General features: G+C 37.5%; 1 protein-coding gene across 1 annotated transcript; it reads left to right on the top strand.

The window, feature by feature from the left end:
- Positions 1-52,019: 52,019 nt before the first annotated feature.
- On the top strand, positions 52,020-129,048 carry dync2h1 (dynein cytoplasmic 2 heavy chain 1). The gene is made up of 96 exons (XM_087796453.1): positions 52,020-52,099; positions 52,441-52,630; positions 52,745-52,918; positions 53,038-53,176; positions 53,322-53,440; positions 53,572-53,716; positions 53,857-54,002; positions 54,073-54,159; positions 54,398-54,532; positions 54,602-54,715; positions 54,777-54,888; positions 56,066-56,190; positions 56,274-56,449; positions 56,529-56,724; positions 56,800-56,895; positions 56,980-57,141; positions 57,790-57,888; positions 58,795-58,934; positions 59,038-59,266; positions 59,397-59,524; positions 60,353-60,468; positions 60,564-60,691; positions 60,807-60,956; positions 61,066-61,271; positions 61,347-61,502; positions 61,574-61,688; positions 62,784-62,954; positions 63,155-63,313; positions 63,834-63,902; positions 64,027-64,181; positions 64,253-64,385; positions 64,448-64,565; positions 64,647-64,759; positions 64,861-64,974; positions 65,065-65,212; positions 66,534-66,739; positions 66,847-67,029; positions 67,151-67,333; positions 67,638-67,865; positions 68,017-68,122; positions 69,263-69,465; positions 69,522-69,653; positions 70,643-70,775; positions 70,855-71,062; positions 71,128-71,257; positions 72,285-72,440; positions 72,533-72,792; positions 73,656-73,902; positions 75,012-75,163; positions 75,244-75,388; positions 75,546-75,648; positions 76,214-76,378; positions 76,488-76,612; positions 77,585-77,833; positions 77,965-78,073; positions 78,176-78,289; positions 79,190-79,332; positions 79,411-79,486; positions 80,171-80,331; positions 80,400-80,537; positions 80,763-80,876; positions 81,918-82,078; positions 82,160-82,283; positions 82,352-82,473; positions 83,168-83,254; positions 83,361-83,487; positions 84,909-85,050; positions 85,133-85,242; positions 86,162-86,260; positions 86,339-86,462; positions 86,897-87,060; positions 87,676-87,795; positions 88,263-88,397; positions 88,902-89,045; positions 91,555-91,644; positions 92,496-92,561; positions 92,623-92,673; positions 92,745-92,798; positions 93,132-93,263; positions 93,784-93,856; positions 100,184-100,344; positions 101,612-101,737; positions 104,945-105,055; positions 108,257-108,326; positions 108,417-108,502; positions 111,980-112,055; positions 112,219-112,442; positions 112,847-112,951; positions 115,508-115,624; positions 116,285-116,392; positions 116,657-116,758; positions 119,943-120,032; positions 123,284-123,393; positions 123,456-123,537; positions 126,451-126,567; positions 128,734-129,048. Exons 2-96 carry the CDS (start codon positions 52,448-52,450, stop codon positions 128,893-128,895), a joined length of 12,897 nt encoding a protein of 4,298 aa, XP_087652579.1. The 5' UTR covers positions 52,020-52,099; positions 52,441-52,447; the 3' UTR covers positions 128,896-129,048.
- The last annotated feature ends 15,131 nt before the right edge of the window (positions 129,049-144,179 follow it).

Below are 144,179 nucleotides of genomic sequence, written 5' to 3'. Positions count from 1 at the left end.
GGCACATAAAGGGCCTCCCACAGATTTATGTTTCTAGAATTCTTCACACTGATAAACTATATTTGCATTGATTCACATTCTTATTATAATTTTGGTTTGTGTCGTCATTCGTCTTATCTGGTCTTTCTGGGGTCGCTTTTTGAAGAGTCCATCAGTGACGTCACGTTTCTGTAACCCAGTCAATCATAGATGCCGCAAAAAGTAACAGAGAAGCGATGTCTGATTTTGGGGCGCTGGAAAATGTGACCCTTATAGTCCCAATACATAAGGTTGAACGTTGATACTGTGTTGTTAGAGAGTCTACCAATGGTATTGGCAGGAAAATGTAATGGAAATGAGCCCCACCTAGAATATTTTCTGCAACTGGTCTTAACCACTCTGCAACCAGTGACGGTACGACAACATTCTCTGAAAGTCTTTCAGTTTTTTTCAAATCTCTTAAAACAATGTTGAGTTAACAAAGAAAAAACACTTTCTCTCACATATTATTTTCAGGGACTAATTGTTTGTCATGTTTAATTAAGTTTTGTTTTTTGAAGTTTTTCTTTAAGCCTGAGGATCAAAACTTTTAAAACAAGATAAGAAGAATAATTGTATTAAAGTTAAACCATATTAACTAATTTGCAAATTCTCAATACATTTAACATTTTCAGTTTTGAAAATTACAAAAGCAAACTAACAAACGTGAACGTAAACAATGACCGTCCTATAGTCAGATTAAGTCAAGTTTATTGAGCATTACATATACATTTAACCTTTGTCATTAGCTTGTTAATGCTTTATGCTGGTCATGCATAAATCTTCATGAGTAGTAAATTTGATTTGCCAACTTTGATAAGAAGTATGATTTTGTTTATATTAACAAAGCTGGTACATTAGCACAATTGCTATATTAGCATGATCCACATTCAACTAGCTTTTCTACTTGTTATCTTTACAATTCCTTTGTAATTCCATTTAATAGATGTTGTCAAAATATAAAGGACGAAGTTTTGTTTAATGTATTTGTATAGATAGCATTGTAATATTACTAGCCAGAACAGCATTTCACCTTTATAACTCTCCGTTATGATATGTGTCTGTACGGTTTAAGAATAAAAGCCGTTTTTCTTGTGTTCTGAGGTCCAGTGTGTAGTACACGAGCACCTTTTATAGATCTTGAAAGTAGCAACAGAGACGGATCATGCTAAAATTAGCCTTCGATAATAACCCCCCCATGATATACACTCTCATTATTTGTATTAAGTTTATTTCAGGACCGTTAGTAGGATATCCAGATACTTGTGGTTTTTAAATGCTTTCCAACATTTTTTTTTTTTTTTTTTTAAAGCAGAGGCGCTGTCGACAGCCTCTCCTCGGTTTGTTATTCACGGAGCTCAGTGCTGACTTCCTTGGCACCTGTCTGCTCCACGTCTTGTTGCTCCACTCCCTGAAATAGACCTGGTGTCTCCAGAGGAGGGGAGTAAACACTGGTCTGCTGTGGGAACGCACACGCAAAACACAAAAAAGCATATAGATAAAAAAACAATTGGTCATATTAATACAAAACTTCATTAGCGACAGAAGCCAGTCACGACGGTGAGGTTTAGTTAACAAGCTTAAAACATCATGGAAAATAAAATAATTGCTTTGATGTTTAAACACAATTAGCGGTGGTTCAATTTTAAATACACAACAAGTTCTTAAAAATAAAATAACTGATTTCATGATTTTCTTACCAAATTATTATTTATATTATTAAGTTATTTGTCTAATAAATGGCCTTGAGAGGTTTTCCCCCTGGTTTTGCATTTTCTAAATCTATTATTTACTTGATTTAATTCCAAAATTGTAGCGTGAAATCAACTATGTTTTAAGTTTGGCCATTTTTTTTTCTGTTTAATGCTTTTTGGATTCTTCGTTTAAGAAAATGTCCACTCATCATTCAGAAATCACATTTGGAGTAACCCATTTTTAATAATTATATTTCCCAATTCAGGGCATATATTTTACTATACTGCTATAAAAATACTATAGTTTTTGTCATGCTGTCATCCTGCATCCTATAAATGAATGTTGCTAGCACTGTAATTGCAAAGATAGCAATTATACCATTTATTGTTATACGTATTTTACTTGACAGTTGAAGTTTATTGTAATAGTCCCTAGATCTCGGGGGTCTCAATCTCAAGTGGTGGGTGGTGGGGCAGTCAGAGGTCAATTCTGGGGAGACACGTGCTACAGGCTGGGGGGTCTTTAAGCCTTTTTTTTAAAGTGTTTTTGACATGTTTCATTTACCGCATTTTTCGCGGCACCGGATTATAAGGCGCACCTTCAAAGAATGGCCTATTTTAGAACTGTTTTTATAAATAGGGCGCACCGGATTATAAGGCGCATAGAATAAAAGATACAGTCAAACGTTTGACTGCGGTTGCGTTATGCATTCAGTAGATAAAGCTGTGCTAAAGGGAATGTCAACAAAATAGGTCAGAAAAAGTCAAACTTTACTAAGCGTTCTGACACCTCTGTTCACTCCCATTGTAACAATGTTCAAAAGATGTTTAAAAGGCTTCAAGCAGCAGCGCGTGAGACTGGTGTGTGAGCAGACAAATGTTGAGTGTGCAGCAGTGAAGTTGAAGTTTTGATAGCTAGAGCGCACGTGTATGACATGTTGAACGCACGTTTATGACTGATTGAGCATGCAGCAGAGTGATTTTGTGCAAAAAACTATTTTTTGAGTGTACAACAACAGAGACACACTCGCTCAAAATGGTGGCAGTAATCTTACTCCATAGCTTTCTGCCATGATCCCACCCCGTGATGACGGAATGACGTAATTCTGCGTGTAGGCTCAGGCGTCAACAAGTCACAAGTCACCCACCAGGTAATATTCATATATAAGGTGCTCCGGATTATGAGGAGCACTGTCGTTTTTTGATAAACTTAAAGGCTTTTAAGTGCGTCTTATACTGTAGTGCGGAAAATACGGTACAAGGAATCCCTTGCTCCCTTAAACTTGGAGTTTAAATGGATGGCCGCAGAATATAATTTCCCGGCTCGCAAATTAACAGCAGGCTGAAGGTTTCAGGTTAGTTAACCGATAAGCAAATAAATCAAATCAAATAATGTGGGAAGGCTTGAGACCTTGGCTCCTGTTAAGATTCTCTGCCTCTGAGGCCAGTTATAAAAAAACAGTTTCTTTGTAAAAGCTAAAGTACAAAAGCAAAGAAAATCTACATCTACGTCAAAAGATGATTTAAGTAAATTAAAAATAATTTAATCAACAGTTGTCAATGATTTTGACATACTTTTAGGACTCATAACACAGACTAGACCAACTTTTAACATAGTCCAAGATGGCGTGTATTTCAACTATACTCTTGAGAAGACAGATGCAGTGAAGCAGAGGTCAGTGGTGCATGACAACCCACTGTTTATATACCTGTCTGACTGTTTGTGTACAGCAGGAGCCCTGTGGGTGTTTCATTTTGATAGTGGCCATGTGGGATCGTAGCCGTACGTCATCTAGCATGTGACGTGTTGGTGTGTGAGAAAACGTTTGGTACAAATGCTGCATTGATGTTTGTTGTTGTGGGCGTCGAGAGTGTAGCATTCTCACCATACCAGGTCCGTTGATGCAGTTGTGGTCGGCCTCGCGTGTGTGCCCGTCCAGAAGTGCTACCGCAAACAAGCAGAAAACAGTCGTTTACAGACACACACACACATCTGCGTATACACAGAGGAAGACAAATGGATCCTGATGACACACTAAGACAGGCTGCTTTCTCATTTCCAATGCGTTGCCAAAACCACAAGCCACAATTACACTTGTCCCTGTCTGTCGACTGCGTCGGAGCGCACTGTGTTTTTCACTGTGGAGCACAGCGATGAGGTGAGAGCGACGGGAAGTGACGCGGCAGTCACGCATCTTTAGAACTCAATATAGTAGTTGAGAATCATAAAGCAAGTCAAAGTGGATTGTAACTTTGATTAACTTAAATTTTAAATAATTTATAATTATTTGGACCTTATGGTTTCATCATGTGAAACTTATAATCTTATAAAATGTACTTATAAAATAAAGGAGACAAAATTATTGGTTTACAAATACTATATACAGAGAACTTCATTTTTGTCATGACCTGACTTTACTCGCCTTGCACTGATTCAATTATTTGAATCATTTGGGTCCAGCACTGTAGCAACATTTAGTTGAATCCAGTTATCTGTTTTAATTGACAGCTGCTTGATCCAACCAAATATTGTGGTCTAACTCAGTGGGTTTTAAGATGCCATGTAGTGTCAATTAAGTTGTAAATGTAGTTATATTAACATTGAACTGATAACATGTGAGTCCCAACACTGTCTGGACAAAAAAAACAACATATTTTGTTGTCAGTCCAAGTATTTCTGGACTTTTTGAAGAATTTTGATTGGCTGTCATATACTGTATGTATGTATATCAAGTGACGGTATGGATGATAGGCTGACATCTATTTTATAACGTCATGTGATCTACCTACATTACCTTGGATCAGGCACATCTGCAGCCCGTGTGAGGTCAAAATACTTCTGTCAAACTGACCTATCTAAAAAGTTTCAATTGTATTACTAGTACAGCTCTACATGTAACTTGTTAAAGATCTTAGTGATTCTTATTTCTTTTGATCTTGTGTCTCTCGGTTCTTTTTATTGTTAATATTTTTAATTTTCAGAAAATAATGATCTTTTCTATAACATTTTAAAGGGAATTTATATTACATGAAATATGAAGAACTTATTTTATTGCATACTGGTTTGATATACTTTATTTAAATACAATCCTTGAATAAAATGCATATAAAGATTGAATAATATAAAATCAGATTAACACTAAAGCTTATTTGAGAATATTCTTTTATTTATTCTTATTTTTAATTGATATTTGTTTGTTCTTTCTTTTTGCTTGACCTCTTATAACAGTCACTGTATATAATTAGAAAATGTTTTTGCCGACCCCTGCCTAAGATCCTTTACACTAGAATTCTCTTTTTAACGAGAAGATTTTGTTTAAAGCCAGTAAAAACAAAAAGCACAACAATCCAAAAAAGCATCACCTCTCAGATCTGCTTCTGGAAACGGAGCGATGTAGCCATGAGACTTGGCAACCCTCCCCCACAGGTCCTGCCTGGGCTAATACGGGATGTAGAAGTGGGGTTTGACAGTGATGGTATGGTGCTTAAAAATGCATCAAGTCACGAATGACCTCAGAAACATAGAATTACTTCTGCTCGTGAATGTGCGGAGCACCGCGGGGACTTTGCGCCACAGATGTTAAAGCCATTTCTGCCCTCACTCCTCCGACTGCTCATTACACTCCTCCGTTGGTTTCTTTCACTCTCACTTCTTTACGCTCCCCATCATCTCGCACCCTACCTTTGTTTATCTTTCCTATCATTCATCTTCACATTTCTCTGGTCGTTTTTCTTCCTATACAACACCCCCCCCCACACACCTCCGTCTTCAAGCTCTGCTCTCCGAAGTATGTTCCTGGCAGGGTGTTTTATTATGCTGTCGGGGGGATGAGGTGGAATAATTTCAACCGTAAAAGCAATTGGGAAGAAGAAAAAAGGAGCGGCAGAAGGGGGTTTGGGGAAATTTATTAGAATAGTTTGTTTTTTTAAAACTGTGAACAGCCATTATTTTCCCTCTCCTGTTACTCCCAACTTTCCATGCTGGCAGCAAAGGGAAGTTATTACCCTGGTGGCAACTCTTACTTTTTCTTTTGTAAATAATAGGTTAAAGACATTGCATTGATGTTGATGTTAGAGGGGATGCATGTCTTGTACTGACGCTGCCTTGATGACATACAGCTTCTTTGTTTCTCTCTGCTAACAAACTCAAATTCAAACAATTGAAACTGCTTCCATCTGTGTCGAGGTTACATCTTTTATTGCACGCCTAGATAAGCATGTAAAACTCCAGGGGGTTTTGGGGATATTATTCAACATCAGGAGCTTGGAATTGTGGGACAATTTATTTTCAAGACAAGGTGAATTTTAAGTTGTTCCGCATTTGAACATTGGTTTAAACACAGTTGAACAAAAAAGCAGAATTGCAGAAAAACCTGTTGCCGTTTAATTTATATTTGAGAAGTCAATGATTCAATTGCAGTTATATTACGTAGAATATTACAGGATTAGAAAAAAACTTAAACCAAAATGACACACCACAAGTTAACAGAAGACCCAGGAAAAAGTCTTTAATTAAAATCTAATAAATAATTTCAAAACGTATCCCGTCCATAAATCCAAAACATACAAACAAAATAAAACCGTAAAATGGAAAACATGACAAAAATGTGTTGCATTTGTATCATTCTGAGGTCAAATCTGAGGACACACCAAGATTTTGATGGTCTTTAAACAGCCTATAAAATAACCAATGAACACTGATCCTATAAGAAACCTCTGCCCCATACACTGTGGTTTAGTTGAGTAAATTAAGTGCTGGTTAAAACAAAAACAAAAAAATTAATTGAGATTATTTACATCTTTATCTAGGACTTATTGACTCAATTAATGTGGCGAAGAACCTTTAAAAAAATCATAGTAGTACAAAAAGGAGGCGGTATCTGTAAGCTTAGCATCATTATATTGCTAATAATTGTTTTTTTACATATCTTATTTTATCCTCTAACAAACAGATACTGAGCGACAGCATAATGAAGATTACTATTCAATGCTAAAGCAAATTGATGAAGATATGATTTCCTTTTACATGTTGGAAGGCAAGACGACCACAATGGTATCAGTTTTTTCGTTGGTTCTATTCTATATTGGAGTTATTATTATTATTATCATCATCACTGCATTTTATATACCTTTCAGCGCCTACTAATGTTTTTTATTTAAGTTAATTTGTTTCCATAGGAATGTATAGTATAGTATGTTTCCTGATAATCCACAACCTGAAATTAAGTGAATCTAACTGATTGGGTAAAACCACTTGTTTCACTCAGGTTTACTAGTATTTAATGGCCAAAATTAAATTTCTTACTTTTTAGTTAAGCATAAGGCTAACTTTTAATATTGAAACTATTATTATTTTAAGTTTTTTAGTGTCTTGATTGTCTTTATCTTGTTTGTAATGTCTTAATCCTGTTTAAAAACCGTAGCAGTTGAAGATGACCAAATCTAAAGTGTAATCAAAATAAAATCTATTATTAGAGATTCAAGTAGCTGGTTCATCACAAGTTCTCCAGTTGAATACTTTGAGTTCAACAAATATTAACAATCTTTTTTTTTGCATTGCATTGCAGGTCGTTTTTATTATCCCTGACCATAAAAGCAACTCAAGTCTGCTGGCTCTGCAAAGCCACCCAGGAGCCGGAGCTGTGAGTGTTCCCGTTTGTTTAGATGAGCAAGGTTAGTTTAAAAAAAAGAGCATTCTTTCCTGACACATAAACACAACAGCGTAATTCAGTTTTACAGCCCATCTTATCCGCAACCTAATAGCGACTTGTTGTGATTAGCATGTTCTTGCTTCTGTGATTACCTCCTACACCGACTTTTTCTTTTGATGCTGACTTGGAAGGTCTTTCCAGCCGTAATCATGGTCATGTTTCGATGGACCAGGGTGTACTCAATTTTCATAACCTCCGGTTGAGTCACACATTTGAATTTTTACTTTTCCCTCGCGTACGTCATCTGTGTGTGTGTTCCGATGAGGTATTAGTAGCAATTAGTGATGCTGGTTCGAGTCCGGATGATGGATTGGAAACATCCATGTGGCAAACACTTTCTCAGAGCTTTAATGGCCTAAAGTTGGGACTAAATCTGTATTTTACATAAAAAATAAGTTTGCTTTAAGGTCTTTTCTTTGAGTTTTCTGTGTCTGTCTACATGCATGTGTGTGTGCGTGCAAGTGTGTGTACTTCTTGTAAGTGGATTTGATTTCAAAGGTATGTCTCGGGTCCATTTGAATCATTAAGTGTGATTAGTGTCGTCGATAGCGGGGCCTCCTACCCTGTCCTCACATTCACTGTACTTCCCGACGGAGAAAAGCCTCTTTCTGTTCTTTCACTTGGTTTCTTGTTTCTTAACCCGCTTTTCTCTCACTCTTTTAACCCCAGCATGCATGAACTACTTCCACGGGTACATCTGAAGTTTGCTTACAACTCTGTTTTCAATATGGAGCATTATGCAGTAACTGTTTTTTTTTATTAAATTATTTATATAGAAATGTCTAATAATTCAACACTCTGTAATCTATAATTTTCTTTCCTTCAATATATTTAAAATGACGTTACACCAGTAAATTTGTTTAAATCATAGTTTTTTAGTCTATAAGCTGATTGTGGCATTCACTGTGTTTACAACCATCTTTTTCGCTCCCCATATAATCTTATTTAATGAATTTATGTTGATGGCTAATAGAAATCCGTTAATGTTGATTTTTGTTCAACATTGTAAATGATGGAGTGTTGACTGAGGTGCCAGCAGATATTAACCTACAAAGATTCAAACCAAGACTGAAAACAAACTTCGGAACTAACTGTTTGAGAACACATTTTTTGTATTTCTTGAATTAAAAAAGATGTCTCAACATAACTAGTTGTGTCACTATTTTCCTGAGCAAGACAAAACTCATCTTTGAACATTTTTTGTCCCTTTTTTTTTTGCAGAATACAGATTCTCGATGTATTTCCAATTTGCTATACAAGTATATCTGAAAATTAAACCTTTAATTAATATTTACATTTTATTTTAAATCGATTTTTTAATGTTCTTTTTTTAAGCCTCAAGTTATTTATTTGAATTATTGATTTCTATTTGTTATATTTAAAGGTTGAAATTGAAAAATTACATTTAAATCTATTTAAATTTGTATATGGATTGTTGATGTGGATTAGATACATTTTCTAAATATAAAATTTTCTTCATTTGGAGACTTTTAAATAAAAAATTAAAATGGTTTATAGACTGTTAAAAAATACAGAATTTAATACATTTTTTTATTGGAATTTAAATATCAAACTTTATGTATAAAACATTTTGATTGATTTTGAAAAAATGTCATCTCTTTCATTCAATTATATACATAAAAATAAAACTTTAAGATATATATTTCTTTGAATTAAATGATTAAAAAAAAAAAAAAAAATTATCAAACAGCAACATTTTAACATAAAACATAAAACAAGCATTTTAACATAAAAACCTCAAAGTTTCAACATTTTAAATGTTAAATCAACCATTAAATATACTGCTGACATTGATATACCACCTTAGTTTGCATTTGAATCCACGAATGTCCAAAAGTAAACATTATATCTTGTAAATAAAGACGAAACCACATCTCAGTTTTATTGATTAAGAGTTTACTGATCATAGTCTGCTCTGTATCTAAAGGAAAAGGAACTTCAACAGACTTCTGTACATGCTTTGGCAACATGGAAGTCCAACATGCTGTTTGTGTGGTCTCTGGTGCATGCTTTTTGGCCAAACTCAAAAGGATGTTACATTTCACAAACCTTCCTTTGGAAGTCTGATGGTTTTGCTTGACAATGTTCCCTTCTTAAACCTCCACCCACGACTCTTAGGGAGTTCTTTAACAATGCAGCGCTGTGTGCTGTGACCATGCAGGGTTGAGACCTCAGAGAGACTTTTCCCATCTCACCTCGGGTCGTTGATGTACACCTACATGTTGGGATCAGGTCCAATCGGGGCTTCTTCTCAAGAAACGTTTGTTCATGCTGTCGCCGTTTATCAGCCATCTTTGTTCATGGTCGTGATCATGCAGAAGTAACAGAAGTATGTGACCCCTGAAATGCACCGAACAAGCGGAGTTTGACCTCAGCACCACTTTATTTAACATTCACGTAAACATGGCCGTCACAACACACCGTTTGTTTACATCATCGTATGTGTGTTTCCCCTTAGAAATACATGGTATATTCAAGTGTACTATGAGTCTACTTGCTTTATACTAAAATGTAAATTTACTTTTGACATACTTTACTTAAAAATAGTATTCTGATGTGTACTTATACTGAAATATACTTTATGAAATGTACTTCAAGAAGAGTACAAAACCTTTTTTCAAAACCTTTATGGGAGTAGTTGACGGGTGGTTGAAAACAGACATTTGGTGTTATTGTTAGATACCCATAATTGCTTTGAGGTATTACCACCATTATAAATTTACATGTGTATGATCACGTAAATAATGTTAATAATTATGTTAATAATTAACATGATCTCTCTCTCCCGTCAGATCGGTGTTTTTATGTTTTTGTTCACCATTTTGCATATTTTCCAATTTGACAATAAAAGAACTTGACTTGACTTGATGTAAGCTGGAGTTTAGGTTTTGAGCTCATAATATGTGTGCTTACCTGTATCTTCCTTAAAAAGATACACACCAAAAAGAGAAACATTCAAGTCCCAGTCCCTTTCATAAGGACTTGGAAACATGACCTTGCCCTTGTTTGTCTAGCATTTGGTTTTTGATGCATCTCTTGTGACAAAAATATGTTATATATGTCCAACTGCTCGAATCCACTGGTAACATACTGTGGCATAGTGATCAGAGCATATACCTGGAAACTTAAGGTTGCTAGTGTGCATTTATAGTGTATATAGTGCATTTTACGAAAACACATTCTAGAAGTATCTACCTAGTACATTGGAATTATAAAAAGTGAGTATACTTTGTGCCTTGTGCCACCTGGTGTGTTGCCTCTGGGCCACTGCATATGTATTATTGGAAGCCAGGAAGGTCGTTCACCTTGACCCAGAGACAACACAAGGGATACCTCAAACACATTTGTTCAGGGGCCACCTTGACTCTGAGATAACACAAGAGTATTAAGTATACTTATGTGAACTAAACTGTAGACTGAGTGTGTAACTAGTACGCTGGTAGTATAGAGTATACTTCAAAGTATGCTTTTTAAAACTTTAGCATGAAGAAGTATATTATTAGTATACTTTTAGTACACTACAAGTACATATACATTTGTATACTGACTATTCTTAACCCTTGTGTTATCTCAGGGTCAAGGTAACCCAGAAGCCCGAAAAAAAAAAAAACTTTTATCCCCTTTATCCATTCCTTACGTTTGTTTTTTGGGGTCTTCGGGTCACCTTGACCCTGAGATAACTCAAGGGTTATTATATTTGATAAACAGGGTATTAAACTTCGAGCATACTACTCTATGCTAAGGGTCTTGTACTAACCTACAAACAAACATAACATTTACCTAGAGTTTTCTGCATGTGTGTGTGCTCCCCCTGCTATGGTCACGTTTGCTAGCATGTCTTGTTTAGCTGTGCTTTAGTCCACTTAAACACACATGGCTACACTTAAGCGCTGCGTTGACCTCATACAGGTGTTTGTTTTTGCCATAACTCTACAGCACCACATGGCTCAGACAAGTAATAGAGGTTTGAAGATGTAATCTAACTACACTCAGGTGTGTGTTTGGGAGCGTTGGTGTGCGTGTGTGTGATTACATTGTCGTGTTTATGTATCAACAGCTCCGCTGTTATAGCCTTAAATTAGCAAGTGGCTTACGCGAGCTGTGGAAAATATGTGTGTGTGTGTGTTTTGAGAGTGTGAGAACCGTTTTCTAGTTAACTTGATCCCGAGCTTATGATGTAAACCCATGAATGCCTTGAGAAATCAGACAAGTGAGGTCATATTGTGCCCTGGGCCAAATTTGGCTAACAATAATACTCACAAACACACTCATGGAAAAACACACAGCTACACATGCAGACACACAAGACGACCTTCTGTTGCTGCTTCATGCTCCATTCATGATGTTGAAGGACAAGTGCTGGCACTCGTGGGGAAGATCAACCGTTCTTCTAAAGCCTTGAAATGCGTTAGATTGTAATGTGTTTTGGCTAAAGGCTTATTTAGCTAATAATAATCACAAAAAGTGTACTGTCTGAGGTTCAAAATGTACACAAATGTGTACTTTAAAGCATGTTTATTTTCAACTCACCACAAAAGCATCCATCACTTTTTATCAGAATGTCTTACTTCTATCCTGATGAATTAATAATGGCATTAGAACTAACAAAGTTTTCTAGAATATAGCCTATGGAACTGTGAAGGATCACAGGTCATGAAATCCAAATGAACTGTGAGTGAACTTGTGTTTGGTAAAAAAAAAGAATAAACTGGTATTCAAAAAAAAAGCTCTCAGGCCACATACAATGACTTGGCGGGCCTCAAGTGCCCCCGGGCCTTACTTTAATACTTGTGATTTACGACAGTGCAAACAATTCCTTTTTGTTGACACAGACGCACAGTGAGCATAATATCCACGCACGTTGCTCAACGGCCTCACAAGACCTGACGACCATTTAAAGATTACTATTGAGTTGAAATTACATACAAACAATTAAAACTGAAAATTAAAACAACATGGATTTGACATATTGACTAGAATCACCACCACAACTAAATCACTACTTTAAATTTAAATTTAAAGTTTAAATTTAAATTAAATCACTACTAAACTGACCTTACACAGTGTTAGCATTTATTAAACACATGAAATTTATTAGAGACTTTGGAAGTGAGATTAAAAGTTTCCTGTTTCATCTGGATTAGGACGTTTTTTAAGGTTCCGTAATTCACTTCTATGTCAATTGCACTTATTGCTGCGGCTGGAAAAAAAAAAAAACTAAAGAAAACTGAAGATTTAATTTTTTTAAGAACACATGATACAATTGAATGACTGAATATGATTTTATATTGACTTTGAGTTTTCGATTACTGTTACAGCTTTGAAAAGGAAATGCTACTGATTCTAGTGATAAGTTAATGCAAGTGCTGCAAGTATGAATCCCAGCATAGGAATCTTGAATTATGAAATTGTTTTATCGATTCAATAGTAATCCACATTCTTATTAGATCATGCAGAATAAGCTCCTTGGCAGAGGTATGTGCCGTCTCAGCGCTTGTATTGTTGTGCATAAAGCAGTAAACTCAGGTGCAATGGGATGTACAAGATTTAAATTTTAGTCGTCAAAAAAGTCCAAGAAAGAATAGGATCACACCAGGCTGTAATATATTTAATGTTTCTTTACAGCCTTGTAAGAAAGACGCATGTAGTTGCACTTGTGTGCACAAGAAAGCAGGGGATCACATAAAATACAACAAAATAGAAGCTGCGGTTGCGAGTGTAACCCGAGTGCCGACACGAGCTTATGAACTGTTTGTCTGCGTGTTCCAGTAGTATCTCACAGATGCTTCATCTGGTCTTCATTTTAGCATTAAATGTTTGGCGGCTACTGGTGCCGACTGACAGTGCGCGCTGGTGTTTGACAGCCAGACGGCGAACGTGATATTGCAAACTTGGATGTTTCAATAGTGGGATTTGAACGTCAGTGTTTAGTTTGGAACGTTTTTTAGGCTTTAATGCTTCTGATTATTGAAGTTCTGTGGTTGAAACTTTTGTGTTTTATCATCTCGATGCATGTTGGAATGATCCATGTTGTTTTTTTGGAAATCTCTTTGAGATTTTAGTCAAAATATGCTGCTTCTCTTTTTTCTTCTACTGCATGGAAAGAACTTGATGTTCAAGCCATGGTATGTAAACAAATGTGACCTTTGTTGGAGCTGAACTAATATAACCCCAACATACTTCAACTTTTGGATAATATAACTGGCAGCATCACATCTGCCACAGGAGACGATTAGAAGCTCAACACAATCATCGTCATTTCACCTACTTTCCAATGAGTCTAGACTTCTGACTTGATCAGTTAAACCTTCAAAAACATAGTTTTCTGTGACTTTGTCATTTAAATGAAGTCTTAAATCTACTTATATTAAAAGAATAAGTCAAAGGCGAACTGACAAAAATGTTATATTTGCCAAGAATAAAGTGAACTGATGCAGTCTCATCACTGTCTTGGTGTGAGTCTGTGTTAGAGCAAGATGTCAATCAGCTGTCTACTGATGTGTATTTTTTTTTTATGTCATGTTATCTACCCGCACTCCCTAAGATGGACAGAGAGCTCTCCTTTACAAAAAAACATAAAAAAGAAGAAACTCAAACAGTTAATATATTTCAGCGATAACTTAAAAAGCGATTCAAAAAAAGGTCTGAAACTGTCATTCCCCACGTTGATTGAATGTAGTTGATTTATTAAAACAACCCTGAACTAACAGTGGCTTGAATCAAAAAGGATATATATTTTAAGTCTTTGGAGTTTTCTTTACGACTCTCCAGAGGCAGAAAATCACAGGGCGTGTTCAAAAACAACGAGACCGATGTTTCGAGTGATAAAAACGTTAAGATGTGTTAGTCGCTGTGAAGCTCATTCACACACTTTTTTTTATTGAAGATCCTTTTGGTAGAAAACACTCCGTCTTCCCTATACTCACAAGAAAAAGACATTCATCACTCGACATATTGAACTTTTTGAGGTGGAATTCTAATGTAATTGTATTGTTTTAATATATCGCCAGACTTTGTGACCCACAACTGTGTATTTTTATAAGGTTGGTGTGTAAAACGACGTGACCATCAGGGCACAGAATCTGCTACTTCTGGTATTTCTTTAAAAAAACAAACAAACATATATTTAGTGACATTGTCAGCAGTTCTCTGGGCTATCAGAACATCTCTCCTAGACAAAAATATGTTTCTCGTCTCACCTCTCAGCGTGCCAGATTAAAAGAAATGGTCAAGGTTTTTAAAAGTGCTTTATATTGAACACAAAGTCAATGTGCTGAATGTGCCACACAAAGGCAGGTCACTGGTTTTGTTCACAGGCTCTTGAGTAATTTAGGGTCATAGTTTGGGGCCCCCGTCAATCAGCAGGTCATTAGAGCTTTTTAATGACCAGCCTCCCCTCCCTCCTTCTCTTCTGATATCTTGCTTCTGTCCCTCCACCGCTCCTCCTCTCTGCACTCTCCTGCCTCTCATTTCATCAATCTCTCACCCCACTCTCATTGTTGACCCGACTTTTCTTCTCCCGCATTAGACTCGGCTCCTCGATTCTCGCGCCGGCGTCCATATCTGGTCCAGGGGAAGTGAAGCGGCTTGTGGTTGAGGGCTGCACTTTTTCAAGTCCCGGGGTTCAAGTCTCTGCTTTCCCTCAGATAACACAACAATCTGTCTTGCTTTTTCTCCCCCCGTTTTTCTTTCTGTCTCAAAATGTTTGCTTTTTTTTTCACTTGGCGTTATATTGAGTGATATCTCCCACATACCTCCAAATATTCAATCGATCACTCTTCAGTCGAGTCGGAGTTCAGCTTCAGGCGAAGGACCAAAATGTTAACAGTGGCTTCTTTTAGAAATCAGTTTGATGTTCTGTGTGACCTATTTGTCCCACCAACCGAGCCAAGATTTTTTAAACTAGACACAACTTAGGATCCTTAAGAAACGACATTGGCGGTTACAGGGAGGATGATTTGATTAGAGTCATGGTACGAACTCATTATAAGACCAAAAAACGGAAGCAGTTACACAGTGTTTAGTTCAAACGATTCAGTCTTTAAATTTGCGACAAATAAATATCCCCAGAGTTTCAAATGTTTAAGTCTTCCTCTCCAAGATGCAGTAAGTCCCTCATCATAACCATGTTTTGAACTTATTACTCTATAAACTCCTCACCCATCTGAAATCATGGCGAACGAGAGGTTACGAGAGCGGAGTCCATTTTAATAGAAAAATGGGCGAAGACCGCCCTGCTTCTTTCTTTGTACATATCCCTTGCAGGTGGAGACTTCCAGGATTGATGACGCGTAGTGACAAATCCAGATCCTTGACCAATCACATAAACAATGTACGTGGTTATGGTAAACAAAAAAACTGAGTTTACAGTGGCCGGGCTTAAACACATTTTCTAATGTAAATATTTAAATGAAAGGTTTTTTTTTTACAAACATATTGATGAGTACAATAGAGTTCCAAGATCTATTTAAGACACACTTAAGTCAACACATTAGTTGCCCTTATATAAAACAATATTGTTAAAAGGTCAAAACCTCGACGTAATCCACAAAAACAAAATGAACTTAATCTTAACAGAAATCTGGACACGGGACTCACAACCAACTAGAAAAAAAAAGATAGAAACTTGCGTGAGGAAGGAAAAGCTCTGAGAACTTACAGTTCAAATACAGTACATTATCAACAATAGCAAGAGCATAATCCTCATCAGACTTTGGCCAGTACCTTAGGATCCCTGCTTCTCTGCTGGATTGTTCTACGCTGAGTTTCTTTAAGGGTAACAAGAGTTTCAGGGAAGAAGCTGTTCCTGAACCTGATGGTTCTTGGCTGGAGACTCCTGTAGTGCCTCTCAGAGGGCAGGAGGGTCAACGGATTATGCTCTGGATGGTAGGAGTCCTTTTAATTGTTAGTCCCTCTCCTGAGTAGGAGTCTTTATTCCTGTATATATAAGTATTCTGTTCTTTAGTAATGGTTCAGGTTCTTAAAAAGTGCAATAAACAATAAATAAAGAATGAAAAACAGCCAATTTTTTCAAAACATTTTACATGTTTTGCACTTTTTCTTCACTAAGATAATCATTTCAGCCTCTATTATGAAGAGAGTCACTGCTTTTAAATATAAAGATCACTGTGTAAGACCATATTTGTTGCATGCCTGGATTTGATGAACTCATTCAATAGCATGCAAGTAGCAACATTAAGGTACTTGCACAATATGACCTTCTAATACTTGGTTGCTGAATCTGCATCTTTTTTGGTGAAGTGCAGCCAGGCCTTTGATCATTTCACATTTGACAATTGGATAGCAATGCTATTGCTAATGTTAATAAAGTCCATGCAGCTTAGCGACTAACGTCACGTCGCAGTGACTGAAAACAAGGCTCCGTGCAAACAAGGCTCCGTGAAAAAAAGGCGTTGTGCATAAATATTTATACTAACATGACTCAGTTTGTATATAAATACTAAATACATGTGGTGTCGTAATGTTTAACGATCATAGTCATGCAGTGGAATTTTATTGGGCACTGAAATCGACGTGGAGCTCACGAGAAGATCAGGTTCCTGATCTGCTTAAGTTGAGTCCTCTTAGATCTGAAGGTTCTGAAGTAGAAGAAATGGAAAATATCTCCATGATATTCTGAACAGGTTCTGTGGTAATAGGATTCTGTCATCTATTGATCTGATTTCAATCAATCATCTTGCTGCGTTTTGGAAAAAGTGGGGAGACTTGAGGTAGGTTGAGAACTTTAATCTTTAATTATCTGTCGTTTCAGTGCATGTATGAACGGACTAGAGACATGTTCAGGGTGTCCCCCGCCTCTCACCCGAAGTAGCTGGGATAGACTTCAGCCTCTCGACCCTGATAAGGAAATTTTGGCGGGGGTCAATGATTAATAAAAAAATCAAATCCTATATCTTGTATTTGCTTCTAAATATATCTAACAATTTAAAAGAGAAATATTGGATTTTCCTCATTTATCTCATTTTTCAACAAACAGACTCATTTTCAGTTGATGCTTTGATCTGCAGTGCGTACCACGTTAGCTATTATTGACATGTATGTGAGTATTGAACCGTATGAGCAAATTAAAAAGTGAAACAACCTTAAATGACAATGGAAAATGTAGAATCATTCAGACGCTAAAAACTGGTGTGTTGTCAACTTCCTGATTCCATAATTACGCCTCACGTCAGTAACAGGCCTGTAGAAAGAAGGCGGTTGTCGGATTTTCTCGTCTGAGTTTTGTCAGCATCATTGCGAGTCCATGTTTTTGACAGGTACATTTGAGGTTGGCTTCAGCCAGGTTTCCACCAATTTGAATTTGCGGGATATTTCTATAGTTAAATAAGACGGCAAAAGAAAAAAAAAATGTCTGGAAATTTTAGTGTGCTAACATTACACATATAATTGAATCAAGGAAAGAGCCATACGTCCACGGCCTCCGCCAAGTTCTTGTGGGACATTTGACAAGATTTCTTTTATAAGTAATCGAGAAAGACAACAAGAGTGTTTTATTTCAGGCTCATTTCCAAACCTCGGGACATTCTAATATTTTGATGACTGAGGTATGAACGTTAATAACGCCTTCGTGTCGTGTAGATTACCGTCAACCTTTCTTGCTTCCAGGAACACATTCAGCTTCTACACCAATTTTCAAGATCGCGTCCAATGAAAGAAGGTGGAGGAGCACTTGGATTGAGTGCTGAATTAGCAAGGCTTGCCCCCCCAACCTCCTCCTCCTATCCCGGCTGCATGTGGAAGTAATATCATCTGCAATGTGTTCCTCATTACAGAAGCGGCAGCAGCACGTATGAACATGCTCAGGATACACGGACAAATTAGTCCATTTCCCCACACAGACACACACATGCACGTTGACACACACACATGAACATCATGGTTGTACACTCTGCTAGCTTTACACAAAATACATCAGTTTTATCACTCTTTTTTTCCAAGTACTTTTTAACCAGCGGTTAGATTATCTTTCCCACACTGGGGATCTGTCGTTAATGTCCAATTATTTTTGTCCATAAAGTTTTCCTTTTGCTTTCCAAAGCATCATCGTTTGTCGTTTAATTTAAAAATAGGTAAGCAGACAGCATTGTTGTTGCAGTGTGCTGGTGAATTTCCTGGAAAGCTACACAAGCCTGAGTGTGTATTTGTGTGTCTGCGTTTAGGCGGAAGGGATTGGTTTCCTGCATCCTGATTGGACAAAGTCTCCAGAAACCCCCCCCTCGCAGACGTCTCTCCTCTAACTTTCTCACCCTTTTTTCAGATCAGCCAATAAACATCACATGATTGAAACTAGCCTGAACATACAGTGTGATTGTGTGTGTCTTCTCCATCCAAGGATGGTGTCGTCGCTGTCAAGATGAAGGACTGTTACAGCTTGTTCATAAAGAATGAAAGCCGGGCCGACACTTTTGGGAGATTGTAATGTTTTTACAGTTTTTCACATAAAGTTAAGCTTTTCAGGCAGATTTGTTGAGCTTTCCATGAACGGAGCAGGCATGTTCTAGCACACCATTAATCCTGGCACCGCCTCAAACACACACACTCATGCACACACACACATTTTTATTGCTCCTGTCAGATTCTGTGTTGATCTAAGTTCTGATCTGTTCAGGATGAGGTACGGCTGTGCAGCTGAATAATGGCGATAAAATACAAGATTTGTGTGTGTGTGTGTGTGTGTGTGTGTGTGTGTGTGTGTGTGTGTGTGTGTAAGTCTGTGTTTTCATAAGTGTGTGAGATGTAATCTCGAGGTTAATGTCCATTTAAGGTTCGGTGTACGTGTTTGGAAAAGGCTTCCAGAATGAAAATAAGAAGTAAGTGTCAAAGCTAACTTGATAAAAATGTTTTATGTGGTGGGTCAATAGAGGGCGCTGCCTTGACGGATGCCGTCGAAGAGTGAGTCAGCCTAATCCCAACAGCTCAACTGTGTGTATCGTCACCATTACTGAATAAAGGGTGGATTTGAGAAAGAGTGTTTTTATGTTTTACTAATTTAAAAGTAGTATAAGGATTAATATTAGTATCGCTTTTGACCAAGAAAGACAGTCAAATAAGGTGCAACTTTTCTGGAGCCCACAAACTAAATACCCTCGCTGGCAACATAATACAATTGGTCATTTTAGCATAATATTTGTTAAAGAACAACAAATGTGTTGATTCAAGTGTCTCTTAAATTGATCTTGGACCTCTATTGTATCATCAGTATGTGTCTGTTTGTACAAAACTCTCTTTTCATTGAAATATTTACATAAGAAAATGTGTTTAAGCTCCTCCTACTGGAAACACATTCTGGAGAGGAAATCTTGTTTACCATAACCACACCCACTCTGCTGTGATTTATCAACCAACAAGGTTTGTCACCGCGTGTCATAAGGGATTTGAAACATGTAAGTGATTTAGGAGAGTTGGGTTTTCACATAAGTTGCCTTTTAAGTGATTATACAACAGTGTAAAACCATTTCCCCCCAACTTTAAATGATTTAATGAATCATCAAGAACACAGAGTGAATATTTTTCCATCCACTTATAGTAATATGGTTCAGTGGCAACATGTCCTTGTGGTCAACTGTGGTACAAGCCCAACTATTGTCATTAAAAAACAAAACAAATTTTCAGTCAGTATCTCAGGTCTTATTCACGAGTGAAGATTGGGGCTACCTGGTTTTTGGTTGTAAAAGAGAGTTTAACCAAAATACAAATCTACTAGAAGTAAGCACACTTTTTTTTGATGAGCTACAGATTGGTAATGCTGGCAAAACCCAAGAGTGAGGCCACAGACAAGGTGGGAAAGTGGTAGTTGGATTGCTTGAGTTAGAAAACGGAATGATCTGTTTTTTTGGTCATTTCATACATAGAGTCATCACTGTTCAAGCTTAAAGAGCAACTATCACAAGACACAAGCTCATTAAAGAACATCAGACGTGTTTTTTCATCTGTTGTTTATAAGATACCTTCTTGATAGTGCATACTTTGTTTGCACATTTAATTCTGATCTTTCCCACACTTGTGTTCTGGAAAAATAACTGAAGCCAGTTCAGCACCCCCTCGGAGGAGATGGATTCTTTTTTCAGGCCGGGATAAATTTCGTGTGCGCACTTAATGCTATGTAATGGAGGATAATTACATGTTGGCATCAACCCACAGCTTTCTTTGCAAAGCCCGCTTGCGAATAGAAGTCGGTGCCAAACATTATGCTGATGAGCGCACACCCACTGACCTTTAGTTTCCTCGCGTTTGTCTATTGTTCATGCATCATGAATCTAATTGTGTCACTTATAATTTATACAATTGAAAAGTTTTCAGTGGAAAAACATTGTTAAAGTAACTTTAATGATTCCGTGACACTACTCCATTTGTCTTTTCTCTTCGCTGTAGCTCCTTTTGCTTTGCTTTATTGCAAACTTCTCAGTAATTAACGCAAATCCAACTCGTGTAATTTCTCTGGAACACTTCAACTATTTAAATTACACCAATAAAATGCTCTTTTTCATTGTTGTGGAAAGACTGCTTCTCATTTTCAAAACTGTCAGCCACGCAGACCCTCAGCACGTTGAAAGAAAAAAGTGTTTCTGGACTTGACTATTGACCCAAGATAGATTTAAAGAATAAAAAAGTGTTCATCAGTGGGACATCAATTAAAGACCATCGAATTTAAAAAGTAAAATTTCAGTTAAGAAAAGAATGTTTACATAAAAAAAATAGGAAATTAAAGCGACCAATTATAAGAGACACAGAAACACTATTTCAGTCACACACAGCACTGTCAACTTTTCAACTTTAGTTGCTTTAAATAACGACTGTCTTTCAAGAGACCTTGTTGTCGTCTAGATTTATAGCTACCTCTTTCCCTCCCAACTTCCAAAATTTGTCAAGTTGTCAAAACACCTTTTTTTCTGACTAAAAGGGAGTTTCTGTTCATGATCACATAAATTCTGGAGACAAGAGACCGAAGGAATCTACTTCAGCGCAGCCAAGAATGTATTTCATTTGCACTGAAGATTGACTTTTCACAAGATGCCGTCCAGAGGTAGCAGCACCGTCTCCTGAAGTGTTATTCTTCACCTTCTTATGCTTATCCAGTCTGGATGTTTCAGGGAGAACTCGGTCCGGAACCAGCATACCAAGAACCTTTTGGCTTAAAGAGTTAGTTCATTCAAAATTCAAACATAGCTCTAAGGGTTGAGATTATTTTCAGTGTAATCTGTTCCTTTTTAGAGTTGAATAAATAAATGTATGTTCATTTTAATGTAGCGACTGGAGCTCGGTTGTGTTTGTCTTCATCTTCATCCAAAAAGACACTTAAAAACATCTGTTTAACTCAGTGGTGCTCATCTGTAACATCCATCTTGTATTGAAGCCTTGACATGAGGAATTGTTCTGAAAAAAAACAAACAAATGTATATTTCAAACTTGTTTTTTGCAGACGCTGCTAGGCCAACAGTGTAAATCTTCCGCACTGACGCAAAGTGTTTCAATTAAGGAACACTTGAAGCAGAAGCTGATCAATTCTGCTACAAACAAACTTAAAATATAGAAAATGTTGTTTTTTTTAATTTCAAGGGTTCATTAAAAGAGGGACATTTAACATCAGAGGTATTTTGTTGTTTTTAAGTATCTTTTTGAAGAAAGATGAAGATGACGACAACTGAGCTCCAGCTGCTACATTAGAATGAACATACATTTTTGTCTATTACTCTAAAAACGAACAGATTACACTGAAAAAAACCCAACTCTTAGTCAACATGAGGGTTGGTAGAAAATAAGGGTGAACTATCACTTTATGTCTATTATGCCACCAGAGAGCCACCATCTGCATACCTGCTGACACCCCCCCCCCAAAAGTATTCAACTACAATTACACAATCATTAACAGGTATTGAACTATTTCAGGATGTTCTAAATATAAATGCAGAGACAGTCATTGTTTTCGTTGCTTATATAGACGTTGAGAAAAAAAAAGCCAGACGGCGAGATGACACGCAGCTCTATAACTGTGAATGAGTAAGCCGGTTGAAAAGGAGGAGTGACAGATTTTACGAGCAAATCTGCTTCACTGAGTTAATGTTCAAACAGATGCTGCAAGTGTTCTTGAGCCTCCCCGCGTCTGCGACTCAATCTAATGAGACAGAAGCACTCAGCCCAGACTAATGCCGCCTTTCTCCCTCCTCCTTTGTGTTCCCTGCCTCCTTTTATGAGCCAGTTAGCTGTTTAATTAGTGCTGGAGAAAGAGTTCAAATAAGGGATGACAAGAGTGATAGAAAGAGAGATTTCTGCTACAGACGGATTAAACCTCAAGGTCAACAACAAACCTCCGTGTGCAGGTTGAGCTTGAATATTAACTAAACTCCAAATACTCAAATACCTGCCCAGTTAAAGATTATCTTTGAAAGGAGGGAGTATAAAGTGATACAGTATGTGCGCACAAAGTATAAATCTTTTTTTATTATGACCAGGTCAAATGTAATAGAGAAAATTTATCCTTTAATACTAGATGCTCTAAATTCTAAACACACTTTAAACATGCAATGTTTTCCTGTCATAAACATGTCCTCGGTGTGTTTTAAATGTATGATAGGTGTGTTATTTAATTAGAGATCAAAACTTAGATGCTCATGTTATACACCCACTCTAAATGTTACCTTGTCAGAACGTCTGCAGACCCATTTAACAACTTAATGGAGACAATAAATCATAATAAATTGTTTGGAAACCTTCCTGCCTGCTTGAGTCCCACAACAAAGATACTAATGTTCTCTGCTGTCTGTGATGTAACTTATGAGTGTCTTTGTTTTAAATATGTTATTGCAGGTTTGAGTCAAGTTCAGACAGGCAACCATCAAATTACTATGTCTGAGATGCATTTAATAACCGTATAATGAAACGTATAGAACACTGCAACATGATTATGACCTCATGGATCCAGAGTAAATAAAAGTAAATTACAATAAGAGTAATTAGTAATAGTCCAACAGCAACGTAATGAACTAAATAAATGAAGTTTAAATTATGACCAGCCAATTGATGAGCTGACAGAGAGGCCTATAGGATTATTAGGACTTTATTTTGATGCACGACAATTTTGACTCCTAAATCAACCTCTGTAGTTTTTCGGACTGTGGGAGCAAACCAGAGTGCCTGAACTCAACCCAGGCAAGAGAACATAAACTCCACACGGATATCTTTAGGTTGCCTCATCTGAACCATCCTACTGCGAGGCGGCTCTACAGCCACTGACTTTGAGTGGCGTCACAGAGCTTCGGTTCTAAATCGAGCACCGGTTCCATTTCTGTACATTTGCAGGCTCACCACGGTGGCCGTGCTGGTCCGCTGTGTGTCATTTGTGGTCATCCGGCTCATCAGATGACATCATTCATGGCGTCCACTTCAGTTCCTGAGGAAACACTCAATTATGAGGGATCAGATGAAATATGCAAACCGAAAACACAGCAGCTAGAATCGGTTTTAATTGTTCAAATCTTGCTCCACAGTTAGTGCTAGTCTCACTTGCAACCTTCTGAGGTTCTTATCAAACACCATTGACACGTGACTTTGTGTATCATAACACAGTTAATATACGTTGTGAATGGAAGTATATCAGTGTCATCAGAGTATTGAATAGTTGAATTTAACAATTTAACAAAAAATATAATTCAATAATTGGCATGTTAAAAGTTTTGTTTATAATTGAACCTAACCATTTAAAACATTTCGAAATGAATATATTTTTTTTACACATAGGGTTTTATATAATCATTCCAATCAATTAAAATAAAATATTTAACTCACTATTTTTTAAGTAACAATTTTCAAATAATAATAAAACATTAAAAATGACCATTAAATGCTTGGAAAACAGCAATTCAATAAAATTCCAGACAAATAAAATAATGAAAAGTTTCACAATTTTGTTAAGTTTAAACGTTCAATATTCTCGTGGCACTGATATCTCCAGCTTTCCATCCTCCCTCACTTTGTTTCAAAACCTCTCCAAACAAAATAATCTTGTTCTTCCAGGTCACTCCCAATAAATACTTCAGTATCTTTCATTTTAAATCTTCCAACTCTGCCTTTTCAATCGTAAAAGCCAGGGTGGAAAAATGTAAATTAACGTTTGGTTTCATCAGGTCATGACCTTCAGTGTGAAGCAGTATAGGTGAAACTAGGCACCTTCAAATCTGAGTTCATGGTTCTCAGCCTGAACAAGGGGGACTCCCCTCTCTGGGTTCAGGACCAGGTCCAGAATCCAGGATATACTGAACCTTGCGTGTGCTCATTTAAAACATTTTTTTCTCCTCACAACTTTTCCGCACGGCAGGATCCCAATCGGTCGGACCACCTGTTGCTGTTGGCGACAGCGGCCTGACAGGAGAATGTGATTGGACGGCGGGGTCGTTAACCTCTGCATTCAGTATCTAGCGAAGCCTGGCGAGGGGGCATGGGGGGGAGGGGGGGCAACAGATACACACCACCTTAACGAACACACACACACACAAAGAGACATGCGCCCCACTAACACTTACAAATCCCCCCGCAAGCGAAAATTATACAAACCCCACGGACACACACATTCGATCACGACCCCCCAACCCCTCTCTCTCTCTCCTCCCCCCCTCCTCTCGGCCATCGTTTAGCAAAACAGAAAGCGGCTCTATTGAAGACTCGTCTCTTTTCTCCTCCTTTGCTTTGTTCACAAATGATTAGCAATTTGTCTGGAGATGAATTAGTGAGCTGGTTTCACAGGAAGAAAGAGCAGAAAGAATGAGAGAGCTAGTTAAGAGAAAAGGAGGAGAAAGCGAGAGGCCTCCATGGATGTGGACAGAGTTGATTGAAATTAAACCTTTGAAAGGTTCAATCCATATGAGAAGAGTTTTCGATTTCAAGTTAATCAAGATCTTCCACTGGTCTTAACATTATATAAGTGATAGTTTTGAAAGTAAATGAAGTGTCAAACGTGTACTTGACTTTAAAAACTCAACATTTTCTCTCGAAAAACACACATTTTCTAGTTTTTATTGTCTTCTTGGTGAACTTATCTTCCCCAAAAGTTTGTTAGATTATGTAATGTTATTTCTTTCTCCAGCCGTCGTCCTATAAACACAAACAGATAGACTTCCGCTGGGATGTCCCCCATTTGTCATCCAGCTAAAGTTGACAATAAAACACCTTCCTGACAGACAATGGCTCTTCCTGAACTCGATATCCTCTGTCTCGATTTCACCTGCATCGCCGTTTTCCACTGAGAAATTCTCGAACATCGTGTTCAAAACGAAGACCTGAGGTTTTATCCTTCCATATATACTAGTCAAGTTAAGATAAGATAAGTGAAAGTTGATCAACTGAGGGGGAAAATATGTTTCTTAGGTAGTCTACATCAACTGATTATTACAGAGACTGTTGACATGACCCTGAGAAACTTAAAATATGTTTTTTAAAGGATTCAGGGTATTTCTTTTTATTGTCATATAATTCAATGTCAACGAGTGAAATGAGTTTGTGAGGTTCGGGAATGACAGCAATACAACATCTCATCAAAGACAACAAAACATGAGCAACATCATGGAGCAAGTTAAAACTGGATAAAACTGGTCTGCAAGCCGCAGTAAATGAATTGATAAAAAATCATAAATGTCCTTCAATATTAAATAAGGGATTTGTTGGAATAGCAGTGATTTAAATACTTATTTATCAAATGTAATAAATCAAGTTGAAGTCAATTGTTTATTAAACTTTGAACCTTATTTATTACCTATTGTTCTTGTCAAGATCTACAGTTTATATTTTAAATTGTATTACACGGTCAAGGTTACCTGTCCATTATGGCAGTATATCAGTGAGATCAGAATATTGAGTGGTTGAATTAAACATTTCAAATGTTGAAACTTTTTGAAATGGAAATGTTTTTAGTTTTCACATAGTTTTATGAAAATATTTTTTTTGAACATTTCAATGGAATCATTTGTATATCAAACTTTGAATTCGAGAAGAACAAATAATTCAAAAATATATTTAGAAAATTTTAAATTTCGAGTCTTTTAAATTCAGTATTTTCTCGTGGTAATATTGTATCAAACATTTTTTATTGAATTTAAATGGCTGTGAATAAAATAAACTTTAGATTTCTTTGTATTATTATTATTGGAATTACACTATCTACACTATACACTAACACTAAAATATATTTATGTATAAAAATCATGATATATATATTCAACTTTTCAATTTGGAAATTATTAAATTAATTTATTCAAAAAAGAATAAGGAAACTCTTGCAATATGAAAATGTAAACATTTTCATAGTTTAAATATCCTGATGGCACTGATTTATTTCCACAGTCTAGTCCAGACACCGGATGATTTCCAACTAATTCCTCTTCTTGACACTTTTATCAACACACACAGCCACACAGACGCACACGCAGACGCACACCACGCCGTCTGAGCCTTGTCTGTCGGTGGGAACCCAAAGTGTTGGGTGTTGAAACCCTAAACACAAGTTTCCTCTCCATGTCTCCATGCTAATCACTGCGCAGCTACATTTTTTCGACGTCTGACGGCAGACGGCCTCATTGCGGCTGTCAGCACCCAAAACTCAAGAAGACAACGGATCTCCTCGAGGAGGGCGATGCGAGCCGGTGAATCACAAACAATGGAAGTGAAAGAAGGAAAGACAGGTGGGGAGGAGAGATGGAGCGAGCGATAGCATGAAAGAAAAAAACAGAGGGAGGTGGAAGAGACGGCGAGCGGGAGGATGGTTTAATAGAGAAGCACTTCTGTCATCGAGGCTCAAGTCCAACAAATATCGTACACATCTCTCATTATAGGTGGATTAGGACCAGACAGACACACAAGCTTGGCCCACACAGATGTAACCACACCAGTCCGCTTAGCAACACAAACACACCGCAGACATGCAACATTTCTCAAGGTTGAGATTACCATGTTATGCAATGATTTCAGACAAACTATGGCCCTAGAAGCATGTTTCTCGAAACAGATAAACACAAAAACATTTGTCCATCATTAAAAAAACAAGCAATGGATCTTCATTATCATCTCAACTTATTTGGAAAATTGAATTTGTTCAAATAGTTGAGCAAATCTAAGGATATTGGGTATATCAATGACATAGAAAATTGACATAGTAAGTAAGTAAGTATGTCATTTGTATAGCGCTTTTCTAGACCAGGGTCACAAAGTGCTTAAACAATTAAAACAATATTCAATAAAGTATATACTTTAAAGGTCAAGATAAAACTGATAACACAACAGGAGTTCCAGAAAATCAAGGAAAAGCCTGCACAAATACTCATCAGCCAATCAGCCTTCCCGTTGATTGACATTCAGAGCAGCCATTCAGATGACCTTTTCTGACTCTGTTGTCATTGCAAATGAATGAAATAATTCATTCAGTAAAACTAAAGTGAGGTCAAGACAAAATTGTAGTTACTTGTGTTGGCCAATATTGGCGTATTGGGTTAACCCCTGCGTTATCTCAGGGTCAAAGTGACCCTTGACCCAGAGACAACACAAGGGATACTTGAAATAAATTTGTTTTCCGACCTTCGGGTCACCTTGACCCTGAGATAACACAAGGATTAAGAAAGGGTCATCCACATACATTGGATATACAATTCTAAATATATTGATATGTGTAGTGGTTTTAGATTTTGTTTGTAGCTTGATCGTTTTAAGTTAATTTGAAATTCCTCAATTGAAAAGGTCAACCCTGGTCTAGACTATTGTGTGTGATTGCGTCTGTTTTCTGTATCCGCAGAACACGGGTCAGGTTATCTTGTTTTCGTTTCTGAACCATTGTCGCCTCCTCACATCGTCCTACCCTCATCTCTCCGATGCTTTTCACACCATCGTCTCATACACGACGTCCGTCTTTGTCTCTCGTCTCACGTCGGAGCTTCCTCTCGACATACAAACTTGTTTTTCCCCGTGTTGCTCCCTGCAGGAAACAATGCACAGGAATGGGTGTGAGGGGTGTGGAGGAGGTAACTCTGCTATTCAGACTTGTCGGGAACATCCTGTTACACGCACACACACATATATACAAAAGAGGATGTTGGCTGGACAATGGATTGGTCTCCAGAGTGTAGTGTGGAAAGGGGCCCTTCCATACCTTTGCTTCCTCTTCCTACACAACACTACGTCTGTAATAGTCGCATCCACACGTTTAATAACACATTCATCTGTTCCATTCTTGTTTGGAGTGGAGCTCTTGGTGTGGCTGACCCAGAACGAGCGTCTTCAGATTCATGTAGGATCCGAGGCGGTTGAGTCCGTGAAAGAGTCTTTGTCCGATGCAGCGTGGGCAAGCAGAGACGGGAGGTGAAGAGTTCAAATGGAAAACATGAACAATGTTGTTGAGGTGCAGAAATAAAATGAGAAAAGATGTGTCTCAGGTGGACATTGAACCATGTTTCATTTTTTTCTTTCGTCTGACCAACTGTTGTGGTTGACAATTGATTTCGAGGAAATGTGGAAAAAGAACAGATGATAACAGTTTGGTGTTTTTGTGGAATACTATCAGATTCCACAAACCTTTTGAAGGATTCATTGCTTTCTGGGTAGAACCCTACTATGAGTGTTGTATTTTGTGTGTCGTGCGAGTGAATTGCCTGCTGTAAATTCAATGTTGTTTTATGTTTTAAACTATTCAGGTTTCAAATGATATAGGTAAATATTTATGTAGTTCCATAATCTTGGATAAAGATAATAATAATAAAAAAAGATTATTTAGGAGCAGCTTGGCATCACCTTAAATGACTTATAGACTCTTGCCACGGTTGTTATAAAAAAGCAATTCCATTTAGATTTTATATATTTATAATGATGATAAATTTTTCATCCTTTTTTTAATTAATTGACATATTATTAATCATCCAAAGTTAACCTGGAGCTGTTCCTTGTGAGAGGATAATACTCAATGTCTTCTTAAAATACCAGAAGATATGTTTTTATTTTACTAAACAAAAATGACAGGCAATATACAGTATATATATAACAGTGATATGTAATGATTAAGTGACGACTTTTTCAATCTTGATTTGATTTGATTTACATTTTAAACAAATGATGAAGAAAGTGCTGTAAAGAGCGTTTTTGGGTTGTAATTTGATGTTTTTTTGTTGTTTTTTTATCGTTTTAGAAACAACAAAGTTGTGAAACAATGTTAGAAAAATTGATATTATCGAGATGATACAAAACTCTCCACATGAACAAAATTATTAAAGAATTATCACATATTTTGGCAAAGCTCTTTCCGATTGTAAACATGAAACAAAACATTATGAGGGTAAAATAATATTAATAAAACATTTTGGGAAAATTTACAAAAAAAAACAATATCAATATTTGAAACGATAATTATATTTGATATGATTAAAAGAAGCAAAATCTGAAATATATTTATGATTTTCTTTTCTTATGTATTGCTCATTATATTTCTTACCAGTGTCTTTAAAATGCTGCCCTAATAGAGAGTAGGAAAAAAACGTCTGGCATCAGCGCAGATTCAAGCTGTAATTTGATTGTTTACAAGGCTAATGATGAATAATAATGGACCACCTTCATGTCTGGCTGCTACAGGGCGAATATTACTACAGTGTAAGTGTGTAGAAGCTTTCTCTTCCAAACATATGGCTTTAGTTCAAATTGTTTCCTCTTTGTAAATACTTACAGAGCAGAACAACATATTTTGTCTGTTCAGCCCTGAGGAGATGATTGAGGATGGTTTCCCAAACAAGTCTTGATGCTGGTGAAATTATGAATTTATGTAAAGCTGGTAAAAATAATCATGTTTATATCATTACGAATACAATTTAACTATTAGAATTGTTTTGCATGATGTGCATTGTGTAGTACTAGAACTATAGATATTGGATACACATCACAAAACAGGGGAAACAATCCAATATATTGTGATACTGAAGGTTTAGATACTGTAGTATTGTCCTTTACTGTGGAGTTACAGAAATTACAGACCACATGACTCTTGACGAGGTCGTAGCTGCTTTCATTTGTTTTGAAACTAAAAATGTCCAAACATCAGCTTTAAAAGCTGCTGGAGTCGACTGTATCCTCTTGTCCTCAGTCATTACTTGGATTTAACTGCAGAGGTTGTAATGGCTGCTGCCGTTTAAAGGACGGAGGTTAAATCTCAACACAAAAATGAACAAACACGCAAATATTTGCATATTAATTGTAAATAAAATTTCAAATTATTTGATTTTGGAAACACATTGTTACAATATTAACCCCTAAAAGAACCATGCAAAAAATAAAAGACAAAAAACTTTTTTTTATTTGGGTGCAAAAAAAAAGAGTTCTGTTCAGTATATATGTTACTGATATTTACAGTATCATGAAAAAAAAAAAAGTCTCACACCCCTTTCATACATGTTGATACTGTGGGCTCGAGGTAACAATGACATCAGATAACATTAAAAAGGCATTCGAGGGTAGTTAACAAAATGTAAATTGTAATGTCATCCGAGTTGTCTCGAGCCTATCCAGGGAGGGTTTGCGGGAGAAGCAGCTTGAGCAGGGAAGTTCAGTTATTCCTCTCACCAGCAACATCCTCTATTTCACCCTGAAGTGATCCCTGACCAGCTGTTGCTGGGTCTCCCCTGTGGTGATCAGATGTCCAAAACCACCTCAACATCTCTTCTAGATGTGGAGGAGAAGCTGCTCTACTCTGAGCCTCTAAATGATATGGAAATTATGATGTTCTAGATAAAAATAATCTTATTTATTTTCCTGTTAGGAATGAAGCTGCTGGTGTATAAAAACTTCCAAACACATGAACATGAGGTTTTGTCTGCTTTTTTTGAAAAAAGAAATGGTGCGTAAAAATGGTGACATGGAGATGAATGGAGACGCAGATCTGAGGACGTGGAGAATGAAGGGAAAGAGGAGGAGCGATGGAGAGAGAAGGAGTAATGCTCGCTGCTATTGTCCCGTCTGTCAGTAGCTGGAGAGGAACAACAAAGAAAACTGGTGGCCTGTAGCGTATCGCATGTCCGTCTGACTCTCGGCTCGGTTATTCACTCGCACACTCGCTCTGGGAGATGTATGACTCTTTTGCATTTGTGCTGTCCCTCAAGCCCCTCACCCTCCTTTATCCCCAACCCCCCCAGTCAACCCCTCCACCTCTCTTGTTTGTGCTCCTCGTAACCAATCCCTCACAAAGGCAGGTGGAAGGTAACTCTTTCAAACCTCCTGCTCAGGTAAGAGGGTCGCAGCTCGGCCACTGTCTCGGCACACCTGTCCGGGCGCCATGGTGTGAGCGCTGAGAAATGGGGGGTAATGACACACCTGCCTTTTAGGGACCTCACTGAAGCGCAAGCTAAGAAGACAAAAAAGAAAAATGGTGGAAAAACAAACTTGTCCCCTGACCTCCATGACATCTGATGGAGACAAATAGCTGGAGAGAAAACAAGAACTTTAAAGTAGAAATAACATAATCTATCTTTATTCTCTCCTTCTCTGGCAAGAATACCGTTTAGTACAGACATGAGCAAAGACTATATGTGGTCCTAATGGAGTGTAGAAGACTTTCTCAAGTTCTTTGCTTAAGAACTGTTAAGCTTTTTTGTACTTTGATTCCTTTTAGATAAGATTAATTGCCTCCCAAAACATACAAAACAGTTTTGAGATAATTTTATTTCCGTATTTTTCCATTTTAGTAATGTTTTTTTTCTTTAGATTTTTTTTTACTTGTGTTTCTTTTTAAATGATTTTCAATTATTTTTGCTCCTTTTGGCTTGACGGCCACTCAAAAGTCCCAGTATATAATGTGAAGCCAAAAGAAATGTATTTGCCCACCTATCAGAGGACTATTTTCGTTACAGCCAAGGATTGAATTGTAGCTTCTCGGTATCAAAGGTTTGCCTGGTGGGTCAAGAAGATCCAGAGGATTAAAGCGTGGACTAAACCAAATCCTGCCAGAAGGTGTATTGAGAGGAGAAGGCAGGTGAGCACCTTGACATAGTGGAGTCTGATTTCAGGATTTACTCTTGGTGATCTGGACCAGGGTTCCACAACCTTTTTTGTGCCGCGGATCGGTTAACTGTCAGGATTATATTCAAGAACTGATATTCAGATAGAAAAAATAAAAATTAAATAGCATGATCTTCAAAAAAACTACAATTAAGTGCATTAAAAACATATTAACACTGAATCAGCAAGAGCTCTGGACCGGTTACAACCAGTTGTTTGTGTATTTTCATCTATATATATTTGATTATATGCCGACGATGATGTTCTCTATGTGTGTGTCTCCTAGCTTTTAGAGGCTTTGTGACAATTTGTGAGTTTGTGTTCTTACATTATTTATACGGAAAGTGGACTCTGAAACAGAAGTTTTGTTTCTAGAGTTTGTGTTTTACTCATTTTTACTAGTGATGAGCTGATGAAGCTTCATGAAACAATGGCATGTTGTTTAAAGGTCAGTAGGTGGCGCCATTAGTTTAATAATAGTGTGATGTTTCATTAGAACAGTTGTTCAAAACAAAGGAAAATAGTGCAGAGACCGCCATCTAGTGGACTCTGACAATAATGACACTGCTTCATGAAGCTTCATCAGACCATCACTTATTTTTACTAGTCAAGAGTCACACACTAATGTTATTTTAGATAAAAATCAGTTTTCTTTTTCTAAAGGAAATACCCAGTAATAATAAATAGAACATTTTCTTTCTTTTCATTTTGTGCGGGTCGCAAACCGCGAACGGGTACCAGTACCTGGACCGGGGGGTTGGGGACCACTGTTATAGACTAAAATCATGAAACAGACTAAAGTGACTTAATTTAGTTTCCAACTAAATAACTCATGAAGCTGATATTTTCAATGCGTAAATGTATTCAACGTTGTTGGAGGGGTTTTTTTTGTTTTAAACTTGACAGTTTTCTCTGATAATCCGGGTGGTTGCCGAGCTAAATGTTTAATCTCTGTTGATGTGGTGTGCTTGGAAATTACCCCTTTCTCCAAAGATCAGAAGAAGTTTTGTCATGCAAATCCGGGGATTCCTGGCACTCCATCAAGCAGATACCAAACACACAAGGATACCTACATCTGAGTTGATTAGTTTGGGCTTTTGTTCAACCGGCATTACGCTTGTTCCACGTAAAAAAACATCTTGTTGTTACTAAACCCAGACCGACATCATAAGATGTTTTCTGAGTGATGAGACCGCACACACATCATTTTCATTCTATCAGCATCGTTACCGTTATCTGACACAGATAAATAGAAACCAATGTTAGTCATGCGTCTGGAAAACGGCGCCCCCACTTTTAATGCAAGTCCTCTGATGGATTTGTTCTATTTTCCATTGTGGTGTGATAAAACTTCACAGATTGATATTGTTGAAAATACTTAAAAAAATGTCTGGACAGGATCTTTGTCCTTTAAAGGAGTTTTTTTTACAATAACTTTTAATTAATATTTTTTAATATAGTTTTTCAACATTCTTTAAAACATGTTAAACTTTTATCTGAAAAGACTTCATTCAGAGACTTTAAAAAAAGTTTATTTTCCAGAATGTGCTGACAAACTACAGCCTGAAGCTCAAAAACCCAAACAAAAACAACTAGAGATCAGAGACTCTGTGATGAACAGATAACATGACTCCCTCTCTGCTGACAGGATACAGTCTAGCCTTAACCTTTGACCCCAGCCAACGGCCATTTATAACCTCTGACCTCTACTCTGTTTTCTCCCCTTTTTTTCGGCTGTCCTTTTGTTTTTGGCATGAAATTGAGATTTCCCAGATGTTGTCAGGAGAAAGTATGTGTTGTGCTTCAGCAAACCTACAGGTTTTACACTAGTGGAAGTTTAAAGACTGTTGTTAATGGTAGGAAATAAACCCGACTAAGCATCAGAGGTTCGTGTCCGCTCTCGCACACATGTAGAGAGCATTATTGGTTTTGCGATTATTTCTGCTGGGAGTGATTAGGCTCCCAGTGAGACTACAGGAATCCTGGGTTCACAGGTCACGCTCCTTCACTTACTCCCCTACTCCCCGTGGTAACACACACACACACACGCTTACGCAAACATTCCTTTAGCCAATCACTCAGCTTTCCATCCCAAACAAGTCAGAGATCCACTGCTACTCTTCAGATGTTAGAAAAACAAAAGGGAAAGCAAGAGTGGCTACGGTTACCACGGCGATTAATCCTCCGTCGGCGCTATGACAACGTGAAGTGGGGTGATGGTCAGCGGAGGGGTCAGCGCAGGTCAGCAGGTCCCGTTGGAGGTGATTGTGGGAAGGGTGTATGGTTGCGGAAGGGGAATAAATACACAAGAAAAAGAAGAGAAGGAATTCTAAGAGAGGAGTGAAAGGACGCTTCTGTGACTGTACCACCTGTAGAGACTTACAAGATACTTAGTGGAGGATGAGATGGAGTGAAAGAGAGGATGAGGGAGGGAGGCGACACAAAGACACACAGAAGGGAACACAAGGATGATGTGGATCGGACATGGATGAGTAAAAGTGAGGATAAAAGAGACACAGAAGACAATGTGGGAACTGGTGCGTCTCCATTGTCTTGTTTTGTTGAAGAGTCTAAACTCTGGGATTACGATTTAAACGAGGCTCCGGCTTACTCTCCACTTCTGACACCAGCGCCGTGTCTTCATACTTCATCTGCATGTCTTGACTGAAACTAGAATGAGTAAATATCGAGTTCATCAGAAGAAAATAATGATCATCAATAATATGGCAATATTTTAAGATTAAGTCATTAATGAATAAACAATCCATTTTTCAGTAGGATAGATCAATGGAAAATCTGCACAAAAGGCAAACCCTGGTTTATAACGCAGATCACTTCCTGTGGATTTACCAGAACACTTTCTCTCCTTGTGTCCACTTTCAGGATGTAACTATAGAGATCAGCTTTTTCTGATGCAACTGTTAAAACCTTATGAAAAGTTACTCTGATTGCACCAAAGGGTAAAACCGCGATTAAAAAAAGGTTCATTCATTCACTAATTTTCTACCGCTTTATCCCGGGGTCGCAGGGAGACCAGAGCCTATCCCAGTATCATAGGGCGAGAGGCGAGGGACACCCTTGACAGGACGCCAGTCTGTCGCAGGGCACACACAAAGACAGACAACCATTCACACACACTCTCATACCTATGGACAATTTCCAAAAGTTATCAATTAACCTCTTTATATTTTTGGACTGTGGGAGGAAACCGGAATTAATATTATAATTTCAGAACCACAGCAATCACAAATTAGTTAACCTAAAAAAAAAGTCTGTTTAATGTGACACTATACAGCAAAAACACAGCAAAAACATTGAAATGATAAATGATGATTATAATATTTTTTATTTTCTATCATTGCTTAATTATTTTTTAATATTAATTTGTGCATTTGCTAAATTAATAATAAAAGTTCAAAACAAACGTATTTCGGTTCCCTTATGATCGGTTTTCAGTTTCGGCCAAGGTATTTTATGGTGTTCATCCCTAATTAAGACAATTTCAATTTGATCTATTTGATCTATAGGAAAAAATCTTAGGTGAGTGACTTTCTAAATATAACATTTATTTAATGTTCATATTCAACCTTAATGGGCAACTAATTAAAACCCAACTTTCCTGACTCACTCACATGTTTCAAATGTTAAAGTCTTCCTCTCCAAGATGCAGTAAGTCTCTTACCATGACCATGTTTTGAACTTATTACTTTATAAAGTTCTTCTGCGTCTGTAATCTCAGCGAACAAGAGGTTACAAGAGCAGAGTCCATTATGATGTAATATTGGCTTAACTCCTCCTCCAGCCAGCTGTAATCATGCCCGCTTTGTTTATACAATAAATCCCTTGGAGGTGGAGACTTCCGGGATCAATGACGCACTGTGACAAACCTCAATGTTTGACCAATCAGAGTTCACATTTTCTAATGTAAATATTCAAATGAAAAGAGATTTTTTTACAGACACATAATGATGAGTACAATAGACGTCCAAGATCTATTTAAGACACACTTAAATCAACGCATTAGTTGCTCTTTAATATCCCAAACCTTTCATTTTATTTTTTATGTTGTTTCTCCTTCATGTCTCTTTTTACATCTCAAGTGATCATAAATTACTCACTTATTTGCCAATATTACATAATCCATATTTCACTCCAAAAAATTCTACAATATATATATATTTTTTTACGGACACAAGTCCATGTTAAATTGTTAAATGTCGGCTTATAGATGATCTGATTGTTAGCTCAAGAACTGCCGATACATTCTCTAGAATCCTAGCATTATATGTTGGTTTGGAGAATTGTGCCTTTTTTTCATTTTTAATTTAATAAGTCATTGATATATACAGTATATACATGTATATTTAATAAAATGGTTCTGTTGTACTCTGTCTTCGTACATGTCCCTGTATATTGTTGATGATCCAGCAGACATGTCACTCAACACACGTCTCACTTTATTTATTACATCATGTGTTTGCAGCCCTCCAACAGACATTAAACACAGTGATAAATGAAGAACACTATCTTCCTCTCAACCGCCCAGACCCAGGCCATCCGTCGTCTCCGGTGTTGTGCCTGTGGGAGAAGTTGTCATTCTGCCTGTCACTTTGGAAAGGAAGACAATGGGTTGAGTCATATGGTCTGTGACAGTTTGTACAGGTTCAGGACAGAAGACCGATGGCTGCTAGAAAACATTTTTTTACTTGATTTAAAGGAGCATTTTTTTCAGTACAAGTTGTCGTTCAACCCTCCATCCCTCATTTCTCCAACTGAAAACTCTTGCTCCTGCTAGAAAATGACGTAATAGATGTAATGATGAATCTACGGGGCACATAAGTAGAGATGAATAGAGTTTGGGAAAGTTGAGCGTGGCCAGGAGTCAACGATAGTTCCCATGGAAGAGAGAATGAGCTGCCTGTGCTCACATGGTTCAGTGTGTGTCTTCCTGTGCATGTGTGTCACTAGAGTCCCCCAGAGCGCTCAGACCAAAGGGGTCTCACCGTGACACCTATTATCCCCTCGAAACATGACACACCACTGGGGAGAAGGACAGGGATAGAGAGAGGGGGGGTTATTGGAGGGGAGTCCAGGGGGGGGTTTAGGCACATGTGGTTAGCGCTAACCCAATGCTGTGTGTCTTCATTGATGTGTGCAAACAACTTTCTGTTTGCTTATTACTTTAAGGGGAAATGTGGTGTGTAAGGTGTTTGACTTGGCTTCACTTCTAACCCGAAGGACACCAAAAGCGGTCGCTGGACTTCTTTCGACCGGGAAAATAGAACTAATACAAATCCAACACAGGACTCGCATTCAAGGCAGGGGCACCGTATTCTGCAACTAGCCGTGGCGCTGATTTTAACAAGGTTGGGCAGGATATGAGCGATAAAAGTAAAGTGCACCCAGTGAATTTTCAAAATAAAACAACATTTGCAGATGTTTAATCAATTTTAATTCAACACTGGTGCACCAACATATCCCTCTGTGATAACGGTCTCGCTTTACTTCTTAAATACATTAAAAAGAGGGAAGGACATGAGAAAAGAAGAAAGGAAAAAAAGGACAGGATTAAGGGTAGGAGGAAGGGAAAGCAGAAATAAAAGGAAAGAATAAGGAAAGAGGTAAGAGAAGGGCGGAAGGACAGCATTGAGGAAGAAGATGCAGAAAGAAAAAAGGAATGAAAAGAAGGATGCAAGGATAGGGTCTAGGAAGAAAGAGCAGAAATAAAAAATAAAGGGAATGAGGAAAGAAGGTAGGAAAAAAAGGATGGGATGTAGGGAAGATTTGAGGATGGAAAAGCCGAATAGAGGAAGTTAAGGCAGAAGTGAAAAAGTAAGAAATAATTAAATAAGTAAAATACTGATTGGAAGAAGGGAGGGTGGAAGGAAGGAAAGGCAAAGAAAGAAAAAAGGAAGTAGATGAGGAAAGAAGTAAAAGAATGATGGAAGGATGGGATGTAGGAAAGATAGGAGGAAGAAAAAGGGGAAAGAAGGAAGGAAAGATGGATGCAATGAAGCCGAAGTCGTGACGAAGAATCATCAGTTAAAAAATCAATATTTCCCTTTTTTGTCTGAGCTAAGGCACCTGGGGGGCTGGTTTGATCATCTGGTCCTTTCCAAACATTGTTTTCTGTGACCGTGTAGTTTCAATAAAGTTGTAAATGAACTTTACGTTAAAGGTCAACAGACAAACATGTTCAATTTAAATGGAAAAACGTGAGTAAGTGAGCTAGAAAAATTTGATGTGGTGGAGAGTCAACTGGCGGGCAAACCTAAAGACTTTGGGATTAGGGGTGATGCCATATGCTTCTTAACACAAATCAAAAATGTTCTCAGGAGTGTTACAGGGCGAGTTGGCCTGGGGTGTGTGAGCGTTGGTTGGTAGAAGGGGGCGTTGACAGACATTTCAAACCTTGGTCCACTTCTTTCTATAGGCCTGCTCAGGTTTCTAAAATGCTGCCAGCCACGAAGCTACTCCGAGCCAAAAAGAGATGAGGGCACATGTAAGAGGGTGGGGGCTCGCCCTGTGGTTGACGGGGAAACAGCCAAGGGGTTTTCCTATAGAGAGAAAAGAGCGGGTTTTAAAGTTAAGATCAAGGCGGGACAGGAGAGAGCCGGGAATATAAGTAAGCAAGGAAAACTTGGAGAGGTGGGAAAACAAAGTGGAGGTGCAGGTGGAGAATGGGTGAATAGAAGAACTTGGGGGCGAGGGAGATTAAAAAAAAAAGGGGCCCAGTCTAAAAGTCAAAGTAGCCCCCGTCTTTCTGTGTCTTTCATTCTTTCTTTCTCTGGGAGCCGTCAAAATAATTGATTGTCACGCTAAAAGGCCGGATACAAGAGGGCAAAAGGGTTCCCTGGGCTGGGGTGCCTGCGAGGAAGGGGTAATTGTCGGGGGGCAGAAGGAGGAGGGCAGTTTCGATAGACAGGAGGGCGGACAGACTGAAAAGTGGGTACGCTTCCAAGTCAATTTATTCTCTATTAAAGACGCTCGACTAAAAACAACTTAGAGGGTCTATTATCATAAGTATGTAGATACTATGGACTCACTTCATCTGGAATTCTTTCTGGAATAACACCTAGAATGGAGTCATTTGTCCTTATTTTTTACTTATCTCATTAACTGGATAATATGTTTAAATCCATAAGTTACATGAGTTATACGGAAGCTTAGAAACAGCCAGTTTGTTGGAGCGTTTAGACATTGAAATACCAACAATGTGGAATGGTGAAAAAGATGGGGTTATACCGCCAAAGTAATACAAAGCAGCTGCTTCTTGTCGATAAAATGGCCTCAAGAGTAATGTATAATGTAGAGCTCAAAGCACACGCAAATGAACTGTGAACAAACAATAATAGAGGCAAGGCTCATAATGTACAGAAACAGAAATAGACTTTTATCTGAACATCTTTAAATGGTGTTTAAACTTACACCTAAAGAAGAGCCTAACAGACCAGGAGGACATTTCAATGGACTATTAAGGAGGTAAAAGAAGTAAAAATGAAAAAAGTGAATTGAAAACAACTACCAAATGTGAAGGTCTTCAAAGACAAAAGACTAAAACGTTGGAGTCACTTTATTTCCAGCCTTGTAAAAATGGGATTTTTCTTTGTGTTGCCATTACAGAATACAACAATTAAATTTCATGAAATGAAAATAGATAAATAAAATACAATTTATTTAAATAAATTCAAATTAAAGTTTTAAAAGTTACAAAGTTAAAACAAAAGTTATTTAAAAAGAACAGCATTTGGAAATATACTGCTCACCTGTCACCCATAAATGATTGCATGACACCCATGAATGATCGCATGACACCCAAATATTATCGCATGTCACCCATAAATGATCACATGACATACATAAATGATCGCATGATACAAATAAATGATCACATGATACCAATAGATGATCACATGACACCAAAATGATGAGTATGTCATCCATACATGATCGCATGACACCCATAAATGATCACATGACACCCATAATGATCACATGACACCCATACATGATCACATGACACAAATACATGATCACATGACACCCATAATGATCGCATGACACCCATAATGATCGCATGACACCCAAAATGTTTGCATGACACCCATAAATGATCACATGAGACCCATAAATGATCACATGACACCTATAAATGATCACATGAGACACATAATATGGATGTTAAACTAGAATGAACACATGACATTAATATAATGAACAGAAAAAAATCAAGACACAATCAGAATCAGAATACCTTTTATTGTAGCTCATTTGTGCATCACTGTTACAACATAATGTAACAATAATAGATAAATAGAAGAACAGTTATTCAAGTATATAGTTAATATGTAACTCAGTCAAGTAGAAAGTATGAGAAAGAGGCATGAAAAACAAGAAGTGATCTTCTGACTGCTTATTTTCATCTGAAAACTGTTTTATCACAGTTGAAAATAGTTTGACTGCAGTTGAAAATTCTCTGATTTTACAGAAATTATGTAAAATCAGATGACTTGACAAACTCACACTGAAACTGATGTGATGGAGGAAACAAACAAACAATAACTAGATAATAAAGAGGGCAATCCTGGGTAAGTTGGTTCGCCACAGAAAACACTTAAAGATATAAAAGTTGATTCAGTTTTCTTCCACAGTCGACATCTTTAGAAGGTTGACTTTGATTTATGGATATTCTTCATGGTTATTGAAACACGAACGTGATTAAAAGTGGTCTATATTGAGCTTTTTGTTTTCTTGGAGTGTTCTTTGGCGGCGCTGGAGTATTTTTAACAAACGTCAAAATATGTTTTGGCTGCATGACTGGACTGAGCACATTTTTCCTGGCCCGGTGGTGGCTCGGTCGTTTTGTGGCTCAATAAATCTTAAGTCATTGAGAATTGTTTTCATTGTAACAATTATCACAGAAACGGTGTTTTACAAAGCCAGAAACATGTTGTCACAAACTCTTGGTTCACCTAAAGTGGCCAGATGTCCGAGCCGTGCACTGGTTTTAATGAAGTGTGTGTTGATCTGCCGGTCACATCACATGCTGGCTCCAGAGTCGCCGCTGTGCGCCAAACGGAGCTCCCTTGACCACGGGAAGCACATCCAGATACTGAATATGTGGTTTAAAGGTCCAACTCCCTCACATTGTTCAACAACAAAAGTGCAGCAACAACCTTTGAATACAAAATCCCCTCTTTATGTGCCTTAAATATGCAAGTATGACTGCAGGTTATCGTGTAAAATTCAATATATGTCAGACAGAAGAAGTTACGCTGGAGGCTAAATGTGCTTTTAAAGGTGGTTCATTCTTCCTGCGCAGAGTCTCTTGGCAACCCTTAAATCAATATCATGCTTTGATGTATATTTCATGTTTCTCAACAGGCATAGTCAAGTTATGTCTGGAAGTAATTCCTCTGACAACCACGATCGATAAGTGTGTTTGAGTGCAAGAAACAAAGAATCTTCAGAGACATTTCTAACACTCAATCTGAGTTTTTATCTGCAAGAAAAGGAGGCTTTTTTTGGACAGTCGCCTTCAACGTCGGCCAGTCGATACACTTGCCTCATAATCACTCAACGCTCGTTTTGATGGAAAGGTATGCAGTTGAAGTTGTTTTTTAAAGACAAAGGAATGATATAAGAACGAAAGACAAGGAAATACTTGAGAGAGAAGAATCTGGACCTTGACTAGCAGCACATACTTAAATATGACAGTTATGAATATTGATTGTTTTATTTCACTGCTGTTTTTGGCCTGAATCATGTGACCGAAGCTTGACGCGCCTGAGGGCCAAGACAACTTTTGTGGCCCTCCCACTACGCATGAAAGTTCAGTCCACGCTTTATTAGATAGACTTTCTTCAGTCGCACCATTGTTTCAGTCCTGGCCCTTGGGCAGGACATGTTGTATTTCTGCCGATAGGAACCTTTGACCAGATTTGGATGGACGGAATAGTCGGTCTGAGCTAAGTTTAGCCCCAAAGCCAGATTGTTGTTTTTATTCGAGTGAAAATGAGTGGTGGAGTGAATCGAATTATTGTGGAATGCCGCTGTGTCCTCAGATACAAAATGTCGTAGAAGTAGCAAGTGCCTGCTAACCAGGGACGTGCCGTCAGGGGAGGCAATGTACAATCCATCACAAACTTGCCTTGATTTCCCACAGTCTGGCTGATGTCTTTAACCATTTTAGTTTAATGTTTGTTAGGGTCTTATTTAGTTTCGCTGATCGGAAACACAACTTGCATTAAATAAAAGATTCTTTGTTTTCCCTACGCTTATATTTACGCATTTAATACTCAATATTTATCTATTCATGATGTTTCTCAGAATGCTTTAAAATTTAAATCTGGAGAGTTCCCCCTAAACTATATGGTAAATTCCCCACATCACGGCGAAGTAAATGTTCAGCCTTTAAATTAAGAGCATTTAATTAGCTGCGTCTTCCTTGTAATCCTTTATTATCACGGCCATACTCAATCTATGTTTGCTAATCTTACTTGTAAAGCTGCTGTTGATGGTATCATTGCCAAACAGTCGATGGTATCATTTCCATTTCCATATTCAAGGGATATTCCTATATTCAGTTCAAGTCCGGAAGATTCCTCATTGCTTTTGTTGTTTTGGATAAAATATATTAAGGGAAGAAGTCACTATTTTTTTTTCGGTATGTTATTCCCCTTTCAATTCTATATCAAGTCTGAATGTAAAACATCCACCATGGAGTCCATGTTTTTAAAATAGCAATCATTTTGGTCTTTTAAAAAAAAATAAAAAATAATAAACAGACAAAATAAGTATGTGAAGTGTAAAGTTTATCATTTGTAAATGCAAATAAAGGTGTAAAGTGTCTTAAAGAGTTAGAAACTGCTATACTGAAATCAAAGCTTTGAGTCTAAGAAACAAAAATATATATAATGTATACTTTTAAGAATGTACATGTTTTTGAAAAATGCATTTCTGAACCATGACAAGGACAACATTCCATGTGACAGGGAAGTTTGATAATGATTGTAAACAGTAGCTCTTCACGCAAAATGTTCACTTAAAGCCGTAAAAAAAATTACATTAAAAATTAATTAACATGAGTTTAGTTTGTTGCTGTTTAAAAGTGGATGTGTTGTGATCACATGATAGTTTCAAAGATAGTGTGAACGTGGTCTCTTGGCTTGTGAGTGACACTTTCATGGAGGTAAAGTTAAACTCTTTCTGTTGTTTATTAAAATAACAATAACATTATTCCATGTCATTCTTGACTTTAGAGTTCATAACTCTTCCCAGATGCAACTCATTTGCCCAGACATTAGCTCAAATATGTTCTTAGTTGTGTGAGAACAGTGTCTGTAGTTGTGTTGTTCAGAACACAAATACATGTTTGCAAAGTATTTAATCCAAATTGATAGATAATGTTAAAATATTAAATTAAATTCTAGTGAAAACAATAAACCTCTTTATCGATCGCACTGTCAGACTCTACTCCAGGGCTTGTTTACATGTAGCACGACTGTGTTTCACTCCCAGTCCCCTGTGTGTGTGTGTTTTGTGTGAGTGTATTATTTTTTTTTCCCTCAATAATATCTAGTTCTGAAAGATTAGGGTGAGCCTGACCACAAGTCATCGTGATGTGATTTAACAATGTCTACTTTGTTTCCAGCGGATTGTCTCATTGGAACTTGAGGAAAAAAAAACCTCAGCCGAGCTCATGTTCTCCTTGTATGTGTTCAACTCTGACAGAGATCAGATGCTGCAAGACCTCAATAATGAATCGATGGTGTCACTGAGACTTTATCACATTTAATATTCTGCCAAACCTGGTCCTTGCAAGAGCAGGGAACAAAGACACTGTTTCTTTTAACTAATAGAGACCGTGTATTCTTGTTTTTGTCCTGATCAGCAAAATCTATTCCAAGAAAGAAAAGAAAGGACATCTTACAAAAAAGTTTAAATTAAAAATGATTTTATTAGTATTTTTGTCACAACGCCGTGTGTTTTAATTATTTTAATGTCCTGACTTTTTTGCTTTGACTTGTGATGTTTTTTTCTGTATAAAAACAGTTGAAAATGGATTAATTTCAAGTTAAAAATAGTTGAAAACGTTTTAATTTGTTTGATTTCCGCTGAAATTTGTTTGTGTCAAACCGGTCCAGTAAAGGGCCAGGGTGGTGTAGGTTTTTGTTCCAACTAGTCAAGCACACATGAGTTAACCAATCAGGTGTCGGTGGATTAAAGTATGAAATTGTTTGATTTCATTTGATTGAAGTTGGAAATTGTTTGATTTTAGTTTTAAAATTGTTTGATTATACATAAAAAATTGTTTGATTTAAGTAGAAAATTGTTTGAATACAGTTAAAAATTGTTTAATTAAAGTTGAAAATTGTATGATTACAGTTGAAAATTGTTTAATTAAAGTTGAAAATTGTTTGATTGCAGTTGAAGATTGTTCGTTTACAAATGAAAATAGTTTGCTTCCCTAATACCAGGTTTATGGTTTCTCTGCAGTTAAAAAAAAGTTTGATTTTATTAGAAAATAGTTTGATTTCAGTTAAAAAATGTTTGATTACAGTTGAAAATTGTTTAATAACGGTTCAATATGGTTTGATTAAGCCTGAAATTGGTGATTAAAGTTGAAGATTGTTTGATTACAAATGAAAATAATTTGCTTCATGATACCATGTTTATGGTTTCTTTGCCTTTGGAATGTGGCCTCCCTGTGACCTGGGAGACACTCACCGGAAGACCTGGACTGGTTCTTGGCCGTGCTGCTCCCCTGCTCCTGGGGTAGGAGGAGACTGCCTGCCGTGAGCCTGGTCCTTTCAAGGTTTCTGCCTCCTAGAGGCGGTTTTTCCTTGCCACAGTGATGTTATCATGAGCTCTTGGCAGGGAACTAGAGCTGCACTGGTAGTATAGAGCATGTTTAAACTAACAATGTAAATATAAACCATGAATCCACAGATTCAATCTTTGTAAATAATACAAAGATGACTCACTTATACACATGTAAATGTAGGCTGTGCAGCTCTGGTCCTATCATTTATTATTTATTCATTGATTTGTCAGGGCTGATGCAGTCAACATAGTTACAATACAAGTTTGCAGTTGATGCGATGCATAAAGAATTTATAGCTTGTGCTAATTTCAACTCCTGTCCCTGGTTGGGCCTTTTTACAATATTTACAAATACACAATCAGGTCCAATATTTAATGAAACACAACAACAACTTAGCTTAAATTTGCTATCTCTGAAAAACTGTGATACCTCACCACAGGATGAACACAATACTATTATACCCTGTGATTGTTATTATTATTATTTATTTTTTAACCAGTGAAGGTATGCAATAAAGAAAATTGTTAGTTAAAAGTTGTTTTGTTTTTAATCAAAGTTAAAAATTGTTCGGTTGCTGCTGAAAATTAGATGATGACATGTGTCAAATAAATATAAAAAAGATTTGTATTTGATTCAATTATTACATTTGACAGTTCAAGTCTGGTCATCACAAGAATGACACACACACACACACACACACACACACACACACACACACACACACACACACACACACACACACACACACACACACACACACACACACACACACACACACACACACACACACACACACACCACATTGAAGAGTCGCACCAAAGCAGGGGCTCAAATGCGTTAGTGTAGTCATGCACACAGACTGGCGCACTACAAACAGGCGTAGATCTCCTGTCAGTGTTAAGCTAACACTCACTCTCTCCTCCTGACACACACACACACCGAGGCACTCGTGTCTATTTCTGAGGCGACGAGAAAATGATCAAGGCTATGTGACCAGTCTGCAGGAATGACCTTCCAACTGTCTCAGGTGTCTCTGAAGACACACAAGAAAAAAAAATTAAAAGCCATCTTCACACGTCCTGCTTAGAGAAATTATTTTCGTTGACGCAAGTGACCACATGCTATTTTCCCTTTTCCATGCACACACACACACACACACACACACGCTTGTGTACAGTCTGTCACTTCTCACATCTCTCAGCACTTCTGAGGTAGAGAGATAAAATTAAGTGGAGGAACCCAGTGGTGTCACATAGCTTGCACTGCATGTACCTTCTTTTATTTTCCACACACACGTCTTCAGTTACATATACATTTAACAATATTTATATTTACTTTTACCCCCCAAGAATTTCATAAATAATAACAATATGAATGTGTTGTATCAACCTGTTACCAGGGGAACGAGTCATTCATTACGTGTCCATGAATATGATGAAATAGTGTCCAGAGCAACAGATGAAACATTGCGTGTGGATCAAATATCATTATCTATTATGAGGTCACAGAGTCTTCAACAACACAGATTACAAACTGCTCTTTGATGTTCAGCCTTCGCAGAAACACGATGCTGCCAGCAGTCGCCAGCCAACCTGGCATCTCCCCGGCCGAGCGTCTGGGTTGGTTATCTCCCGCGGGCTTTCCTCTCCCATTCTCCCAGTTGGAGACGTGACATCTGAAAAATCACCTGTCAGAGTTTTTACCTGCTGTGATAGCCGCTCGCTGTCGATCGGATGTTTGGGTCAGAGGTGTAACGTGTTTGCGTGCGAGTAAAGGTCGCGTCTTAAGCACTTCTATAAATATTCAAAGGAGATGTGACTCTCGACAGTGTGCGCTCAGATTTCTCTGGACTAGACAAACAAAGATAGATGATGGGGAACTTCATCAACCAAACGCTGCTATTTCCACAGGTTGGTGTAGATGAGTCAAACAATACATTTAAATAATGTCAAATCTGTCAAGATTAAGCTCTTAAAATATATAGAGTGCTAAAGACAGTTTATCTGTTGCAGTGCATCACGGGACTTAAAGTGGCTTTTTTTTTTTACCAACAGGACATTTTTCTAAAGATATTATAACAACATATATACAACGTACCACAAACATCTACTAATCAACCCATAGTCTAGTTTAGTTCGCAAAATTTCAATGACACTTTCAGCATTGATGTATTGTCAGAAGTTATTAAAGAGGGAGACCCAAGAGCTGAAGACAACTGTTTCCTTCAACTGAGAAAAATCTCTAAACTTAGGAAAATGTTGTCACAACATGATGCAGAGCTCGTCATCCATTTGTTTGTGTCTCCTGTCTGGACTATTGCAACAGTTTATTTTCATGTCTAAACAAGAAGGAGCTGTCTCGCCTGCAGTTGATACAGAACTCTGCAGCGAGAATTCTGACCCATGCAAGTAGAAGAACTCACATTTCTCCGATCCTTAAAACTCTTCACTGGCTGCCAGTTTTTTTCAGGATCAATTTTAAAATTCTGTTTTTTTTCAGATCTATTCATGGTCAGACTCCTCCTTTCTTCAGTGATATGATCCAGCTTTACACCCCAGCTCGGGCTCTGAGGTATGCAGTGCGGAGAAATGTACAAAAGTGACAATTTTAATAAAAACAAACGGCAAAACATCTACAACAAGGTGGCAAGTCCAAAGATTCCGATCTGGACAATATGAATCAAACACAGTCTCGTTCTAAGTCGAACAAACGCAAAGAGGTGATTTCGGAAGGGGCGCCCAGACGTACGTTCCACCAAATGAAAATCACAAAGGAGAACAAAGAAAGTAAACAACTTGCTTAAGGAAAATAGTTATTAAACCACTTTAGGTTAAAGAGTCTAGGTACAAATGGTTGAACGAACTAAAGGCATAAGGAAGTGTCAGCTATTACCAGGTGGAAATGACCGACAAGCTGATGCTGGTCTTCAGAAAATCCAGCATATGAATGGGGATGTGGAGATTGCCAAATTACTGACAGGATAGGAAGTAACAAAGCAAAAAAAAATAAATAGGAGATCGAGACTTTAAGTTCAGGGTCTTTGGAAGACACATAGTGAATGGACCACTAGAAGTGCGTTAGTCGTCTTGTTGTTTTAGAAGGTCTACTGCTAGGGATCAAACTAAACCATGCAAAGGGCCAAAATATTTGAACAGTTTAAGTTGTGGGCAGAACATTTTGTAAGTTTACCAAAGTGACTGTGACAGGAAGTGAGAGCCTGATTTCAATATTATCAACCATGTAGGCTAAATCGTAATGATCTGTAACATTACTTTACTATTTTTGGAATTCTCTGTATAGATGTTGACATCAATAATCTCTGTTCCTTATCTCATCTTTAGCACTGACATTTTCATAGTTCACTGTCTCAACATGAACATAAATCTACTTTGTTTGGAATGAACTATGTTAAAAGGACTTGGGCTTTAACTTTGCTCTATTGAAACAACTCTATTGAATGCTAAATACATTTTTCAGTCTCAAAACAGCATTTCAGCACAACGTTTCTTTTCAGGCAATTTTTGGCCCTGGGGCCGTGAGTTTGAACCTCCTGGGTCACTGGTTTCAAAGATGTGATAAATGCTTCCAGGTCAGCTCCCCCGTCTCTCTGGGTCGTGGAGGTTTTCTGCAGTGACAGCAGCAACACGATCAGTCAGTGGAAGCACCAGTGCGGGACCATTTGACCCGTCCCCCCTCTTCGGGTCCATCAGCTTCAGTCCCGTATCTTACTCCCACATTAATGAGCTGAGAGATCAACATCTGTGTAAACAAATGTGTTTCCAGGATGTCATAGGATTTGAGATTTGAGGCTTCAACAACTCAATGATAGCAACATAGCTGAGTTTAATGAGACTTCAAGGAAGTTAATAAGAGATTATCCGGCTGAAAGCCATCAGGAACTCCTTGTATCAGGTGACCGAAGTGCAAACCCAATGTTTACAAATTCTCTCAAGAATGTCGGTTGAATGATTTATGACAGGACACAACCCTCATGAATACAGAGAGCGACAGTGAACAAATTTGACTTTCCTCTCAATCATCTCACTATAACATTTTCTTGCAGAAGGACTTTTGACAAGGACCAATATGTTATACTGTGACTGTGTGTAGAGGGGCCGTGAAGCGCAAAGAGGAGTCAAGAACCAAAATAGGACGAAAAAAACAATACAAAAAGAGTAGAAGAAAAAAGGTCAACATGAAATAAACCTAAATATGCCAATAAAATGTTTACAAAGCGAAAAAAAAAAAAATTCTAAATGTGATCTCAATATTCACTCATATATTTACGGGATATATATTCAGAAAATGGAAGAAATTCATCAACAAATAACTTGTAAAAAGTTATATTAAGAGTTAATCCACGATAAATAAGAAATATCATTGTTAGCTGTCAGCAACTATTTTACATGTTCTACTCTGACATCCAGAGGGCCGCTCTTTGCCCATATTTGACCCTGTGTTATCTCAGGGTCAAGGTGACCCGGAGGCTTGAAAACAAAAGTACATTTTTTATCCCTTGTGTTGCTTTTGAAACAAGGAGAATAACCCCAATCACTGTATATGTATTTCTGCAAGCCAGGGAGGTAAGTTACCTTGATGCAAAAGCAACATAAGGAATAAAATAATTTGTTTTCGGACCATCGGGTCACCTTGACCCTTAGATAACACAAGGACTATCGTAGATCACTGCAAAAGCATAGAGTTAGCTTGTAGCATGAAAGCCATACTGTCGCCTCTGGACTACCTTGGGTCATAATGTCCACCACATTTTCGTGCTACCCTATTCATTGCCTTACACTTAGAGCTTCACTCAGCTAACAACTCACTCCATATCGCTGGCTATGAAAGAAAACGTTTTCTTCGTCTTTTTACCCCTTGTTACCGACATGAAACCCGCCTGGGGTGGCGCCGCAGTTCTGCTTCGTGTTGTTTTGAAACGGCGAACAACACAATCTTCCTCACGCTGATTACATCCTCTCTCCTGCAGTGAATCAATGCCTTGTGCTCCAGCTCACAACACTAAAACTAATCTAGTTGACTTTCATAACTAGTGTAATCTGATTATAAATCCGCCGGTATGGACGCCACAAGGAACAGTGTGGCAGAGGTCACGCCCGCTCTATGAGAGAGGTCCCAGCAGGAGGCTATGAATGCTGTGCAACATTTAATTAGGAAATATTTAGAGATTAATGTTGGTTTAGCAAAAGTATTTTTGCAGATATAACTCTTCACCAGCAATGTAACATGATGAGGGAAAACAGAAGTCATGTGTGCTTCTATAAAGATGAAACTTTTATCGTCAAACAAATATAAAAGAGAGATATTGAATAACACATCTTAGAGCTACTAGATTGTTTTTTGTTTTTTTTTAAAAATAAAAATAAATCGGATTCAAAAATTGATTCAAACTTATGGTCAACGCTTTAAAAAATTCAAGTCATGATACAAATAACATTTCTCAGAATCTGATTTCCTGTTTTCGGGGAAGTTGTAAAGTTTGATTTATTTAAACTTTATTATATTTAATATCCTTTTTATCTAAATTTTAATTTAATCATAAAAACAGTCGAGACTATGTTGGTGCTCTAATATTTTATTTTGTGGAAGTTTCATCTTCACAACATTAAAAGAACTTATCGTATTCAATTAATAGTATTTTTTCTAAAAATGTATATATATATAGTATATAGTAAATAGTAGTTGTATTATTTGATGCAAAGACTTAAGTTCAACCATTAATGCTTCTTATCTCATTTAAATTACTGTAGAGAATGTTTAGTTTGGACCGGACCTGACAAGTGTTTTGGAAAAGGAAATACTGCTGGTTTGTTTAGGTTACTGAACAGAAGATTGAAGGCAGACACGAGGGGGATGCTGACAGGGGAAATGGGATGTATGTGGATTGTGAATTTAAAATGGAAGAGAAAATACAGCCCAAGAATATTACGTGTTTGAGTATGGATGGTAAAATAGAGTAGCAGTGTAGAGAACAGTAGATTCTACAATGTGATGCAGCCGATGATGACACAACAAAATTAAGTAAATCATCGATCAGAAATAAAGGATAAAAAAAAAAAATGAAGATACATAAAAATCTAGGGACCTCCTGGTTTACATTCCTGAAGCTTAACCTGCCCAGTGTAGCTCAGCGGCCCAACATAAACAGTTGAGAGGTGGTCTGACAGTCTGACACATTGACATGAAAAACGTGACCCTTGAGAGAGATAAACAAGTTTAGAGAAAGACAGGTTAACAGTTGAAAAATGGATGACAGCAAATAAAAACAAACATGGTGAACTGAGAACATTGCTTATCTTGGAAGTTAATACTGCACTTTTTGGAACCATACATCCTTTTAATTTCTATTGCGCTGGTTTTTAAAATGTGATATGATTTTTTTCATCGTTACTCACACACGCATTATTTATTTAATATTCAAGCGCCAAATACATCATTCCTCCAGCAATACTCTACCTACATCTAGTGGCCAATAAAGATAGTACAATTTACAATGTTATACACTTTTAAGAAAACAGCATTCAACCATTATTCTTATTTGTATTATTTATTGTTTTCTAAAATAAAAATCGATATATTTATTATCTTATATCTGATGTTCTTTTTATTCTCTACTGTGAAGGATATGTTGCGTATCTATTTACGCAAGACTCCACTTCCGCATGGAAGTACGTAGTTGTTGCTTAGTAACCACGCAAGCATAATCTCGACAGACGGGGAACAGATGCTATGCTAACGCGTGACGTGGATTAAGGCTCCAAAAGAGGAAAAAAGTGGACATTACGGTAAGAAAAATTATTTAAGCACACATATACTTGTGCAATGTTTTCATTAAGACCTTTATTTAGGCCATTGAGCTGAAAATATAACGGATAGTCACTGAATTAGCCTGCTAACGCTAGCATCCCAGCATCGCTAAAAAGAAACTTTGCAGCATCTTTACTAGTATTATATGCAACAACTGTGGTTTATGCGTCCACTAGACAAGCACATGTAATGCACAATGTAATAAAAATAATAATAAAAACAACGCTATTATGATCGTGTTAAGCAGATATACTTGCAATAAGTAGTATTGCTCTATAATTGCAAGTTTTGTCCAAAAATAGTTGTTTTTTTCTTGTAGACAAATAATGCCTCGTGGATCGGATGATGCTCGCAAGAAGTTCGTGTTGACGACGACTGGAAATTTCTATGGAAAAGAACCTTCATCTTCACTTTATGACAGCTCTGAGCTCAACAACTTCTTGGATGATGGAAATGAATTTGTTTTATCCGCCTGCAGTCGTGAAAATGTCCTGCAACTGTCAAATAAGGTAAAATAATGTAATATCAAGTTATTTCAATAAGAATAAAGTGATGGTAGTAGCAGTAAAGTCATAGTAAAGCATGTTGTATTTTGATTATTTTTGTGTTCCCTTGTTCATCAGATTGAAGCGGTGGCAGACAGGAATGAGAAGGTTCTGGTGTTCTTCAAATTGTGTCCCACAGTGATCACAGAAGAGAACTTGCATCAGAGCCTGCTTGTGTCTTCAATGCTACAGTCTCCTATCAACACGCTCTACCAGGCTGTCAGACAAGTCTTTGCACCTGTGCTGCTAAAGGTAATGCATCTCAGGTTTAATGATATTTTCAAATGTCAAAGGTTTGCTGTTACATGGTTTTTCCTTCAAACATTCAAATGAATCCAATTAATATTCTGAATATATTTTTTTATATCAAGGATGAACACTGGCGTTCAGCATTTGATCCCAAGTTAGCAGGTCTTCTAACTGAATTGGAGGTGGGCCTGGGCTCTGTCGTGCGACAGAGTGGGACGCAAGCTGTCACTAAAAAGGGCCAATCGGAAGGAGACGTCCTGGGTACGATTGTCTGTTTTATTTTTGACAAGTACATTGACTCGACATTTGACATTGTTCATATGAAAGTCCTGATGACTTCTTTTTATTGCCGTGTTATATTGGTTAAATCATTTCTAATCATTATTTACTTTTTCAATGACTGCAGGAATTCTGGTGCCTGGTGATGAGTTTCAGTACTGGGTAGAAATAGCTGAGTCAGCAACGAAATCTACTTTCCGTGACAGGGCTATGCATTTTGTTGAACTATTTAAACCAATCAAAAAGGTATTTATACATGTTTAATTTGTGAAGTTGATTTTAATTAAATAATTGTTTTTTTATTCTATATTTTCACACGATCAGTAGTTATAGTTAAACTATTACATTTATAGAAAGTAATTTCTGGGTCCTTGTAGGAATATTGTGGACTGGATGGATTGTCGATGTCGGATGTCGTAGATCTAGTAGAGCAGAGCAGAGATGTGCTGGATGATGTTTGGCGCCAAACTGACTACGAGTCATACCTAGAAGTACGAATGGTCAGACTCATGGATGTTATTGGTGAGTGATCTCCACATTAAAAAAAAAACAGATCTCTAGAAACTCATCGTGTGCACAATGAAACCAAAAAGTGCTGCTGATTGAAATATTTATTTTTAATTGAAACAAATATGAGCTTTTGTCTTATTTCCTCTGCTCAGGTGGTTCTCTAGGACGATATGTGCAAAAGAAACTGAGTGATCAGAAAGTTTTCGAGGGGCCGTACATGTCTGTGAGGGAGAGTTTGAAAAGAGGAATTGCAATCTGTGAGCAGTGGGTTGTAAATTGTGAACATCTAACTGGACAGGTTTGTCAAGATTGAATGCGATTTGACGCCATTAGAGCTTCAAGCTAACCAACCACTGTTTTGATAAAAGGTATGGAAGAGGTATGCCCCCCATCCTTGGGAGGGGAGTAAGTACTGCCCTCCAACCCTGCAGTGCCTGACGAAAAGATTGGAAGAGGTGAGCTGACAAAGTATCTTCTTTTATCTTACCTCTCAGTGTGAAGATGTATATATTATTAATATTTGTAATTCAATATTAATTTAATTGAAATTTACCTTTGTTTCTTAACTACTCTATTGAGTGGCTTCAGTTTCTCATATGAGTGAGCTTTACCTCGTGGTCATAATCATGGAACATTGTTCAGACCTTCTTTTGTTTTTGTGTTGACGAGAAGCTCCCTGCTATTGTCTTCTAGGTGATGACCTTGCGGATGCTCCATGAGAAACTGTTGTGTATGTTACCTGGAGGAAGACAACAAGCTCTGTCTCCTGAGCGTGTCTTTGAGCCTTTTACTGGTCTAAACCCTCTGCATTATAACCCTTACACTGAGGTGAGTGATGACATCATCGTGTGCATCAGCATCACCTCAGGATGGAATCGATTCTCTTCTATTTTGTAGCCTCTTTGGAGATCTGCTGTGGCTCAGTTCGAGAGAATTATGGCTCCATCAGAGCAGGAGGTTGCTGGCAGGCTGAAGAGCTACATTGCTGATGTGCAAGACAACCCTCAGCAGGTAAGGACATAAAACACCCCTGGGGGGGGTTGCTTGATAATATAATTTCTTTTTTCTCCAGCTGTTGCAGGTTTTCCAAAAACATAAAGAGCTGATCAGGCGACCAATTATCAGTAAAGAACTCCAGTCAGAGAGAGAGATACTTCTTGCTAGACTGTTGGACTACAATAAGGGTAACATGCTTTTTTTGTTGTTTCAATTACTTCTTGTTCTTTACTTTATAACTCAGTATATTTGTAGATCTCTTATTTTTTTATTCTTTAAAACAATTATATACTTTGAATCAACCACATTTTTTTAAACATCTATCTCACACATTTAATTATTTAATCAAACAATTTTAAACTTTAATCGAACAATTTTAAACTTTAATCAAACATTTTTTAATAAACAATTTCAAATGTAATCAAACATTTTTTTTTCAACTTTAATTGAACATTTTTAAACTATAATCAAACAATTTATTAATTTAATTTAACTATAATTTTTTTTTTTACTGTAATCAAACAATTTCCAACTGTAATTAAACAATTATTAACTATAATTGAACAATTTTTTTTAAACTATAATCGAAAGATTCTTCACCATAATCAAACAATTTTCGACTTTAAACAAACATTTTCAACTGTAATCAAACTATTATTTACTATAATCAAACAATTTCCAACTTTTGAGGAGAGAAATCTTTTCAGGCTGTTGCTCCTAAGCTTTGGAACGATCTTCCTCTCCCTCTGTGCTTGATGGATCTACTGACTCCTTTAAGAAACATCTTAAGACGTTTCTATTTTTTCAGGCTTTTCCTTGATTTTCAGGAACTCCTGTTGTGTAATCAGTTTTATCTTGATCTTTAAAGTATATACTTTATTGAATATTGTTTTGATTGTTTAAGCGCTTTGTGACCCTGGTCTAGAAAAGCGCTATACAAATAAGAATTACTTACTTACTTACTTACTTACTTACTTTAATCAAACTATTTTCTTTAACTATATTCCAACAATTCTGAACCATAATCAATTTTTTTTAAACTGTAATCAAATCATTTTCAACTATAAACAAACAATTATTAAATGTAATCAAATAATTTTGTAATGTAATCAACAGTTTGTAAATATAATCAAACAATTAACATCTGTCACCAATCTATTTTTAACTGTAAACAAACAAATTTCAACTGTTATCAATCCTTTTTCATTTTACACTCGTTTTTCATAATTCTCTATGTAAATTTATGTTGTTTTGCATAGAATCTTCCACATTTTCACTCCTGTTGACTTTACTAAATTTAGATTAAAATTGAATTCAAAATAAACAACCAATTCTAACCAATCAATATATTTAATTTCTTCATAGAATTGAAAACTGACTTTGAGAGTCGATGTCATGGAACACCCGGTGAAAAGTTGGGACCCCTCATTGGCAGAAACCTCACTGAGGTCATCAATAAAATAATCTGGGTCCGACAACTCATACACAAGGTTAATCATTTAATCTTTCTCTTCAAGACCCTTTCGTACTTGACTCCAAGTTAACAACTTCTATTCTTCTTTTTCTCAATCAGGTCGAGGACTGTGTCCGCATCGCGGAAGCTTTACTTTCAGACTTGTCTGGGTTTAAAGGATTCCTGCGCTTCTGTGACGAGCTGTTGGAAGTTCTGCGAGCGTACGAGCAAGAACAGTTTGAGGACTGGTCCAGAGATGTGCTTTCCAGTCTTGCAAATCCAAAGTCTGGAATTAGGTAAATTCCGATCCACATTTTTGTCGTTATTAGTGATGCAAGGAAATAATCATGTCTTTTATTTTATTATTTGATTTAGCCTCAACGCCAGTAACCGTGTCATGGAACTTGATCATGTGGATGGCACACTGAGGATCCAGTACTCGGACCGACTGGTGAGTCTTCTCAGGGAGGTCCGGCAGCTTTCCGCTCTGGGTTTTGTCATTCCTGCCAAAGTTCAACAAGCTGCAAATACAGCGGACAAGTTCTACAGACAGGCCATTGTGCTTAAACAGGTACAGAAGAAAAATTAAAACTATCTGGTTATTGTTTCTTTTGTCTTCTAAGTCGTTTGTATTTGTGTGTAATAGGTGGCCCATTTTTACAACACAATTGATCAGCAGATGATTCCGTCTCAGAGGCCGATGATGCTTGGCCTCGCGCTGGCGTTTGAGCAGGTCATCAAGGTTAGTCCTCACCTGCATCTGGCATGTGTTAAGCTCTTTGCAAATCCTTTTTTTCTCTGAATATTCTTTTGATACGTGTGTCAGAATCCTCGCTCGCAATCCAAGGAATCTGGTGGTAAACTGCAGATAACCTGGGACAACCCCAAAGAGCTGGAGTCGTACATCACCAAACTACATTCTGCGGCTGAAAAACTTTCCACTGAGAACCGAAAACTGCGGAAATGGCATACTGACTTCACTGACAAGGTTGTAGTTTTCTCCTTAACAATCCTACTACAAACATGAAAAACATGTCTATTTAGAAATATATTGAGAATTATTATTATTATTTTATTTATGTTGATGTACTTTTCTTGACCATGTTAGCTAATATTGCACAACACTGCACAATTAACTACATTCATTGTAAGTAAGTAAGTAATTTTTATTTGTATGGCGCTTGACTTTACTCTGATGGCTGAATTCATTATTTGTCTCGTCTTGTGTTGATGCAACATTTCATTAGTTTAAACCAGTATCTTCCAAGCACAAAATCAGTTGTTTCAATTGACAGATGACTGATCTAATATTTGATTGCTTCAACTCATGGGGCAGAACTTATCAAATAAAAAGCAGCTCATTGGTCCTTTTTTTTTTTACAATTTTTTCTCTGACCGTGTACTGTCAATACATTTGTAAATGTACTTATATTAATGAATAGAGAATAATGAAGTTATATGGCAACAGATATAAAATGTAATAATTGACAACATTAAGTCCGAGGGTAGAGTCAGATGTCATCAGACTGGCGGCCCTAAATGTCAATCAAGTGATGGGATGCATGATATGTTGATGTCTCTTTTTTTTTTTTAAATATCCTGTGTTTCAGTAATAATACTTATTTTCTTTTTCCAGGTGATCACGTTGATGAACGTGAATTTGTTGAGACATCAGCAGCGATGGAAAGATGGCCTTCAAGATCTTCGTACTGGCATCGCCACTCTTGAGGCTCAGGTATTACTTGGAGTGCTGTTATTGCAGCACATTATCACAAGTTTCTGGAAGCAAAAGGCTGCCTTGATGCCAGCTACTGCTCAGTGTGTCTGTAAATACATTTCTTACAGACTTCTTCGGGGTTTAATAAAGGAATCTGTTTCCCTATTGGCTATTGATGACTTACTACACAACAGCCAGTGAGCTCAAAGCTTTTCTTGTCAGTTTGAATGAGCACAAACTCTACATTAAATAATCTCCTAGGGCGAAAATTGAAAATATCATTTATCAAAAGCCCAGTCTGTTGAATTTGGGATTTTTTATTCTGTCATTAAGTTGCAAACATGACAAATTGTCCATGGCTAAAATTGAATTCAGGAAATAACAAGTTGAAGTTGAAAAATAACTGGTGTTTGAAAGAACTCAATATAACAAAACAAGTTGCTTAAACTTTTACTGGGATCAAACTTCATCAGAAAACATTTAAACCAGCACTGTGACGGCACATACCTCAGTCAAGGAGCGAATTCTGCACGACTTTATAAAATGACAGCACACAATAAATTAAATAAAACCCTTTCCATGGTTCAAGAATTGTGTAGGCTTAAGGTTTTTGGATTGTTCCTGGACTGAAAATCTAAATGTTATGTCACATAAATAATAAGCCGTGTTTATAAAATCAAGGATTCTAATCTTTGCTAGTTTTGAACAGTGCAGCAGTTAGATGCCATACAAGAAAAATGTCATAATCCAAATGTTACCCTTGTGTTAGCTCAGGTATCATATATGTCATTAACATTTATTTAAAAAAAGAATTTCAAGGTGCAGAAGTTGTTTTTCTGTCAGACAGGGGGAAACATTTCAAACCGTTTTTCAATACATGCACGAAGTAAATTAGTATCATTAATATAATATGAATGTTCACAGGGTTTCAGGCCCGATGACATGCGAGCCTGGCGTCAACATTGGAACCATCAGTTATACAAAGCTCTTGAGCACCAGTACCAGATTGGTCTGGAAGCTTTGAATAAAAACCTGCCTGAAATACACATTGATCTGACTTTTAAGTGAGTAAATATTTCAATTATTTAAGATCATAATGTGCCTCACTTTGATCGTCTTCTGCAGTTCAAAGGGCATCGACTCATCTCATTCTTCTTCTCTGATCAGGCAAGGCAGGTTGCAGTTCCGACCTCCGTTTGAGGAGGTGCGTGCTCGCTATTACAGGGAGATGAAGAGGTTTATTGCAATACCCAACCAGTTTAAAGGTGTGAGTGCCCAGGGGGAGGAGCTTATCTTCAGCACCATGATAGACAGGAATGCCTCTGGATTTCTTACTATCTTCACCAAAGCAGAAGACCTCTTTACACGCCTGCAGGCCATACAAGACAAGTTCAAGGTAGGTTATCAAAATGTTCTGCCCTCATCATTTATAAAGTGTGTTATCATATTGTAACTTAATATGCCATTTCATTTTAGTTCCCCTTTGTGGTATCCTCTTCTGACTACTTGTTTTTTATTTACTGTAGGAATGGGTGGTGCTGGGCCAGGTGGATTTGGACTCGTTGGTGGAGAAACATCTCAACTCAATGCAGGACTGGGAGAGAAACTTTAAAGCATTGAAAGCCAGAGGAAAGGAATCAGAGCGTTTACCCAGGTACTATGTCTGTTAGCAAAATAACTTAAAGGGGATATGGATGGATTTGAGTTAAACCTTTAAAACTTCATCGACTCTGATAACAGAACAAGGAGCTGGTTTGGCTCCTGATTTCCAACTCCTGCCTGACTGACTATTAGTTATCACTAGTGATGGTCTGATACAAGTTCATAAAGCAGTCCGGGAAGATTCTCATTAATCCAGGTCATGGTTATCCAATTGGGTCAGCTGTACTGTGTAGAGTTTAGGAAGATGTTTCACCACTTAGCCAAGAAGTTTCTTCAGTTAAGTTAAGTTGAGAGGTAAGACTTGTTCCTACAACTCTACACAATCCAATTGACTCTGATGAAGCTTCATTAAGCAGTCTCATTATTTTCAGAGCCCACTAGATGGCGGTCTCTGCACTATTTTACTTCATTTTAAACAACTGTTCTAATGAAACATCAGATTTTTAAACTAATGGCGCCACCTACTGACCTCTAAAAAACATGACACTGCTTCATGAAGCTTCATCAGACCATCACTAGTTTCTAATGGGTTGTGCCAGCGTTTAACAATACTGTACTGCTCAGCTAATTTTTCCATGAATGCTGATGTTTTATATAATGAAAAAATTATTTATTTATAAAGATGAAATGAATAAGAGGAACAAAAAGAGCTGTTTGACAGAGCTGTAAGTGCCAATCTTTTTGGACCAAAATGACCATCCTGAAACCATGCATTATTAAGTACCTACAATATTCAGCATCAAATATTGAAGTGGATGTTGATGATTAAACCCTTTATTAATCCAAAACTGACTTTCAAATATTTCTCTTCTTTTGTTAGTGAAGAAAAAGTGGACTGTATCACAGTGAACTGTGAACCTGTAAAAACCGCCATCGATGACCTCATCCAGAAGCTGTTTGACATGCTGCTATCATCCCTCAGGAAGTCAATTCAAGGTACAAAATGTTTTATTTCCATGACATACTGTAGCTGTTTAAACCTTTTATTCATAATTGTATATTTATAGAAAAAACATATTTCTTCTTTCCAGGCCACACACAGTCAATACAAGGTTTTGTATCTGAGTCAATGGAAGCCTTGTCAGTGAGGCCAGAGAGCATGGATGAGATTAGTGCAGCAGGAGGGAAATACAAACAGATTTTAAGCCACAAACCTGAGGTAAAACACAAGAATGATTTCAGGATTGGTCTTGACACTGTGTTTATACGCTTTTCCAAATCATTCAGTCGAAGAAATATTCAATGAGATGGTTTTCTTTTTCTTGTGTGCAAAGATTCTGTCACAGTTCCAGTGTGCAGAGGAAAAGAACCGCTTGTTGCGAGCAGTGTCTGGGGCCGGTGTGGAGTCTTTTTCGTCTCTAAGGGCCAAATGGGACAAACTTGAGCTTGTGATGGAGAGTCACCAGCTAATGATTAAAGACCAGGTGACAAATTAAGAATAATTGATGGATTATAATCAACCATTCCTGTTAAAATCCCATTTTGTTTCTATTATTTCTTTTCAAAAGTGATCTTCCATCTCTTCTCCCACAGATGGAGGTGATGCGTGGTAACACTGCAGGCCGCATTGATGCTTACAGATCCGATTTAGAGCGGTTTAAAGCCAGATGGGACCAGTTAAAGCCCAAAGATGACACACTTGAGAATGGCGATCATACCTCTCTGCTTGCCTGCCTTCAGACCATCAGAGACAAGCAGCAAGAATTTCAGGAGCTTGAGATAGTTCGCAATAAATTGCTGTGGGTTTTCTTTAATTATTTACACGTTTCAAAAAAATAAAAACCTCCATGACAGGTTTAATCTTCTCTCTTCAGCGAGGATTGTGCTTATTTCGACCTGGAGGTCCCAGAATTCCCTTCAGCACAAGAGGTTGAAACAGATATGGAGGAATGCAGTGGGATGTGGGGTCTATATGAGGAGTGGCATCTTGGCTTTACAGAGAAGGCTCAGGAGGACTGGATCACGTTCAGGTGTTTGTTTAAGTCTTCCATTATGCTCTTCGTTACATATTTCCATCAACCTGTCTTTGTCTCTTTTGTAGGAGCAAAACGTATGTGTTTGAGGAATTCTTGTTCACATGGCAGGAGAGACTGAGGAAGGTGGAAAAACCAACTGTGATGTCAGTTAAACTTCAAGGGGAAGTTGATAAATACAAGGTAATCATTTATATCCTCGACCTGCTTAAGGTTTCCGTCAAAATGAAGCGATTAAGAATTGAGTATATTTATAATTAAAAAATATATATATTTGGTTGATGTTAGAAAATGTTTCTGATTGAATGTATTAATAAAACAACACATTTATTGCCAGTAACGTAAAATCTATCTAAATAAGTACAGAATGTTTTTTCTTTTGGTTTTGTGGAAATATAATATAAAATGAAATAAATTGTGAATTGTAGGTGAAAGTTCTCATGTGACAATATTTAAAATTAAACACTAAATAATGTTAAGAGCATTAGTTTGGTATTCATTAACTTATAGTGGGTCTGTATTATTACGGGGCGTTCATGATCCGGATAGCAGAAGGGAGGAACCAACCAGGGACGTAAGGCGGCAGTTGAGCGCCTTCTCAGCAGATAAGATATTCTGCTGCAGTATGTTCTGGTTCATAGTAAAGGTCTGATGAGGCTTCATGAAGCAGTGTCTTTATTTTCAGAGTCCACTAGATGTCAGTCTCTGCACTATTTTTCTTTGTTTTGAACAACTGTTCTATCGAAACATCACATCATTTTAAAACTGATGGCGCCACCTATTGACGTCTAAACAACATGACACTGCTTCATCAGTCCATCACTGCTGGTCCATAACTGTTGAGGGAGGAGGTGATGATGAACTACAGCATCAACCCTTCAAGGGGACATTTCCTCAGCTGACTCAGGAAGTATATCCGCTTCTCGGCTTTCTTCACAATGAGTCTGACGTTCATCTCCCACTTCATGTCTTGAGCGAAGACGGTACCCAGCTGATGGATACACTCCACAATGTCAACTGTGCGGCCACTGAGGTTGACACATTGTATGTAGTCCCTGTCTTACTCCTCTTCTTATTCCTTGAAGTGGATTCCCTGCCAGCTATAACAGTTTTCCTTCTAGCTTGTAATGTTATTCATGATTTTTAAAATCCCAGAGAGGCAGCCTCTCGTTGGTTCCAGCGCCTTGTCTGACAAATACGGCTGCTTGTTGAAGCACAGCTTAGTGTAACTTATCAGATAAAATAAATATATATCATCGTGCCTTTGTATATTTTCAGAATATGATCCCGGTGCTGAAGTATGTTCGTGGTGAACACCTGTCCCAGGACCATTGGCTGGACATGTTCCGACTGCTGGGTCTTCCAAGAGGGACAACCTTGGAAAAACTCACCTTTAATGACATTCTTGGTGTGGCAAATACTGTCGTTGAGAAGGCTTTGGAGCTCAAGGTGTGCATATTTGTTTAAAATATTTTTCCAAGTTTATTAATGTTACTTTTGTATATTGCACTGACTGTTCCAGAACACTAGATGGCAGAACAAACACAGATATTGCTGTGAAACAGCAACATTGTGTTTCTGTTTTCTGCTATTTTTTACATTTATTCCGTGATGAAAACATTAAAAAAAACGTGTGATTATACCTGCAGGACCTGAATAGCCGTGCACAAGCAGAGGTGACAATCAGGGAGTCACTGAGAGAGTTGGATTTATGGGGTGCTGCAGCTACGTTCAACCTTACAGAGTACACTGATAACAGCAGCAGAACAATCCTTCTCATCAAGGACTGGAAAGACATAGTCAACCAGGTAACGCTCATTGTTTTAATGTTTAACAAACTGTTATCATGCATATGACAATAAACACTTGTACACTAAACATGTACTTTTATTCCGAACATAAGCTGACATCATATATATAGATTAGCTCAATTTACTGTTTTACTAATCCATAATTAGAAGATGAGACCAATTTTATGTCCATCTTGAAAATAAAAGAAAACGTACACAAAAATGAAGTACATTATATTAGTATTTATATTACATGTATAGTTAAGTAATAACCTTAACAAAGCAGTCACCTGCAAATCGAAATGAAGCTTCATGTTACAAGAAATGATGCGAAAAACGTACCCCTGCAGCGTTTCCATTATTCTCGAATGATAATTTGAGGCAGACGTTTTAAAATAATTGGGTTCCTGTGAATGCCTCGATGGTAGACCCAGATAATAAAAGGACTCTCAAAAAGAAAATGGCATGTCTTCTAGCGCCGTTAAATCTCCAGGATTAGCAAATATTGCAAGTTGGCTTCATTACTCTCTTCATCCAGGTGGGAGATAACCGGTGTCTGCTGCAGTCTTTGAAAGACTCTCCCTACTTCCAAAACTTCCAGGACAAGGTGAGGTCACTGAAGATGTTTTTTTATATCATATTTAGATAGGAATTATTTTCTATAGACATTGAGGTAAACGTGTTAATATAATATTTCTTTGTCAAGATTTTCCACTATTTGTTTTCTTCAGGTTAGCCTATGGGAAGTCCGACTGTCGGATCTTGATGAATACCTGCAGAGTCTGAATGCTATCCAGAGGAGATGGGTGTATTTAGAGCCTATTTTCGGACGTGGGGCTTTACCTCGGGAAGAAGCACGATTCAAACGTGTGGATGAAGACTTTAGGTGGCGTTTTTTTTTTCGTTTTCAAAGAATAGTGGCTCCATGTAACTCAACATTGTTTATGTGTTCATCAGGTCGATCATGTCAGATATTCAAAGGGACAACAGAGTCATTTCTTTGACGTCTCGATCTGGAATCAGAAACTCTCTTGTCACCATACTGGATCAGCTACAACGCTGTCAGAAGTCACTCAATGAGTTCTTAGAGGTGTGCTCACGTGCTAAACACTCGAACAGGCTCGAAATGACATTTTATGCATTTATTTCCAGGAAAAACGTTCAGCTTTTCCAAGGTTTTATTTTATCGGAGACGATGATCTGTTGGAGATTTTGGGACAGGCCACTAACCCCACGGTCATACAGTCCCATCTGAAAAAGCTTTTTGCAGGTGAGTCATATTTTATTTTTATTTGTATGTTGGTGAAATGATTCAAATCAAAGCAAAAGTGTTTTTTTGGCATGTTCACAGGAATCCACAGTGTTGTGTTTGACGAACAGTGCCAGCGTATTGTTGCCATGCAGTCTTTAGAGGGGGAAGTGGTTCCTCTCCAGAATTTGGTTCGCATTTCCACCAACGTAGAGGTACAGCCTGACTAGCCATTTAAAAAAATGTTGCTTCACCTTTAATTGAACTTTTATTTCTTACAACTTTTGCTAAAATAATGTTTGTTTGGATTGTTAAGGGCTGGTTAAGTGAGCTTTCCTCGGAGATGAAAGCAACACTAAAACAGCTGCTTTATGAATGTGTCATTGCCGGGAAAAAGGGTGGAGTGGATCCTTCATCTTATCCCTCGCAGGTACGCATATCCACTTTTATTTAGGTTCGTTTTCTTTGTTTAATGTCATTTTAATGTGTTAACATGGTCAAAATGTGCTACTATGTGTAGATTTTGTGTCTTGCTGAGCAAATCCAGTTCACTGAGGATGTGGAAAAAGCTTTAAAGCAGCAGAATCTGCAGCAGCTGGAATTGGAGCTAAAGGCCAAACTGGAACATTACACAACAGTCGACACCAGCTCTGATGAGCAAATGAAAGGTATCATTGTGGGATTATCTTGAATTGTTTTATTCTGAATTATAGTTCATTTTATATAAAAGCTAAAAAATGCTGTGAAGCTGAAGGTGAATGTGAACATTCTTGTTGCCAGACAACATTTGTCCTCATATCTAAATGAAATATGTGAGCAGTCAACTGTATTTTATCCTAGATTCTTATTACATTTACAAGATTTGACATTTATGCTTTGTCACATCCTTTCTTGCGTTTTGAATTATTGACCTTTAATAGAATTAAGCGTCCTTCAGGCGAAGTTCATATGAGAAACCCTTGGATCTTCAGGGGATTGTAACCCAATAAAAATTGTACAATGAAAGAAAATCTTCCCTCTAATGTCCTCCCTGGTAGCATTTAATATTCTGCCTTCACACTCTGCCAGACTGACAGTTATAGCCGCCCTGATGCTTTATCTGTTTAAGTTACCTTGTGAACTTGACAACAACCACAGCTTTAAAAGCAGCAACAACAGCTAAAACAATTTAAACAGGGATAATAACAACAATAAAACATAATAAGAAATAATAATAATAATAAAAAACAACAGTGAGGAAGACAGCGGCAGCAAAGAAAACAACTACAAAGATGATAACAACAGCAACAATAACAGTAATAACAACAAAAACAACATCAACTATAAAACAACAAAAGCAATAAATACAACAACAATCAAAACGACAACAATAAAAATGACAGCAGCAACAATAAGAACAACAGTGATAAAAACAACTAAGACAAATTAAAACAACAACGATTAACACAACAACTATAAAAGTGACAACAACAGCAGCAATAATAACAACAATACTAACAAAAATAACTAGAACAATTAAAACAATAATAATGACAACAACAAGCAGCAATAATAACAACAATACTAACAAAAATAACTAGAACAATTAAAACAATAATAATGACAACAACAACAGCAGCAATAATAAGAACAACAGTAACAAAAACAATAACAACCAGCTATAATAATTATAAAATAAAGGGTAATAACAGTGATAATAACAATGAAGTTTTTGTGTGTTATCATATTTCATTCTTTTATTTTGTTCAGATACGACCCAAAAAAAAATCCCATGTTGTGTTTACAACACTGGCAATAAAAGATTCTGATTCTGAAAATGGCACTGATAACAGCATCAACAACAACAATGATAATAATAGCAATAATAATAAAAAGATAATTATGACAATGTGAGTGTAATTACACCACATACTTTAGTAATCACACTATATTTAATTTTTGATCAAACAATCTTCTCAGACAATTTTTATTTTTTCTCTTCTCGTCCAGAATCCGGAATCCTCCAGCTGAAGCTGAAAGCCTTGATCCTGGATATCATCCACAATATCAGCGTGGTGAAGCAGTTGATCCAGGTCGGAGCTGCCAGCTCTGATGCCTGGTTCTGGAAGAAGCAGCTTCGCTTTTACATGGCAGACGACAAAGGCTGCTTCATCCACATGGTCGATGCCCACTTTAACTACACATATGAATACCAGGTTTATACTTTTCATTTTTGACCACATTATGAAATTACGACAAAAAAAGAATTGCCAATTTTGAATAGTAATCTATGACTCATCATAATCAAAAAAATACTTTACAGGGAAACGCAGCTAAGCTTGTGCACACCCCATTAACTGATAAATGCTACCTCACTCTGACCCAAGCCATGAAGATGGGCCTTGGGGGGAACCCCTACGGACCGGCTGGTACAGGCAAGACTGAGTCAGTCAAAGCCTTGGGGGTTCTTTTCGGTCGGCAGGTGCTGGTGTTCAACTGTGATGAGGTAAACAGGAGAGATTTCTAATCTGTTAATGAAAACATGAATTCTGATGGTTGTTCAATTGCGCCATAAATATTGATCTCGAAATGAAAAGCTTTCGTTTTACATCCGTCTTATCTTCCAGGGTATTGATGTGAAATCGATGGGGCGGATCTTTGTGGGATTGGTGAAGTGTGGCGCTTGGGGATGTTTCGACGAGTTCAACCGCCTGGAGGAGGCCGTTCTGTCCGCGGTATCCATGCAGATTCAGGCAATTCAAGACTCTCTGAAGCATCAGAAGAATTATTGTGAGCTGCTCGGGAAGCAGGTGAGCATAGAAACGAATGACAAATGTTCCTATTAAAAAGTATCTTTTTAAATGATGATCATTTATGTTAAAGTATCTTCTGTTCTTCTATTAAGCTTGATTTCTCTGCCAGATGTCGAACACTTTTGTAAAAAATATAAATATCTGTATCACAGTGTGGTAGGCGCAATATTTTTTAACTGACTTTATATTGAATATTTTTTAGACTTTTGTAAAAAAAAGGAATCCATCAATATACAAGTGTTCTATTTTCCATCTGATAAACATTCCCTCCTCAAATGCTTGTCTTTGCTTCTCTCTCCAGGTGGATCTGGACCCAAACTCCGGTGTCTTCATCACCATGAATCCTGCGGGAAAAGGCTACGGGGGCAGACAAAAGCTTCCGGACAACTTGAAGCAACTGTTCAGGCCTGTGGCCATGACTCGGCCGGACAACGAGCTTATCGCCGAAGTCATCCTTTACTCCGAGGGCTTTCAGAACGGAGAAGTGCTGGGACGGAAACTGGTCGCAGTCTTCAACTTAGCGAGGCAAGTTTCTCTTTAGAGGTGAAACTGTGATCAAACGTATTTTCCAGTTTGTTTCAGAATGCTTGGATGCACATGTGAGGCTCCCGCAGCCACGTGTCCTGTGCCAGTCTTATCCGTCTGTTTGAAACCTTTCTCTACCTTCTCTGCACAGAGAGCTTCTGACGCCTCAACAGCATTATGACTGGGGTCTGCGGGCTTTGAAGACTGTGCTCAAGGCTTGTGGCAGTCTCTTGCAGCAGCAGAGGAAAACCAGAGACAAATGTAGGACCCTCGGGCGGTTTTTCTATTTTAGACGTTATACAGATTTATTTGTATTTATTTAATTTGCCACATTTCCAACAAAATATGAAGACAACATAAATGACAGCAAATTTTGAACAGAAATGTATTATTAATGTCTCTTTTTTCCACTTAAAATAATGATAAATCATTATGAATTTAATGCTTATGTCGCATATGATTCTGACTGAAAGTACACATTGTCAAATTAAATGAACATTTTCTCATTTTACAAATGGTTGCATGTTTAATTGTTTTTTATACATGTGTATACATGTATTTTTATAGTAACATAACCGCAAAAAATCTTTAAATGGAAAAGAAAAATGCGATGTAATTAAGTCGAAATATTTGATTGTCACTTTTAACATGCTTGCGTTGACTTAACAGTAGACTATTGAAATCTTTCGGCCAATTGTGACAGATTCTCAAAAAATTACACAAAAGCTGCAAACGGCTAAAAGAAGGCCAAAAACGTTGGAGGAGCTGCAGTGGTGAAAAATATTCTAGGTGGGGCTCTTTGAGCCAGTACATTTATCTTCCTATACCAATAAAGAAAATAGTGGTCTTAGAAAATAAATACTAATTTTATATAGAATTAAACGGCTACCAAGAGAGCTAACCAAACTTACAATTTTGCGCCTTTGCAACTTGAAACTTTCAGTGGGGCTATTTCCAGAGCCCGGAAATCCCAATCAGAGGACGACACCGATTGGTGCGAATATTGCACAATTGATGAATTAAAGTTATTATTAATCGTCATTAGCTGCCAATGTGTTGATTTCTACATAAAAAACAACAATATTGTCTAGCTCTAGAATATTTCGACTGATTTGTCATTGGTTTAGGCAGGAAAATGTACTGGAAATGAGCCCCATCAATGATATTTTTCAGCAGCCACCACTGCTACAGAGCTCTACTTTAGTTTGAAAGCTTTAGCATGTATTAAGCGAACAACCGTGTTCAGCCTTTTCGGCCTTTGCAGAGAAACAAGGTCCAGACACGACACATAGCGGTCATTTTGATCCCAAGAAGACTAACCGAGCTGACTCAAGTGCACTTTATAGATATAGATAAATTTATATGAAGTCTTGAAAGAAAGTCTGTGTTTTTCATATGCAGCAGTCCACGAGAGCAGTCTGGTGGTTCAGGCTCTGCGTCTCAACACAATGTCCAAGCTGACGTTTGCCGATAACTCACGGTTTGACGCCCTGCTCAAAGACGTCTTCTCCGGAGTGAACTTCAGTGACGTGGAGGATGGCGCTCTCACACACGCACTGGAACAAGTCTACAAGGAAGCGCAACTGGAGCTCATCCCCACACAGGCATGTGAATGTGCATCTTGGAACTGAACACATGAACAATGAGTTTATTTCTGCAGCTGAAAAAGGCTCTGGAGCTGAATGAGCAGCTGAGACAGCGCATGGGTGTGGTGGTCGTTGGGCCGAGTGGATCTGGGAAGTCGACACTCTGGAGGATGCTGAGGGCTGCTCTGAACAAGACGGGGAAGACGGTGAGTGATGCGAGAAGTCATTTTTTTGGATCGCTCACAAAAATAAACTCGGCTTCAGGGTGAGTTTTTTTTAATGACATTGTTGTTTTTCCTCAAAGCTCCGGCCATAAATCATGATGATGACTTATTTATATTGATTTAATGTAAGATCAAACCTGCCTGCAAATGCCCCACTAGCCTAAACACCAAATATAACTTGGTTAGAAGTTTAGACATCAGTTTATATAATTTATTTCTTTAAATCAATTAGATTTATTTTACAAATTCAACAACCAACATTGTTTGCTCTTTGAAAGAAGAAAAGAAGAAAAACAAAAGCTTCATGTATTAAAATATTAGTTTGAGTAGTTTTTGTAAACAGAATTTAAGTAAAGTGTAATATTATGCACCTGTGTCGTATTTCATTTCATTTGCAAGAACAGATGGAAGACAAACATTTTTATATTCTTGATTGAGACTTTCGTGTTTGTGTACTTGTTTCTATTATATTGTGATACATTTATTACTGTGTGACGTCATCCTTTTTTATTCTTGTGTGGAGTTCAAGTGGAACACTCTTATGTCATCGTTGCATCGAATCCTGGGCATGTGGCTTGGGGGCCACATGTGGACCATTGACTGTTATTATGATGACACTGTAAGGGCAACTGTAAAATATTGATTTTTTTATTTTGTAAACATTTCTTAAGTTATTATGTTAGTTCTAAACATAATAGTACTTGTTATAATGAAAAAAAACCTAACAAATCCAAAACAGCTTTCATACTGTGTTTTTAATAAAATAAAAGATTGATCCTTAAATAAAAAAATATCTCATTAAGCTTTGTTTAATGACCTCCACCAATGCATATATATTTCTGGAAACCAGGGAGGATGTTCATCATTTGTTTTCGGGAGGTTTCCTTCCTACGATAATGATGTTCTTCATAAGTGCATTTTGACATTCCCAATTCCCAATCCAACATTAATTTTAACAACTTGTATGTCAGGTGAAGCAATACACAATGAATCCCAAAGCGATGCCCAGACAACAGCTGCTGGGACACATCGACATGGACACACGAGAATGGGCGGACGGTGTTTTGACACACAGTGCAAGAAGTGTTGTCAGAGAACCTCAGGGTAAAGACTGGATATGAGTTCATTGTCTCGGTTAGATTTTTTACACTTCTTTGTTGTTTTTTTAATGATGTCTCTGCAGAGGTGAGCTCCTGGATCGTGTGTGATGGTGACATTGATCCCGAGTGGATCGAAAGTCTGAACTCTGTACTTGATGATAATCGGCTGCTAACGATGCCCAGTGGAGAGAGAATCCAGTTTGGACCCAACGTCAACTTCCTGTTTGAAACCCACGACCTCAGCTGTGCCTCACCAGCCACCATATCACGCATGGGCATGATCTTCCTTAGGTGAGTTAGCTTTTTTTTTTCCTTCCCCGTTCATAAGAATTATATTCATTTCACACTATTTCTAGTGATGAGGACATCGACGTGGGTGCGTTGGTGAAGTCATGGCTGTCAAACCAGCCCGATGAGTGTCGGAGTAATTTGGAAAACTGGTTGGGAGATTACTTCAAGAGATCGCTGGATTGGGTTTTTAAGCAGGTGAGCACTTTTGCTTAGTCACTCATTAAATCAAATCCATTCTTAACCGAATCGTTGACTCACAGATTTTGATGAAAATGGACAAAATACTTTGACTGTAATTTCTATGTTGTCAAGGCTTAACAATAACAAAAAACATGGCTGTTCCCCCAGATTGTTGGTTCAAAACAATGTCGATTAATGTTCACGTTGATATTGTGACCTTTTAAGAGTTTAAGGTAAAGAATAAAGATTCTGAATTTAAACAATTATACAGGGACTTGAAGTCTTGAAAGATTAAACTGATGTTGAAGGAAAGGGAATTTGATGGGATTTGATTGTTTGATGAAGATAAAAAAGCAAATTTATAATTGATAGATTGAGCCTCCAAGAATTATGCTACTTAGACATATAAAGGAGGGGTCTTAAACCCAAAGCCCGTTAGCCATTCGCACCCCGTTACAATATTCTATAGCCCTCCATTTCTTATTAATGATTTATTAAGTGCCAGCTGAACAAGGGACTTCATCAACCTTTGTCAGAGGGTTAAGAAATAAAGGTAATTTATACTTATATCTTTGATACACATATTTAAAAAAACATATTTAAAGTAAAATCACACGAAAATCCACAACAATATAAAGAAAAAATGTCAATAAAATTTGGATTAAAAACATGAAGAAAAAGACCCCCTAGTCTGAGGCCAAGTCTTGACAACAATCGACCTCTGGTTGCCCCCCTGACTAGTTGAGTTTGAGATTTTGAACACAAGTTTGACTCTCCTAATCTTAAGTATATAAATAAATGTAAGTGCAGGAATAATGAACACAGAGTCCACATAGTAACAGAATAAACTGTGAAAACAGTAGGTTAAATATATATATATATATATATATATATATATATATATATATATATATATATATTGTTATTGTTATTGTTATTGTTATTGTACTGAAAAAATGGTCTTGAGTATGAGTATGTAATATTTTATTATTTTGGTTTAGTATCTGTTCTCTGAGTTTTTACTTCACCTTCGTTTCTCCAGAATGATTTTGTAGTGGAGACCAGTCTTGTTGGTGCTGTGTTCAACGGCCTGTCGCATCTCAGTCGTGTCAACGAGAGAGGTCAGTTCATCATCGGGCTGCTCCGAGGGTTAGGAGGAAATTTAAGCCTGAAAACACGACAGGAGTTTGCAAAGGAGGTGAGGGCGTAGGGTTTTCACCTTTTCTTTTACTTTCTGAAGATCTCTGAGCTCCACAGAATGTCTCAAACGTGTGTGTGTGTCGGTTACAGTTGCTGAGCTGGGCCAGAGAAAGTCCACCGAACAGCAGAAAGCCATTAGACACGTACTACGATCAGGACAGCGGCTCCCTGGCAGCTTATGTCTTCCAGCGTCCAGAGGGTCTCACGCTGGAGCAGCTTTCTGATTCACAGTCCTTGCCTGTGATCGAGACTCCAGACATGCAGAGGGGTCTGCACTGCTTCTCCTCTTGGCTGACCCCGCAGCACAGGCAGCCCTTTATGGTGGTTGGCCCAGAAGGATGTGGAAAGGGGTAATTACCGGAGTGTGGTCCCACTTAAATACCATTATAATTTCTACCAATTATCAAGTTTTACAGCTAATAAATGTAACTTATTTAATGATAGAAATCATTTTTTGAGAAACTTGCAGTATTTTTCAGACCATAATGCATATAAAAAATGATTTAATTTAAAAAATGAATCTCATTTGACTGTGAACCTCATTATCCGGTGCTCCTTTTTTAGTCCAAAAAATACAGTAATGGACCAATTTCCAAATGTTCTGTGATTATTGCTGAATTGTACTTCTCTAAATCCAATACTTTTAATTTTAGTGTTGAATCCTTTATGAGCTTCTGCTGATTCGGCAATATATCAATAATAATATAAATAGAATAATTATGTTAATACTATAGAACTATTCTATAGTTCAATTACATAATGACAAAAAACAATTACATAATGATTAAAAACAAGAAAATTCAAAACCAGCACAGAAGAATAAAATATAAAGAAAACAGTTGAAACACGGTAGTTAAATAGAGTCAGTCTGTACAAGTGTGTTTTTAAAAAATATATTTAAAAGAAGTCACAGACTGTCTCGGCTGTTCTAAAGTCAAGGTGCCCTGATGGAAGGTCCTCTTTTAATTTTAGCTTTGACTGAACAGCTTCCACAAGGCCAGATTTAAAATTAAAAAGTTAAATTAATCCTCAGATGAGTTTTGGACCAGTTGGAGGTGAGAGAGAGAGATTTGTGAGATGCCAGGCAGGGATTACAGTAGTCCAGGTGTGAGAAGATAAGGGTTTGGGTGAGTTTTTCCGGTTAGTTTATGGAGAACAGGTTTATTTTTTTAATTTTCAAGTTTATTGTTTTAACTGTAGTTATCATTAACAGCATGCTGCTGCGCTACGCCTTCGCTCGGCTGCGCTCCACCCAGGTGGCCGTGGTCCACTGCAGTGCCCAGACCTCATCTCGCCACGTTCTTCAGAAGCTCCAACAGACCTGCATGTTGCTCACTTCAAACACCGGCAGAGTCTTCAGACCCAGAGACTGTGAGAACCTGGTGCTCTACCTGAAGGACATCAACCTGCCCAAGCCAGATAAGTGGGGGACCAGCAACCTCACAGCTTTCCTGCAACAGGTACAGAAAATCGACTGGAAGGGTCACCCTAACTGTAAATGAAATACTTTATGACTCATTTACTATTCACACGCATCCAAGAGCTTAACACTTTCAAACCCCACCTATTGAAATGTGATTTTAATTATTAATTTTAAATTGTTTTTATTCCCGCTTTCATCCCGTGTAAAGCATCTTTGAGTGTCTTGAAAAGAGCCAAATGAATAAATCTGTACTTTAAAATAGAAATAATCTCCTAAAGGGTACCTCTTTTTTTTACAGGTTCAAAAGTGCAATATCTCAAATTATGAAAAATAAAAGCATCCCAGTAATCATCACATTTATGAGTTATATCTGGCAAGTACACAAAACACTAGATTTGAATTGGAGTCAATGGTCAAAGCCTATGGAAATACAGTATATACATGCCATCAGAATATTAAATTTAAGATCTAAATTGTTGAAATTTTTACTTTGGTTTCATTGAAATTGTGTTGTTCTTTAAGCATTGAAGTTATAAAATCCAAAGTGAATTCATTTGTTTTATACACGTATAGCTTGATATTATAATCCTTATAATTCAAAAACCTTTTTTCTGATTCACTTTTTCAATTAAAACTAATTGTGTTTGTGGTATCCCTCCGCCACTGCTCATATGACCCAGAGACAACACAAGGGACAACACAAAATAAATTATTTTTCAGGCCTTCGGGTCACCTTGACCCAGAGACAACTCAATTGTACACTGCAAATAAATAATTCTAAGCAAGTGTGTCATTTTTGTTTTAAGTAAAATCTCATTAGATTTCATTAGTCGCATTAACATCACAAGTCTAGTCTAGAAAATGTCAACACAACTAAAAAAACCCAACAACATTTATATTAAGAAATTTAAATGTCAACATTTTATACATTTAATTCAACCATTAAATATTCTGATGGCACTGATACAGTATATTTCCATAAAACCCTTCAAATAGAGTATTATGACATTTTTAACCGTTAAATAATAATGCAATCCAAATAAATACAATTAAAATGAATGAAGTAAAAAAGGACACTCAAACACAGTAGCAATTAAGTGTACTCTCAATATCCTTGTCAACTATAAACCTTTGTTGTTGTCACAGGTATTAACTTATAAAGGCTTCTACGACGAGAACCTGGAGTGGGTGAGTCTGGAGAACATCCAGGTGGTGGCCTCCATGTCGACCGGTGGAAGAGTTGGGAGTCATGCTCTCACCTCTCGCTTCACATCTATCGTCCGCATCTGCACCATCGAGTGAGTACTTCGGTACCATAAATAGCTGCTTGTGTTTTACGCACGTCTTTGGCGTCCTCACATTTTTGTTTGTCCTTTAGCTACCCTGACAGAGAACAGCTGCAGACGATCTACTCTGCATACTTACAGCCAGTTCTTCAACATAGCCTTGGTAACCAGGCATCGTGGGCCAGCACCGGGAAGACACACCAGCTGGCCGGATCTCTGGTGCAGCTCTATGAACAGGTATTGACACTTTGCAGAAAGAACAGAATCAAGAAAAACAGATGGGACACCATGTTATATTTTGTTGTTACTCTTGCTTGAGGTTACTCTATCTTTAAAAACTGAACGACAGTTTCATGAATATAGCTGTGACTGTCACCTCTTCATGTCCTTTCAGGTGAAAGCCAAGTTCACAGTGGACGACCACAGCCACTATCTCTTCACTCCATGCATCCTCACAGAGTGGGTTGTCAGCCTGCTGCGATATGACCTCACTGCAGGTACTTCAATGATGTTACAAACATCTTTTCTTTTTTTTATGTAAACTGCATTTTTAAGAGTTCCTTATATAACTTCCTTTGTCTCTAACATTAACTTTTTTATATCATGATCCTTTGACATTGTGTCAGTTCTGAAATACTGTAAGAAAAATAAACTATATTATCATGATTTCTTGTACCATAACCTGACAAAGTCGACAGTATAATATGGCAATGATAATTATAAATACCAGACCATCACCGTTATTGTTATTATGTGTGCAGGATTTTACATGTTACATTTTATCAATGTTACCTTTTCTTCACTAATTTCTTTATTCCTCTTTTTTGCTGCTTCCTTATTTTCTGGTATGTATCTTCTCTTGTCCAATGCATTCTAATGGTTTGAGTCGCAATCGTCAGCAAAAACAACCGTAAAAATACCTCACCTTCACTCCTTTAGTGAAAATATATTGACATCACGTTCATTCATTTTACACCCCATTAGCTCAGAAAGAAATTAGATTCATGTATTTATTCATTTTTGTCCTTTATTCTGGTTTCAATTGTTCTTTTCTCCCTATAGCTCAATCCAACGTGACAGACAGTGTGTTGGAGGTGGTCGCATATGAAGCAAGGAGGCTCTTTAGAGACAGACTAGTTTCAACCAAAGATCTTCACACGTTCGACAACATTCTATCGTCCATCATTCGAGGGGACTGGGCCTCTGATGTTCTAGACAACATGACTGGTATAAAATATCTACTCCCTTTACAACTTTAAAAATACCAAACGCAGATATATTTTCTTGTATAATTCCTTCATGTTTTCAATTATAAACATCATTTCACTGTTTGCAGATGGTTTCTACGTGACATGGGGATCCTCTGATTCCAAAGTCATGGCTCCAGGCCAATCCTTGCCGCCACATGGCAAACAACTCGGGCGCTTGTCCTCCACTGACCTCAAACAAGTCATTGAGAAGGTACAAACTAATCCCTTTACAACTCCTGTACAGGTTGTCTGGGTTTGTGTTAATCATATCATTGTTAGAATACATATAAAAATAGCTGTATAGCGTTTGGAGAAAATGTTCTTATCCAAGAACATAAAATATGTATGAATACCTATATTTATATATATTTATCTTTTTAATCGATTTTCCAAAAATTAAAAGTAAAGTGAAATACAAAGATACATTTTAGATGTTATTGAGGCCTTATTAACCCATAACTACCCTTAAAAAGTACTTTTTACTTAGTAAGTACACACAGATCTTAAACATTCCTTGAATAAATGAGAAATACACTGTTGTTCTGTGTAAAAATTGTATCATGGCTTTATATCTGTTTAGCACAATCTTTTTGGAGTAGCCTTGCTGAGTAGCCATCATTGTTTTTTTCTTTGTTTTTATCTTTGGTTTATTGCAATTTAACCCAAGATTTAGTAAGTCCCTCATCATGAAAATGTATATGTATATATAAGTTATTACATTTAAAGTTACTCCTAATCTCAAATCTTGAGACTTCAAGTATTAATGACGCCCGATGACAAACCTTGATGCTTGACCAATTACAGCTGAGTGGGTGTGGTTATGGTAAACAAGATTTAATCTTGAGGAAAACCACAATTTTGAATGTAATTATTTCAATGAAAAGAGAGTTTTGTACAAACAGACACATACTGAGGGTCAAGATCTATTTAAGAGACACTTAAATCAACACATTAGGTAAACTTTAATCAATATACATTCATTAAATAAATGAATCTGAGACCATAAAGTGACAAATCAGTGGAATCTACTAAATAAAATCATGTGACCTGCCTATCACAAATAAAAGTGGAGATTTGCTCGAGCAATTTTGACCCTGGCTAGCTGGGTCAAGCAGCAGACAATGAGCGAATGATTGCATCCCTGCCCTGGAGTGTGTATTTATTGTGTCTCTCGTGCCCCCAGGGTGTCGTGCTGTACGGCCGTGATAACAGGGAGCTGGATCTCCTCCTCTTCTGGGAAGTGTATGACTTTGTGACCAGGGTGGACCGTGTCCTGAGCCGACCTGGCGGCTCTCTGCTCCTGGCAGGACGCAGCGGCGTCGGGCGCCACACGGCCACGTGTCTCGTGTCTCATATGCATGGCTACTCGCTCTTCACTCCCAAAGTCTCCCGTGGTTATTCTCTCAAGCATTTTAGCAACGACCTGAAGGCAGTAAGTGCATCAACGTCTCCTCACAGAGCCAATTCATCAAATTGCACTGCAATTCAGAGCAATTTTATCTACCAGCACACGCTATTTTTCTTGGATTGAGTTCTTCAGCGAAGTCTGTTTTGTCTTCGTAGGTGATGCAAATGGCAGGGATTGAAGGCCAACAGGTCGTTTTGTTACTGGAGGACTATCAGTTCAATCATGATGCTTTCTTGGAGATGGTGAACAGTCTGCTGTCGTCTGGTGTGTTCTGAAAAAATACTTAAAGCAGCTTTAATGTGGTTATTCCACTGCTCTGATTTCTTACATCTGCCTTTCATTATCGTCGTCCTTGTTTTGTCACAGGTGAGGTTCCTGGTCTGTACACGCCAGAGGAGCTGGACCCGCTCCTGTCTCCGCTCAAAGATGCTGCTTCTCAGGACGGCTTCACTGGACCGCTTTACAACTACTTCTCCCACAGTCAGTACATTTGCTTCTGTTTAACTCAGCGTTCCATTTTAATACACTTCAACCAAATGATGTTGTCTTCTGATGTCTTGGTTGCCAACAGTATGGAAGTTAATTGTTGTCATCATAATATTAAATATTTAAATTTAACATCTCAAATGTTGAAACTTAATTCTGTTTTTACTTTCTATATTATATATAAATAATTGACATTATTTACACATATAGTTTGATATTCAGTATTTTCTGGCACTATTATACCAAAGATCTATATTGAAAATAATAAGCCATGAATTAAAACACAAAAATATATTTGATTTATTGGAATTAGAATGTCAAACTCTGTGAAAAAAAAAAAAAATAATAATTTTAATAACTCGGGGTCAAGTTGACCCGAAAACAAATGTTTTTGTGGTATTCCTTGTGTCTCTGGGTCAAGGTGAATGACTTCCACCACTGTAAATGAATTTATGGAAGCCGGGGAGGTTGTTCACCTTGACCCAGAAGCAAGACGAGGGATACAACAAACACATTTTGGGGTATCTGGGTAACCTTGACCCTGAGACAACTCAAAAGTTTACCCAGTTATTTGAACAAAACAAACTGAACCTTTAATACACAAATTATTGAATTCAATAATAAACCTAATTAAATTAACCTAATTAAATAAACCTTTATTACTCCAATGACAATTACCAAAAGAACAAAAATGTAAACTTGAATCATGTTTTAATGCCACAGCTTTTGCGATGACCACCAAAGCATGACATTAAAATGTACATGTCGAGAGAAAATGAACTACACCTCTACAAACTTTTGTTTTTTGTCTTCCAAAAAAAATAACTCTTCACTAATTCCCCTTGTTTTTACTCCTCAACAAAATAATGTGTGTGTATTTCAAAAACCAATTAGGAATACAACAAAACCTCCACATCGTCCTGATCATGGACTGCTCCAACTCCAACTTCACGATAAACTGTGAGAGCAACCCGGCGTTTTACCGCAAGTGTTCTGTCCAGTGGATGGAGGGATGGTCTGACAGCAGCATGAAGAAGGTAACCAAACTAGTTTTGTAATTTGCTTCATATCACCAGATGTCTTTTTAAAAATGTGATGAAAATATGTTTTAATAGATTCCTGAAATATTGCTGGCGAAGATGGAAGATGGACCAGAGAATCTTGAACAGGCGCAGAAAAGGAAAAGTTCAGGTGATGGCAAACTAACTAGATGGATCGTTTTGTCCATTAAAATGAAAGCTGGAGAGACTATCAGAGACCCTATCAGCTCAGGGGTTACATCAGTGATCTGATCCAGCCTTACACCCCAGCTCGGGCTCTGATGTCTGTGGATCAAAATCTCCTGACGGTTCAGCGCACACACTACCGGACCAGAGGAGAGAAATCCTTACAGGCTATTGCTCCTAAGCTTTGAAATGATCTTCATCTCCCCCTGTTGGATGGATCTACTGACTCCTTCAAGAAACATCTTAAGACATTCCTATTTGTGCAGGCTTTTCCCTGATTTTCTGGAACTCCTATATCCTCTGCTTATGTGTCCTGGCCTTTTAAAGTATATATTTTGTATTTTGTATATATACTGTGCATTGTTTTTGATTGTTCAAGAGCTTTGTTACCCTGGTCTAGAAAGGCACTTTACAAATCACCATTACTTACTTACTTACTTACTTACTTACTTACTTACTTACTTACTTACTTACTTACTTATTTATGTATTTATTTGATTGCTTTACATGTATTTATGGATGTTTGTATGGATGGATGTGTTATTGCTGCTGGACAACAAAATATCTCCTTCAGGGATCAATAAAGTATCTATCTATGAATCATCTTCATGTTTTGACTGACAATCTCATCCCAATCTCATCTCAACAGGTTCTGGAAATGGAGATATTTGCCAGTTGTTCCTGAAGGTTCATGACTCTTGCAGGGATCAGGGTGCAACACCGAGTCAATACATGGCCTTCCTGAAGGTTTACATCGCCATCTATAGCCGGAAACAGCACCAGCTCACGACAGGACTCCAGCATCTTCAGGTGGAACCAGTGAAGAGCCAATCACTTTCACGTTTCACTACGTTCCTGACATGTTACCTGGTCCACAGGCAGGCGTCTCTAAACTGAATGAAGCCAAAGCTTTAGTTGATGAGCTGCAGCAACGCGCTGCAGAGCAGAGAGCACTTCTGAAGACGAAACAACAGGAGGCAGATTCTGCCCTGCAAGAAATCACCACCTCGATGCAGGTTTGTTTAACATATACGTCCTGAGAAGTCTCCCATTTTTAACTGTAACTTTCTCTTTAAATATTTGTGTCTATTTGGCTGGTACATGAGCTTGTAGTACAATTCCATGTCTCACTAAAAAACTTCAGATTAATAGGTTTTTATATTGTTGATATTATAATAAAGCAACTCCTTTGTAGATGTTTTTGTCCAAATAGGTATTACTGCTTTTTCTGAATTTTCCAGAACACTAGTGATCAGAAGACAGAGATGGAAAAGATCAAAGAAAAGATGGCTGTAGAAGTTTCCAAGATTGGAGAAAGAAAAGCTAAAATTGAAGACGAACTCAGAGAAGTGCAGGTATTTGTATGTTTATTTGTTTCAATGTCATCTTGTGCTTCACGTCAGGTTCAAAACATTTTCAAGTTTATAAACAGTCGTGCACACTTTTGTTTTGTTGGTCTAGGTTTTCTTCTTCTGTGTGCCCTTGTTCCAATGTTTATTGTTGTTGATATATTAATTATTATTTTATTTATTATTGTGTTATTTTTGTTCTTATTTATTGTTATTGTATTGTTATTATTATTATGTAGTATTATGTTTGTTATTATTTTAAATATGTGTATTTATGTTTCATTTTTTTTTTTAATGAACTGCTGTCAAGACTTAAATTCCCCTAATGTGGGAAGAAAAAGTTTTTTCTTATCTTATCTTAAATGCACAATTGTACAATTAAAAATGTTCTGCTCTAGTCAACCAATTTTTTTACTTTAATCAAAGAAATTTCAGTTGATCAAACAAGATATATAAATGAAAAGAGGCAGAAATAAGAACAGTTATTATTATTTCTGCTGCTTATTCATACTTTTCTTTTTCACTGAACAGAACATGTATTATTTTAATAATAATATTTAATTTAATTTTGTTTGACATAATGATTTTTCTATTTATGTATGATCATTTGTGTGTCATGTCTTAATCATTCATACTTGATTTCACTTTTCCCAAATTTTACCCCTATTTAGACATGCTCATCATAGTAGTTTAACCCTTGTGTTATCTCTGGGTCAAGGTGACCAAAAGACCAGAAAACGAATGTGTTTCAGGTATCCCTTGTGTTGTCTCTGGGTCAAGGTGAACGACCTCCACCACTGGATATGTATATTTATGTGAGCCGTCACCTTGACACTGAGATGACACAAGGGTTAAACATGTAGTCGAAGGAAATTCCTTCCGTTGGTGATGCCTCAGATGGGATTTCAAAGTTTTTACATATACGATTATTTCATTTGACATGTAATGAAAAGTATTTATCGATCAAATCACTTGTATTTAACTTACAAGTTTAATATCTTCTTTCCCGTCTTTTCTTACCTGCTTCTCGCCTCTTTTTCCTGTCAGCCGTTGGTTGATGAAGCGAAGAGCGCAGTGGGGAACATCAAGCCTGAAGCCCTGTCTGAAATCCGCTCCCTCCGCATGCCTCCCGATGTCATCAGAGATATTCTGGAGGGCGTGATAAGACTGATGGGAATCTTTGACACATCCTGGGTCAGCATGAAGAGGTGTGAAGATGATGGAAAATCACCAGGCAGACACCTATAGCACGAGTAGTAAACTTATTTGGTTCATCTCTCCCTTGTAAGCTTCCTGGCGAAACGTGGTGTCAGGGAAGACATAGCAACTTTTGAGGCTAGAAACATCACGCCTGAGATCCGCCAGAGTGTGGAAGAGCTTCTCAACAAGAACAAGGCATCTTTTGACGCCAAGGTACAATCAATAGGATTTTCAGTGTCAAACAATCAGAGTAATATTCACTGCTTACTTTTTGTTGTCAGAATGCAAAACGTGCGAGTGCAGCAGCTGCTCCTCTCGCCGTGTGGGTCAAAGCCAATGTCCAGTATTCCCATGTGTTGGAGCGGATTGAACCTCTGGAAAAAGAGCAGGCGGGACTTATGGAGTAAGATTTCTTTCTAAATTACAAAAGTATGATTAACCACTGTTTTATGAAAAGTTAAAAGCCATACCTATTTAAATTTTTGATTTAGTAACTGATTTTTGTAATGTAAATTAATTTTGTATCATAGCAAAAAGAAGAATTAATACAATTAAAAAGATTTAGATTTAAAAAAAAAGGAAAGAAATTAGGTGTGAAAGATGAGCCCCAATTGTAGTTTTTGTTTGACCTAAAATAAATAGGATAAGTTAAAGGAAAATTTATAAAAGCTTAAATGAATTTGACATAAACAAAATAAATATATAAAAAATAAATCATAATAATAATTTAATTCACAAGAGCTTCACAACAAGAAGGTTTCAGCTTAACGCAAATTACAACCTTTCACTGGAGTTCATATGTTCTTCATCGGTTTACTCTGAGCACTCCAGTTTCCTCCCACAGTCCAAAAACATTCAGAAGTTCCTTGTCTGTATGTGAGAGTGTGTGTTAATGGTTGTGTGTATCTGCTGTGTGTTCTGCGTCAGACTGACGGCCTTTTGAGGGTCCCCCCGCCTCTCGCCCAAACTAGCTGGGACAGTTTTCACCCCCTCGCAAAAATAATGAAAAGAACAGTTTTATTTTTGGCAAAAGAAGAAAATCGAATTACAATAAACTTAACAACTTCTTTGACGTTGATGTATTCATGTGTTCACAGGAATCTCCGGAAAACCGAAAACCGGAAGAATAAACTTGAGGACCAACTCAACTCCGTCGGAGCAAAAGTAAACGAGTTAAAAGAGAAGTATGCATCCCTTCACATATTTTTTTAATGCATTTAAATGTGCTTTAAGAGTTTCTGAACATTAGTTTGGAACGCTTCTGGTGCTAATCTTACAGTCTGACTTCAGGTTTCAGTGTCACACTGCCGAGGCGGCGAAGTTGGAGGCTGAAGTTAACAAGGCTCAGGAAACGATCACGGCAGCCCAGCAGCTTCTGTCCCAGCTCGACGGGGAACACACACGCTGGAACTCTCAGGTACAGATGATGAGTTAAAAGCTCAACACGTTTACTTAAATCAAGGTTACGCCACACCGTGCGGTTGTGTATCTGCAACCGTGGGACGAGGAGATAAATCATAGAGTCTCGGGGCCCCTCTGGCTGTTTTTACTCTTTCTCTCTAGCATCTGTCTCTATCTTAATTAAAACACTCAATCTTCCTCCGACACCCTCGCACCCTCGGCCTCCCTCAAGACCCAAAGCAAAGAAGTAGTCACTGTCTACTCATGCATTTTCATACAGTCTGACACAGGCACACATACTCTTCAACTCTCTGCAGCATTTAAATGAATTCATTTACCTGGAAAAGCTGTTCATAAAAAATACACTCATTTTTTGTTTGTCCTTATTTATTATTTTTGCTGTACTTGATTCCCCTGGGTAAAATCCTTCAGAGATTTCCTGATGTTTCTTACAACATTTTTGCTGATGACATCCAGCTCTACTGCTCTTTTGAGCCAAGTGAGCCCCAGAGGCTGAACATCTTAGACAATTATTTTGCTATAAAACAAACAATGGCTGATTGAAAACACTTTGCAGCTAAATGTGTACAAAACTGAAACTCTGGTTATTGCTCCTGATGATAAGGTTCCAAGGTTGAGTCAGTACTCTAGTTCAACACTGCAGAAAACTGACCAGAAACTGTTTCCTTCAGCTGAGAAAAAACTCTAAACTTAGGAAAATGTTGTCACAACATGATCTGGCGCTTATAATCCATGCGTTTGTGTCTTCTCGTTTAGACTATTGTAACAGTTTATTTTCGTGTCTAAACAAGAAGGATCTGTCTCGCCTGCAGTTAATACAAAACTCTGCAGCGAGAATTCTAAGTCGCTCTAGTAGAAGAACTCACATTTCCCAGATCCTTAAAACTCTTCACTGGCTGCCAGTTTCTTTCAAGATCAATTTAAAAATTCTGGTTCTTACTTTCAGAGCTATTCATGGTCAGGCTCCTCCTTACATCAGTGATCTGATCCAGCCTTACACCCCAGCTCGGGCTCTTAGATCTGTGGATCAGAATCTACTGATGGTTCCTGAACACGATTCTGGACCAATGGAGAGGAATCCTTCCAGGCTGTTGCTCCTAAGCTTTTGAACGATCTTCCTCTCCCTCTATGTTAGATGGATCTACTGACTCCTTCAAGAAACATCTTAAGACATTTTTATTTGTACACATTTACATTTATTTATTTCAGGCTTTTCCCTGACTTTCTGGGACTCCTGTGTTTATCTTATGTTGTCTTGTATATATTTTATCTGTGTACTGTTTTTGATTGTTAAAGCGCTTTACAAATAATAATTACTTACTTACTTACTGGATATTCATTTACATGAAGAATATACTGGAGTGCACATGTATTGACTTTCTTCTCTTTCTATCTCTCTTTCTCCTTTTTTTTTAGATGTCTGAGATCAAGAATGAATTGGATACGTTGCCTCTGAGAGCGATGTTGTCAGCAGCCTTCATTACGTACCTGTCATCTGCTCCAGAAGATCGGAGGAAGCAATGTCTGGAGACGTGGATGGCTCAGTCCGGCTTGCAAAGTAAAGTCACTCCTCAGTGGTCTTCGCATTTCTCTGCCTTTTCTCATCGCTGAATTTCAAATAATCAACTTTTGTGTCACAGAATTTGACTTGAGGTCCTTCTTGAGTTCGGAGAGTGAGCAGCTGATCTGGAAGAGTCAGGGTCTGCCCTCCGATGAGCTGTCGATGGAGAACGCTCTGGTTATACTTCAAGTATGAAACAATGATTTTTCATTGTATATACAAATATTTGTTAAGTCACACATTTATTGTCCCTTTATATCCTCATTTCTGTTTGTGGTGTGTGTGTTTTATTTTAAAAATCTATTCAAGTACATTAATGCCATCAAATGGTTGAATTTATAATTTCAGATGTTCAAACTCTGATTTTCTTTTATTGAAACTTTGTGTTTTTTTAAACATTGAGTGACATTTTTAAATAATTTAAAGCAATTCTTTTTATATTTAAAGGTTTGTTTTATAATTGTATTTACAAACTGAATAAGTTAATATAGAATTTACATATAGAGTTTGTTATTCTAATTACAATCATTAAATAAATGACAATAAAAAAACAATACATTTTCTTAATGTTATATTTTTTAATTGGTAGCCTTTTGAATATAACAAAGTAATTTAATAGTCTGACTATGTATTGTAAAATATAGAATATATGCATTATAAAACACTATGTTTAAAAATATCCTTTATTTAAAAAATATGAATTTTCTTAAATTAAATTATTAAAAAAACTAATTAAGCTTTCAATATAGAAATTATTAAATGAACTAATTTCAAAAATCATTGAGTGCTTAAAAATACATTTCACTAAAAAAAAGTTTTAACATTTACAATGTTAAATTCAACCATCCATATTCTGATGGCACTGATTTCCATAAAAATCCACTTAATGCTCTCTCAGAGCAGACCTATGTGATCGTGTGTCTTTCTTTTGATTCATTTGTTCTTATTTGTCTTCACTGTTCTCACCATTGCCGCCTTCAGATCAGTCAGTTAAGGGTAAGAAATGGTGACATCTCAAAACCATCCATGTCGTGTGTTAACATGTTTTTACGCGTACGTTCTTCCTTATGAGAAGCTCTTCATGGAATATTGTTGTGTTTGCCCTCAGAGCGTTGCTTGTCCCTTTTTGATCGATCCATCATCTCGAGCGACAGAATGGCTCTGCACACATTTGAAAGAACATCGCTTAGAGGTTATCAACCAACAGGTAGCATCAATTAGATCCATCCGTTCATATATTTACTGTAATCTGTAGTACAAATGTTAATTATTCATCTTCATACAGGATAGCAACTTCATGACCGCTGTGGAACTGGCAGTACGTTTTGGAAAAACCCTGGTCATCCAAGAGATGGACAGAGTAGAACCTGTGCTTTACCCATTGTTGAGGAGGGACCTCATTGCACAAGGTAGGTGCACAGAAACACATGGAAGTCCCATTTTATTGAGTTTGTCTGTACAGTAGTTTTTACTGTTGAAATTGATAATTTGAATCAAATGTCCTGTATCAAAATATTAAAGACAGAATTGAGATCTGAACTGCGTGTAAACATTGAATAAATCTGCAAATATGGTGGAAATAACATTTAGTTTTTGCTATTAAGATATTGTTGTTATTTTAGGACCCTTCTTTTCTGAAACTTTCCAGCCTTTGTGAGATCAAAGTTAAACCATAAAAGACAGAAATGTTTCTGAAAATAAAATGTATGCATCTCATTTAATCATCATACGTAGGGCTGCTCTACAGTGAAGAAGTGTATCAATTGGATCAAATGTTTTTTGTTCATAGAATACAAGAACATATTGCAATGGCATTTAAACAACTGTATGTTACCATCTACAGGTCCTAGATATGTGGTCCAGATCGGTGACAAACTCATTGATTATAATGAGGACTTTCGTCTTTTCCTGGCCACACGGAATCCCTCCCCCTTCATCCCGCCTGACGCTTCTTCAGTCGTCACAGAAGTCAATTTTACCACCACCAGGGCAGGATTAAGAGGACAGGTACTCAAAGAGTCACATTGTTTGATTTAAACACCGCTTGAACAAACGAGGATCCTAAGAAATCAATCAATCCAGCATCATGTTACATTAAAAATAATAAACAAACACAATAAAATAAATGTAAGCATGAAGTAAATGTAAGTGACTGTGAAATACAAAAGTATATGAGCCTGAAATAATGAGAATTTATCTTGGCTCCTTTTAAACTCTATTATCTAGTTGGAAATTGTTTTATTACAGTAGAACATTTTTTGATTACAGTTGAATAGTGTTTGATTAGAGTCAAAATTAGTTTAATTACAGTTGGTAGAAGACATTTTATGATATTATTTTAAAACGTTGAATATTCTGAAACTGATACAAAGAATAACAAATAAACACGTATGAATATGTTTTAATATAGTAAAATATACTGTATATAGTAAAAATGTATTTATATTGTGCCAAGATGAAGCAACAAATTGCCTCGTATTTAGTCAAATATTTAAGCTATTCCTGCATGTTTTCCTTTATAGAACACTTTTTTTTTCTCTTGTGCGTCGTGTAGAATTGTATTCTAAACTGTGTGTGAATATTAATGCAACAGTGTCGTACATCTCTCATATTCGTCTGTAGCTTCTGGCGTTGACCATCCAGCAAGAAAAACCTGAATTGGAGACGGAGAAGACACGATTGCTGCAACAAGAGGAGGAGAAGAAGATACAGCTGGCTCAGTTGGAAGAGTCTTTGTTGGAGGTTCAGTTCAATCATAATTCACTGGTCAACGCACGTAATGAAAATCTTATCCTAATGGCACATGAAAGTATATTTTCCAATTAAAACCAGATGGATTTCAGCATCAACCTGACGGTGGATCAAGCCTAGGCTTTAATCCGAGGAACTACTGACCCTCACTCAGGATGTGATGGTATTGTCAGTGTTCCTCCGGTGGTAGACATGCAATTATTCTTGGGCTGTACAGGCATATTGGACCTGACACTTCCACGCTCCACTGATTTCTCATCTATTTCATTTGAATTTATTTAAATTCCTATAAGCAGGTTTCTGAGGTTCCACCTGAGTGATATGTTGAGGCAATTTAAACGTCATCATTCCAAGAAAAGTGACTTAAATAATCAATATTTGAAGTCAATATAATTGTTCTTCCTACTTTTAGTATTATTTCCTCAGGCTTACTTGTGATGATCTGCCTTTTTTTTCAGACTCTGGCTACAGCTCAGGGCAATATCCTGGAGAACAGAGAGCTAATCGACAGTCTGAACCAGACAAAGGCAAGCAGTGCATTGATCCAGGAGTCACTGCTGGAGTCACACAGACTGCAGGCATCTCTGGACCAGGTATTTCACATGCAAAAAAATCAGTTTCTGTCTCAATAAACCATACGTGAACTTCTGCAAATAGTGTCTGAAAAGTATTTTCTTTGCAACAAATATTACAATATATTCTCATGATTAATTCAAAGTGTGTCTTGTTCTGCTCCATTCATTTATTATGATGTACAATTTGTTGTGTAAGACCAAAGTTAACACTGAAACCGACTGTTTGAGCATTTCTAACAAAAATAATTGTATAATTTAATCAACATTTATAGCTGTTAGATTTTGCATATTATAATAGCTGCATTGCGTTATATGTTTGGCCTCTAGGGCGCAGTGTTTCCTCAGAACTACAACATTACCCATACACTATATTTTTAAATTGCAGTTTAAAACATGTTTTTTCCCAGAAGGATATATTTCTGTGTCGTCCATGTATGCAGTACTTTTCCTTAAAGAATCCATCAAATATCCTGTCCTCTCCTGCACTTTCTTGATTCTCCTTTTTTGGTTTTTCTTTCACAGGAGAGGGATGCTTTCTTGCCTCTTGCAGCGAGCGCCAGCAAAATGTATTTTGTCATCACAGAACTGTCAAGGATCAACAACATGTATCGCTTCAGTCTCGCATCGTTTCTTCGCCTCTTCCAAAGGGCCCTTCTCGCCAAAAAGGTGACATATTTTCTAGTTAAAAAATATATTGCTTTTTCCTCAACACTGGCGCAACAACAAACGGAAACCATTAAGCTCCTCCAACTTGTTTCTGTTGCCAAGTGACTGTTTAAGATGAAGAGCCCAGTCATCCAGCATATTTTCAGTGCAGAGCGGCTACAGTTGAAGGGATTTGGACATCATTTGAGAATCCCTTCCTTTCTTTGTCCAATTGTCTTTTCCTCCAGAGTACAAAAGATGAACAGATTGAGCTTAACAATGACCTGAATCATCCAAAAAACAAGTCATTCATAGCTTAAGATGCCTAAACTATGAAAACCTAAGCAAGGACAGTGAAAACAAACAAACAAACCTCAAAGATAACATTTTCTTTAAAATCATACAATTATCTTTACTACTAATAAATACATAAAAAAAACGCGTACTCTTCCCGGGGCATTGGAGAGAGAGTGGGCGGATGAAATGGAAACTCAAGTTAGTCAGGTCAGGGTCACTGGGTTGGTGGGTTGGCACGGCAGGCCCCGTCCAAAGTTTTAAATCTTGATTAAGAGGGGGAAGAAGTCCAGATAGAGACTAGGATCCTGGTTGTTCATATTCCTCGACCCCATATTACGTGGGGCGGACGGCAAAAAAAGTGACCTCTGATGTCGGTAATGGTCTCAATTTTTGGAACGTTACTGTGGCTGCACAGGCAGACACAAATTTTGAGAGGACACTGAACTTTGTCGTTGCAAGGTTTCGTTTGGTTGTCCCAGGTCGCCACCGCGAGGTCGCAAAGCTGGCATCAAAATTTGAAGCTAAGCGATTCAGAAAAGTAACCTTTGAACCCACTTGGCGGCAATTTTGACCCCAAATAGGCTTAGTATAAAAGCAGAGTAGTTGGGAAACTTTACATGTCTCCAAGAAAAATTCCAGCGCCTGGCTAATCTTTACTAACTAACTACTAACTAAAACAATGTCCACAGAAAAGGGGATACTCCGACCAGGGTGTAAGAGTGAGAGCACATACATTTCAGACTAATTCAAGGGGCGGCGTCTGCCGCAGCCATTATTTTTGCTTTACGGCCATTTTGCCCCCAATTGAAAAAGTTTAAGATCATTCAAAAAATTTGTTCACATATGTCCGTGTCTCTTACTCAGAAGACACGGTGAGGCCGCCAAGTCGGTGCGAAGTTTCGTCACATCTGTATAACTGTCAAGATCAAAACATTAGAAAGAAAATGCTATTTAAAATATAGTTAACAACACACTGAAATTGCTCCTCCTTCATCAACCTCAGCACTGGCCCAGGGTCAAGCACTGAGACCCCTCCTGTCCACCCTGCAGATACACGATGACCGAAGCTGGAGCTGTTACATGCAGAGGGAGGACAAGCAGCATTTAAAAACTAAACCAAAAACTCACCCATTCCATCTCTCAGACCAACCATAACCCATGTTCACTTTCACTGCTACTTCCCCCTTTTAATCATCAATCATTTTATGCTTTGGTTTTTACTATTTGCTTTTATTTTATTATGTGATTTGATTGATCCTTTTATCTATACCTATAAGTGTCCTTGTGAGTCCTAAAATTCATTATTATTATTAATATTATCTAAAACACAGACCTTTGACTATATTTATGTGGCCCCCATGAGGTCAAAGATCGTGTAAAACCCTTATTAATATTATTACTACAATACTGGTTCAACTATAAATATAACTGCAGGGTTTTTGTTTTAAGATTTTTCCTAAATTTTGTTTTAAAAAACTGCGAGATAAAATCCTTTTAGCATATTTAGCTTGATTTCATTTTGTTTTTTGCTAGGTTTTTATTTGTTTTGCCAATTATTCATAGTCATTTATTGTTTGTTTTAAGGCCTCTAGAGCAGCCACATGTAGTCACCAGAAAATGTATTTTCTTATTGCACCTTATTATTACCGATTAATTGAAAATGTTAGTGTAGACATATTTATATTGCATTGTTTGCTTGTGCAGTCAAGAGGCCTCTGACATACATTTAGCTCCTTTATTACTTGAATGACATTAATCATCCCTTTAGAATGCCGTGACTTCCTTTAAACATGATAGATGTACTTGTTTCAAAGATGGTAGACACTTCAGGACCGATGATTTGGCGGCAGGTTCTGAATGTGCAATCACTGTCGCTATAAAGTAATCATCACTGTTTTGATGGGCAGGTGATAAGCCATTCAAACTCAATTATGTACGAGTAGTTTGTTCTTTAAAAATGTTATCCATTATTCTTGCTGAAGGTGAACATCAGTAATTTTATAAAAAATAGAATGCGTTGCTCTTCTATTACCACTTCATCTTTTCCACCCCGGACCTCAATTTGTACTCCTTGGCTACAGCTTGGTGCAGGTTAGATTATGCATAAACCTGCTAAATGCCGTCCTGCTAACATTCTGAAGAAACATCTCGATGAAATGTTTGAACCAGAGACTTTATGCTGTCCAGCTTCACCTCGTCTTAACGTTCAATTGTTTTGTTCAAATGATTTTAGACACCCGAAAACACTGACGCCAGGATAAGTGCTTTGGAAGCAAGTTTGAAGACGATGGTGTACGAGTACGTCTGTCGGTCACTTTTCAAGGTAATTCTAACACAAACGCAGGCACGTTGACGGGGATCCTGTTTTTTATTATGTTATTTATTTGGCCGTTCTGTCTCTGTAGGCGGGATTATGCAGAAACTACAAAACTGAACTTTATGTAATCTGGATGAGGGTGTGGATTGTGTCCATCTCATCTTCAGGCTTTATGCTGCTTCTGCTTCTGTCTGCTTAGACCTCCACACAGATCTTCACTTTCAAAGAGCCTTTTAAGTCTTTTCATTCCTAAGACGGGGAAATATAACTGCCAGTAAAAAAGGCTTCCTCATAAAATGTGAAAAAAATATATCAATCTTTCTTTCGTTACAATCCACATCTGTCTATTTTTACAGCCACTAGATTAGAGTAGGACAAATCATTAGAACGTTTTTTTTTTTTAAAGATGATGATCAACCAAGATCATTCTGGAAATCTTAAAAAAGTGTGGGTGATCATGAAGCAAAGTCATGGTTGAAGCAGTGATGACAACACAGTCTGTCATTGTCTAGTCAAGATAGAGCAGCCATGTCTTATTCTTTTATTTGAGTACCTCCCTCCAAAATAAATTACGTGTTGATATGTTTATTCATATTTATGCACTTTCAAGCATTTCATTTTGAATAAAAGACTCCATGTCTTGTTACCATATGCATTAATTCACTTTTATTAGAGTCATGAAAATTTAACTTTATTTATTTTACATGAATTTATACTATAATCTATGTATTTTCTCTTTAAAATATGTGTGAATAACTGACTTCATTAACTGAATTTGTTTTTGTTGTATTAAATATGTTTCTTATCATATATAAAGTCTTTTAACTATTACATTTTTTTTTTTCATTCTGTCTAAGGCGGACCAGCTAATGTTTGCCATGCATTTTGTCAAAGGCATGTACCCTGAACTCTTCCAGGAAAATGTGAGTATTTGATTTCTTATCTGTGACACTCATACTAAATCTGGCTGTTTGTTTGTTGCAGGAATGGGAAGTCTTCACCGGCTCTATCGTGGGAGAAGTGTTCAAAAAAGAAGTATGGCGGAAGTTTTCTTCTCAGTCTGATCATCATTCTAAAAGTGTTGTGTACTCTAAATTCCACTGCAGGAGCTGCCATCTTGGATTGATCAGGAGCGACAAGGAGCGGTGGCCATTTTAAAAGTAAGGAGATGTTATTTATTATTTACCTCACGTACATTTAGGACATTAATATTGGTTAAAAATCATTTTTAATAGCATATATTTTATGGCTGCTTGACATTGTCTGTTTTATAACTGATATGCTGCAGTAGTTTTAGAGGCATAAAGATGAGTCGTATGATTCATTTTTATTTATTTATTTTAATTGTCCTATCAAAATAAATGTAAATGAGTTATGACAAAAAGATCATTTCTAATTTAGCTTATTTATCAATGATTTGAACTGCATGTTGCTGCTCACAAGAGTTAATAAAAACAAACAAATTGAATTCTTGTTGCTTGTCGCACTGACAGGCAACGTTCCCAGCCGTCTACCAGTCCATGTGTTTGACGGACTCTGACCTATGGCTGACCTTCTCACGGAGCTCACATTGTGAACACGACATCCCATCATCAATCGCCAAGAAGACAAGCAGCTTCCAGCAGGTGAGCCTCCCATGCTGAGAAAATGTATATATTTGTGTCTAGAAAACTAAACAAATATGGTGTTTATTTAAGCAATTATTGAGAGATGTAGTGCAAATAGTTGTACTGACCTGAAGCAGGTGGTTGTTAAACACACCTCTAAATGTTAACACTTGTCAGTCAGGGGAAAATAAAAACAACTTCTGCGCAAAACCCTTTACTGCTTGACACTTAATATTTTCATGTGATCACACTGCCTTCTCTGGCTTGAAACTAACTTTTTATATTTTAATGATCTTTTTTTTTTTTACATTCCTGTCATTTTGGGAACATTTTAGTTTCTATTTTCATGTATTATGAGGTAGAATTGTGTTATTTAAACTAAAGTCAAATATAAAAACACGCCAAATGTCTTCTGCTACATGTAGCTGTTCTTTAAGAATAATTATTTGTTAATTAAATGTTAATTTTAAGATTAAAGACTATTTGTGTTGAAACTCTTTCAGGATTAATGATTTGTTCCCCTTTGTGTTGTCTTTAGCTTCTATTGATCCAGGCTGTCAGACCTGATCGTTTGCAGAGCGCCATGACACTGTTTGTCTCACAGACTCTGGGTAAGTGTGTGTTTTTTCATTGCAAAAAAAGTGGTATTCTGATGCTCTTAAATCCTGTATATTTAATAAGAGAATGATGGATATTTATGTCTTTGGTTTTGTGTTCATTCACATTGAATACCAGTGATTTTATTTTAATTGCTGTATCTGGATCCTCAGACTAATTCGTAAATGTACAATGTTTTTTTTAACCCTTGTTTTATCTCTGGGTCAAGGTGACCCAATAGCCCGAAAAGAAATGTGTTTGAGGTATCCCTTGTGTGGAATTCTGTAGCCTGCTTATTCATGTCCAAGTTCGGCCGAGCAAGGATGTCCGTCTCTGAACAGTGTCAGATGTTGTCATGTTAATCACTGGGTTTACAAGATTGGTTAAGAAGCTCTTACGCGCTACCATCTTCGTGGCCAAGTCGCTGATAGCTTAAGAAGATCTTTCACTTAGAAGAAAGTCATAAACATAACAGACCCACACTTAACAGCCATCAAAGTGACCAAATGCTCAGTGAAGTATATCATCCACTTAACAATATAATAAAACAATGATCAATTAAGAAAATAAAACAACCAACTATTGAATTACATGTTTAAGTTTTCCACTGACATCGACATAAATTAGTTTTATGACTAAACCATTGAAAATGTAATAATCTTTAAAGTCACCTTTTTGCATTTACACTGCAATAAAGCAACATTCATGGATATGAGACTGAGAAGAAATATGTCTCAACCCGAATGATGCATTCAAGGGTGTAACAAAATGAGAAAACACACTATAACTAAATGGTCTCGACCCCATTAAACCAGCTAAAACATAAAATGTATGGGCTTTTTACAACTACAGCTAATAAAAAATATCCCCCACCCAGTGGCATTTCACAGATATCAAGAAAAAAGATGACATTAAACGCAGATACTGTAGGTTCCACATTATTACGGCTTTAACAAAGCCCACCAAGAGCTTCTTACTTTGGCTCGATCTTTAGGTTCTCATAAGAAGTCAGTTAAAAAAAGCATCCAGGAAAAAACCTTTATCTTAGCGCTCATTCTTAGACAAACTAATGTGAACTTTTTTTCAGTAAAACCACACAAAAATGCACAAAACATAACAATATAAATCACATTTTAATCCAAGCAGGGCAGAAAAATAATGCCAAATAACCCAACTACCTGTGGTAAAGTCTGGAACAGAATTCACCTAGATCTGTATCTTTATTCAAGATGTGTTTGAAGTAAAGTGTGCTCGATGGGGAAGATAAAAGCGATCTGGCTGTCGTGTGGTGACACGTGGTTCAAGTGCAGCTGTGGTAACAATAACCAATCATTTGAAGTCAGGTTCTCCCTCTGCGCTCGTTCTCGGCACATTCACAAACTCACACCGAGGCGGCGGTCGACGAAGTCGTTAGTTTATTGTACTTAATGAGCCCATTCACTGCGTCAAGATAATCCTAATGGCGTGTTAGCTTCCGACTGCCCTATCTGGGATGCAGCTAATTGGTGTCAGGTGAAACTAATATGCAGGTGATCACGGAGAGAGAGTTGAGCAAACATGTTCCTGCTGCTCACGCTCCTCAAATACAACAGATGCCTTTATTGTCGCGGTACACAACAGAGATGCAATTAGGATTTGACGATTCATATGGACCCCAATGACGCACCATGCGGTTTAAAAAATCTGAATTACAGGTTTCGAACTCGTGGCCTGGGAGCCAAATCTAGCCTGCCTAGACATTTTATTTGGCCGGCTGGATGGTTTTGTCAACAAAAGTAGATTCAAGTTCATGTCAGTGTTTAAGACAAGATAAGGGACATGTATGATGGATTTAAAGAGTTAAACTCATGTTGAAGGAAAGGATTTTGTTTGGTGAAGAAGGAAAACACAGAAGACAATATTAAAGTTAAACTTGTACTTCCTGTTAGGAAAATATTATAAAGTTTGACACCACTGATTTTTTTCCAAATTATCCACAGCAAATACAGCAATTTTTCATAAAAAATAATCAAAATAAAATCAGAATAAGAACAAAGAGAAATAAAGAGAAATAACAAGATGATACAATCTTAGTCTAAAGATAAAGATAAAGAACATAGATCAAAGAAAATAACAAAGAGAAAGGATACAAAGACTAACATAGAACAGAACATTAGGATAATTTAACTCCACTCCTGCCCCTGAACCCAGAATTGCACAATTTAATAGCCCGAGGAATGAATGAGTCCTTGAGTCTATTTGTTTTGCACCTGGGAAGGAGCTTTCGTGCACTCATGCTGCTTCTCTGCTCACTGATGACAGTGCTGATTTTCAAAGTATAAATTAAAAAATGAATATAATAAAAATGTGTCGCTTAATAATTTGTTTAATATAAATATGTTTATTTGGAAAACCTGGGTGATTTACTAAAAATAATGTCTCAGTCAAATGTTAGACTCTCTTGCGAGCAGCTGGTTATTAACAGTTTATTTGAATGATTAGATCATGGGGTTGAACACGGGGCTACGGATCCATTGAACTTCAGTTGTTTAGCGTCTGTTGCAGCAATTTCATGCTCTGACATCAGAGCACATCTCTTCTTCTTTGAGAATTGAGGTTAGTGTTTTTTCAAAGGAGGTTTTTTCATTTATATTTCAACCACGAGTGGAGCAGGATGGTCCTGAAGTAGCATCAGTCCATACAAAAGTGTTGTTGGACCATTGATCAGGAGTCCAGCAAGCATGTTTCCATAAAAGTAGATACAAAATAATCAATTATCATGTAGTTATGTGCTGTCATACCAGGACAATAAGTCAAGATTCTTGCAGCTCAAATCTCTGTGAGATTTGCAGACATTACAGTTTTCTTTTTTTGTAAGATATGAATCCTAATTTCCATCTGTGGACTGCCCAAGGGTGAGACGAATTAATCATTAAAAAAAAAAAAAAGGAAAAATCGTTCGGGTCACTTTATTCTACTTTAAACCTCCTGCAAAACGGTTGTCAAGTGAATTTTAGAGTGAAGGTGATGCAAGCCCTTCTGCCGTGAGGCTTTTACAACAGCCCGGAATGAAGATATTTAAGCAGTTATTATTTCATCAAAGAGCTTCAGAAACTGTGACTATTCTGAGGTGAACCTGTTTCTCTTTAACCCAGAAAAACCACGAGACACTCAAGTTTTTGTCTGCAAATGTCAAGCTCAATTACACTGAAATCCTTTGACCGTTTTATTTGCAGCCTCACTGAATGTATAATTGCCAAAGAGGAAATATTAGTCTGATTGTGATGTTGTCTTTTCTTATTTTAGAGGCTTCAATTATCGTTTCATCAAACACTCCCATCAGATTATTTTCCTTCAACATCACTTTTACTCTTATTGAAATTCCCTATAATTGCTGATGTTTTATCTGTGTTTCTGATCTAATATTAATCACTTAGATCAAATATGTCACCAACTTGAACATTAATCTACTTTAAATTCTAGTCAAACATCTGGTGGGCCACATTAAACGACTTGCTTCTCTGTGGTGGCAGAGTGGAAAGTTAAATCTTCTAATTGGCCCAAAAAAAACCACCTTGATAGGTAGGAAAGTAGAATGGCAATGAAAATAGAATCTGTTTATTGTCAAAAGGGCAACATTGTTGGGACAGTTCTGGACAATATTGTACGGTACACACAATAAGAAAAATGATATTTCAATAAGAATAATCAATAATTAAATAGGTGTAGAAAAATATAAATAAATAAAATAAGTAAGTAAGTTATTATTATTTTTAAAGCGCATTTCTAGACCAGGGTAACAAAGATCTTAACAATCAAAAACAATATACAGCTAAAATATATGCTTTAAAAGGTCAAGACAACATCAGACAAACACAGGAGTCCTAGAAAATCAGGGAAAAGCCTGCACAAATAAGAAAGTCTTAAGATGTTTCTTGAAGGAGTCAGTAGATCATCAAACACAGAGGGAGATGAAGATCATTCCAAAGCTAAGGAGCAACAGCCTGGAAGGATTTCTCTCCTCTGGTCCGGAAGTTATAGATTCTGATCAACAGACCTAAGAGCCCGATCTGGGGTGTAAGGCTGGATCAGATCACTGATGTAAGGAGGAGTCTGACCATGAATAGCTCTGAATATAAGAACCAGAATTTTAAGATTGATCCTGCAATAGCTGGTAGCCAGTGAAGAGTTTTAAGGATCTGGGAAATGTGAGTTCTTCTACTAGAGCTGGGCCCATTTCTCGCTGCAGAATTTTTCATTAACATCAGGCGAGACAGCTCCTTCTTGTTTAGACAACAATGAATGTAGAAATAAATAAAATAACAATATAAATGGATAAAAATCAATTTACAATATCAATATAGGATCAGTACTATGTTTAAAAAATATATTTTAAGGGTAATTATGAATGAGTAAAAATACTGTTACATTTAATATAAATTGTATTTAAATATATAGAAAACACATGTAAATATAAATTTAAAAAATATATTTATTGAAACCTTGTTTCAATAGAGTTTGTAACATTTTTTCCCTTTTTTTGTCAGAGACAAGATTCAAAACAACTATCAACAAGTTATAGTTAATGTATGTATTTTGAGTGAAGTAGTCATGAAGGATAATAAAATATAATATTCTGTTTTTTTTCCCACTATTTATACAAGTCTAAGTCCTTAATGTTCCAGAGGAATTTCCCGCAGGGATTACTGAAGTTTATCTAATCTAGTGTGGAAACATGCTACATCTTCATAATGAGTTGAAGGCAGTGGAAGGTCACTGAACATATTGAACTCCACGATAATGTGTGACTGAGGATGAAAAGTGTTGTTCAGGTTGATGACGTCCACTGATCTATACACTGTGTAACACGCAGAGTTTCATTGAATCATTGCCGGTCGCTGGACGAGCCTGACAACGGCATAAAATCAAGTTTATTTGTGTGTGTTTGGCTGTAAATCAGTATGCTAATGAGGCATAGTCTGTAATCCTCTTACAACTAATCTCACTCAATTCTCTGTCCAGGCATGGCCAGTGTTCACAAACATTGATGCTTGAATTCCACCACACACAGCTCCACTGTCATCTCTCTGTGCTTCATAAAAGTTCCTCATGTGTAAACATTCGTACGTGATTCCTCCTCTGAGCAGTCGCAAGATCTTCTGCTCATGTCGTGCTCTGGCTTTTGTGGCAGAAGAATATTTTCCTCTCTGGACTGGCCTCACAAATGCAGATGACCTCCCTCTGCTACCAAGTCACGTGTGTTCGCACATGTTCTGTCCTCTACACTTTTACAATGTAGCCGCACAGCTGTTTCTTCCTGTTCCCATGGCGATACAGCAAAGGTCGCTCTGAGATGTTGTCTTCGAAGACCTTGTGTGTGTGTGTCGGTGTGTCTGCGTATGTGTCGTGCGTCTCTGTGTGTGTGTCAGGGTTTTAGTGTGTATGTCTGTGTCTGTTTTTTCGTGTGTGTGTGTGTGTGTGTGTGTGTGTGTGTGTCAGTGTGTGTGTGTGTGTGTCAGTGTGTATGTCCGTATGCATGTATGTCAGTGTTTTAGTGTGTATGTGTGCGTTTGTCAGTGTGTGTCTGCGTGGGTGACAGAGTTTAAGTGTGTCTCAGTGTTTAAGTGTATCTGTGTGTTTTAGTGTGTCTTACTGTGTTGGAGTGTGCCTGTGTATGTGTGTTTGACTATGAATGTGATAGTGTGTGTATATTTAGTGTGTGTAAGGGGAGTGCGTGAGTGTTTATTGTCGTGAGTGTGCAAGATTGTGTGTGAGTTTGTGTGGGTTGTGTAGGTGTACACGTGTGTGTCAGTGTGTTTAGAAGTGTGTTTGTGGGTGTGTGCATATTTGTGTGTGTATAATTGTGTGTACAAGTTTGTATATGTGATTGTACGTTTGGTTACATGAGTGTTTGTGTGTGTGTGTGTGTACATTAGCGTGTATGAAGTGTGTTCTTCTATTGTGAAGATGAACGTGTATCATGACTTGTGTGTCTCTATAAATCTTGTCATCATAATCCATCTTAGATTAAAGAGAAACATCATGTGTTAAAATAAAGGAACACGAGGTGAACAGGTATAACCGGTCTATTGAATTCTGATGTCCTTCACTCAGTATGCACCGAGCATCCACCTTCTCCATCTTCCATCTTTGTCTGCCTCTCATTGGCTACTTTCTTCACCTTCCTCAAGCCCCTGAACTTTCTCCATCATTACCTTCCTCTCGTGCAGCTCATTCCTGACTTTGAATATCCCTCAACACCCCCTTACCCCCGTGTGGTTATGCCATTACAAGACATGAGTCTGGGAAGTAAACACTCAAACACCCGAGCGTCTCGTCCTCTCACGTGGTGATGTCTGCAGGTATGAAGGAGCTCTCCCCTCCCCCCCTCAACCTGCGGCGTCTGTACACGGAGACTGTGGAATGGGAGCCGGTGCTGATCATCATCTCTCCGGGGGCGGACCCTTCTCAGGAGCTGGTGGAGCTCGCTGCCGAAACTGTGGGGAGTGACCAGTACCACGAGGTGAAGACTGCAGAGTTTAACATAAACCTTTCTTAAAGGCATCATTTTTTTAAACCGAAAAAAAATCGTCATGTTAGCTTTGATTGAATTATCTGTTCAAATCTTATTTAAAGTCATGTCCACGGTTCTGTGGAGTTTGTCTGTCTTCCAAGTGTGAGCATGGGTTTACCCCTGGTACTCACAGCAAAAGGGTTGCACGTTTGCATCCTGGCTTAAACTTCCTCCTATACTCCAAATATCATACAGATGATCTGAGTGCACTCATCAGTATTAAATGGTTGAATTTATCATTTAAAATTTTAAGCCTCTGATTTTTGAATTCCATCATTTATATTTTGAGAAGTTGGACGTTTTTTGTTTTTTTGGGGGGAATAATTAAAAAATGATTTGTATATTTTTTAACACATAGGGTTTGATATGGCAGTAATTCAATTTTTTTTTTCTAAAATCATAATTTTTTAATGTGTAGCCTTTAAAATTCTGTATTGTCTGGTGGCAATGATATTCCAACATTTCTATATTGAATTTAAAAGGCTACAAATAACAAAATGTTGAATTTAGATGTATTATTATTATTATTATTATTCACATCATCACTATTGGAATTATTATTTTAAACACTATACAACAGAATGTATTTTATGTTTTGTTTTGTTTTTAATAAAAAAAAAAACAGTGGTATAAAATAATTAAATATAACATTTTGTATACATTTTAGTTTAATTGACATCATCAAGAAAAATGCTTTATTTGAAAAACATTATAGCCGCTATTTAAGTTACAAGAAGAGTCGCATTCAGCAGAGATAAAAGAGGGAAAAAATGAGGAATAAAGATTAAAAAAAACACAAATATTAAATCAAATTCTTGCCAGAACTCTTTATTGTTTATTCTGAGCTACTTGTTTTGACTGTGTCTGACCTGTTTTTAAATTTGTAATTTGATTTAATTTGCATACAGAATAAACACAATTTAAAATTGTTGCATGAGAGCATAACATTCTGGAATTACTTTGACAATTTAGTCGTTCTAGCTCATGATGTTACATTTCTGTTCTTTTTTTTATTTAATTTTCTATCTTCGTCCATCTAAATCAGATTCATTACAAGTCACATGACTCAATAAAGAAGCCCAACAGTGTTAAGAGTATTCCTCCACTGAGACGCAGATGTAGTTTCCAAGTCTAATCAGATAAATGAATAAGAAAAACACTCCAGAAAGGAGGTAAATTGCTCTAACTCTAACTCTAATCTTCTTTGTCTGTGCAGGTCTCCATGGGTCAGGGACAGGCTGATGTGGCTTTGGCTGCACTCAGAGACTGTGCCAGAGACGGAGACTGGCTTTGCTTAAAAAACCTTCACCTTGTCACAGCATGGTTGCCGGTTCTAGAAAAAGTAAGTTGGACTCAGGGGGGGAATCAGACCTAAAGCAGGTCTTAAAAAAATAAAATAAATGGTATCTTTTTTGTTTCTTACCAAAGAATAAAATCGCTCAATAAATAGTTGATTATGTTGATGATTTTGATAAAGATGGCAAATACCAAACATGGCAACACATCGTTTGTACTCATATGAGACAACTGCTTGGTTCTTTTTATTTGTTCATTCGTTCATTCATTAGACTTTTGGTACATTTTAAAATCTGTTTTTAGCGCCCCCTCTGGTCGCACATAAAAATGGACATCTCGTTGTCAGAGCCATCGCATTGACTTCCATAGTGAACACAAGTGAAAATAAAGAGGAATCGACGAGTAGATGAGTTTTTGCTTCATATGATAAAAACGACAACGTGATTATCGGAGAGATTTGCAGCTGAACTTCTATGAAGTCAATGTAGATGACGCCGAAATGTTGGACCGCGTCTTCAACACTAGTTTTGTTATGGTCATCATTGATGGAATACTTAACACACAAGTTAAGTGTGAAGTTAAGTGTTGATTTCCTAAAATGTGTGTGTGTGTGTGTGCTTGGCTGTTCCTTTTTTTTGAGTGTGTGCATCTATAAATATTATTTATATTTTAATATAAATATTAAAACCTGAAACACTGGTGATTGCTCCTGATGATAAGGTTACAGGGTTGAGTCAGTACTTGAGTGACTTAGGTCAGTCTGTCAAACTGAGCCTGAGAAACCTGGGTGTTGTATTTGATAAAGACATGTCTCTTGTTCGACACTGCAGAAAACTGACCAGAAACTGTTTCCTTCAACTGAGAAAAATCTCTAAACTTAGGAAAATGTTGTCGGAACATGATCTGGAGCTTGTTATCCATGCGTTTGTGTCTTCTCGTTTAAACTATTGTAACAGTTTATTTTCATGTCTTAACAAGAAGGAGTTGTCTCGCCTGCAGTTAATACAAATTCTGCAGCAATAATTCTGACTCTCTCTAGTAGAAGAACTCACATTTCTCTGATCCTTAAAACTCTTCACTGGCTTCCAGTTTCTTTCAGGATCAATTTTAAAATTCTGGTTCTTACTTTCAGAGCTATTCATGGTCAGGCTCCTCCTTACATCACTGATCTGATCCAGCCTTACACCCCAGCTCGGGCTCTGAGGTCTGTGGATCAGAATCTACTTATGGTTCCACGCACACGGCTCAGGACCAGAGGAGAGAAATCTTTTCAGGCTGTTGCTCCTAAGCTTTGGAACGATCTTCCTCTCCCTCTGTGTTTGATGGATCTACTGACTCCTTTAAGAAACATCTTAAGACGTTTCTATTTGTTCAGGCTTTTCCTTGATTTTCTGGAACTCCTGTGTTGTTCTCAGTTTTATCTTAATCTTTAAAGTATATACTTTATTGAATATTGTTTTGATTGTTTAAGCGCTTTGTGACCCTGGTCTCGAAAAGCGCTATATAAATAAATATTACTTACTTACTTACTTACTTACTTACTTACTTACTTACTTACTTACTATACTGGCATGTGAGTGTTGAGTACATGTGCGTATGTGTCTACATATGTGTGTTTTTGCGTGTATACCTGCATGCGTGTGTGTACATGTATACTTGTGTATATACATACATATGTTTGTGCGTGTATGTGGGTGTGTTTATTTATGTGTGTGTTTTTGCATGTATGCTTGCATGCGTGTGTGTACACCTATACATGTGTATATACATACATATGTTTGTGCGTGTATGTGGGTGTTTGCATGAACATTTGCGTATAAATGTGCGTGATGTGTGCGTGTATTTTGTGTTCATATATATGTGTGTGTCTTGAAAGTAAGCGACATCTTTTTTTGTCATGTTGAGTCAGTCGTCTCAGCGTGTGACCTTCACCTCAGGTCACAGTTGGTGTCTCAATTTTCTGCCTCTTGTTTGACAGACTGCCCTCCAGTTGTTCATTTTCTGAGCGTAAACCTTTAACCTTTCCGTATTTTTCAAGACCCAAAACAGGTCGTCCGTCTTTGTTGTACGCAGCAACTGTTTAAGTCGGAGTCTCAGCAGTCAAGCTTGAAATTAAAACCCTCCACAAACGCAAGTGAGCAGAAAAGAAAGAAAAGATCCCGGTTGTGTGTTGTTTCTGATATAGTGTTTTATATACACCCGTGTTCTTCTCTGGCCCAACATCCATCTGTACTTGGTTTAATGAAAAGAAAAATATTTTTGGACATAATTGCTTCCCTCTGTCAGAACACTGCAGTTTTTAGTTGCTCATTATTCTGCTTGTGTGCATATTTTCAAATACTGTTATTGCTTCATGGGGAATGACATGGTATCACTTAAGGGCACACACACACACACACACACACACAGTCATGCGTTCCTTTCTTCGAGGAACGTCAGGCCTTTGATTTTCCGTGATCATGTGTGTTTCAATGGCGTTGAATTGGGTGCTTCAAATGAGGCAGAAAGACATTGATTAGAAATCAGTGTTCTGTGTGTTCTTGGGTCGAAGTGCCCAATCAGCTGACTGAGAAGCCTTAAGGTGTCGACGTGCTTTTTTTTCAGCCTTTGAACAGCAGAGAAATGATTGGACGAGAAATGCACTGTGGCACTAATGTGAAAAGTGTTCAGTGCAGCAATAAGTAAGGCGTGTCGGTCCAATCAAATCAGCAGAATTGTTGCTCTGAACATGGGAGTCACTCAGTGAAGTTTTAAAAGAAATGTTGAACAGATAAATTATATAATAATAATAATAATAATATAATAATATTATTATTAAAAAATAATATAACTTGTACATTCTCTGCTTATTCAAGTGATTATATAAATATTTCATGATATGTAGGTTACATTTGTTGCCCTTCATTTTATATATATATAATTCCTTGGTTGTTTTAAAATTTTAAAACATAAAGAGAGTGACAGATGTTTAAAAGCTTGGTAAAACCAGGATTAAAGTGTATTTCGCCAACATTCATCCACAGAATTCTATCCATTTTTGAGGTTTAGCGCTAACAGACAATCATGTGACGCTGATGATCCCACTCTTTGGCAGAGGTTACTAAATATAACAACACTAACCTTATCTTTAGATGCTCTAACAACTGCTGGAGTAACTCACTTTATCGTTTATAATACAATAAGATGTACTTTTGTTATGTATGATTTGTCCTGAATTCTCTGTTTGACAAGATGTACCTTCTTACCTTTACAGGAGTTAAATGTCCTTCGTCCAAAGAGCAGCTTCCGTCTCTGGCTGACTGCTGAGGTTCATCCAAGATTTCCTCCCATTCTGCTTCAGTCCAGCCTTAAACTGACATATGAGGTAATCACACACATTCTTGAATACATACAGTACATACATGCATAGATTCCACCACACATACAAACACATAATAGACAAATGCATAGATACACACCTGCACACAATGATAAAGATACACAGACTCACATTGACACATACAAAGATACACACAGACACACACTTAGTTACACACACATAGTTACACTCGACACGTACATAGATGCAGGCTGACGCAAAACACACAGATACAGGTACGCACAGGCTTACGCACGCACAGGCAAATACATAGATACGCACACACACTCATACATAGTTACATACATACGCACACAGACATACATAAATAGAGACAGACGCACACACACACAGATACATACACCCACGCACAGAAATATAAATAGATACATACATACTGTAGATACACACATTCACATACATACACAATAGATACCACACCTACACACACACACATACACATTCACGCACAGAAATATAAATAAATGCATACATAGATACACACATGCACATACATACACAACAGATACCACACCTACACACACACACATACACATTCACGCACAGAAATATAAATAGATGCATACATAGATACACACATGCACATACATACACAATAGATACCACACCTACACACACACACATACACATTCACGCACAGAAATATAAATAGATGCATACATAGATACACACATGCACATACATACACAACAGATACCACACCTACACATACACACATACACATTCACGCACAGAACTATAAATAGATGCATACATAGATACACACATGCACATACATACACAATAGATACCACACCTACACACACACACATACACACTCACACACAGAACTATAAATAGATGCATAAATAGATACAAACATGCACATACATACACAATAGGTACCACTCCTACACACACACACATACACATTCACGCACAGAAATATAAATAGATGCATAAATAGATACACACATGCACATACATACACGATAGATACCACACCTACACACACACACATACACACTCACACACAGAACTATAAATAGATGCATACATAGATACACACATGCACATACATACACAACAGATACCACACCTACACACACACACATACACATTCACGCACAGAAATATAAATAGATGCATACATAGATACACACATGCACATACATACACAATAGGTACCACATCTACACACACACACATACACAGAAATATAAATAGATGCATACATAGATACACACATGCACATACATACACAACAGATACCACACCTACACACACACACATACACACTCACACACAGAACTATAAATAGATGCATACATAGATACACACATGCACATACATACACAACAGATACCACACCTACACACACACACATACACATTCACGCACAGAAATATAAATAGATGCATACATAGATACACACATGCACATACATACACAATAGGTACCACATCTACACACACACACATACACAGAAATATAAATAGATGCATACATAGATACACACATGCACATACATACACAATAGATACCACACCTTCACACACACACATACACATTCACGCACAGAAATATAAATGGATGCATAAATAGATACACACATGCACATACATATACAATAGATACCACACCTACACACACACACATACACATTCACGCACAGAAATATAAATAGATGCATACATAGATACACACATGCACATACATACACAATAGATACCACACCTACACACACACACATACACACTCACACACAGAACTATAAATAGATGCATAAATTGATACAAACATGCACATACATACACAATAGGTACCACTCCTACACACACACACATACACATTCACGCACAGAAATATAAATAGATGCATAAATAGATACACACATGCACATACATACACAATAGATACCACACCTACACACACACACATACACACTCACACACAGAACTATAAATAGATGCATACATAGATACACACATGCACATACATACACAACAGATACCACACCTACACACACACACATACACATTCACGCACAGAAATATAAATAGATGCATACATAGATACACACATGCACATACATACACAATAGGTACCACATCTACACACACACACATACACAGAAATATAAATAGATGCATACATAGATACACACATGCACATACATACACAATAGATACCACACCTTCACACACACACATACACATTCACGCACAGAAATATAAATGGATGCATAAATAGATACACACATGCACATACATATACAATAGATACCACACCTACACACACACACACACACACACACACCCACACACACACATAGAGAGACAATGAAAATGTTGATCAAAGCGTGGAGAAAACAGCTGCTCCGCCTCCAAACATCCAAAGTAATAACTCTCAACATGTTATAACATACATGAAGATAAAAGGTGCCGGAGCTCTGGCTCACATACTGACCAACATAGCCCATAGCCGTCATGTAGAGATGGGGCTCTGCCTCTGAAATGTCATGTACATGAATGAACATGTGATTTCTGTCCTCGGGCTACATATAAATACATTCATATTACAGCTGTGCATCTGCAGAGGCATGCAGCCTCCATGTTAGCCATGCATGCTTTAGTGCTCCATGTTACTGCAGGGAGTCGTGCTCGAGGGGGTCGCTGCTCCGGCAGCCAAGCATGCAGCACAAACAGCCCCTCTGTGACACTCTCCTTCTCCGTCGGTCTTCCTCTTCTACACAGACACAGTGACACACTTATGGTCTATTGAATGTACTTCTTCCGCCGCGCTGAATGTGTTCATATGTTGATTGATATCGCATCAATTCTGTTTATTCCAATGTCCCAAGCTATCAATAAAAGTCTTAATCTCAGAACACGTAAGAAATATGTTGCCTTCGTCGGCTTATCCTGGGTCAGGTCGCGGAGGCAGCAGCTTCACCGGGGAAGTCCAGACTTTCCTCTCGTCTGCTCCATCGTCTTGCTCTTCCCTGGGGGAACCCGATGTGTTCCCGCACCAGCTGAGAGACGTAGTCTCTCTAGAGTTTTACTGTTTTCTTCTCTTTTTTAATATGTTGACCCTCTTTTTTACGACGGAACATTTAACCTTTGTTGTCTGCTGCATTCCTTTAATCTCTCCGTCAACCTTTCCCTGTCTGACGGAATCTGCTCTTCAATCAATTTCCCTCTCAAGGCCCCACCAGGGTTGAAGAAGAACTTGCTGAGGACGTACGAGTCGTGGAGCCCGGAGCAGATCAGCAAAGGTCTTGTCTCTTCATTTTTATTTACACGTCCCCCGTGCTTTCTTTTTCTTTTTTCCCCCCCGCTAAATATGTGTTGTTTCATTTGTGTAGGAGGTTTTGTGACGAGATCCCAGTCGCTCTTCTGCTTGGCCTGGTTCCATGCTGTCTGTCAGGAGAGACGCAATTACATACCTCAGGTATGAGCGGCAGGAAGAACAGTCGTGTAAAAGTCTCATCAAGGAATTTAATTATTGCTTCAGAAAGAATATCTATAAACCATTTTATTCTCTGAAAACAACAATTGATCCCATCCTGTTCATATAGTATTGATGAGAAAATAGAATATAAGTTGTTTTTTTTCAATCCTTCTTTTAATTAAAACTGCAATAGTAAAAAATGTTAATCGTGTGAATGCTGAAGGCAGGTACACAATTGAGATCCACTTTTGCTCTTCTGACCTAAATTCTGTACCGTATCTCCTCCTCCCATTCAAATTGTTATCAATTCGGCTTGTTCCCGAAATGGGGGCTGTGTTCTAGCTTTCCTTTATCTCTTCAACTCTTTCTTCTATTCCTCTTTTTCTACCCTTTGTTTTCACCATTCACTTGAATGGGAAAAATGTTCAACTCCTTCCACTTTGACCATCAGTTACATTCATCTACTCGCATCTAAAACACCTATTAATTCTTCTAGGCACTACTACTTCTACTACTAATTCTACTATTTCTACTACTAATTCTACTACTTCTTCTACTCCCAATACAACTTCTACTACTACCGGTACTTCTTCTACTTCTACTAATAATTATACGACTTCTTCTATTTATACTACTAAGTATTCTACTACTTCTACTTCTTCTACTTCTACTACTACTTCCACTAATAACTCTACTACTTCTACTACTAATTCTACTACTTCTTCTACTCCCACTACAACTTCTACTACTACCGGTACTTCTTCTACTTCTACTAATAATTATACGACTTCTTCTATTTATACTACTAAGTATTCTACTACTTCTACTTCTTCTACTTCTACTAATAACTCTACTAATAACTCTACTACTTCTACTACTAATTCTACTACTTCTACTCCCACTAATAGTGTTTCTTCTACTTCTACTAGAAATTCTACTTTTTTCTTCTTCCTCCTTTTCCGAATTGTTCTTCTTCTCAACCTTTTTTCACTTTATTTCAACATTTTCACATCAGTCTTACTTCTGTATGCCATCGTTTCAACCTTTTCCACACATTTTACTTTGAATGCTAATCATTTCAAGCATTTCAGTTTACAGATTCAGCCGATTCAGCATTCACTCTTCATTTTCTTCTGGAAATGAAAATTTCAACAATTTCGATAACAACTTGTTATTCATATTGGCTTTTATAATTCATTCATGAAACCAGTCAAATTTTAATTATTAGTATTGATGTATTATTCTAGTGATGGTCTGATGAATCTTCATCAAGCAATGTCATTATTTTCAGAGCCCACTAAATGGATGTCTCTGCACTATTTTCAATTTTGGCAGGGTCATCGGGGTACAGCTATCTATCTCTCTATCTAGCTTTTCTGATGAAACATCCAATCATTTTAAAACTGATGGCGCCACCTACTGACCTCTAAACAACATGGCACTGTTTCATGAAGCTTTATCAGCCCATCAGTAATTATAACTATAATTATTATTGTTGTTGTTGTTATTGCGAGGTCACAGATGTTTAGATTAAAACTGCATAGATGTAATTTAAAAACATTATATATACCTGTATATTTTTAAAAAGTTCTAAAAGCTGTAAGCTTCAAGGCTGTAAAATGTGCCTTAAAAAGAGATTTCACAAAGGTGGGAGGTTTCTTTATGAATAAAACTTGATCCACTTCAATTCCAACCTAAACTTAGGAAAAGCTAGTTGATCTTCTGGGGTTAGCATTTCGTCGATAGAGCTAAGAATATTGAAAATATGTCGCCAATACTTCCAATTAAAAAACTTTTTTTTTCAAAGGTGTGTTCTCATGATCCATATTGGCAGGACTTTCTCCTGCACAATCACATTAAATTCAACTTCATCTGACGTTAATTGACGACAAGAGCAACACTCGGTCTATATTAGTGCGCAGAGTAAGAAAGTGACATTCATAAAAGCAGACCTTTTTCTTTATTCCTATTGATCAGCATTGCAAATGTGGGAGCTCTTTACTGCCTGCAGCAGATCTTCTGCTGTTCAACACACACAAACACAATTTCCAGCTCCTCTTACATCATGTGTCAGCCGATGCTACCGAGCAGACATTGTGAGCGTAAAAAAAAAGAATCATATTAAAAGGTTGTTTGTTGTGAATTCCGATGCCTTATTAGATTTGTCTTACACAGCTGTTACACCCGGCTCTTGTTTTAGGACTGTGTCCAATTACTGCACCATTATTCTCAGTGTTCTCGGTCACAGAGCAGAAGATTAATCTCAGGAAGAAGATATACTGAGCTCCATCTATTGTGTTTATGGTGTCCCAGGTTCTGGCTGTTTTGTAATTTGGTGCCTTGAGAGAAGATGTTAAGGCAAGATAACTGAAGACCTTCTCTTGATCCTGTATCCTGCTCGGTTTTACATGCAGATTTTAAGTTCCTGTAATTCATCGATTGTTTTTTTTCTGTGTCAAACGTTTAAGCACCATCTGTAGTCTGAAAAAAAAGAAGATTTCGCCCGTAAAACTGTAGCCTTGAGCATTAGGACAGCATAAAACACATGCATCAAACTAATTTGTCTGTCAAGTAAATGTATAACGGCAGATAGTTGGCTCAAATGTAGATCTTTTTGTTCATATTCTGACCTATATTGATGCTAGTGTTTAATAAAAGCTACGGAATATTGCTCATCAATGTCAGAAATTATACAAAGGGATTCAATAATAATAAATAAAGTCAAGATAATGTTAAAGTAAGGGAGCTTGAGTTTAATTTAATTTAATTATTTTGTTAATAAAAAACAACACACGCCGACTCATACTAGCTTGGTAAATAAACATTTTGTTTGATTTACACGGCTTAACAACTTTGGCTATTTTAGTTTGACCTAAACATAGACAAGTTCCACCTCCACATGTCTATGTAGTTTTACTGGCTTCTTCCTTTAATAACTCCTGAACCATCACTGCGATTAAAACATTGTTTTTACATTTTAAACTTTAGTTACGGTCATGTAAATATCTGCAAGATATTCAAATATAACATATTTACGTCTATAAAACTCTAAATAAACTTGGGAGGAGTGAAAGGGATACATAAAAGTCTCACCGTTTTATATTATAATATAAGGGAAGTTAAGAATTACAGTATATGGAAGGAATTCCTCAAGCAGACTTTTGCAGTGACAGGTTAGGAGCTCAGTAATCAACTTATCGCTGCTTCTTTCTACTTTTGTCACAGTCTGTAATAATCACATTTCCACTCAGACTACATGAAAAACAAAAAGAATAACAGCAAAATAAAGAATGAAATGTTCACTTTGACTTAGTGGTTATCTAGATCTCATCATAGCAAGAGGGTTCTGGGTTTGCTTTCAGCTTGCATTTGAGAGTTTGTATCAATTCCCTATGCTTGAGTGGGTAAACTTAAAAAGAAAAATACAACAAAAAAAGTGACTAAGAATGAAAGAGGATTTGTTTTTTGTTTTTGTAGGGATGGACTAAATTTTACGAGTTTTCTCTGTCGGACCTTCGCGCTGGCTTTGAGATCATTGACAGGCTATTTGAAGGTAATCTTTCATAACACCAACACTACTCATCGAACTCATCAGCTTTGTTTTTTTGCCCCGTCACACTTCAATATATGCCGACAGTGATCAATCATTTCTTGAATTTATGCTCTGGTGCATGGATGGACCTCAAAATGTAAAGATCCGTGTCGATTTCTTTCAGGTGGGAAACCTTTTCAGTGGGAGTTCGTCCACGGACTGTTGGAAAATGCCATTTATGGTGGACGCATGGACAACCCCTCTGACCTCCGCATCCTGCGCTCCTACCTCGAGCAATTCTTCTCTGCCCACTTACTGTCATCGTCCGTGTCGGGCGGATTCAGGAAGAGCAAAGCAACAAACATTTTTCCACCGCAGATCAATCTGCCTCAGTCTTGCTCAATAACAGTAGGTCGAACAGCCGTAACTCATTATGAATATTTATATATATGGAGATATAGAGGGAGCGAGTGAGTGAGACCTTGAAATAAAGTCAATGAAGTTAAAAGAAACTTGTGCTATTTATTTTTAAATTAAAGGAAAGAGAAGTTAACCTGCAAGATTAAAAGTGAAGAGTGACTAGCGCAGAAGTGCATGATTCAATGTGCTTTGGTTTTATTTTTAAATGTCATAGAGGACGATTCAAAAAGGTTGGAGATGGAGGACATGATGATAAAAAGGATCAGGATCGAATGTGCATCAACATGATGCCGATGGAAAACATTTTTTATTGTATTTGGCATCCTCTGGACTCCTTTCATGGAACACGCTGTTGCATCTGTGTGTGACCTGTAAACATGTGTGTCCTCCAGGACTACCGCAGTGTAATCGAGAATCTCCCAGAGGATGACAGGCCAGCGTTCTTTGGTCTGCCTGCCAACATTGAGAGGTCTTCCCAGAGAATCATCAGTTCCCAGGTGCACACCTACACACCTACACACCTACACACACACAAACGTTATTCAAATCCATAAATCTGTTTGTCTTTTAATTCAAATCTGCTTAATCAGAATGATGGAAAATCAAACCACTGAACTCTCTGTAAAGTAACCAGACACTACCTCACTTAAACCATGTGCAATATTCTGTGCAATTTCACTTCCTCTCCCTGATAAATGCGCAATACTGCAATTCTCTCTCTCGCTCTTTCTCTTATACAAATACATATAAAGATGCTGTATATATTATATGTATACTTGTATCGGTATATTTTAACATTTTTATATTTTTATATTCTGTAAAGATTGAGCTCTATATTTATACTTAAGTTTGTGTTTTTTGTTTTCTAAAACTGACTCGTAGAACCCGCATAAGAGTTCCAATGTCTCTTGACTGCCTGTTTAAGCATTAATTACAAGTAAAAACCCTGAACCTTGAACCTTAAAGAGTTAATAAGTGAAGCTTTTCATGATTCTCAGTATAATTAACATTTGTTTGTCAGCAGAACCATGCACTTGTGTGTTTTCTTAACTCATTAATTTATATTAATATTTCATCATATCATGACTTAAGGGGTTAGTCGCATTTTAATCTCCAAGGGTTGTCAAACAAGAAGAAATGAGTGAAGAGCCAAAATATGCAGAAAAAAAATTAAAAAAGGAGAAGAAAAAATACAATTTATGAATAAAACTGGTAAATAAAACAAACCAACGAGACATTCACTCAAATGTTTTGTGTCCAAGAAATACTCAAAAAAATAGGAAGGAGCCCTAAAACAAAAAACTAGATAACATTATATTAAGAGTTATAGCAATCATTTAAAATACATAAAAACACAATCTATTATTAGGCGTTACAAACATTTTTACATGATCGTTCTGATCAGGTTTAATCTGAGGGCCGCATAAATACAGTCCAATGAACCACATATGGCCCCCTGGCTGCACTTTGGCCCACGTCTGGTTTACTCACCAGCACAACAAGAGTAGCTGTTCCATCAATCGAAAATTTTATTCTACCATCTCACCTCCACATCTATTCATCGTACATCAGTCTGATACAAAAACTGTCTGTTAATGAGAGATAAAAAGTCCATATTTCGTCTTCAAAGTATAAACAATCTGATTATTGTTTGATCTATAGAAACTCTTTATCTGCTTATGTTGGTTTTCTTTCCAGCAAAGAAGATTAACAATTTGTTAGATGGGTTTTCAAAGCTTATATCTGAAGTATAAATCGATACCAAGTTTGCTTTGTAAGACCTGAAAATTCCTTCTTGAAGTCGATGCACAAGATGGAAATGTAGTTCAAATTCCAGTTTGATCCTCGTGTGAGTTTTCCCTCGAAGCGTCATCCGTCTGTGTCACTCCGCTGCGCTTGTTGCGCGCCCTATATTCTCTTGATAGCAGTGCCGAGGTCATCACCGACAATCAAACTGAGTCTCTTACATCTTCACAAAGTTGTTCTGTGCAAGGCCTTTTGCTTCTTAGATTGAATGGATCAAAAGAATGTTCTAAAAGTCTATCTTGATCTTTTCATCTTGACCTGACAAAGCTGCTCTTCATAACATGTAAGAACAGAAATTATTCTTGTATTAATGCTTAAACGGACTGGAATGTGCTGTTGCCGTTCCAAGTGAGGATTTGGAAGATTTCTAACAATCCAACTGTGACTCAAAAGCAACCTTGTTGAGCTTTAAGACAAGTGTTGTAGTTAATCTCGACCTCCTGGTGTAATATAAAAATAAAAGAAAAAGGTGATAAACACATGCAACATATTTTTTCAACCCAAAATCCGCATGATAAACGTTTTTTTATCCCTTATCCATCCTTTTTTTTTTACTCTCTCTTCTCTCTCTCCCACACATATATGAGAAAAGCACATGCATAGTTTACCTTCTGAGCAGAGAAGATAAAAAAGTGGAAAGTAAAGAGTTCTCTTGGACAAAATAGAAGCCATTTATCAGCCACTCTGCCTGCTCAGCAATACATACACATACATATCCTACACACGCACACACATAAACACGCACAGACCCTTTGCAACCACACTTCCTGAGTCTAGATGAAAGCACTGCTCTGTCCTCTAAGCCTGGAGCTAAACATTCTTAATTAGTTGTGCAAGGTGTTTGTGTTTCTACTTTGAGGAGCATTATCAACGAAAAAAGGTTTATTTTTGTGACGTTCTGTCTCTCAACGGAAATGCATGTTCTACTGCTGTGCGATCCACCTGCTCATAGGGAGTTCACCATGATTTATAGTTCATTTTTACCTTGAGTTATAGTTCATTTTGCCCTGATTTATAGGCCATTTTAACTTTGATTTGTAGTTCATTTTAACACTGAGTTATGGTTCATTTTCATCTTGATTTATAGCTCACTTTTATGGGGATTTATAGTTTATTATCATGTGGATTTTATCGTTCATTTTCTCTTTGATTTATATTTATTTTCATACAGATTTGTACCTGTTTTCAGCATGATTCCTAGATGCTTTTTACTTGGATTTATAGTTGAATTTCAAATTGATTTGCAGGTAATTTCTCAACTCCGTGTGATGAGTCGCTCCGTAGCAACCGGGTCCAAGTTCGACCGGGAGCTGTGGTCGAATGGACTTTCCCCTATCCTGAACTTGTGGAAGAAGCTCAACCAGGTATTTATTCTTTCTTTTGGGTCCTCCTTTATGAAACATAATTAAACGTTATAATCATTAGTGTGTTATGCATCTCAATACTTACTTCAATTTAGTGTTAAGTCAATTACTAAAGCTAGTTGACTTATTTAAGTACATAATGTTTCACACCTTTATAATATTATTTAAAGATCGATTTAACTTTAATTGAATAATTTCACCTCTATTTAAGGCTTTATATTATTTATTTTATGATGCAGTTCATCCATTGCTGTCATTCAATCACAAGAGAAATGTCTACTGTTGTCTTTTTATCAAAATAACATTTTAGGATGTTTCAAATGCTTCATCTAATAGCTGCTTTAACATTGGCCAACCTTTAGCATTTCACTTAATCTTGTTATATTATTCCAAATGTCCTGTCACTGGAAATATCAAGTTATATATTTTAAGGATAAATACATGTATTGTTTGTTTCTTTTTTTGATAATGCTTGAGCTACATTTTCGTCTTTGGGTTTTGGCATAAAACAAGAGAACAAATGATAAATGTTTTCTGTCGGCTATAAAGTTACTAGATTTTGGGCCTGAATAGTAAAACTATATTAGAAAATAAACAAAAAATATGTTAAAAGGGTAGATCTTCACCCTCTTTAATTAATATTCTGTTTATTTCTACAAGGGTTCAAATCTAATCCACCAAAAGGTAGTCCCTCCTGCAGAAGGTCAAGGGTCACCAGTGCTCTCTTTCATTGCTCTGGAGCAGTTCAATGCTGTTCGACTTGTCCAGGTGAGTGTGATGACGATTCGTAAACTAATATAAATATTTCCTGTTTAATTATTCAATGGATTAAAAGTGTTGAAATAAAATAGAAATGCTCTAAAATGAATGTATATATGTTGGACTCAGTCAATGTGACTGATAGTTGTCAATGATTACTAACCGTTTCAATCGCACAGAACCAGTTCAGAGCAATCAAAGGCTGTTATGTGTAATGACACTCCATGTAGCTTGTGACACAGCGGGTAAGCTCGATTGCAATTGTTGTTGCAGGGTATCCATCAATCTCTTGCTGCTCTTAGCAAAGTCATCAGAGGGACTCAACTGCTGACCCCTGAAGTCCAGAAACTGGCCTCAGCCTTGCTCAATCAGGAGGTAAGAAGAGAGAAGTCACATCAGTTTCATGTTAAGGTTGAGGTTTTAAGGCAATACCTTCCTTCACTTGCTGGAAATGGGACTTTTTAAAAATCTGGTGTTTACAATGTTGTCTCGTCTTCACGTTGATATTTACTTTTAATGACTACATTTTGACTATTTGTAAATCACATACTGTAAAATCATTAACAAAAATTTACTTTTAACTTGGCAAATGATTTATCTTATGGTACAGCGAGGGATTGGAAAATATCTCATAGTTTTTAAACTACATATTTCCTTTTTCTTTTTCACCGTTACCCTCATAGGTTTCCACTTCTAATAGGGTCCCCCGCCTTAGCCTATCCTCTTCCTCCTTCTTAGTTAGATCAATCATCTTCATATCTTTATTTTCCACATCCAAAAAACAACTTTGTCTCCTTATTATCTCAAAGTGATCTGTCCTTATGATATTTCAGATTTTTCATCTCAATAAAACCTTGAATATCCTCAACTCTTGACTCTATAAAATTTGTTTTATAGAGTCAGTGTCTGTTTTTATACCATACACTGGGCCAGGTCTAACTTCTGTCTTTTAAAGTCCCACCCAGTCCACCCTGCCTGCACTCTCCTCTTCAACTCCTTTAATTTCTGCCCATTATTTGGGCCATATCCGTCCCAAATACATCATCTAATCTTGAGATTGTACATTGATGTACACTGATGCGTCTTGCTTTAGAGATTATGATCCAAGCAGCAGCACTATCCTAAACTATCCCGGATGACCATGCTTCACACGCTATCACTAAAGGAGTATCCATACACCCTTAAATACCCACTGTGTGTGACCATGGTACACTACTAGCTTTTGCCTTTTGGCTTAGCTCTCTTTTTACCATCACATATTGCACCTGTTGATCTCACGTACCGTTCTTCCCCTGAAATACTTGAACTCCTCCACTTTGGGTGATGCGGTGTCAACGCTACGATCAAAGGATCCGGGGTGTGAGTTCGGAAATAAGCACGCCGTCAACTGAGAGATAAGAAGCAGAAGCAACCTTTGATTAATTCATCTGAAATGCACCAAAAGGGGTTGTAACATTATGAAAGTGTGACAGACACAGCTACTTCATTGCCTGTCCCCTCAGCTATGCAGTAAAAAATAATTGGATACTTGGAAACTCCCCAAGCAACAGAGGAGAGTGGCAAGCAGAGCTGCAAAACAAAATTCATCGCAGCTGCCTGTTAAATCAGTCGAAAGAATAATACTAATTATAATTGCTTTTTCAAGGAATCCTGTGCCAGCTGTAATGCTTTAGGAATGAAGAAATCTTCCCACAACAACATGCAAAGGCCCAGAAAGTGCAAGACATTTGAATAGTTTATTTACTGTACATTTTCTTGTTTGTTGAAAGCTGTTAAGAGGTCAAAATAAGTGAAATTACAACAAGATAGACCCAGGACAAATATTAGGCCGCATTTCTTTTCCTCGCCACTTTCATTGGGATTGTCTCAGACCTGTTTTTTCTTCTCTTATGAAGTGCAGTTTAACCTGTAAAGTGTCTTGCGTCAACACACATTGACATTTAAAATCGCATTGAATTGAATCATCCCTTTTACTTATGCTGTGTTTCCCATCCCACCCATCCACGTACCTCCCCTCCTTACTTCACTCAGTAGGAAGTGACCCCTTACAAACCAACCAACACAGACCACTTTTCAGTCCGTTGTGTCCGAGAAGAGATGTTGATTCGTCAATAAATGGAGTCTTGTTTCCATGGTAACTGGGTCTTCAGAGCAAGGAAAATTGAATCAGTTGAACGAAGGCAAACCGTCTAAGGTTACATCTTACAATAACCTGGGAATTGTTGAAATATCCTCTGGGGTGTATTTTACCAACTTAATTGGCGGCTTGGCCTCATGCATAGAGCCGTGAACTCTATTAGGAGGACTGTGAAGTGCTTTTGTTACTTGTACAAAAGAAGAGTCTTTGTTTTCCTCGCGTTAATGTATTCCTATGAGGTGTCGACTATGATGGCCGAACACAGGAACCTGATAGAGTTTAACCAGCTCTCAAAAGAGGCACTTGGCTCAATGCCTTCCAATAGATCAGTGATTCCCTTCCACTGTTCTACATATTTTACCAGCTACTCTAAGAATTTAGATGGCGCAGATTCAGACTCTATCTTCTTACTGACAACCTTTCGTGTGCCACAGATGCTGAAACTGAAAGTGGCAACTTTTGATATTGGCTTCCAAAAGTGAGAAAGTTTTGGGCCAGCGTTGTCAGATTAGTAGCCGTTGCACCTGCAGCGTGTACGAGTTGGAACATGTGGACTACACAGATCGTTTCACAAATCAAAAGAACAATGCCGACTGCAGCCATTTTCTTTTGCTTCCTCTTTTATTGTGTTTTTTGTACTATTTATATGCCAGGGTCCCAACACAATTTCATTATCAGGGATTTCACCATGCCGTATAATGACAAAAAAGACAATTGAATATGGAATCTTGGACAGCTGTGAGCTTCAATCTTTTCTTTTGACATTGTTTTCTTTGACTCGACTTACGCTCAAGAAGCGTCAGAGAAGTATATTTTTATTAAGAATCTGAGCTGTGAAACGTTTTTGGGCATTTATTTAACATTAAATCAAAGCATTAACAGTGATGTTTCTTCTGATTAATGTGCACTCAATGCAGCTTGTAAGAATAAATAATAAGCGGAGGGACACAGTGTGTTCCTTCTTAGTAAATTAATCTTCATTTCACTGCTCACGATGATTTATGTAGTAAAATAAACATTTTAGAAAATAAGAAAAACACTCCAGCACTAGCCGGAATCGTAAACAGAAGTTTGAAGTGAAGAGGTGAACCTACTGTTGTAAATTCACTGACATGACGACACAGGAAAAGTAATTTGGATTTAATCCACAACTTTTTTATCCATTACTATTTTTATTTTATTTTATTGATTGGTCTTATGAAGCTCCATGAAGCAGTGTCATTATTTTCAGAGTCCACTAGATGGATGTCTGCACTACTTTCCTTTGCTTTGAACAACTGTTCTAATGAAATATCATTTTTAAACTGATGGCTCCACCTACTGGCCTCTAAACCACATGACACTGCTTCATGAAGCTTCATTAGACCATCACTACACTTTTTCTCAATTCTTATCAGTTGCACTTTTGTCTCTCCTGCTCAGTGTCCATTGACGTGGCAGAGTAAGTGGGAAGGACCCGAGGAGCCGATGCAGTACCTGAGATCTGTTGTAACTCGAGCAGTGGCCACACAGGTGAGTAACTCTGTACACACAGTTATAAAAGCCTTTCCTCGAACGCTCGCGAGTCTTTTTCGGCAACAAAACTGACTCTCCTTTGAGTCCTGTTATGAAACGCCTGCAGTATAATTGCTAGTAGGGCCCACTTGCCGACAACCTCATAAAGAGTCCCGATGGCCCTGAGAATTCCCAGTGGTCTCCCCCCCACCCCCCGATAATGAAGCCTGAGAAGACTTAAGGAGAGTTTTCTAATCAGCATTAGTTTAATGATTGAGGATCCGTTTAAATCCATCATGCATTCATATCCTAATGAGGAAAGTATTGTCACAGATTTATGTTCAAGCTTCAGGGCTGCGTCAAATTAAAATATTTTCCACTTCATATACTCAAGAAAGGAACAATTTCACACCCTTGATATTTATAGTTGAACATATGGGTGAACCGGCCACTTTGTTGATGGAAACAGGGGCGAAAAACAAAAAGCTTGCAATGTCTTTAAAAGTGTCATAAATAAAGGGGAGTGTATATAAAAACAAAAGAGTTCTGGGAAGTGTCGGCCCGAAGCTGGTGCCAAGCAGTAAAATATCTGGCTGAAAATCCCTGTTTGGTTTTCTTACATGATGAAGTATATTAAGCTATCACAACATTGTTTATTTTCCTTGTTCATCTGTATATTGTTCATGTATCTTGTCTGCGGTCGGGCGCTCTTCTCACAAAAACATGTCACGGATGATGAGAAATATTTTCGTCTAATCTTCCCAAATATGTATACAATTCAACTTCTTATCAGCTGGACTTTTTTTGTTTTTGAGTTCAGTCTTCCATCCCTCTGCTCTGCACTCTTATCTGCGTCCATTGTGTCTCTCAGGAAGCAGCTTCATCCTTTACTTTCTATTTTTTGCTCGTCAGCGCTGAGTGATTTCTCTGTTATGTCTGTGTCCTGATGGCTGATCAGTCTAATAAAGGTGGAGCAGGCGGGAGATGCTGCTAATGTTGACAGATGTAACAGATATGCACGTCCACTTTAGTGGTGCTTTTACCATGCATTGAGACAAACTTGGTACTTCATTCATTCACTCATTTAATGATTTCATGCTCTTATTTGAATGCATGATAGTAAGATCCTACATACAACAGACGGACTCAAGAACTCCTTCATCCCTAGTGCCATTAAGTTGTAGCGCCAGGGTCTCAAACTTGCTTGGGGGCCAAGATAGGTCTAGTCTTGTGGAGACTGAGTCGTTTTTCTTTTTTTTTTAGCAGTTTTTTTTCTAAAGGTCTTTGATCCTTATTTGATTTGTATTTTGCTCTTTAATGTTGTGTGTATTTTTGTATATTTTCAAAGTTACATTTTAACTTCATATCTATATAATTCATGAGATTAAATTAACTTTAAGATCTGATGTTGTACAAAGATGAAGCCACTACTCAATCTCATGAAGAAATTGAATGGAAGGCCAAATAATTCATCTTAGGGGCCACGACTGCCACAACACATCTGTCTCTGGTCTTCTGTTGGCTGCTGTGCTGCTATTCAGATTCAAATTTTCCTTCCCAAAAGATTAATACAGGTCGGTCCGTCCACCTGTGTGTCTAATCTTCGCAAAACGACAGAGAGATAGCTTGTAATAATATTGTAACATATTTTTCAATTTTTTTGTATCAGAACTTCTTCATTCTGCCTGTTAGTAATGTCTCAGCTGACCTTCATATTAACCAGTTTCTATGGTGATTCAGACGGAAGTGTCCAGCTGCTTGCAGAAGACGGCTGGAACTTTGCCACAGTACATTTTGAAAGGAATATATTTTGAATAAATTATTATTTTTCTCTAATAACACACTACTGAATTCCTTCTTTTTTTTGCTCCATAAATACATTTCTGTGTGTTAGCTACAGATGATCAAAGTTAAGCATGATCAGGATAAGTAAACTTAAATCAGGTAAAAGAAAAAACTACCGTAATTTCCGGACTAAAAAGCCGCAGGTTTTCATTGTTACAATAAGCAGTAGTGACGTAGTTCCATCTATTTTTAAAGGACTTTCTTAATCAATGCACTTTATGAATGAAGCATTACTGCTGTGCACCTGCTCACAGCGGCCCATGGCTTGTAGGATTTCTCCCTCCCAATAATTTGTCTATTTCTGTGTAATATCCCACAATAAAGAATGCTTAGTGAAGACTTACGGTCTTAAAAGCCTTCTTGAACACGCCGTCTTCTCCATACTACATGTTTTGCGCCACATATCAAGCCTACAGTGCATGTTTAGTTTAAACATGAGAGATTAAGACAGAAAGACACTATACAGTAGTTTTTCGTTGTTGTTCTAATCTTGCAGAATACATTTTAAACAGATTCCGAAGCACATTCACCATTGATCCGTCCTCTGCATCCCGCAGTTGTCCAGCATTTCCAAACCTCTTGGTGTTGGTGAACCTTTTTGCAAGAAATCGAAATCAAAACAAGTGTCTCCTTCAGTGCATAATCTTTCCCCACGTCTCCCACACTTATGCGTTTACTGCTAGAGTGGCCCCTGGTGGCCCCTGGTCAAGAGAAGTCTATAAATGTGCGTGGGGTAAAAAGGAGCGGTTTATACTCCGAAAAGTGCGTTACTATGTCCAGCATTACAGATAGTTAAGCTGTTGGTTTTGTGCTTTAGCAAAGGTTGTTTTTCATATCATTTGCCAACGAAACAATGTTATCTTTTGACATCTAGAGAATACGCTAAACAGGCATGTTTATGTTCTTCAGTAGCCTTTATTAGACGCCCACTGCCTTACTTTAAAGCCCCACCATATAAGATTTAATTTCATTGTAAAAACTGTGTAATGGCGAAAGTGTCAATGGTCGTGAAAACAGAAGCCCTGTCACCGAAGTCAGAATGTTTTTCAATTTTTCTTGTCCTGATAAGTTCCCAGTATTTGAGCCATAATCAAAAAAAAAACTTCTGACCCACTACTGTGAATTGGTTTGATGGTTCCCGGGCGGGTCGCCCAAGCAGTAGTTAAGTGCATCGTTAAAACAAATGAAAAAGTTCCGTTCTTTGAGTCATGACTGTTTAAAATGAAACCATCATTACAGTGAACTATTCACAGTACCACACGCTCATGTTATTGCTCACTGCTGAACTAGTATAAATATTAGAAAGAAAATACTATGAATTATTAAACATTTCAAATTATTTTCTCGACTGAGACAGTTTCCTGGTCAAACCAGAAGACTGGAACAGGAAGTATTCATCATCCCTCCTTGTTTCCATGTCTTAGAGTTGGGTGGTTCGTGCAGAGAAACAGTCGCTTCTGTCGGATACTCTGGATCTTTCCGAACTCTTCCATCCGGATACGTTCCTCAACGCCTTGAGACAGGAGACTGCCAGGTGAGTGTTGCAACTCAAAGTGTCAATTTTTGTCATTTACATTCTTTTATGATGTGTTCAAGGTCTATGGGATGTTCCATGGATAGTTTGGTGTTTGCTTCATCATGGAGAAGTCCCATCCCAGAGGCCAAACTGCAAGTCAAGGTGAATATAAGTGACTAGAGTCGTAGTAGAAGCTTCACATTCATCACTTAAAATCTTTTGTCTAAAATTGAACAATGACTTCATTATAACAGATATCTCATTCAGAACTTCAAAATAAAAGCTCTTATATTTTCAACCAGTTCGACACAACCTTTAGAACCTACTCCCAGAAAAACATGTTTGGTGTTTATTAGCTTCGACACATAGCAGCTTCACTTTTTAGTGGTTTTGTTTGCCTAATGGAATCTTGTCATAATATTCTGTGGTGTGTCCCACATCGTGCACTTTGACACAGAGCAGTATGCGAAAATGTAGTGCGCTATGCTTACTCAATTGGAGCACTTAATCAGGCAGAGGATTGAGTCCGCCATCTTGGAAACGACACTACTTTCCCAATGGCGGCGGCAGCGAGCGATGAAACATAACTTAATAATTTGTTTCAATTGGCGAAAAAAGCTGTGAAGTGTCTGCGATATGGTTGCAATCACCATTAAGAAGTAGTGTCAATGTTCGATTTGTGACAGTACTACCCTGTCTAAATTTACGCAAGTAAGTGCACTGTCTTACAGTGCACTGTAAAGCATCGCACTTAGAGAAGGGTGCGATTTAAGACACAGCACCCGTCTGATGTTTTTAAAACGTTTTTTTTTACACTTAAAATGTTGTATATTTTATGCCTTAACCTAGTGGAGACAGTTTTATCTGGTATGACTGAAGGCCCTGGGGCCGAAACAATCTCGACCTACTCGTCCATTTATCAGCTGAACTGTTGCATATATGAGCTAAACTCCAGGTTAAGGCGCCGGATGCCGATATAGACGTATCTGTATCTGACGGTATCTATATTCCTAAGCTGTCCATGACTACAGAGAAAAAAACATGTTTTATAGATAAAACAACCACATCTCTGGGTTTAACATCCACAGTTCAGCACCTGAAGAAACAGCTCTCACCCTGGACAGCTGGTTCAACAAACCAGGGATTAATTACGCTCTTCTACTGACGCGAGATTTTGAACCATCAAAGGCCAGTTCTGTCTTTAAAACTGGCTTCAACAAGATGAAGGTCACAGCAGAGAAGTGTCACGTCTGACCTCAGTTTAGCTCCAGCAGCTCCATGAGCAGAAGAAATGATTCACGAGCTCAGCATGAAGTGACAGGATTTGAACTCGTGACTTGTTTCTCTCGTGGATGTGTGTTCGGCAGTGTTTGGAAGTGTGTGGTTCCAGTGTGGAAAGAGGTCTTCATCATCAAATTAGAACTTAAATCTGCATTGTAAGAGCTTTATTCCACTTTTCTCCACATGTATGGATCCTTACTTCTTCTGGTGCCTTCAGGTACTGTTGGAATAACCAGGCCTGTCTCGTGATTCGCTGACAAATTTGGGTCGTGTGTGATCAGACGGTGACGGATTTAACGTTCTGTAGATCACTTAAAACAGAGATGAACCCAGAGGAGTGTGACACCAGAGCGCGACAAAATATCAGAAGTCAACTCATGAGAGATTAAAGGCGACATGTTGCCAGTTAGAGTCGTAAAAAGAATGGATGTAGTTTAGAAGTGGGCGGGTCAGTGATGCCCCCTCCTGAGACTAAATGAAGCAGGTGCAGCAGATCAAAGGTGCAAACCTGTGAGAGCACTCATTGAACCAGACAAAGTTTTTTTTTCCTTTTATCCTGCTCCGCCTTCTCTTCTTCATTTCCTGATCTGATAACACCAATTGTTGTCTGTTGTTTCAATGAAGACTGACAATGGGATTCAATAGCTTGGCAACTCTTTTCAACTCTCAGCACAGGCAGAAGTAGTAGATGCAGCTGCAGGAAGAATCCAGGAGCAGGAAGAAGAAGAAAGACACAACCATTGTTGTCACATGGACACTCACACACATACACACATGCACACACACACACACAAACATGAATACACAGACACACACACCTAATCACATGCACACACACTCACACATGCACACACACTCACACCCCTACTTACATGCACACACACCTACTCACACACACACACTTACGAGCACACACAAATGTATTTGCGCACACACATACAAATGCACCTACACTCACAAGCACACACACACACTTATATGCTCACACACACACTTATATGCACACACACTAGCATGCACGCACGCACGCACACACACTCACATGCACTCACGCATACTCAAATGGACACACACACACACTTACTCACGCACACTCACACATGCACAAACACTCACACCCCTACTCACATGCACACACACCTACTCACACACACACACTTACGAGCACACACACACAAATATATATTATATTTACACACACTCAAATGCACACACACTTACAAGCACACACACACTCACATGCAGACACACTAACAAGTACACTTCAACACAGATTCACTCACACATAAATGCACATTCAAATTATACGCACAATCACATGCAGATACATGCAGACCCACACACACACTCTCACACGCAAACATACACACACACACACACACACACCTACTCACACACAAAAATACACACACTCAAACGCATTCATATACACATACTCACACACACATAATCACAAAAATACATACTCTAACACACACACACATTCACACAATATATTTTCCTCTGACTTCCTCTCCGGTCCAGATTATGGTGACTTAGTCGTGGTCTTTGTGCGTCTGACTGTGAGCCAGAGTTTCCTTTCTTGTGTTGTGAGGAAAATCCCTGAGTCACTGGACAGAATTGAGCGTCTTTTTCAAGCTTCAACACTGTATCACGCTGTCTTCACAATGACTGTCCTGGCCTGGTTTCCTCTCGCACACCATCACGCTGTCTTATTGATCCCCCTGCAGCTTCCTCACATCTCTCGTCTCTCCCTGTTTCTTCCTTTCCTTCGACCATCTCTCGCTCCATCAGGTCGGAGGCCTCCAACTGGAAGGTTGTGGCTTTGACGGAGTTCATCTTCGTGAGAACCTACACGACTCCCCGAGTGTGTCTGCAGTCCCGACGTGCTCCATGGCCTGGATACAACAAGTTAGTGTGACTATAATCAAACAATTTTTAACTGTAATCAAACAAATACCAACTGTAACAAAGAAACAATTTTCGAACAATGTTCAACTGTATTCGAACAATTTTTAACTTTTATCGAACAATTTTCAACTGTAATCAAACAATTTTCAACTGTAATCAAAGAAGTTTAAACTATAATTAAACAATTTTCAATTGTAATCAAACTATTTTCAACTGTATTCGAACAATTTTCAACTTTTAACAAACAATTTTCAACTGTTATCAAACAATTTTCAACTTTTATCAAACAATTTTCAACTTTTATCAAACAATTTTCAACTGTTATCAAACAATTTACAACTGTAATCAAAAAAATTTAGACTGTAATCAAACAATTTTCAACTTTTATCAAACAATTATAAAACCTTATTCAAACAATTTTTTAACTGTAATCAAACAATTTTCAACTGTAATCAAACAATTTTAAACTATAATTAAACAATTTTCAATTGTAATCAAACTATTTTCAACTGTATTCGAACAATTTTCAACTTTTATCAAACAATTTTCAACTTTTATCAAACAATTTTCAACTGTTATCAAACAATTTTCAACTGTAATCAAAAAAATTTAGACTGTAATCAAACAATTTTCAACTGTAATCAAACAATTTTCAACTTTTATCAAACAATTTTAAACCTTATTCAAACATTTTTTTAACTGTAATAAAACAATTTTCAACTGTAATCAAACAATTTTAAACTAAAATTAAACAATTTTCAATTGTAATCAAACTATTTTCAACTGTATTCGAACAATTTTCAACTTTTATCAAACAATTTTCAACTTCTATCAAACAATTTTCAACTGTTATCAAACAATTTTCAACTGTAATCAAAAAAATTTAGACTGTAATCAAACAATTTTCAACTTTTATCAAACAATTTTAAACCTTATTCAAACAATTTTTTAACTGTAATCAAACAATTTTCAACTGTAATCAAACAATTTTAAACTGTTATCAAACAATTTTCTACTGTAATCGAACAAGTTTCAACTGTAATCAAACAATTTTCAACAGTAAACAAACAATATTCAACTGTTATCCAACAATTTTCAACTATAATCAAACAATTATCAACTGTAATCAAACAATTTTCAACTGTAATCGAACAATTTTCAACTATAATCAAACAATTTTCAACTATAATCAAACAATTTTCAACTGTAATCAAACAATTTTCAACTGTAATCAAACAATTTTAAACTATAATTAAACAATTTTCAATTGTAATCAAACTATTTTCAACTGTATTCGAACAATTTTCAACTTTTATCAAACAATTTTCAACTTTTATCAAACAATTTTCAACTGTAATCAAAAAAATTTAGACTGTAATCAAACAATTTACAACTTTTATCAAACAATTTTAAACCTTATTCAAACATTTTTTTAACTGTAATCAAACAATTTTCAACTGTAATCAAACAATTTTAAACTGTTATCAAACAATTTTCTACTGTAATCGAACAAGTTTCAACTGTAATCAAACAATTTTCAACAGTAAACAAACAATTTTCAACTGTTATCCAACAATTTTCAACTATAATCAAACAATTATCAACTGTAATCAAACAATTATCAACTGTAATCAAACAATTTTCAACTATAATCAAACAATTTTCAACTATAATCAAACAATTTTCAACTATAATCAAACCATTTCAAATCAAATCAAACGTGATATTTATAGGTTGAAAGGAATCAGAGAGAAGAACGGTTCTTATTCATAATTGTATTTCACTGAACAAAAATATTTACTTTATAATCATTAACTCATACATATCAAATATTTATTTATTTATTTTATGTATCGCTTAATCCCTTATGTTGGATAGTGGGGGGTGTGGGGTCCATCCCGCTTTCTACGGGCGAGAGGCGGGGAACACCCTGGACAGGACGGCAGTCTGTCGCAGGTTACACAAAGACACACAACTATTCACAATTTCCCAGTTTCAAAGTCTCAATCAACCTCTGAAAGCAAGAAAATGAACGAATAAAATACTAACGTGTTTATTTATTGTTAATCTTACATGATAATGGCTTCATCTACGCTTGAAGTAAAACCATTGGCTGATTCAAACGTCAATCATCTACATTTAAGACACTTTTCCTCTCTTCCCCAGACGTCTGCTGCCACAGCCTCCCTCCCGGAGGAGAGCATGTGTCTGCCGGTGTACACCAGCTCTGAGAGGGTGAAGGTGGTGACACATGTGCGTCTGCCCTGTGGATCCCACCCTGAGCACTGGATCCAGACGGGAGCTGCTCTCTTCCTCAAACAACAGTAGCTCTTCCTCTCTCACCTCATAAAGGAAGCTAATCTCATAGACGCCGAGTGAAATACTTGAATGTATTTGTTGTGCTTCAGAAGACTTTATATTCTTATTGTTACCGTGTAATACTCCATGTTGAAAATAAACGCTCCTCCTCGTCCAACAGTGCTGAAGGCAGCTCTCCACACCCGAGACGCTCCCGTGTCAGTTCCTGAAGCCAGTGGTGATCACTCTCGCTCGCTCACTCGCACAGCACACGCACCTACACTCACTTACTCATTACTACACACACGCTCCGCTGATCTATGACCTGTGTGGGATCGACTCTTAAGCTGAGGTGAGTCAGGGATGTGACTTCTGTCGCTGAAGAATTGAGTCCAAACATGTTGACTGAAGGCACAATTACACACTTTTTAAAATATTGACAATTTTCTCAAATTAAAAAAAAACATGATCACATGACAACCATATATATGCACATTATATTAATAATATTCCAATGATTGATATAAAGCAGGGGTCACCAACCATTTTGGGCTACTTCATGGGTACTGAGTCATACGAAGGGCACCTAGTTTGATACTCTCTTCTGAAATAACACATTTTCTCAGTTTGTCTTTAGTTATATATTATTATTAATGGTTAATGATACTCATCTATGTAAAGACACTGATCATTTTTACAAAATAATCTTTTACATTTCATGAATACTCTTTTGAATGGAACAACATTTTCCCAATTTAAATTCACAACATTTCATAGGAAACATCTTCTTTTTTTAACTAGCCAGTGAAAGACTCTTCTAACAAATCATTAACTGTGTATTGCACCTTGTTTGAAAAAGTTATCAATAATCTAATGTTTAAGAAAAATCAACCTACATATTTTCAAATACATCTAATCACATTTTGAATTAATGACCAAGTCTGCTGCATTTTTACAAAATGATATCTGTTACATTTCATTAACACTATTCAATTGAACACAATTTATCCTAATTTTTCATCCAGCTTTGCAACTGACACCATCTGGTAACTGTTTCTTTGTTAGTGGGAAGACTGGCATTGCATGCTGTTCACTAGTGTATCGTAGACTGGTGTGTAAATTGACACTGCAACTCTGAGTCAGTCTTTCAGGTATGCAAATCTATGGAGTGAGATTACTGCAAACGGTTTTGGCGAGTGTGTCTTGGTTGTTGTAAACTCAAAATCACTCTGCTGCGCGCTCAACCAGTCATGCACGTCTGTCAACATGTTATTCACGCACGCTCTAGCTTCACTGCTGCGCTCAACATTTGTCTTCTCAAGACACAAGTCTCGCGGGCTCGTCATAAATGCAAGTTAGATGTCTGCCACGAAGACAGCCATTCAGAGACCTGCTGCTTGAAGCCTTCTGCTGCCATTGGCTGGACTTCTCCACCAATCACAGGGAGCTACCCGAGGGAACAAGGCGGGTTTAGAGACACACTTGCTCAAAAAGGCGGCAGTAATCTCACTCCATAAGAGTCGACTAAATTATATAAACTGTATGTAATTTACATACACACATGAAGACAGTCACACACACAAACACACATGAAGACAGTCACACACACACATGAAGACAGTCACACACACACATTAAGAAAGTCACACACACACATGAAGACAGTCACACAAACATTCATTTTATTTTAAAGATCTTTTCATTTTCATATACATATAAATGCAAGTGTGATTAAATAATTTATTTTAAACTGAATTTAACTTAAATTATTTAGACGCAGCTCACTGGTGGGGAGTTGTGATATTTTTAGAACAGGCCTGCGGGTGCCTCATATGGTCCTCGCGGGTGACCCCTGAAAATGTTTGACTACAGTTGAAAATTGTTTGTATAATGTTGAAAATTGTTTTAATTGTATTTGAAAATTCTACGATTGTTCGTGTATAATTTGCCCGAAACCAAAATGTGTAAAGAAAAAAATGCTTGATTTTTTTTCGAAAACTTACAAATACATTGCAACTGATGTAAAGGACAAGATGAGATTAGAATAAGCAAAACAAATCCAAAATCTATGAATGCAGTGTTGTTTGTGTGTGTGTTCCTGTGACAGTGTGTGTTGGCGGGGGGAAAGGGGGAATGAAATGAGGGAGGAGAGGGTATTGTGTGTTCACTGCAGTGTGACAAAATGGGAGTGAAATGGAACAGCAGGTTTATAAAGGGAGAGGATTGGATTTCGTGAAACACGGCCCTCTGGGTCAGAGAGTGGAAGACAGACAGTGAAATGGAGGCTGAGAGCCGGCGCGGGACTGAAGTGAGGCTATAAAACCTGCAGGAGAAAATTGTGGAGAGGCAGGAGAACAGACGCTGACAGCGCCACAGAAGTTGGGAGGAGACGTTTAAGGCAAAGATGGATGGAGAAGTTTAGAGTGCGAAACGAGTGACTTCTGAGGTAATGAGCAGAAACCGACAGAGGGAGAGAGAGAAAGACAGAGGGAAGGAATAAATTGAAAATGCATTAAATATTTTTTACATCCAGAGAGTAACATGGAAACACTTTTGTCTTCCACACTGTTTAAACAACAGTTTACTTTGTTTACAAGTTAACTCTCAACATCACATGACACACATAAATGATCACATGACACGTAAAAATGGGATAAGAAATGAATAAAATAACACAAATGGTTGGATTCCAGTTGAAAATGCTTTAAATACAGTTGAACATTGTTTGATTACAGTAGAAAATGGTTTGATTACAGTTGAAAATTGTTTGATTAAAGTTGAAAATTGTTTAATTGCAGTTGAACTTTTTTTGATTAAAGTTGAAAATTGATTTATCACAGTCGAAAATTGTTTAATTCCAGTTAACCCGTGTTATTCAGGGTAAAGGTAACCCAATGGCCCTGGAAACAAATGTGTTTGAGGTATCCTTTTGTATTGTCTCTGGGTCAAGGTGAACGACGTCCCTGGCTTCCATAAATATATATCCAGTGGTGGAGGTCCTTCACTTTGAACCAGAGACAACACAAGGGATACAACAAACACATTACTCGGGTCACCTTGACCCCAAAGTAACACAAGGGTTAAAAACTGTTTGATCCTAGACAAAAATATGTTTTTATTTCAATTTGAAAACAATTTCTTCAACACTTGAAATAAAACGTCATACAATCAATCAAACAAATGTTTGATCGTAGACGTACATTAAAGTATTGTACAAAAGTGATACAAACGAAACATAAAGTACTTGACTAGACGTGTAGGATTGTTTAAAAACTAACTTGTAACTCGACCAAACTTGTGTGTCATTAATATTGAAAAGCTTCCCTGGATAAGTTAACGCTTCAACAACGTCCAGACTTTGATTTCTTTCCCGAGGCACGTTGGAGTCGATGTTGTTTTGCCTGCTTTGGTTTCCTCTCAGCACTCCTTAAGTCGTCTGTGTGTGACCTTGAGAAGTCGGATAAACAAAAAACAACCATTTCTATCGCCCTTAAATACAGCATCTTGTGAACAAACTTTTCATTCCTTCATGAAAAACACAAGGTTGTCTCTTTGGAGAATAAAGTCCTGAACTATATTTCTCTCCTCTGCTGCCCAGAGACTCCAGCATAAATGATTCTATCAAGTCTTCTTCATCTTTCATTTTCATCTTTAAATGACATTGAGTTCAATGTCTTGAAGGTGTTTTCTCTGAAACACAAACACACTAATAATGTCAATATTTTTCTGCTCACAAGTGTGTTTACCCTGCAACATACTTTTATTTATTTGAAGAGACTTTTAATTAGCTGACAAGCTGAGACCCAGCGTCACGGATGCTTGTTTTGGCAGACGTGGAACTGTATTCACTCGCCGTGATTTAATAACTTCAATGGAAGGATCACATTCTGTCAGCGTGTTCACTGTTGTGTTGATCTGCATTTCTGTCTGCGAGCAAAACAAAATGTAGTCCAAGAGATAATGTGATAAAACAACAATATACGTTGGTGGTTCCAGGGGGTCCTTGAAGGATTGTTTGTGAAGGGACTGGAGAAACCTCTGGTCTAGTCTTTGATGGACTGAAGAAGCAATGTATACCAGTTCTGGGTGCATGGCTTCAGGGGAGAGTCTGAAGAACCTTTTACTTTGTTTGTAGATCAAGTTATGCTTTTTGAAAAGGAGTTACACATTTGTAAATTGAGTTTGTAAATTGAGTTATGCATTTGTTAATTAAGTTGCACATTTGTGATTTGAGTTATGCTTTTTGAAATGGAGTCACACATTTGAAAATGTAGTTATGCGTTTGGAAATGGCGTTACACATTTGTAAATTGAGTTATGCTTTTTGAAATGGAGTTACACATTTGTAAATTGAGTTATGCTTTTTGAAATGGAGTTACACATTTGTAAATTGAGTTATGCGTTTTGAAATGGAGTTACACATTTGCAAATTGAGGTATGCGTTTGGAAATGGAGTTACACATTTGTAAATTAAGTTATGCGTTTGGAAACGGAGTTACACATTTGCAAATTGAGTTATGCTTTTTGAAATGGAGTTACACATTTGAAAATTGAGTTATGCGTTTGGAAATGGAGTTACACATTTGCAAATTGAGTTATGCGTTTGGAAATGGAGTTACACATTTGTAAATTAAGTTATGCGTTTGGAAATGGAGTTACACATTTGTAAATTGAGTTATGCTTTTTGAAATGGAGTTACACATTTGCAAATGGAGTTATGCTTTTGTAAATGAAATTACACATTTGTGAATTCAGTTATGCTTTTTGAAATGGAGTTACACATTTGTAAATTGAGTTATGCTTTTTGAAATGGAGTTACACATTTGTAAATTGAGTTATGCTTTTTGAAATGGAGTTACACATTTGTAAATTGAGTTATGCTTTTTGAAATGGAGTTACACATTTGTAAATTGAGTTATGGGTTTGGAAATGGAGTTACACATTTGTAAATTGAGTTATGGGTTTGGAAATGGAGTCACACATTTGTTAACTGAGATAGGGTTTGGAAATGGAGTTACACATTTGTAAATTGAGTTATGCGTTTGGAAATGGAGTTACACATTTGTAAATTGAGTTATGCGTTTCTTAATTAAGTAACACATTTTTAAATTAAGTTTCAAATTTCTAAATGGAGTTTGGAATTTGGTAATAAAGTCACATATTTGTAAATCACGTTACGCGTCTGTAAATCAAGTTATGAAATTTCAAATTGAGTAACACATTTTCAATTAAGTTGCACTAAGTAACACTAAGTAAACTAAGTTACACATTTGTTAATCATTTGCCTTTCAATTGTCTTTGGGGTGTCCCCCACCTATCACCTGAATTTGTACATGAAATTACACATTTGTCAATCAAGTTACATATTTGTAAATCCAGTTACATATTTTAAATTGAGTTACATGTTTGTTTTGAGTTATTTGAGTTGCACATTAGTAAATGAAGTTAAGCTTAAATTGACTTATGCGCTTGTAAATCAAGTTATGCAATTGTAAATGGAGTTACGCACTTTTTTAAATCGAGGGACGCAATTGTCAATCCAGTTACGAATTTGTATACGAAGTAACACATTTGTTAATCATTTGCCTTCAAATTATCTTTGGGGTGTCCCCCACCTATCACCCGGAGTAGCTGGGATAAGCTGCATTTAATCCTAAATTAAGTTCATAAATAAACACATAAACTCCTAAAACAACCTCATCTTGACAGCTCTGACACAAGAACTTTTCCTTCTGGACCGTGTGAGGCTTTATATCACAGAGCAGAAAGAAAATAATAGGGTGTTAAAAAGTGAGGGTTGGTTTGAGGACACGGAGGCGAGTTTCATGATGTAATATGAGGCAATTCTGTTTATTGATCATAAAGAATGTGAAGCAGAAGAAAAATACATTAAATTTTGATCTTTATTCTCAACATATTTTATCCGCCTGTTCTTGAGGTTACACTGATCATCGCGAAGGACTCTTCAACATATTGAAATTCAATATTGTAAACCAAAAATCAAGTATAAAAAATGTGTTTCCGTGGAAACGATGTAGAAAATAAAAACTAAAGATGAAGATTAAGGATGTTCGTACATAAATTGGCTCATAAAAACTATACTTGAATTTTAACTCCCGCTTTTTATCCGTGATTCCTCCAGGGCCTCTCTTCTGAGGACTGTGGGTGGTCTCTCATGATCTAAGTCCAGACTGGTTTTCTCTCCATCAACCCTCTCGACCCTCCTTTAATCATTACCAAGTCAGAATCAAAAACGACTGAGGCTGGATCCAAAGTCACAGGCTGGTGCAGCTGATGGAAACACTCCCACGCTTATTATATTCCAGAGAAATATTCTCCGTTCTTTTAGTGGCGAGCTTGAATAAATTCTGGTTTATAACTCTTTTATAAGGAATAAAACATGTTATTCTGTCTTTTGAAGCTATTTTTAACAGCAACTGCCCCTTGGTGTTCCTCCAAACTTCAGCGAAGCTCAGCCTTTTCGCAAACCTCTCTAAGCACTTGTGAATGATTCCAAAAACGTCTGAGCGGAAATATTATCCCAGCACAATGAAGTCACCCTCCAAACACACGAGGAAGTCTGTGAGGTGTCATCACAGCTAATGGTCTCATTGACGAAGAGCTTCCTCCGAAAAAGCTTCTGGAATCAAAAGAAATCCCTTTTTTTTTCTCTCCTCCACCAGACTCCATTTTACATAATTCTCTGCTATTTGCGGATCCATTCGAGGTGACAGAGTTGTTCCCCACAGATATCGGAGCTTCTCTCGGCTAATAGTCGTATTTTCTGCGAGGCTGGATCGATGCGACCATTAGCGGCCGTAACACACCAGCCAACCGAAGGGATTGATTCGACATGATGGTTTTAACTTGTGCACTCCAAGTAACTTTTCATTCTTTGGGTTTGTCAAAGGGGTTCGTGCGAGCTCATTCATTTCCATGATTTGTACATTTAAATTCGAACAAATCGATACAAATTCATTCAGATTTCGGATCGATTCAGTGAAGCGTTTATTTAATTACACGGACGGTTTAACCTGCAGGTGACGGCTTGTTTTTTAGACGTCGCCATCTTGGTCTATAGGTCACTGCAAGGATCATCGATCACCTCTTCTCGTTTAGCCTTTGATTGATCAAATTTAATTCCTGTCCAGAGAGGCTGAACATGTCATTATTCTTGTAAATGAAAAGATAATGGTCTGTTGTACTTTGACTTTGATCTTTTCTTCTGTTAATATGCGTACATAAGGTAAGGTAAGGTAAACCTTTATTGATTGAAATTGTTTTTTTCCAATAGCCAATACATACAGCAATTTTTTTATAAAAAATAAATCAAAATAAAATAAGAACAAGAACATAAAGAGAAAGAACAAGATGACACAATCTAAGTCTAAAGATAAAGATAAAGAACATAGATCAAAGAAAAACATCAAAGACAAAGGATACAAAGATTAACATAGAACAGAACATCCAGATACTCTCACTCCACTCCTGCCCCCGAACTCAGAATTGTACAATTGAATAGCCCGAGGACTGAATGAGTCCTTGAGTCTATTTGTTTTGCACCTGGGTAGGAGCATTCGTGCACTCATTCTGCTTCTCTGCTCACTGATGACAGTGTTGAGAGGATGACTGTCATCATCCATGATGGACAGTAGTTTGTTCATGATAGACAGTAGTTTGTAGTTTACAACTGTATCGACACCACACGGTCAAAGAAATCCATGTTTTTGTAGGACCAGACCTCCCTAATGATAGAAAATGATCCGACAACTGTCAATTAAAACAGCTGTTTGGAATATGGCCCGATTAAACTCTTGTTGCGTAAAAGTGAAGCAAGACCGTCATCATCTTTGGGATTATATTAAGTATGAATTTGACTGGTAAAACTGTCTTAAATTTCTGTTTTATTTGTTAATTCCCCGGACGCACTTTACTTTTATCACTCATTTCCTTTCTGAACAATCCTATTGGTTACATTGACGCAGAGCTCGCTGAAAATGGTGCCTCGACGTTTCAACGTGGATTTGGATTTCTTTTATTTTCCAGGGGGGAAAAACACTGCACTTGAGTTCGGTTGTCTCTGGTGTGTTTTTAAAGACTCAGTCTCTCATCGTAAAAGCAGAATTTTGGTGAAATAGTTTAAAATTAAACTCAATATCATTTTTGGACTATTTTCTTTCATTTATTTTCTTTACCGCTTAATCCCTTATGAAGGTCGCGGGTGACTGGAGTCTATCCCAGTTTCATCGGGTGAAAGCCGAGGGACACCCTGGACAGGACACCTTTCTGTCACTGGATATCAAAGACACACAACCATTCACACACACACTCATACCTACGGACAAGTTCCCAATTAACCTCTGTAAATTAAAATGAATGAATTATTGTTTCTTTTTTATGTGTTTATGGAAATAAAGAACTAAATGTTAAACACATTTATTGTTGGTATTATTTTAACACAAGGTGATCTAATGTTTTGGTCGCTGCCATTTGTTGGACTGTTGTGAAGTTTTTTGTTAATGTTGGTAATCTACGGAAGATTTCTTCGTCCTTCTATTTTGTTTCAAATGCACCTTTATTACAGACTTTACGGTACGGCTCTGGATGTATGACATGAATATAAACGTAACATATATATTTACGTTTTTTAGGGATTATTTCTGAAATAGAAAAACAAGTTTTGGGGTTTTTAACCTTTTTAAAAATATATATAATATAAAACCAAATACCATGTGTTGTTGTTGGCTTTCCAAACACAGATTTCACATGACTTTTGAATGATTTTTTTAAAATGATGGAAACAATAAAAGTTTCTCGGCTCCTAGGATCGTCCCATTATGTTACTTTTGGAAACTCCGTCACTGATTCAGAGTAATTTGCCACTTGTGTAGACTAAACCTAAACCATTATTTTAAATCAAAAGAGCATTAAGACTAGGTCAGCATTGATCCGTCAGACAGAAAACAAGCTCCAGATAATCCCACCTAATGTTGCGCCCATAGATAAAGAGGAGGAATGTGAGAAGTCCAGAGCTGCCAGAGAAGCTTCATCTAATATTGAAGAATGTCTCAGATTAGAGAGCTGACAGCAGCTAACTGACCAGCAGCGCTGACCCCTCCCCTCTGCGGTCACAGCCAATGAAGCACTTTAGATTAATGACCGCTAAGCCTCTCGGCCAATCGTCGGCGTTGCCTCTCATCCGCAGCGAGTGATGCCCTTGAACAAACTCGCATATGTCCACAAAAACACACACACTGTGCTACACACTCGCCACTTAATTCAGCCTCTTGTGGGTGCGCTGGGCTGCTCAGTGTCCATGTTTATGGTTCCTCTGAACCAGCAAATCACTGCGGTTCTCGCCGTCAGATTTACAGCAGCAGAGACTCACACCCGCGTCCGCATGCATCTTGGAGATGATGCAGACAGTGTGACGGCGGTGAAGCTCTTTGTTGTCGACGAGTTTGTGTGTCGGTGTTAAAACACCAAACTGTGCCTTAACTTACCTAAAGAGCAACTCAATTAATTCTAGTGTGTCTTAAATAGATGTTGGACTCTTTTGTACTCATTAGTTTGTTTCTGTTTATTAAAAACTCTCTTTACATTTAAATATTCACATTAGAAAATGTGCTTAAGCCCCGCCCACTGAAAACACTTTGTTTTTCTGGAGATTAAATCTTGTCTTACATAACCATAACCACTTTGCTTTGATTGGTCAATCATTAAGGTTTGTCACCATATGTCATTGATTCCGGGAGTCTTAACCTCCAAGGACTTTTTTTATAAACTAGACGGACATAATTAGAGTTATAAATCCTCTTGCTCAGATGACATCCTTCCTTGTAGGCTTCTTATCAAAGTATTTGATGTAATTGGCCCCTGGGTTACCAATAAGGTGAACCTCTCCCTTTCCACAGGGTTTTTTCCCAATGCATTTAAACATGCCATTGTGGAGCCTCTGCTCAAAAAGCCAGGCTTAGACCTGACTGACCTCAGTAATTTCAGGCCTATTTCTAAGCTCCCTTTCTTGTCCAGGATCTTGGAGAAGGTGGTGTCTGAGCAGCTGTCTTTGTTCCTGGATCAGAGCAACATCTATGAGAAGTTTCAGTCTGGCTTCCGTAAACATCACTCTACGGAGACAGCTTTACTGAAAGTGTCCAGTGACATCAGGATGTCGACTGACTCGGGTCAATTCACTGTTCTGGTTCTCTTGGATCTGTCCTCAGCCTTTTGACACAGTTGATCACCAGGTCCTGCTGACAAGACTGAGGGATGAAGTGGGACTGTCTGGGTCTGTGTTAGAATGGTTCTCATCATACCTTAGAAAAATCTCTAAACTTAGGAAAATGCTGTCACAACATGATCTGGAGCTTGTAATCCATGCGTTTGTTTCTTCTCGCCTGGACAACTGCAACAGTTTGTTTTCATGTCTTAACAAGAAGGAGCTGTCTCGCCTGTAGTTGATTCAGAACTCTGCAGCTAGTATTCTGACCCGCTCAAGTAGAAAAGTCAAATTTCTCCGATCCTTAAAACTCTTCACTTGCTTCCAGTTTCTTTCAGAATCAAAAATTCTGGTTCTTACTTTCAGATCTATTCATGGTCAGGCTACCCTTACATCAGTGATCTGATCCAGCCTTACACCCCAGCTCGGGCTCTGAGGTCTGTGGATCAAAATCTACTTATGGTTCCTCGAACACGGTTCAGGACCAGAGGAGAGAAATCCTTCCAGGCTGTTGCTCCTAAGCTTTGGAACGATCTTCCTCTCTCTTTGCGCTTGATGGAGTCTACTGACTCCTTTAAGAAACATCTTAAGATGTTTTTATTTGTTCAGGCTTTTCAGGCTTGCCCTTTAAAGTATAAACTTTATTGAATATTGTTCAAGCGCTTTGTGACCCTGGTCTGGAAAGGCGCTAAATAGGAATTACTTACTTACTTACTTACTTATGTTGCTCCAGAGGTCCTTCAGAGGTGATGTTGCTTGAGATGTCCCACAGAAGTCATGTTGCTACAGAGATCCCTCAGAGGTCATGTTGCTACTGAGGTCCCTCAGAGGTCATGTTGCTACAGAGGTCCCTCAGAGGTCATGTTGCTAAAGGGGTCCCTCAGAGGTCATGTTGCATCAGAGGTTTCCTCCGAGGTCATGTTGCTACAGAGGTAATTTTGCTACAGAGGTCCCTCAGAGGTCACGTTGCTACAGAGGTCCCTCGGAGGTCATGTTGCTACTGAGGTCCCTCAGAGGTCATGTTGCTACAGAGGTCCCTCAGAGGTCACATTGCTCCAGAGGTCCTTCACAGGTCTTGTTGCTACATATGTTCCTCAGAGGTCATGTTGCTACACAGGTCCCTCAAAGGTCATGTTGCTACAGAGGCCATCAAAGGTCATGTTGCTCCAGAGGTCATTTTGCTACAGAGTTCCCTCAGAGGTCATGTTGCTACAGAGGTCCCTCAAAGGTCATGTTGCTACAGAGGTCATGTTGCTACAGAGGTCCCTCAGAGGTCATGTTGCTACAGAGGTCCTTCAAAGGTCATTTTGCTACAGAGGTCCCTCAGAGGTCATGTTGCTACAGAGGTCATTTTGCTACAGAGGTCCCTCAGAGAGGTCCTTCAGAGGTCATGTTGCTACAGAGGTCCCTCAGAGGTCATGTTTTTTTTACAGAAGTCCTTCAGAGTTCATGTTACTCTCTATCATTGAATCTAATTCTTGCACTATTATCTCCATGTGTTCAGTGACTCAGAAAAGATTGTCTTTGTGTCTGTGTCAGTCAGACGTCTTTCACTTTCTGCTTTATCATCAGAGTTGCGTCACATTTTCTGGTGGAGTCTTGCAGCTCTGTTGAGAATCACATTCATTTGTATGATCCAGTGTGTTTGGAGCATGAAAAACACAACAAAAACAAGTGATTTCAGTTTGTATTCATGATGTCCTAGATGGTCATAGAATTTAGAATTATAATTTTTTTAATTTATTGTCAAATATATCGACTATTTGAGCAGTTTACCTGCTTTGATGATGTCAAGAGTAAAAACGTCTGATGAGTAAAAGTCCCAAGCTTTATCCGAGGGACTGATTATTTATCCAACCATCCATCCATCCATCCATCCATCCATCCATCCATCCATCCATCCATCCATCCATCCATCCATCCATCCATCCATCCATCCATCCATCCATCCATCCATCCATCCATCCATCCATCCATCCATCCATCCATCCATCCATCCATCCATCCATCCATCCATCCATCCATCCATCCATCCATCCATCCATCCATTTAACATCCGTCCGTCCATCCGTCCGTCCACCCGTCCGTCCATCCGTCCGTCCATCCATCCGTCCATCCCTCCCTCCTTCCCTCCCTCCCTCCCTCCCTCCCTCCCTCCCTCCAAGAGAGAGAGTTGAACTGAGACTTTACTGTACAATGTTCTTTTGTAGGTTTGTGTATTTTCTATTGCCACATATTGAAGCTGTTTTCCTCCTAATTTCATCCGTTCATTTTTGTGTGCAAATATGTGTGTGTCTGTACGAGTGTGTGTCCTGGCAGAATTAGCCCAATGTTTCGCTCGCTTACATGCTTCATTAGTAAAGATGGAATGGGCCAGAGAGCCAGACAGACACACTCAGAATAAACAGCTGAACAAATGGAGATGAAGGGCTCCAGGACATACGCTCCATTTCATTTATCTAATTCAATACTCCGCAGATTTGAATGTTTTTGGATTTGAAGGTAGGAAATTGACCTCCTCTCCTCTGGAAAGTGACGATGTTATATCGTAATATCAGGTGAATATGTTAGAACAAATCTCATCGTGATTTGAGATTGATTCATTAAGATCGACTTGCAAACGTCTAAATGAATCTCAAACGAATACACGGTACATCGATGTCATGCCAGCACAGGATTGATGGAGTCCTTCACACACAGTGGCTTTAACAGAGCGGGTCACCTCCTCGTTCTGCAACGAGGCAAACCAGGAAATGAATAAATCTCTAACGTGACCAGGAGCAGGAGCTTTAAAAGTCATCAGTAGAATCGAAAATGAAATAAAACTGCCGCCAGTGCTGCTTGGCAGAGACAGAAACTCGTGCACGAATTGCATCAGAGGACCAAAATTATGGACGACTCTGTGGAGATCCTGATGCCAACAATAATGGAGTTTTAAAGATATTGTTTAATGGAAGACGAAAGGGTATTTTTGCATGCGCCAGAAAACAAAGATTTGCATCAGAGGAAGCATTAAGAGTTCTGGCTCGATGCTTAACGCTTTTGACTGATGAGCTCAGTTCTCGCTCAACAGGGCTCCTGACAAATGAGGATTTATGACGGATCATTTAGCTATTTCCCCTCCGATCCTGAGAACACGGACAGAATGTTGATGGAATATTTATCAGATTATAAAGAGTTGGAGGGAGCTGTGGTCGAACCTGTGCATTGACAGCTTCTCCAGGGCACCAATGAACACAACTGAACACACAATTTAGTGAGTTCTTGGATGTACTGAACTTGGATGAACTTAACAATGAACTTGTTTTTTTTTTACAAAGAAAGCTGTGTTTACATACTTCTGTACACCTGAGTTCAGTGAGGAGGACATGAAAATATATTTTTATCAACTGAGCCAGTCAGAAATCAAGGTTGCTAGAATCATGCCCCAGTTTTTTAATCTCAAAAACAAGCGATTTCACTTCCTAAAATACTATTTTACACTGAAACGGTTCAACAGTCATCACTCACAAGTCAAGCATCGGTTTTAAGAGTTGCTGTCCAAGGTCCTGAATTTCAGTGAAGTTCCTGATGCAATCTTTTTTTATTGATATTCTATTCATTTGCCCTTATTTAAAATTATATATAAAATGTAATCTCCCTTTTCATTAATACTTTGTAAGAATCTAATCCTCACAGTTTGAATGTTGTATTCTTTCTTTGCAGCTTAATATCTTATTTTATACTTTTATATTACTATAATTATATTAGATTATTATTAGCTAATGCCACACTAGCAAAAAGCCTTTTGGTTAAATAGTTTATTTTTTATATTTTTCTCCTTATTATATAGTTACCTTATCACTGACCAATATCACAAAAAATCTGGTTTGGATTTTACACCTTTAGCAATAAAATAAATGTACTATTATATAATTATTCTATTATATGACTGTTATTAAACAATTTATTTAGCACTTTGCTATTTTATTTAGTATACCTTCTGTTATTCTGTTTTTATGTTTAGGTCATTGGCAAGAAACACATTCTGTTTGATTCATTCATCTTATTATACTTTTATATTTCTATAACATTATTATATGTTGATATTATTAGTGACCAATTCTGCAACAAATCTAATATAACATTATTGGCAATAAATAGTTTTTTTCTGATTCTAATTTAAACAGTTTATATACATTTGTTTGTGTTTCTTGACCAGCATGGCTGTGTGATATCGGAGGTAATTTTATCACCTTTGGAGCAAAATTTACTAGAAAATATGCGACTAGAAATTAATGTTTTGCGACCTGGTGAGGTCTTCTAGTAGGGGGAGAGCCTGGGGCCGACCCAGGCCAGTGAGAGAGGGAGACGGCTGCACCACTTTGCAAATCGAAAAACAAACATTTTAATTCTGGTTCCATTAGTTTACATAAGCATTTGAATCCCACTCTATCAGGCGGAAAGAAAGAACTGGTGCAGGAAGCGGAAGTCCATATTAAAGAAATACAGATGAATTTAACGCCTCCTCCATCAGTTGACTCATCCAGATCTCACTCTTTCTTCGGGAGACCTGTCTGAGGAATGCGGGGAGAGATTTGATGTCACGCTGCATCGCTATTAAAGTCTGTAAAAGGAAAGAAAGACGTGGTGTTAATGATTCAAACGCGTCCTCCCACACGAGTCAGACGTCTCCGTCGTGCTCCCAGCGTATAATAACGCAGCAATAGGATGTTTGCCAAAACCTGGATGTGGAATTAAATGAGAATGTAACGTCACGGTTTTAATCATAAAAAGGTTTGTGAGAAAACCTCTTTCGCGGATACATCTGAATAATAAAGAATGCAACGACCGATTTATGAACTGTGACTAGTTGTTTCCGGTTGGCACTGACCGAGCAAGAGGCTGCAGAGTCAAAGATGTTTTAAAAAATATATATTTTTATTCTCTTCAGATCCTCCAATGAAATTGTCTTCTCGTAAATCTTTGTAAATGTATATATCGTCACACATAACATTTTATGATGCTTTTTAATGATGTTTTTTCCCACAGCTTGGAGGATCACAGCTTGGCAGTAAAATTTGATGCAGTTGCAAAAAAAAAAGCATCACGATGAT

This window comes from Callionymus lyra, chromosome 7, assembly GCF_982586985.1.
Source record: "Callionymus lyra chromosome 7, fCalLyr1.hap1.1, whole genome shotgun sequence".
Lineage (NCBI taxonomy): Eukaryota > Metazoa > Chordata > Actinopteri > Syngnathiformes > Callionymidae > Callionymus > Callionymus lyra.
Note: the sequence above shows the minus strand (reverse complement) of the source record. Positions and strands in the feature narration are given on the sequence as shown.

Coding starts and splice junctions, on each gene's coding strand:
- dync2h1 (XM_087796453.1), top strand. CDS start 52,448: ATGCCTCGTGGATCGGATGATGCTCGCAAGAAGTTCGTGTTGACGACG. Junction 78,074..78,175: donor GAACAGTCTGCTGTCGTCTG/GTGTGTTCTGAA, acceptor GTTTTGTCACAG/GTGAGGTTCCTGGTCTGTAC. Junction 87,796..88,262: donor TGGAAGAGTCTTTGTTGGAG/GTTCAGTTCAAT, acceptor CTTTTTTTTCAG/ACTCTGGCTACAGCTCAGGG.